Raw genomic sequence first — 102,009 nt, forward strand, 5'->3', positions numbered from 1 at the left:
CAGAGAAGTAGTGCCAGAAGGACAAGGCATCTTTGAAGGACATTAAATAGTCCCAGAAGACTTCCAGGGGCATGAGAAAGGACAATACAGCCAGGTATTGGCTCCTTCCCACAAAGCAGTAAAGCTCTTGCAAAGTCTCTTTGCAAAGCCTGTTTGTGTCTTCATAACCCCTTAGTTCTTTGTCACACAGCTCCCCAGAGCTAAACTGCACAGTGATTTATTTTGCATGTGTGTTATATCACAAACTTGTTGACAAGGCACAAAACTACAGTAATCCTATGGGGGAGGTCTCATTGCAAGTTTGCCTGGATTTATATTTTCTCTTCTTCACAAAGCCTTTAAAATTAAACTACAACAAAACTGCGACTTGTGGAACCAATGAGGTTGAAACAACTACAATTGAAAATCAGATACCATGACAACAAGTGAAATATAAGACAACTGCTACATTAAATAAGATTTGGAATGCTGCAGGATTTTCTGAGTGTTGGGATTGGAGGTTTTTAATATTGCTGGTTGTTACAGTTTCAGGTTTGAGTACTGACACAGGTCAGTAGATCTCCCTCTTCCACCTAAAAGGATGGAAAGACCCTTTTTATTTATCATCATGGGATTAGGAAGAGAAAAGAGTAACTCTGCATGAGTGGAGTTTCCACATGGAAAGAAACAGGAAAACTAGAAGAGAAATAAAGCCAGCTAGAATTCAATTATCTTCAGGAACAAGCTGGCAAGATAAAGGATCAAGTTATCAAGCAGGGCTTCAATTAGGCTGATTTTTAACTGTAAGTAGATTTGATTAGTAGTGTACATCACAGTATGAGGAGGCAACTTCAAATCATGCTGAAACTTCATAATGCTGAAGTCACTCAGTAATAAAAACTAGACCACATCCCTAGTAAAATATTGGAAACCATCAGCCAGAGACAGGCTGCCCACATTCCTTTTTATTAACTCCTGATTCCAGCTGGTTTAGCTTTTATATTCTGCCAGATATTGAAAAGAAAGCTAATATTATTAATGACTTCTAGGTTTAAGGAATTAATTTCTATTAGTTCTAGCTAAGAAGTCATTCTTTTAAACAATCTGCTATTGACTGGCATGACAGTGCAGCCTGGGGAGAAACAGCTTTTCCCATGCCCCTTTGTTTACAGGATTTCCAGGCATTATGCCAATTTTCTCTAAGTTAAAGAAAACTCCATTCTTCCACATCCTTCATTTCCCTGCACACAACTTGACTCCCATGCTGTCAAAATCCATTTGAATCCTTGATACAATAAAATCCATTTTGTTGCATTCAGAATTTATGAACTTACATTTGCTTGTTTTTCTGAGCACAGCAGCTCAGGGATAGAAAACAGGAGAGGGTGGAGAAAGAGCTCTTGGATTTACACCTGGCTTCTCTTAGTTTCATCTGATGGCCCCTAATCCTTGCATTAGAAAGGAGTGTGAAAGTCAACCCCCCTCTCCATGGCACTCAAGGTTTTTCAGCTGTTCTTGCATCTCCCCTCAGCTGTCTCTCTTTCCAGATGAAGAATTCTGCATTGCTCACTCCCAGTCACTTGAATGCCCTTGCACAATTTAAGATAAGCAACCTTGTTTTATCTAATATATTGATCAGAGATTAATAAAGACTGTAATGACTGCATTTGAATTTCAAGTTTTTATCTGTCAGATGCTAGGATTTTATTTTCCAAGACACAAAAGCAGTGCAAAGCATATCCCAGGTCAAAAAGCCCTCTCTTGAGTTTGACTACTGTAATTTTAGTTTCAATTAGAACAAAGCTATTAATTTTCCAGAAAATAGGAAAAACATTATGGCCGTTTATCCATTTATCTGTGCAATGAAATATCTGCTTAAGGGCAACTACAAGTAAAATACTATTAAAATAAAAAAAAAAAAAGAAGAAATAAAGTCTTTAAAAATACATAAATAATGAAGTATTTTCACATCACTGGGCTGTGTTCTGCCTGCTGTTTCCCAACTCTCTAGTAGTGTTACACCACCATGATTTTATCATGACTCTAAAATTAGTTTAAAGCATAAAAGTTTTAAAAATACAGCTATTTTCACAGCATATACCTTCATTTGGGCCCACACTGAGTCAAGTCTAATGTCAACAAGGATTATTCCTCAATATCAAAGGCAAAATCACTTACCAGTAGAAAAAAAAAATAAAGTATTAAAGCTAATGGGTGTTGTATCCCTTAATCTCACTGGAGCATTTGATGTAACACTTAAACATTAAACTTTAGGAATCTTAATATATTATTACAAAATCATGCATACCTTCTTTCTCACCTTACACATTTGAGTATAAGAAACTGAGTGACAGAATCCAGTACTCTCAACTGTTGTCATTATATTACAAAGGTTCCATATTGCTAGATTTGCATGCCTCCTTGATATTTCTCGTAGGCAGCTCCTTTAGACACTAACTCACCCTCACAGCAGCCAACTGACTCCAGCTCCCCTCAGCCAACCAATCCACCCTTTTATAACACTCTTCTTATTGGCTACAGCTGTGGCCTGTTAATATCAGGCCTGCTCCTAATCCTTAGTAATTGTTCAGTTGCAACTCTTTAGGGGGTAAGATTACATTCTATACTACCTTTATTTACCCATACCGTATCCCCCTACACTCAACTATTCAGAATATTGATTATTCTTGGTATGCTTTATGAGCAGGGAAAGAGGAATCAATCAATATTTCCCTTGATGCTTTAAACCTACTGCCCGTGTGGACCTGCAGTCCAGGAGATATGCAGCATGAATTTTTAATTCTCACAATCATTTCAAACCAATGACCCCCCAGAAGTCTCTCTATATCCACTCAGTATGATGAGCAGATTTCCAACACTCTCAATTCTTCATGCGCTCTTTTGCATGTCCAGGTTTATAATCTCTCCTGAAGAAATGGTAATGGAGGAAAGGGAGCAGGTGACAAAACCAACATGTTCAGCAGTCTTGAATATCTTTTCCTTCTCAGAACTCCACCTAAGGCTAGAAAAGTAACTGAAACTAAAATGAACAACCAGAAGGAGAGGCACTGAATCCTTATTGAAACTATTCCCAGCACAGGAAATTCCCAATTTTGGGTTGTTTTGATTTTTTTGGTTGTTGTTGGATGGGGCGGGGTTGTTTTTTGGGGTTTTTTTTGTTGGTTTTTGTTGTTATTGTTTGCTTCTTGCTGCTTGTATAACAATGGTCTTATTGCATATATCCAGGCAATGCATTAGACAAGACTGAATTCAACTTGGACCTCTTCCCAAATGTTATGAGACAGACAGGAAGACATTAAGAAAATATCCTAATCTTTTTTACAGCGGTAACTGATTTTACTTACATTTCAAAAATCTACTAAAACACAGGGAATACCATTAGAAGATTAAACTGAAATTATCTTAAATAAAACATTTGGATCGGGGAATTTAAAGTAAGTTTGTCTTGAATAAAGACAAGAAGGGTAGGGGTTGAAATCATTATTTTAATTGCACTGTTCAATGGAATTATCCAAGGGAAAATAATACAGAAATGGCAAAAAGCAAAACCAAATAGCTCAATACTTTCATTGGAATACTATTTTTTCATTCTAGGACTTCCAACTCATATCAGAAGTGATGGTCTCTAGCCAGCTCTTTGAAGGCAAATGGATATTGAAAACCACTTACATCTTGCAGAAACATGTCTCTAATACATATCTCCATTGTTGCTGATGCCAAGCAAAATACCAGAAAATTTAATTAAAAGCAGAGATTTAAACAAAAGTAGCTTTGTACTGATTCTCAGTGGCCTTATTCTTCTCACTCTTTACAGCTATCAGAGAGGGAAGGTCTGACGTCCTGTAAACTCCAGTCCTCATCCTCCCTTGGCAAGATCTCAGTTCAGAGATGTAACCTTCAAAGCTGAGGTTCCCTTCAGAATCGTCACAGGAGCGTGTCCCAGAGCCCTCCAGCTTGACCCCATCCACATCAATTATCCTGTTCACAGGGAGCTCCATTCCAGGGTTCCCTCTCACACCAGGAGGATTAAAGCTTCTGCTGGCCTTGGCTTTGTGAGAGGTCTGCTCATAGGAGTTTCCTGAAGTCCCTTGTGAATCATTTTTCTTTCTGTTTGCACCTAACAGAAGAATTAAAAACAAAAAAACACAAAACAAGAGAATTATGTATCTTCTGGTTTTAGCAGTTTTCAATATTGCAGCCTTCTCTGAGGCCCCAAAGGTAGTCAGTTGGGATATTCATCCACCAAAGAGACCTACTGATGGAAATTTAACTAAACACTGGATCTCAAAGAAAAATGTGAAATACTAATATGTATCTGCCTTAATGTAGCATTTTTCAGAGTTTTTAAAAAGACTCCATTAAAAATAACTAATTAGAATAATTTTGTACACCTCTAGAAAAAAAAAAAATTCTCACAGCAGCAAACCCAAGGTGGAGGAGAATATAGACCTTCCACTGGGGCAGAATGGGAGATGTTCCTTCAGTTGAACTGGTCTCCAAGACCCTGCTGAGATAGTATTTTTACTTGGCTAGGGCTTAGTTCTCTAGCAGACTAGTAAGGGATTATTTGAAGTTGCAGGTCGCTGTCCTGAACTGCAACAGAGCAATTATGGGCCACAGGACAAGAATAAAAGAAACAACTTTGCAGAATCACAGGACGGTTCAGGTTGGAAGGAACCTAGCGGGGCATCTGGTCCCACCTGCCTGCTGAAGCAGGATCATCCCAGAGCACACGGCCCAGGATTGTGTCCAGATGGTTCTGGAATATTTCCAGTGTGAGGGAGATCTCACACCCCCTCTGTGCAGTCTGTCCCAGTGCTCAGAAGAAGAAGTTCTTCCTCATATCCAGGTGGAACTTCCTGTGCATCAGTTTCTGGCCATTGCCTCATATTCTATGGCTCAGCACCATTGAGCAGAGCCTGACTCCATCCTCTGCCAGCCTCCCTGCAGATATTTATAAACATTGCTGAGGTCTCCTCTCAGTTGGTTCTTCTCAAGGCTGACCAGGCTCAGCTCCCTGATTCTTTACTCCCAAGAGAGATTCTCCAGACCCTTGACCAACTTAGTAGTTCTTTGCTGGACCTGCTCTAGGAGTTCCTTATCCTGAGGAGCCCAGAACTGGACACAGCACTCCAGATGTGTCCCACCAGGGCTGTGCAGAGGGGCAGGATCCCCTCCCCTGCCCTGCTGGCGCTGCTCCTCCTGACTCACCCCAGGACTCCCTTGGCCCTCTCAGCCACAAGGACACGCTGCTGGCCCATGGACACCTTGTGTCCACCAGGCCCCCCAGGCCCCTCTCTGCAGAGCTGCCCCCAGCAGGTCAGCCCCCAGCCTGGGCTGCTCCATGGGCTTGTTCCACCCCAGAGCAGCACCCTGCATTTGCCCTTGCTGAATTTCAGAAGGTTCCTCTCTGCCCATCTCTCCAGCCTACTGAGGTCCTTCTGAGGACTGTGCAACTCTCTGAGGTCTGAGGGCTTTAAGCACTCAAGAAACACCTGAGTTACATCTAAAATCACAGTTGCCAGGATTCAGGCCTATTCACACAAAGTCATCACTCTCCCAAGACTGTAGTTCTAACCCTTGAGCTCCCAAAAGCCAGTTTTGTGTTAGGTGTGACCCTACAAAGTGCAAGGAGCTTCTCAAAGCAAATGTACAGAGGCTGATTTGCCTGTGTCAACAGCAGCAAGAAGGGAAGGGTGAAGGAGTTGATTTCAGGATTCACACCACATTTAGCAACATGGTTTCTGGAACTAAGGCTCCCCCCATGATGATATAAAGAGGGGCAATATTTTCAGAGACAGAGAACTGCTTTCATTAGCTCAAACAGAGAGCCAAGGAAAAAAAAAAAGAGAAACTTTCAAGGCACAAAAGCAGGCCTGAGTAGGGACTCCCATTTTATATTTAATTCCCTTTTTCCATACATCTTCTTATCCATCTTTTAAAAGATACGATCTTATCTGACATTCTCAAAATTTTGTGCCACAGTACATCCAAGTGCCTGACCAGCATGTTTAGCCACACAAATCCCATGAGACTGGTGTGGTTAAATCCCACAGCTGTCTTTCAAATATTTTATTCGTGTTTATTCCATTAAGTGATTGCTACGGTTTTATGCAAGGAAAAGAAATTTCCATGTATAATCACCGTAATCAAGAACTTTTTGATATGGAGAATGGAGGAAATGCAAATGAAAAAGACAAAAAAAGCACTTTCACACACTTTCAATCAAATCACTCCAGGGTCTTCTTGAGGCTTAAAGCTTTCTATTTAAGAAAAATAAGTTTAAATCCTCAGTAGTGCAATGCTTAGTGTTTTAGCTACAGTGAAGCCCCACATGAATAATCTGGGTATTTTGCATCAGTAGTGCTTGCTGTGTTTTCAGAGGAATTAGATCAAACTCCAAACAAATCAACTGAGCAGAGAGAGGCAGAAAGCTCCCAGCCCTGCTAGCCCAGCATGACTGCAGCCTGCTAAATTGCAGCTAACATTTAATGGGACTGGATTAGACTTTGTGTTTAAATCTCCCTACTGAAACTAAACATTGTCTTAATTTTAACTGCTGCTTGCCTGGCTGGGCTGCAAAATGCTATTTTTCTGTTCTGGAACATTTATCTTAACATGAGTGTACTGAATTGTTCTCTTGATCTCTTTAATCCACTATTCTACGCCCTTTGAGCAAAACCTGTGACTCTCCTTTCAAGCTGCTTTAAAAGAGCTACAAATTGCTGAAATGCCTACTAATGACAAATTACCACAAATACATGGCATTGACAGAGCATGAGTCACCCAGCTGTCCTAGCACTCAGAATACATCCTCCTATGAAATGTCATGCAAAGGAACACCTTTGATTGAGGTGGAAGGTCTCATATCTGTTGACTTGGACTAGGTTGAAACACTTTCCACAGTCAAAAGACACAGCCTGCATTAACAGGGACAAGAGATGAAAGAGCTGGAAACTCCTGCTGAGGAACACTATGGAAGGTGCAAGTATTGCTGAATTTATTTGGGTGCTAAGCCCTTCTACAGTTAAATAAAAGAAATGCCATTAAGTCTTGGAATTATGGTGTCACTGAGTCAGCACACAAAGCAACTGGGTGTGCAAGCTGCCCAATAGGAGCACAGCAGAAATAAGGTCAATGTTTGCTCTCAGGCTTCACAAGACATAAGCTCATCTGAACAAGAACACATCCGCATTATAGACATATTTTTCTATTAATGTCCTTTTTAGGAGCAATCTCTCTGCAGCATCAAATAAATTACTACTAGAGTCAGGGCAGTAAAAGAGAACATCTTGTCTAAAATACCAGTTCAAAAGACTGTGGAATTACTAAGGGAGGATACTGTGAAGATGATTTCACTTTTCCTGTCAGAGTAGAAAATACCTTATCTCATCTTCACCAAATAGGAAGATGATTTCAAGAGTAGCACTACCCAGAAAAAATATTTCAATGTAAATTTTTCCTCATTTTTTTTAAGAAAGAGCTTTTATGGAGCAAGGCTATTTATCACAAATAGTAGGCGAGATTTGCCAAACCAGCTTGTGTATAAATGTATCCCACAAGTTTTTAAGCAGACTCAAGACTTGCATGGAGCTTTAGACTTAGTGGAGCTTTATAATGAGGTTTCAATGAAGTTTGTAACACTCTTACACTGGTCTCCTCCTCATGTTTTCTGAGTAACAAATGCCTGAAGACACTCAGCTGTGCAGGGCACCATCTAAGGTGCAGAGGGCCTTCACAGGGAAAATTTCTCTTCACATATTTTTGACTGTAGCGATGAATACCTCCATGGAGAGCTCTGCAGATGCTTTGCCATGTATGGAGCATGTCAGGAATGTTATTACATTTCCCCAGATCTAATCTCTCAGATGTCCTACCTAACTTCAGTAGAGAAAGACAGACACTGCTTATGGCAGCAGTCACAGAGGTGAATTTCCAGGATGGAATTCCACATTCACACCTATTGGTAATCTCCTCCCTTGCTAAGCATTCCACACAGCTCTTGGGAAATTTTCTTGTGCATCTGATCCCGTTGATATGTTCCAGCTGGTTTAAAGATGGGAAGATGCAGGTCATCTTTTGTCCTTAAACCAGAGATCTGCTGTGTCACAGGCTCACAGCCAAATGACTGCTTAGAAGGCTTAACTGCACCTATCTGCATTTTCCCAAAGGTGACTACAATCAAGCACTGTTTTGGCTGATCTCCTGCTTTCTGTTACCAATATTTCTCTTTTTGTGATATTTGGATTTTGTGTATTATTCTCAAGCACTCTAAATTTAATATTGTCATTATGGAGAACTATATAAAGACAAAGGGAAATCTTCTGTATTAAATAATCCTCCAACTTTAAGATCTAAGCAAAAGATCACAAGACACTCTCTTCCAGGTAGTTTAGGAATAAGGGAGCATGTGGCCAAATTCCACACAGAGACAAGGTCACAAAAAACCTGGAAATTTCAGGAGCAGCATTAACAGCCAAATGTAGATGAGAGGATCATATAACTCTAAGTCTAATGCAGATGCTTGGGGATTTAAAGGCCTGCTCACAACAGCTTGCAATTATATTGTTTCTATACCATAATCAATAAATGCATTTATCTTCAATGTGCTAAATTTAGTTACGATTTTTAATAAAATCTCTTCCATGTAAATTTAGGGTTTCACTCATCATTCTACCTTTGCTAAAATCCTACTGTTCTTGTCAAAACCATTAACCATTTAGATGGCTCTAAGTTCTACTGAAAGATAACAAGAATATCCTGCTGATTTTCATACCATTGATCCCAGGCCTTTGACTTCTAATGTCAGAGAGGATCTGATCTCAGTTAAAGGGAATGAGCTCCAGATTAATGATTTTGTACTGACTTAGAGCAGATAAAAATCTGTTTGAAGTATTTCATAAAACTTAGAATATAACTCGTGAGAAGAGGCCTGCAGTTTTCAGGGGCAATTCCTGGGTCTGGTGATTTACAGACATGTTCCAGCCCCAAATGTAATCAGTCTCCCAGGCAGCAAGGCTCTGGAGTGTGCTGTGACACAGCAGCCTGGGCAGACACTGCTCCAGCCTCTGACTCCATGGAGCCTGTCCCAAGGTGGTACCACACTGGCATTTTCTTACATGAGACTGAAAAAAGGAGCCCTTTGATGGCCACTTCTATAGTGAGTGAATAGATAGTCCCTTCTGTTTCAGGGTCCTGGAAATAAATCAATATAAATAACTTCTCCTTAACATGGACGTAATCTGGCAGTTTCACTCTCAGAAAGACACTTATCCCTTTCTGTCCTAAACTGTTAGGAAATGCTACTTCCACATATTAGCCCTCCCACACATGGATTCTTTTAAGTGGTGGATGAATGACTTCACACTGGCTGACATACTGTTACTACTGCAAGAATTTTTTTTTTTTTAAGTTTCTACAGTGATTTATGCTTCTGAGGGGAAAAGGATACTTTACATCAAAGTTTTAGAACACCAGAGGTTAAATTTTCTTTGGCAGTTTCCTTCTTTTTATCTCTTAATTGATACAACACCAAGGAGAAAGCAGACTTAATAAAAGATTCCTACCTACACTTTATGCTAAATCTTTGCAAAGGAAATTTGACTTTATATGCTGAATTTCACTTGCATGATGAAACAGCAACTGCAGCATATGCTCAGTGCCTTGAAATCTGACTCAGTAAAATGAAGGCATCAAGCCAGGAAATGGGTTGTGCTACAAAGCAGCAATATTCTACATTAGCAGTTTATTTACCTTTTTTTCTGGGAATTTTGTGAGTACATTTGCAGCATTAAGTTTATAAATGGGCAGATGGAAATCCTTTCATTGCACTCATCTCCAAAGCATTCACAAGAAGAACAAAGCACCACACATTATTCAGAAAGACAAATTTGGACTATCACATGGAATAGGGAGCTCACCAGTGGCATACAGATGCAAAAGAGGGAGCACTGTAACCTGTGTTTGCTGAGAGCAGGGACCCTTCATGTGCACAGCTACAACAGCAGCTGAAGGGAACTGCAAACAACATCATTTAAAATCCAGGAGCACTCCACAAATAAATTAAAAGTTCTGAATTTTGACCCAGGCAGACATGTGTGCCCTCAATAACACTGTCCAATTTGCTCAAACTTTCCATTTCTCTACTGCTAAATCTGAAACAATTTTTAACTACTTTCTAAGCAGTAGATATGATAAAACAACTCTGCAGCAGCCTACACATATTCAGCTCTCAGTGTGATCTTCCAGCATTTATTGTTTTGGTTTTCCATCAGTGTCGGTATCAGCAGGTTTAATTTTTGCAGAGTCCTATAATTATTGCAGAGTTGGGAGATAGTGGATTGAATTACTTGAATCCATTTTAATTTAATCTGCCATTCATTAGGTTATTTTTCAATTATGAAAGTCTAAAATGTGGTTTCACTGGGCTACCGGTTACATTTTACCAATAATTCAGCAAAGTTCATTTCATTATCCAAATGCTGCCATGGGTTGAAGAGATCTGGGTTTAGCCCATGTGCATTTGGTTCAGAGGGCAGCTGTCATTTTTCTAACATTTCGTTCAGCCAGTGATAAATTTGCAATTCTTGCTAAAATGTTTATCCTGTTGCTTGATCAAAATAAGTTTACATTTCAAATAATCATCCCCCAAGGTCCTCCTTGCTTCCCACTTGTCTGCTCTATACTCCCCTTCTCCTCTGTTTGTTGTGGATCACAGTCATGTATTACATGTAATTCTCCCATTGAATCATGCTCTGATTAAAAGAGGGTTAACACATCCCAGCCTTGTATTTCTGGATTCTCATGGGTACTTCTTTATATTGATCCAGAATCCAATTATCTTCTATAAATTTACACAGAACCAGTAAAGGATGTAAGTTACCACATGAAAACAGCCTTTGTTAAAAATAATTAAAATAATGATTTACATTATTCTTACATCTTTTATGTCATAATCACCTCCTTTTCTTGAATTTTTATTAATGTTTTCATTCATGTGGTTATCTTGATTTACACAGGGAACACCACTGGACTGTCTCTAAAATATGCCACATGAATTAAGAGATTATATAAAATATTAGTTACATAAAATATTGTATCATTTATTACAAAAAAAAAAGGGTTATTTTCAAAATTTGAAGATAGACATGTGATTTCTCTTAATGACCTCTTAATCTCCTTAACTACCACAAGTTTTTTTTCCACTTGGAATTCATTACCATTAGAATTGAAAAATTTAGTAGCCAAAATAGCAAAAGTCACAGAAATACCACTGATCTCCGTTCTAATTATCTGATCTCTAGTCTTCAGCTGTGGGGTACTGCATCTTTTCTGTGAATAATAAAAAAAGATCAGTTGGGGATTTTTTTTTTTTTTTGGGCTTTGGGAACAATAGCCTATACCAGACTCTGAGAAAGTACCCTGCATTTTATTTCTGCATAATTTATCTTTCACAACAAAAACATCCTAGCCCTGGTACTAACTATTCAATTTCTGAAAGATTTCTTTTCAATAAGAAAGTAAGCAAGTTTATTTTGAGGGTACAAATCTATTTTCAGAAAAAAAAAGCGGTTTCTTAAAAAAAAGCTATATAACTTTAGACTGTCTAAATTAATTCTTTAACTTCCACAGACATTCTACTGAAGCATAATTACAGAGAGTACACCATGCTTTTATTTCCCCTAGCTGGCTCTCTATCTTAACCAATGACATCATATGCTAAAAGGTAGTTTTGACTAAACTTTTCTAGTGCATTGCTGGATCCAGCCTATACATCTCCTTAAAAAAAAGACCTTCATACTTGGTAGACAAGTAGACATTTCCACTGACTGTAACTCTAGTGTCATTTTGAGAATAATTCTCATCCTAGCTGAAAAAAAAAGCCCCAAAAACAACAGGGATTTTTTTAAGAGAAGGAAGATCAATTTGTTGGACTCAAATCTACAGTCTGTACACTTCAATCTGGATTGCTGCAAATTGTCCTATCTCAGGTTGAAACGGTATTTAGTGAAACAGCCCAGTTGCTATCATGACAAAATGCCCACCTACTTTGTAGTAGAGGCAAAAACCAACATGAACAACTCAGACCAGTGGAATATTGCAAATAAACAAGTCAGTGCACGGCCTGTGGCTTAATACTCACAGCTCCTGAGGAGACTACAGGTTTGGGAGGCTGCCTTTCCCCATGGGTAACACATGTGCCCAGCCTCTTGGGAAAAACTGGACAGCATTCAAAGTACCCAGACTATACCAGGCAATTAAAAAAAGAAAAATAAAACAAAACAAAAGCCAAGGAGATTAAATCTGCGTTTTAACACTTTCAAAAATGAATGCATCACTTCAAGCCAATCACACCACACAATAATTATTTCTTCCACAGATGGGACCACCATTATATGCAGAGACATGAAAGAATGTCTTCAGATTCCAGAAACATCTGATTTTTAAAGTGGGAAATTTGCCAGAACTAGCAGGCTTATTAAAAATAAAGACGTTTTCTCTTGATGAGTAACGCAACTAGAATCAGTAATGATTCTTGTGTTGCTAATTTATTTGCTATTTACTTCATAGCTAAGTATTAATACAGTATAAAAACATTTCACTTATTTCAGAAAGTTAAGAACTGAGCTTGAAAATGTGTTCTCAATAGCTCAGAGTGATGCAAACCTTATTTTGCTGACTTCCATTGTTCATACTTTCCTTTCTAGATCATCAAGTGAAAAAAACCCCAAGTGTTACCCATTAGAGGGATGGACATTGGCCTGGCCTTGCTACATCAGCAAATTGCTCCCTGCAGAACATGAGGGACCCCTTCACTCCTCCCAGTCCTTTTCCCAGCATTTATAAGCCCAAAATGTGCAGGGTAAGCACACACGTCATTTGTCTTTAGGCCAATTTGGAACCAAGACCAGAGACCTCTGCAAATTCTGTAGTCATTATTTGTCTTTATATCCCAACATTTTAATTGAATAAACCAATCAGAAATGCAATTTCCATTGATGGGGGTTATGAATGAACAACCATTAAAGCACTTAAAAAAGCAACCATTATTAATGATTTAGTCCTTTGAGATTTCAATTCTTGACTGGAGAGAGTTTTCAGAAGTCTTTATTATAATTATGTACATCATCAAACAGCCTTTCCATGCAAACTCCAATCATGAAAATAGAAAAGTTTTGATTCACCCCACATTTTTTCCATAAAATCACCGTTTTTTAATAGAATACAGTTCCCATTAAATAGTAGTGTGTCATGAGAAGAGTGTAGAATACAGCTAATATATGCAATAAGACTGTAGCAAAAAAGGAAGGTGTTTTATATATTTTTTTTAAAAATTTTGTTATTCCTTAAAAAAAATCTGTTTTGTCAGAAAGCTAAAAGAAATTTAGATTTTCAGTTTTGCAAAATTAGTTTGATTACTCATTCATGGGTGACTATGACAAAATAATAAGGCACAATCACCACTGAAAGTATAGAACACTAGTTGAAATATATGCTAATTAAAATCCATTTTAAAAAATTAAATTAAATATGGACGGTATTACTTATTTGTTGTGAAAAACTCTGAATAATTTTAGAAGGGGAACTGCTACAGGACTTTCAACTGCTTTATTTTCTTTCATGGAGGCCCACAAATATGTGAGAACACAGTGACTTTTGGAAAAACTGGATTTTCATTCCCCAGAACACAATGAGACCTAGTTAACAGCACAACACGCCTCTCTGCAGAATTATTTTTTTTTCAATTAGGCTTCAGAGTGCTGTTATGTAGGACCCATCTCAAAGAGTGAAAAGAGTAGTGTGGTCTCCAGCACCCAACCAACCCCTCATTTCTTACCCAAGTCTACCAAATAAAGAGGTGGTTACTTTGGTTACTCCACATCAAATGAGCTGAGATCTCCAGCTCACTTCTTAAAGACCAGGGAAGAGTTGCTTTAGTTTAAAATAAGAAGGAAAGTAATGAACATAAAGTTTAGCCCAAGAACCCAAAGACAGAAGAAATTCTCCTTTCAGGAGTTCCTGTTATGACTAATTCCAAAGAAACCTCCTGTCTTATTTGCCTTCTGGAGCACATGCCAATGCTATGGATTTCACATGTGACCCATCAGCATCTCAAGACAGCATTTGCCCTTGGATGTCTAAATTATTAATAAATCTAATGTTTGTCAGCTTTGTCTCATGGTAATTGCTTGTTCATATCTATTTATCTGTTTGCCGTAAGAAGGTAATTTCAATCAGAATTCTTAATCCAGGACTGAAAGAATTTTTAAATAATGAATAAAATGGAAGCTTAAAACCAGTTTGCGTAACTATAGCTAGAATTTATTACTCCTGAGAGAACAAGGATACAAAATACATGTGAAAACTACACAAAGATTTCTACAAAGTAAAAAGTAGAAAGTGGGAAAAGGGAAAGCTACAGCTCAGTGGTTACACAGAAACTTAAGCATGCATTAAAATATTGTAAATTCATGAAGTTTTTTTTAAGTGCAAATGGTTTTTTTTAACAGTTCTCACTGAAAAATATGCAAATTGATACCTATGTTGTACACTTGACATATTATCAGAAAGACACCAACACAAATCTATGCATATATACATCAATATGTCTGAAGTACATTTTGTGGTTCTGTTATCCATAGGCACTGGTTACAAGTCCGTCTAATACTCAGTTTCAGAAATTAAGTGGTAGCGCTAATAGAACATTTCTCAGATACTACTAATAAAGGAATTGGCTTTTAAAATGCCAAGAGGAAGAAATAATCTGCATTGCCATTTATAAGCATCCAACAACCAAAGAAGTATTTACAAATCATCAACCATACAGATAAAGAACAGTATCAAATACTCTGTGTAAAAAGATAAATAATTAAAATGTATATTCCCACATCACAAAGAAATGTGATCATACAAATATGGCACCATATGTTTGTGAAACATCAAAAATAAATGTAGCACATAGATACCTCTTCTTATATTTTACATTAAAATGCACAGTACAATGACTGTAAATGTCAATGTCACGACACCCATTGTCTTCAAATTCCTGTTTCTGGTAATAGCAATTATTAGTAGAGTCCATGTTTATAAAGAAATTCCATACTTCAGCCTTGGGCTAATATTGCTCTGTGATATTGCTAGACCATGAAACTTACATCCTAAAAAAGTTACATATTTTCTTTAAAATTATCTATTAGAAAGCTATTTGATATGTGAATATTCTGGGAGGAAGTGTGATAGATGCAATCTATTTCTCTGTGTAGCAAAGTACGGGTTAAAAAAAATAACATTTTTATTTTTGTCCCAAATATCAAATTTATTAGTGAAATATATCCTAAGTTGAGGCTTATCCATTTAAAATTTTAATCATAAACAATACTGCAATTTTCAATAATTAGGGGTTTTGTTAAAGTACTTAAACTTCCAAACCCTAATCATGTATCTCATTATGAGAAATGGATCAGAAAATCTGGAACACAACAGTGCTATGGAGCTCAAAATGCTGATATCCTGTTTTGTACTCTGAGGGTGAATGAGATAATTATAGCATGTGGATGTATTTCAAAGGTTTGTCTGCATGTGGCCATTTATGGTTACATGCCAAATCCAAACAAAAGTACATTGTTAAAGGCAACCAGAAGTATTACAGTTAGAACAGACTAAGGCAATTAAAATCTTTTTTCCTACTTTTTTTGGTTAAAAAAAAATAAAAATTAAGGTGCAGAGAGAATTTTCTTTGCTGTTTTAATGGGTGCCAGATACTGATTAACAGTGCCAAGGAGAAGTAGTTTTACACAAAAGGAAAAACTATTAAAATCTAGAAATACCTGAATTGGATCTTTGAAATCCAGATTTTTCCTGATTACCTGCAAAAGGAGTTGGGGGCGGATAGTTGGCTTCCGTGAGTTTACTGATGTCTGACAGTGGCGTTGGTGGTGGCGGTGGTAGCAAAGTGCTGTTAGGGCTGCTAATATCTCCTTCAGCCACAAGAGTCAAGTCTGCCACATTCTCATCATCTACCATCTGAATGCCTTCAGCCTGCAGCTCTCTGGACTGCCTTTTCCACACCGCGGCGTTGCTCTCCTGGGCGTGCGGAATCGGAGACAACGGAGGGCTGAAAGGAACGCTTAAAGTCTTCTGGCTGTGGAGTGCTGCCAAAGCAGACTTATGTTTGTTTTCTGAGTAACCCACTTTCTTTACTGAATTTTCATTAGAGTTTTGCAGGGACTCCTGTTTTCCACTGGGTGATGTACATCCATCACTGCCATTGCTTTTTGAAACTCGCTTGCTGAGGCCTTTAGGACCTGCGGGTGTAGATGAGGATGGTTCTGGTCCAGTGGGTGGTAAACGAAGAAAGTCAGGAAGAATAAGGTCTTCTTTCCTTAGCAGTCCACGTTGGTCATCTGCTCTGTTACTTTGTGCTTTGGATATGAGTTCAAAAAATTCTATTGGGGAAAAACCCAAAATTGACAAGTTTTTGTCAGAAAGTGCAATGCTATTAAAATGTACATTTTCAGCACATTTATTTTCCATGAAGATCTTCAATTCTTTCAATGCTGCCTTGAAATAAGATCCCATGTTAATTAGGAACTTTTTCAATTGCAGCAATGTTCACTAGCATCACTATAATTAAGACCATCAGCATTGCTATTGTAAGAGTTTTGCAGTTTAGAACAGCTGCAATTCACTGAGCCTTGAACACGTCTTCAATTTTACGCGGTTAATAAATCTGTACACACATGCAGGATTTTTTAATTCTTTATACAAAGCAAGGCTCTAGTCTTACAGACAATGGGTGCACGTTTTTATATTCTGGATGGGTTTTACCCATCTTAACTCAAAAATAGCATGCCATTTGAACATTCAAAGATTCAGAATGTTGCAAACTTCCTCATTATATTGACTTTCTCTCAGAGTAATTATATTTTATCACAGTTTCAATTCAATTCATGGCATAGTTTTAAACCAGGATGTTATCATCACAGGGTATGATCAGATGATGATTTAAGTAACCCCATTTTACTTGGAGCTGCAATGAATCAGTAGCTTACAGATAGTCAGTAACCATCCAAGGAGCCATTACCAAAAGCAATGGGGCAGCTTTTTAAAGAGGCTTTAACACAATTAGAAGTGATTTGCTGATCATGTCCCTAATGATATCCAATGGTTTAATATGTTTCTATAAATAATACTCATAATAGATCAACACTGTTCTAAAAAGTTTCAAAACTTGGCAACAAGAAACTTATCAATTGTAAGCCAAGAATTATTCCACTCCTCAAAAAAGAAGCATTGCAACAATAAACAAACTCTTTGGTACAAAACATAGACATATAAAAATATGTAATTCTTAATATAGGGTCTCTGCATGTCCTAATTTTTCAAGAAGAAAGCACTTTAACTACAGAATATTAAAAGATGCTTAAAAAGGCCATCTCCAACAGATTAAATAAAATCAATAGTTCCAACCCAGCTTATAAATACTGTTTGAAGCAAAAGCCATTAAGGAATAAAGCAACAGAACATTAGTATCAGTTTTAACTTAGCATAATATGGAGTCGTACACTTGCATTTGTATGACCTTATTCCTAAATCCTCTACTCATACTTGGCAGGCTTTGCAACGTATTCATAAAAATGACTTTTTAACATGCTTTTTCAAATGCTGTAAAATCTGAATGTAGCCAAGATGGAAGCTTCAAAATGCTTCTTATTGCCAAAGTTTTGCAAAATGGCGGTAGGCATATTAAAACATGCAACATTTCTAAGATGTGTCATACAAAAATGTTTCTGAAATTTCAAAGTTCATAGAACAGTTGTTTGTTTTTGCATTAAAAAACAGTCTACAACATTTGGTATGCATTTTCCAAACTTTGACAAATATCACAAAACTCAAAATAAAATGTGAAAGCCTCGAATTCTGAAGTTTTCAAATTATGTTAATGTTTTACTCAGTCCTAGGAAAAAAAATGAAAGTATTAAAATGTGGAAAACAAGTTAACAAAAGAGTAAGCAACAGAAAATAATTTAAAATGCACTAATATTTTGTAATAACACTTATGTGAAAAAAACATTTTGCAGTAGAAGTTTTAACCATAGCATTTTTTTTCAGTTCTAGTCAGTGGACATTTATTCACAGATGAACATTCAAAGGTAAACATTCATTTGCTGTATAAATGTGCATAACCAGGTTTTGGATATGCATATGGAGTAACTTCAGCAGTAAATTTTAGTCTGTTGGTCAAAAATGTTCTTTGAGGTTTGTTTTTCTACATGGGAAAATAGGGAGGAGCGTGTAGGGCTGACAGACAGGTCATCATTTCAGTTCACATCCTAGGGCACAGGGTGTTATGCCAAAATTTCTAGTGCTACATAATTTTTATTTCTCTTTTGCCCATGGACATCTTTCTATAAGAAAGCAAAACAAATTCTCTCATGAGATTTTTTTCCAATGATATCACCAGAACTATTAAGGTGTAAAAAAGGTAAAAATAGGACTCAGGAAATGCAAGATTACCAATAACCTCTTTGCTTATTTCTACTTCTTATGCTGAATGCAAATTTTTCTGTTGCCCATCACATCTCCTCCACAATCTGACTGCCCTGCCCTGGCTGTTACAGAGTTCAGCAGAAAACTTACAAAAATTCTTACCTGAGTACATTTGGGTCTACACTACTGTGCAGTGCCTGTCAAACACTTATATAGAGGTGAACAGAAAGCCAAGCTTCTACACAGCTTACAGAGAGTATCAAATGGGATGTTCAACTGCAGTGGAGTAACTAATCCCCTTTTATTCTACAGGAATTAGGTACCCCTCACTTTTGAAAATCCCACTGGACACCTACATCAGTGTTTAGGTATTCTTAAAATTTCAACTTATGAAAACTTGACAACTCAAACACACCAAACAAAAATATAATGGTCATGACTATGATTTTCACAACACAGTATTAAACACGTGGTACCTACACAGACACAAAATTTTTCTAAGACTACTTATGTTAATATGTAAGCTATAAAGTTCACATACCCTCTGCTTCATCCAAATTTATTTTGTGACTTTTTTTTTTCCCAATCTTTGCAATAGAGTCTTCTCTCTTTGACAGCCGGACTTCCCTAGCATTTTTTCCATTTTCGCCTTTCATTTTGATAGAATTAGACTTTCCTAGAGTTCTTCCCTCTCCCTGCATTAGAAGGAAAGTTAAGGTACTACTTACATTCAGGCTCTATCATTTGTATACATAATATGGCCTAAAGGAATGAGGAAAGTTATTTTGGAAACAGATTTCTCTAACACCACAACAAATGCTTTAGGTTAGTCTTGATTATGGCAAAGAACATTTGCCATAGCAGTTCCCAAAAAAATGTAGAAATAAATATAATATTGTTTACTCTGAAGAATTCACAAGACAGAAATGGCCTCTGAACTACAGAGTAGCTCAATTATTTTCAAACATAGATAAGCCAATGAGACACGAAACAACAAACACAACACAGTGAAAGAGTTAACTGATTCATCATGAAGACAAAGCTCTTCACAAATAAATGCTGTTGACAGTGGAAAACTATCAGACAGATAACAGCTATATTCAATCTAGTTACAGAATTTGGCCGATTCAAAATCATGTGTGAATGCAGCCTTTGATACAGAATTCTAGAAGGAAACAGAAGATGATCTAATGGAGAAAAATCGTTGCAGAAGACTTACAGTAGATCCTTGACTTCTTGAAGATACAGTTGCAGTCTGTTTTACTAACACGCCTCTTTGTTTCTCTGTAAACATTGAACATAAATATATCTTCTGTAACCACCAATTTATAATTCCCTAAAGAAGCAAGACTTAAGGGACAATGATGGACAAAACAGATTTGTGCTTTAAAATTGCTCCAATATGTATTCAGAAAATGAAGAGTGAGCACAGTTGATAACCCTGATACTTTTCAGTAAAAACCTACCAGAATCTGCCTCCCATTTTCAGATTTTCCTCACACTGGCATTATTTTTAAAGTTAAAAGATGCTGAAGTCTGACTTATGCACTAAATTTTCAGTTGATTTAGATCAAATAATGATAAAATCTGATCATTCAGTTTGCAATTCTCAACACTATAATTTTAAAAAGAAAAATAAAATCAGCAGAAAAGACCATTGAAAGGCCATGTTGAATTTTTTCCATCCTGTTTCACACATCAAATATTTTGTAGAAACTGCTGTATCCTCGTTGCCATCTTCTAAGTAATCAAAGCCTCCATCAATTAAATTTGCCTACAGCAAATTTAGTAACAGAATCATTGCCCCCTTCCACTGGTACAGTGGCACAGAACCACTGCCAGAATGATCCTCTATGATTTAGGCTTTTACAGATGCTGGCAGCACACTGGATTTAGGCTTTACTTGTAATCCTTAAATTAATTATGTGTGCAAGTATTTAGATTGAAACTGTTTTTCAAAATAACAATTGGTTCTGTTGGTTAGGAAAATGACAAATCTGATTCTCCTCAATAAATACCTCCATATTTATAATCCCAGTTCTTCTTCGAGGAGGATCCCTGCTCTAAGTCTATTTAATTTAACCATATCTAATTTAGCTTTTGAAAAGAAGTGTTCAATATCTCTAAAAAGGTCTCCTAATGAAACCAAACCTTTACTCATAAGGCTACTTACATTAATCCAGAGTGTTAATTGTGCCAAGAGATTGTCAACTGTTTAGCTGATAAATTTTTATTTTTCCAATTATGTTGCCTAGGGTCATGAGTTTTTATCCTTTTTGGTGTTATTTTCAAAAATCATCACTTAAAACTGGAGAAGTAGGCTCTGGTACTTTCTCATGCCTATGAAGAATATTATGATAGCAGCAGATGCAGCTGCTGTACAAACTGCATCTGCTTTCCTTACACAGAATGTTCCTCACTGAATAATTGCCAAATGCACAGAAGATATTTGGCACTTGATTCTCATTATTATTTCTGGGTGCTATGTTCCTAAGTTTGTGGGTGGATCTGTGGCTCAGTGCAAACAAAAAATTCAAATATTACTACTGCAAAATTTCTTACAGCAACAGTAAAACTACCTGCTATCACAGATTACATTAATCTTCAATCTTCAGAAACTGCACTGCTTTTTAGTTAAAAAGAATATATGCTATATATGATAGATATAAATTTAATCACATTTACCTCACCTTCACAGCAACAGGAAAAACTAACCATAGTCAGGGTTTGTAAAACTGATTTGGAACCACAAACAAAAGCTTTTCTACAAACTTACCTCTACCCTTTGATGGCTCTTTTTCATCTAGAACAACCCGCTGACCATCCAGATTAGATATAGGGACACCAAGATCAAGGGGTTCCTGCTCACCACTCTAAAGTCGGATCACAGTTTGTATGTAATAGAGAAAAAGCTGTTTTCAGAACAAATTCATGCAGTCTGACATTTTTGAAAGAAAACAAGCAAAGGATTTTTATACTTCAATCTATCCTTCTACTATTCTAAAAATGTTTATTCCAGTGGTGTAAAACTACCTGGATTTCAATGAGTGTGACCCTATTCTGTGGGAAGAATGGTATTGGGAAAAAAAGATACATGGAGGAAAAAAATCATCCCATTTGTAAGTGTGCTTAAATACTCTAGCACCATTAGTGTGTATGTTCAGCAAGTCATGTTTTTCAGAGAACACTTTAGATTATTTTTTTATTCTAAATTGATTGTATTTCATTAGTTTTGTAATTTCATTAAATGAAGTTATCTTTATACCAACATACTTTTCAGTTATCTTAAAAACTTGGACTGGTTCAGCTAAGACAGCTTACATACTAGAAATACCACAAAATTAACTTTACATTCCTAAGTATTCCAGCACAAAAGAAAGGAGAACATGCTAGCCAAGAGTTCAGTAGTAGAGAAGTTGAATCAGTCTGCTTTAACAAAATATTTCTGCAAGGGGATTTGTGGCAACTTTCATGATTCCCAGGACAATGGAAAAAAAGCTTTAATCCAACCAACTTTCCCTGGCTAATAATGGGAGTTGAGCTCTGGAAGAAGCAAAGTTCAGGCTTGCTTATTTTGGATGTTTGGTTTATTATGAAGAGAATATAAAACAGATGTAGACTAAATATTTGAGGTAACTACTACTAAGCTTAATGGTTATAATTACAATGCATTTTATCTCAAAATGTAGCTGCAGATATTTAAATGCCTAATTCTCAGGAGAGGAATCATTCCAGGGACTATCATATGATCTTCTCCAGACAGAAAATATTGCTGTTTGAATTACATCAAAGAATACTTACTAGTCTTGCCACAAGTTCATTAAGATTTAAACCATATTTTGCAACAACAGGCCTTAAGACCTCTGTTACTGGTTTGGTGGGTTTTGCCTTCAGACCAACTGACCGGTTGATAGGAACAAGATCCAGCCTGAAACACAGCAATTGTAACACCAAGTGTGAAATACTCCAGTAAATAAAGTGAATAGAAATATGTCAAATCCAATCTACAGCAAAGTTGTACCAATTTACAGCTAGTAGCTAGCTGGAACTGCAGTAGCATGAATATATACTAAACTGAAGTGACAAAGAATCTATTATTATTTTTTTATTTCTTTATTATTATATTTAATTTATTATTACTTCTATTTAACACAAATAAAACTTGGACTGTTTCACTTGCCAGAACTGAGTGAAGGCCTGAGCCAGTCTATTTCAGACCAAGGAAAAGCATTCCACAGCACTTCTATATTTACAAGGAGATTTCTCTGACCAGTTTGGTCCAGGAGTCCTTCCAAAGTGACTCCATGTCTGAACTATAGCCTTGGATGCAAGAAAAATATTTCTTCTCAGTTCTACAAGACAGACTCACAACTTGTTATGCAATTACATGAGATGGATTCGGACAAATATTTTAATTTTTAAACAGACTAACACTGTGGAATTCCAGTGCTACTTCTTTGGGTTGGTGCCACCATATGATGAAATATCGGTACAAGAGAAACTTATATACCAAAGGTGAAAAAGTAATTAACTTAGAATTTACAGGCTAAAGACAGCTCTTTTCAGAGCCTATTTTACAATTTTGCATTATTAAAACAGTAAAAGAATAATTAAATACAATTTGTTTTTACAAAATTAAACCCAAACAACTTTCATTAGTATCTATGTCCCTGCACAGAGCTGTGCCCAGCTTTGGTTTGGTTTTTTTTTTTTTAAATGCTCTTCATCTATGCCCTGAATCCTCCATAAGCCTCATTTGATTGCAGTGGTACTACAGTATGAAATCAAGGACAAGCTTATTACTAACAAAACAACCAGAAGAAATGTACATCATCATCAGATATTATTATTATCAGTAATTTTTTTCAGTCACAATTAAATATAAAACTCATGTTTTATCTCACAAAAATTGAATACAAGATGTTAAGTCATGTTGACTTTTCTCTTCCACAAGAAGCCAGAATAACTGAAGCTTTGTCTTTCATATTTTCTTTGAATTCAACAGTTACTAAATTGAAATGATCCATTTTAATCATTAGCTGGTAATTGATACAAAAGTGGCAAACGCTGAGGTAACTAAGTATACCCACATAGTATTTCTCCTTTGTCTGAAAATGTTCCAAATATTTGACTATATTTGCTTACATAGTATCTATCCAGAGAATGGAATAATGTAGAACATTTCTACATTTTAATTAACACACAAATAACATATGGTACTGCCTACTTAAAGTTCCTTTTTAACTTGGAGACTCAACAAGCTCACACCTAATAAAAGACTGCTCAATCTCAATCTAAAAATTGAATATGCCATACAGTATTTATTAACCTGAAGTACCTTTAAATAGAAACTAGCCCAGCTTCCTAAGGAAAAGTAATATAGAGCCAAAATAAGGAATGCCTCACAAATTAAACTTCATTCACTTCAAAAGTCCAGGTCAGTAATGTAAGACATTTTACTTCAATACTTTTTCCTGAAATAATTATTTCAGGAGTTTTCATAGCATTAGTTTGGATTCATTTTGGAAAAAATTACAAATGTTATTTTGAAAAGAACACACACTACCAAATATATTACATAAAACTAAATATATCATGTACTGCATTATATTATATCCATACTAATAATTTAACATTGACGTGTTTAAGATTCAGGGTTCATCAGAGGATTTTTATTTATACAATTAGTTTTACTGCAATTTTCTAGGTGGGCATATACAGATATAACTGATGGGAACAGGTCATGAATAAATATACCCATTTATTTTTAAGACCAGGAGACTCCCAGTTCAATTTCCACATCTTTCTTGTGGCTACTCCAACCTACTAAGCATGTCTTTATGATGTGGAAGGTCCCTCTGGACCCACAGATCTGTCCAATGCTTTCAGAGCTGCCTCAGCTTGAGCATTTTGACACCACAATAATATTTAAATGTCCCTAAACTGGAACACTGGCATCGAAATCCCACTTGTATCCTCAGAGCAATGCAGAAAGCCCCCTCCTGCAGCTGCACAGCCTCCTGTTTCACTGCACAGGGAACTGGCAACATCTCCTTTACTGCACTTACAAAAAGCAAACTGGGAAACAGGGAGGGAAAGGCCAGAAGAAGGCTTTATTTTTGACTCTTACCTAAATAAAGTGCGTTTTTCCAAGCGCAGGTCCCGAGACTCCAGGATGCTGCTGTCCTGGTGCAACACCAGGGGCTGCAGAACACATCAGGGATAAAAGAACACAGAGCAAATTAATTTTAAACTATGCAAAAAAGAGCAGCTGTGTTGTTGAATTTTTTTTAAGGTAACTCAGAATATTATTAATATAGGCTGTACTCATTCTAGTGACTGCTCCTTTACAATATGAAACATGATTAAAGCATGTTTTCTTTTGGCTAGGTGTGAAACAATGACCAAAATTCAATTTCCACTGGAGTCAGCAGGTATTCAGGAACTTGGTTGTTAAAACAAACCTAGATTCTTCAACTTATATAAATAACACAGAATAATGCATTAGAAAAGACAGCCAGCTAACAGTCTTTGAAAGCTTTAAAAGAAAAAACCCATAACTATGAACATTCATTGATTTTTGTCATTGTAATTATCTAGACGGATCAAAAGCATGAATTTAAGAGAATAAATACTTCATGTCCACAACTTCTCTTTGAATTGGAGAATATTTCTGTTGACTAAGAGCCATCACACACATACTGCATCATCCCCACAGATTGCTGTCTTGGAAATTTTCCTCAATATTAAAACCTGTACCTCATTTCTACCATTAATGCATCTCATTCATCTTTGAGCAACTGAATGTCACTATGTTTTAGGGCTTTAATGCAGTAGCATCTACTACCAGACATTTGTTTTCTTTGTGGATAATTCAATTCTCCTTCAATTAACCAGCACTGCCGATGTAAAGCTATGGGCAGAACCAGGAGATGCGTGTCAGTATGGAGAGAACAGAATTCCTTATTTGTAAAATGGGGAGGAAAATGCTTCCAAAAAGGCCCAGGAATATGCAGTACCTTATCTCCTCCAACAAGGAACAGGTCCACTGCAGCTATGTTGATGCCATGTTTCTCACAGACCCCAGAGAGCACCTCCTTGATGGAGAACCCTGACTTCACAGCCATTTTGCTGGATGAGCCATCCGGAAGGTTTACACAGCAGTACTTGGGGGATTTGTCTTTATCTGGCACAAATGCAGGCAATCTTGAGGTTTCAGACTTGAAAGGAAAAAGAAAGGTCAGTGCCCAATGGGAAAATGAGGACTGGGTATAAACTATTAGAGCCTACACAGATCAAACCAAGCCAAGAACCATCGTTTCCACCATGCTTTAGAAAACCTTCCAAATACCACAAATATCAGATAACTTTAAATCCTAAAAGATTTAGATAAAGATCATAAATCTAAATCACAAATCTAAATTTATTTCAAGAACAGATGAAGTTTTACACAGCAAGTGTGTAAAAGATTAAAAAGTTATAAGATTTACTAAAGAGCTCCTAAGTAAAAACTATAAAAGTAAATTAAATCTCATTAAGCATCCAAATAGTTAAATGTCTGTGCTCAATAATGTCCTGCTGATGTAAAAATTACCACTGACACCCTATGAATCAACATTTAAGTGAAGAGGAATGGCTTTAAACATCAGGTTCCTCAATCTTTCCTCACAAAATTTCCTCTTCTTTCAACATAATATGAATTCTATGCACAAATACCCCACAGAGAAATTAAAATTTTAAAAATTTTTGCTTCATGACCATTAATTGTTTTTATTAAAGGGAATCAGAACTACAATGCTACGGGCTAGGCACTAACCTTTATTCTAAAGTAACAGTAAAATAGTAACACTACCACTAAATATCAGAAGTATCTTTGAAAATTTAACAAAAAGCTCACTTATAATTTAAAAGGACACTAAAAAATGCTGGGTTTGACAGCCTTTTAGGGTACTCATCATGCTTTTTCTCTTTTCTTTAACATGGTCCTTCTCATTCAAATCACAGTAACTTTCTGATTTAAATCAGGTGGGAGTGGGAGAGAAATGAGGGGTTGTTGCTTTAGGGAGCCTTTGCATTTTCTATTTCTTAAAACGACTTTTTTGCAACAGAAATAAACATGACTTCACCATGCTTGTTTCCCTGATCAATATTTTTAGCATAGATAAAATTACACAGTTATTAGTTGATGGTTAATTACACAGAATCTATTCTATCAGAGGGACATCAACAGTACAAAAAAACCAAAATTTCCTTTTTTTAGAGTCTTCCTCCATATCAACATAGATAAATAAAGTATTACATCTGTGTTTTATTAATACTGTTTTAATTTTGCATCTCATTAGTTTTACACTGTGAAGGCAAAACTTGATGGTTAGAAATCAGAGTGTCTTCACTTGTTAATTTCTTAGCATGACAAAGTGTTCACAACAAACTTCTCAGGATTTTAGGACCAAATTAAGTCATAATGACAAAAACACACTTTAAAGGAAACAGAAAGAGAAGAAGCATGACGGACACTGGCACAACAAAAATCAACCTAATTCAACTTGCATCCCCCTTACTGCATAGGCCAAGAAGAGGAAAAGCTTCAATTTATGGTTGTTTAATAACAGATTCTCATCCTTGCAGATAGAACAAACTGGTTTTAAAGAGCTACAGCCTTTAAAGGGAAACATTCTATAGTTCACTAGTGCCTGATGTTAAGACAGACAAGATGCAAAGCATATCCAAGGACAGCATAAGAAGTAATATATGAACACAACCTCTCTTGCATTTCTAACACTCTGAAATTGCCTAATATTACATCTTGTGCTGCAGCTGCATCACTTGAAACCCCTTTCCCAAGGCATTACATCAAACAAGCCACATCACACCACGTAGAAAATCAGAAATTCACTGTTTCATCTGCTCCCCCAGTGGCCCATGAGCAAGAGGCAGCCATTACCAAGTCGAGACTCGCAGTGGATGACATGGAGCCTTGAGATTCCCGTCTGTAGGACAATCCATTGGACTGAAAAGAATCTGTTTGTGCAAAGAATCAGCAATCAGTAAAGAGGCTTATTTCATTATTTATGCTAATACAGACAACTATTTCAAATATTAGCTTGTTGGGTCACAATTTTTTCTTTTTGCATTAAAAGGAAAGAAACCACCAAATCTTCATACTGTGCACAGAAGCATGGAAACCAAAGTAACTTTTGGTCAAGTGCTTCTTGGTTATGTAACCCCTGAATAAAGCCATTTGTTTTATATCAAAAAAGGGGAAAAAAATCTTTTAAAAAAATATTAGTTTTGTTAACTAGATGTAACATGATTTCAATATTTCATCTTAAAAAAATTATTCTCCCTCTTCAGATATTCTCAAGGGAGATAAATATTTTTAAAGTGCAAGTATGGTGTTAGAACACCAAAATCTAAGACAATTACTAGTCACTTTCAGAAGGCAATGTCCATGATCACAGCAAATGCCTCTGATGTCTTTTCACATATGAATATACTAAGAGCACTCAAACTATCCATATGATCAAAGCTATCTTGTGTGTCTGGGCATTTACCAGAAGCAAAAATTAAATTATCAAATATGGACCAAATTTGGTGCTTTGCTAGAATTTCTTCATTATTTTTAACTCAACAGAATAATTTACTGCAAAACTTTCATCTTCACTAGAGGCCACATACAGGTGCTTTCATAAGGGAACTCTTCCTTAAATTCTCAAACACAATTAAGTAACAAAACAGCAGGTTACAAGGGCTTTCACACCTCTGACTCTCCTTTTCATTTTAGTCAGGGAAGGTGAAAACAGATGGTGACTGTTCAAAAGCGAACATACCTGTGTGTTACAGATAAAAGAAAGAAAAGTAGGATAACACAGATGGAGGAATTTTTAAATAGCTCTAACTAGAGCACTATTTGCTGTACTGCTCCTGGACTTTTCTATAAAGATTTGAAATTATCTTTCTATAAAAATAGCAGCTCTCTGCTTTCAAAAGCAATTACCAGCACACAGAAAGGCAGAATGTTCCAAAACGTTAAAAAAAAAATCTTGTGGAATTCAGTAAAAACAAATTTAAATATTGTCATATTTTTATCTATTTACTTGTACATCTTCCACAAAACTGCAGCAATACTTAACCACACTATGGCCTTCTGACTTGACAATTCCTTTCCTCTGTCACTCCCAAGAATGCACTTAGATAGCCACGAATCATGGTGAGATTAGTCGTATCTACTGCTGAAACAACCTTGAAACAAGGCAGAATGTGATACTCACCGTTTGGATAATCACCATTTTCTCTTCTCTTCTGTGATTTTCCCAAACTCTTACTTCTTGACCATGAGAAGAATGTTCCCCTCTTTTTCTTCTCAGTGTCCTCCTCTCCTGACTCTTCATTTAAAGATCTTCCTGACTTTGACTTACCACTTAGCTATCACCAAAACACAATTAAATCACTGGTTGGATCACAGGTGTGAGTATATTGTCTAAAATAAACCTTCCCACACTTCTTCCTAAAACAAGAGTGTGATGGCCAGGTTAGCTGCCTTCTTTACCCCACACACAGGTGTCTGTGCCAGCATCCCCCTCAGCAGCAATCAAAAAAAAAACCCCCAAAAAAACCTCAGCAAACCTCAGCAGTGGCAGCAGAAAGAAATACAGGGATGAAAATGTGCTGCTTGGTAGGGAGTACAAAACAGTAGCTGGAAACGAGCCATGGGGAGCTACAGCAAATATGAAAGAACTGTCCCCAGTAATGCCTAAGTTAATGTGGAAAGGCCATTTGCCTTGCTTTTAAAACACTGAATTTCACTTTGGTATTTTTCCTAGGCTAGGCTTGAACATGAACAGCTTTCAAAGACAATGACAAAGTACTGTTTAACATTTACAAGTATAATCAAGTATTTATTAGAGTTGAAGAATACAAATGTCAGGAATGTTTGATATTAAACTAAACTTGCTTTTAACAAGCTAGTATTCTTGTTAGATTATTAGAATATTCCTTGAAATGCTACTTTTTAAAAGTTCCTAGTCATAAGAATACATAATGGCAGATGGGGTAATCTGTAGTGATTGACATGAAAAATGAGAAGTTATAATTTACCCATACAGTTATGTAATGCCATGGTGGTATTATCTACAAGAAGAAAAAATAAACCCTAAATAATGTCAAGGGATCAGTCAGTAAGACTACTGGTCTAATTTTTAAGCAACTGTACTTCTTTAACACAGAATTATCTTAGTTTAGTAGGAGCTAAAAAATTAAAAATTACCCTCTGCCAAAATGAGTTAGTTTAGGTTAAGTCCTCTCCAAAACTTCTGATAAAATGTCTCCTCTCAGCAAAGGTTAAATTATCACATCTTAATTCCCATATTCAACCAAAATAAGCTTCTGAACTGATGTATTAACAAAATAACCCTTACTTTTTATTTGTACACATATAGTTAAATAATAATGAAGATTTAAAATTATATTCAGCAATTCAATATCCAGAAAACTGATTCAAAGGCAAGAATAAAAAAAAGTATATCCCTGAGTACATAAAAATTTGGCCATTGTATTTGCCAGCACCTCTAACCACACATTTTAATTTTATTTTATATGTTATCTTTGCTTTTGTGAAGAACTTGAAAAACATTATTTAAAAACACGGGTTTGAGATAACAAGAATGCAAAAGTCACCTTTTTTGGTGTTGACATGTTGGACTTGTCTGAACTGACGCTGTGCTTAGAAGTGGGGCTGCTGGGAACACGCTGAGGATCAGGAAGAGGACGTCCTTCCACTTCAGCTAAGATGCATTCTTGGTAAAGGGGGGACTTGAGGAAGCGAGTATAGCTATCAAACTTCATCAGGTTAAATATCTGAAATTCAACCACAATGGATAATGGGTACATACATTCCAGTAGCACATCAAGAAAATGAAGCTGCTTTGCAACAGGAAGCTCCCATAAAATTTAGGACATCAGGCTGTAAACAGCATAGGTGTGACATTGTTTAGACCTGGCTAAATACACTGCACCCATTTTAAAGTGAAATATAATTTGATCTATTCCCTTATTACAGGTTCAGAAAATAAGTTATGATTTGTGCAAACTGCAAGCTGAGATGCTGTAGGGTCTTGACAACACCATCCTCTTTTAGTGTGTTGATGCCATTCTGTGTGGAGCATGCAGCAAGCTGGCCATTTAAAACATTTTAAAGGTTATTACACTAGCACAGTATGTGACAGCATTAAGTTATACAGGTGTGTTTTAAGGTAGCTGTGAACAAGAAAAGTTTATGTTCTAAAACACACAAGTATGATATGATCACAATATGCAATGATACACAATGATACAAGACACACAGAGTTAATTGCTGATGTGAGGAGAAGCTGAGAGTCCTTTACAGCATATAAAATGTTCACAGAGTCATAGAATCATTTAGGCTGGAAAAGACCTCTAAGATCATCACATCATTAGTCCAGAACTGACAAGTGTTAACAGCAAACCATAGTAATGTGCCCAATGATAAGGAAAAAACCCATCAGCATCTCTGGGCAATTCAATAATCAAGATATGTAGATCATGAAAGAGAACAGTTTACATTAAATTATCAACATTTATCTTTAACCACAGAGGAAGAAAGCAGCTCTAGACCAAGCCTGGAATAAATATCTGAGGCTGATTTAACCAAAGCTAAAGTTATGAAAATGAAATAGAGCTTTTTCTTAAAGGCTAAATAATGTTTAAATTTTTTGTTCCATTTTTGCAAACCTGCTGTTTTAAGTGAATCCATACTTTTAGATGATTCAGTTCATCTGAAAAAACAGTATGAATGGCTACTTTGGACATGACAAATTCCCCACAAGCAAAGGAAGGTAGGCACCATGAGCAGGTTGTGGCATTCCCAAGAGCAGAAAGCAAAGTCCATCACTGAGACTGAGCGGCCCATTTGCAGATGGAAACCACGCTTCAGATGTGCAGACACACCCTTCCCAACAGGCTTTAGCCCAAAACTTATCTTGTAAACAGCAAGACAGAGCAGAGAGAACTTGATCCTGTCACAGAAACCTAACTCAAACTGAATGCCAAGTTCCATGTTTTTGACTTTCTCCTTTATATATTCCCATTCCTGCTTAGGTACTGCCTTTTAATGCACTGTTTTCCACATGGTAAGCTATGGAAAAATACTTCTGTATATGCCAGCTTTGACAGTCTGCAAATTAAACATATTTAACACAGCAAAAAAATTACAACCTTCTAACTTTGCTGGACAGAGTCATGAGAGGGTAACTAATTTACCTTGAGCTGATTATCATCTGGCCCATGTTTCTAGCTCACACTACATCCATGATTTCCTATATTTAGAATTATTATCATATTTACACAGCTTAATGATTTCTGCTTATTGGGTAAAGGCTAGCAGATGCTAGTTCTTGTTCTTACAAATGAGAAACATATATTTTAAAAGCATAATTTGAAATTTTCAGATAAACAAGAATAGAAAAACTTACATCCATTATCAACTCTTCATGAAGTACATGCTATGTTATTCTTATATTAGTATGTTCAAGTGACCTACACTGTCCTCCATTCAGAAACACTGAAAATGCTTGTTCTTATTCAATTAACAAAAGGAACAACATCCTAACTGGGTACTTTGGCTGCATCCACATTGCCCTTACAACCTCTAACAACAAGATCATGGACAAATTTGTCAGGACATGGACAGAAAGCAACTTCCAGGGGTATTCCCAACAGGCAGTGCTTGAAAGAGAATGGCTTGAAAGTGTTTCCAAGGCACTTTCCCACACAATTCTGCCACTCCTCTGCAGCCTTACAGCAACACTCCCCATTCCCCAGCATCACACTCATCCAAAAACCACCACAGAGCAGCACCCACTCTGTGGTCAGTGCTCAAATCTAAAAAATCTTGTGAAAGACCACAAATGCAGAGCTTTCACTTTATTAAGGTTGTGTCACCACCACGAGCTGAACTTTGAGAGTCTGTGGGTGTGTTGCAGTAACTGCACAACCCACAGCTGTGTGTTATCGTGTGGTGCCATCCACCAAGACCACAAACTGGCCTGCAGAACCACTCCCTGAAAGCAAGGAATGAAGGGCCACCAAGCAGCTGATTGCCCAGCACGGCCCTCAGCCAGGCAGCACACCACAGCACCTCAGACAGGCTCCAAGGCCAGGGCCTGCAGCACAAGGAACTCTCATCCTGCCTCACTTCATTTTTCACTGAAAGGATTGGGTCTGACTGAGGGGTCTCGCTGAGGCAGAGCTTGAGATAAGAGGTCAGGTACAGAAAGGCCACATGGCTGGGACTGGACCCACAGCAGGACTTCCCATGAGCATTTTCTCCCTCGTTATGAGCCCTCCAACTAAGGATGCAGCATTTTCAAAAAGACAAAACCTGCATCAACCCTGTCACCTGACTCATCAGGATACCCTGTGCTCCACCAAAAAAATGGGAGAGGGTAAGGAGGAATTCAGGCACAGTCTCCACAACACCAGGATGACAAATACATGAAAAAATGTCTGGGAAGGTGGTGACTGCTAATTCCCACAGAAGGCTCAGGCTTGGGAGGTGCAGAAGGAGTAGCTGTAAAGCTGGGAGCTACCAGACCAGCAGTCAGACCTTCCTTTCCATCTCCACTCTGCAGGAGGGTGACACTGTGCCCTGCTGCTCAGATTGCCCAAAAGCACATGGTCTGAGATTGTGTCCCAGGACTGTGACCTGGCTCACTAAAGCTATGGCCTTGATTCCAAAATGATGATATCAAAACTACTTCTACTAATAAACTGGTAGGGTAGAAGAGATACCAAACAGATGACTTAGGAAAAAGAAAACCTAGAAACTTGAATTCTACAGGAAATGTGAAGTGTATCTTGTTGTTGCATAACTGCTCTGATTATCAATAATTTAAAATACATTCACTTCAGAGGTCTTCAGACTCAACAGTTCTAAAATCTCTTTGCCTGACAGTAGTATTAAAGCCTAAGAGAAGAACTCCCTTAATACAACATTTTAAAAACCAAAACTAGACACTATTTCTGTACTCAGCTCTCCACTAAAGAAAAGAAAAGCAGCCAGATGCAAACACTCTATGCAATGGTGCTGCAACACATGGAATTATTTACTTGCACTAAACCCTCATTTCAATAATAGTACTTTTCAGATTATTTTTTAGTTAAGTGAAAATCTTCTCTCCACATAACAGAAAAACAGCCAAGCAGCCTTTTTTCTATTCTTCTAACAGAGTCTAAAATACACAGCATGTAAAACCATTTTTATAGATTATAAAGGAAAAGATAACAGACATAAACATAGAACATTCATGGTTACTATGGTTACCTGAAGTTGCTGTTCCTTGAACATATCTGGATGGGGAGAATTGAGAATATCATCTGCCAGCTGTGCCTGGCTGTCAATATTAACTGGGGTTGTAGCTTTGCTACACAAGAACTTACTGAAGATCTCCCGAGCCCTGTAAGAAAGCTACAGAAAAGAAATGCTAAATGTATGTTTGTTTTAAAACCATAATTTTAGCTAGGCATTTCTTACACTGATACATTCCACCCAAAAATAGATAGCCACTCCTGAATCTTTTATATATGTATTTTTTATATAACAGCTTCTGTGAGTTTTAAGCACATAAATAGGGTTTTTTTCTTTATGATTACAAATATTCATCAAAAATTTCCTGAACAGTAAAAGTTGTCCTCTAAATAAAAATTAAACTAATCAAGCAGTGAGCCACAGCAAGTATTTTTGTAAAAGAAGAGTAATTTTTTTCAGATTTTTAGATCTTTTACATAACACTATTTAAATACATCCTCTAAGATTAAATTTCTAGAAATGAGAAAAAGTTAAGTATATATATGAATATTTACAGTCAAAACCACTCATTTTTAACTTGTTTACTTGAAAAACCCACATCATGAAAATAATGAAAAACCCACCAAGCTGAGCCCACAGCCCTTAAGGGTGGTGTTCAGAACATACTTTGTTTGAAGACAGAAGAAAGTAGAAGAAAAATTCTCATTAGTAGACAAAAGAGTTAAGAGGGAATTGGAAGGTGAAACTGTTTCCACCACATAAACCTGACTAGGATTGGCTGTGGTGTAGACAGAAGTGTTGCCAACCTGTACAAAGTTCAAAATTCACCCAAACTGCCTGACCAATGTAGGATTCCCTCAAAAGGATGAGATGGAGATTCTCATAATTTGTGAACAAACATGAGAGCCCTGCCCTTGGAGCAGCAGATAATTAAGTTATTTAGAAACACAATCTTGGTTGGTGGAGTCAGTTTAGCTCAAAGAGTGCAAGAGGCCTCTCCCTGACACGGTCAATTAACTTGCTCTGCACTTCCATGCACTGGGCTACCACTGCTGGTCACTTGCAACATCCAGGATACTTTAACCCATTCTCACAGAGCTACCTCTGCACTTTGCTGCAGTTTGAACATATCCAAATTCTTAAACTTAGGTCATCCCACTCTATTTTAGTGATGTCACAGTACACAGACCAAGCACAGCTCCATTCATTTCAATAATCTTGAAGGAGTAATAATTTTTGAAGAAGCAACGCACGGTATTGCAATACAACATTAACTTACCTCTTTTTTATCATGTGCAGGTACATGGTTAAAATATTCACAGGCCTGCCAAAATAAAATATTTTCTTCGCTAAATTCTTTCCGTAGAAATTCCTAGGGGAAAAAATAAGCAAATAAATAAATATCTCAAAGAAAAGTTACTTGTCAGCTTAAAAACATTTATATATAATGCTTGGAAAGTTTGCATAAATGTAAGTTTTCAATCAGTCTCACAATCCAGTTTTTTCCTAAAGTAAAAATCAATATATGTCCAATACATACCAGGTGCTCCCCTCTTTCTTCTGTCTTTTTACATGTATACATTTAGAAGAATACATCAAGTTACAATCAAATCATTTGCAAGTACAAAATTTGAAATGTCATGCTAAGTAGTGCATAGACTGGTGAATACACTTTAAATAAAAATTTAAATGCTTTATAAACTAGATCTAAAAGTGACACTGTAAATGTCTTTAATTGCAGTTCTACTGATATAACAGAGTAGATGTTTATCAAGAAGTGCCTATAACCAATCCTGGATTCATTACAGTGTCTTTTTGTATCACATGCCAACTATAAAACAAAAATCTATCACTGTTCACTATGTTTGATGTGGTTACCTGGTTTCTCTTTCGAAAATACTCACTGAGAGGAAAATAAAATATCTCCCAGTACAACACAGAATACTCAGGACATTGATATTACAGCATCCTAAAGTCTAAATGAACACTGATACTGATTCAGTTGGAAGACTCTACGATTACAAACTGTCCCACACTCAAAGCTATATAATTCCGTATTCTCTCGGCATCTTAAAAGAATTTTAACCATCAGGGGAAAATAAAGACATAAAAAAATAACTTGATCCACCACAACCTTCACTCAATCATCACATGGGTGTCAGTGAAGCTTCCTTATCATACAAAGCAGCCTCAGAAAGCTGTGTAAGAAGAATCTACACAGAAATAAACTTAAGTTTATTTGTGCTTTTCAGATTTACATAAGAGTTCAGGGAGTCCAGCTGTAAGAAAGCAATTGAGGTAAACTACAATACAGGGAATCTAAATGCCCAAGCAAGCTCTGAATTTAAAGTTCTTTGGATACATAAGCTGAGACACCAAACGCATAAAAGACAATCCTGAGAGTAGTCAGGGGAACATTTCTGCACTTTACATGTAATTACATATTTAAAGAGAACCAAATGAGTGAGCAAGAACCGGAACACAAGTGCCTACTTCCCCCTGGGCACATTCCCTGTGAACCCAGAGTCCATCTCCACTTGTTTCCTCGTGGCCACAGGGTTTGGGCGCAGCTGTCCAACATCTCAGCTTCTCCAGAAGGGCTGAGGGGTGCCCCAGCTGGGACACCAGGCAGCCAAGCAGGTGTCACCCATGGCTGGGAAGCTGCAGAGGCTGCTCTGAACCCCTTGTGGGGGGACCTGCAAACAGCTCTCACCTCCTGGCTGACTGCTCCAAGCAGCTATTATGCAAAGTGGGACTATTTGCAAAACATGCAAAATCTCTCCTTCTTAGAGAGCAATTCCTGCTCTGTGACAAAGCTGTTCTCAGGAAAGGCAGATGCTGGATCCCACATGCACCAAGACACTTGCTGTGGAACCCTAAATTAAATGCTGGTGCCTCAGTGTTTCTGGATACTGGCAGCAATCTGTAACTGCACAGTGTTATGGCAACCAGGTTAATGAATCTAAGCAATGGCTCTGGACATCTCCTGGGCCTCAAGAAAATGGTGGTGCACACAATAAACTTTAACATTCCCTAATTGTTTTCTAAAGTTGGTATTTCTTTAAGACTTGTGCCTTTGCAATGTTTATAAAAAGAAGTTCTAATTAGAATAAAATGTGGGCGAAAAGTAAAACTTCCAGAATATCTGAGGTTGGCTTTTGCTGAAATGAAGTGTACCTTTAACCTTTTAATCTGAACATCTATTAAAATTATATGAGCCACTTTTTACATTTATAATGTAAGTTTTGAAGTATCATAGCAGCTAAAAATTTAATGCAGCAATTTCCTAAGTGTACACAAGTTTACCAGAGGTTTACAAGTAATTAGAACCAAGTCAACTGAACTTTCAGTAGGAGCCCCATGAACTACATCATTTTTTAGATGGACTCTAGCATCAGATCAGAACTCTAATTTTTTTTCCAGCCTGACAAGAAGTCTCAGTATGAAAGCAGAAATGTTATTAACTTTCAGACTACTCTGCTAAACTAAGTGACATAATATCCAGGATGTATTATTTTGCTTTCCCCTTCTCTGTTTCCACAAATAGATGTTCACTGTTAATGTGAGTTTTGGGTTCCCCCACCAGTTAACACGGAAGTCTGCTTATTGGCCATTGTGATCTCTTAATACTTTTGTATCAAGCAAAAGAGTCTTTCTGAGTCACTGCAGATTCCAATAATCTACCTTTCCTAAACCACACGTTTCCTTATATTCTCATTGAGAAAATTACTTGGGCAGCACAAACTGTCCCTGTGTAACACATTCAGAATCAGCAACGCACTCTCAGTGCAACAAAGCAAAAGTGTGCACCCTCAGTTTCCTTGCAAAATAGAGATGATGCTATTTACAATAAATGTGCTGTGCAGAACAGTATTTATGTATTACAAAGTATTTATGCTTTGGAAATACTCAGCATTACTCTTTCAAGTTGCAGTTTTAACCAGTGCTCATAACTACCATAACTACTTCCAAAAAGTATTTCTAAAAACCTTTCACAGGAAAATAAGCCACTCTATCATTGAAAACACCTTCTATGTGGCTTCCAATGTTTCAGGAGATAGATGTAAAAAACAACTCATTCTTAGGAAACTACTAAAAGTACTTCCTTCTTTTTGTACAAGGGCTCCAGATACAAAAAAAAAAAAAGCATTTTACAAAATGGGGAAGCATTCTAAAAGTTCCCAGACAACCAAATATAGCAGAAGTTTCAGGTGAAAATGGAAGCTATGCAGAGATGCATGGCAATCTGAATATTATTATGAACTTTTACCCAACTGTGAAGCTGTGTAAACTCAGAAAGATGCTCAGGTAACAACAGAGCACAAATGAGCTCCTGTCTCTTGCCCTGTACAAGGAGAGTGTCAAGAAAAAAAAAAAAAACAGGAAAATTACAGCAGCAGTATTTTGGAAAGCCTCTCACTGTCCCTCAAAACTCACCGAAAAATATTTAACGCCAACAGAGTCCTGCAGAAGCCTCTCAAAGGACACGGCCCAGCTGGCAACCCTCCGCTCGCGCAGGCGCCGGCAGCTCTGCACGCTGGGGAGGCTGGCATTGCTGCTGAGGCTGTTCTCACTGATGCAGTCCTTCAACTCAGTGCTGTTCAGCTCTGCCAACAAAGGAAATCACAGCTGTCAACAAAGTATTATTATATATATACTAGTGTTAAGTACTATTAAATAAATATTATATATATTATACATATTATACTTCTACTCTTCAGGATTGTTTATTTGGTTTATCACACCTCCTGCTCAAGCTCACAGTGGTGCAGACTTCTAAATATCCCTCTCCATTTTTAGTAAGAGCACCTGCATAGAAAAAAAACTACCCCAAACACCTTTCAAGTTCTTCTGTTCCAGTGCAAAGAAAATTGAATGAGTGTCTCAACAGCAGTCCCCTGACAGAAACAGAAGGGACAGGCCCAAAATAAAATCTTTTTTCTTGTTCCACAAAATAAAATCCATTTTCCTCTTTATATATCTTGCACTACAGACTGCACTCCTTCAGAAGGTTATCCAAGGAAAGTTGACTTTCAAGAGCCCACTGTTCACCAGAATATGGGCAAAAACCTATTAGGTGAAAGGAGACAGCAAAATTTCATAAACACTTCAACTGGTAGACAGGCAACCTGTGAAATTTTGCATGGAAATATAAGATTCCCATTAATACTGAAAATTTAGGAGAGGAGTCAATTGTGGAAAAGTACATTAGGAAAATTAGATAGTAAGGGATGCCTTCCTCATCCACAGGAAGTGAGACATCAAATCATGGATCCTCCATTTATTATGGATTCTGATAAAAACAGGGATCCATTCCAGACTCCAGCCAACATACTGGAATAACCTGAGACTCCAAGATGAGAATTTACCAGATCCTTTAGATCTTGAAAAAACAGAAGTGATTTTTTATTCTGAGAAACAAATGAACAAGAACCCCTAGAGAATTCAGGGAAACACAAAAAAACCCCTCGTGTAGCAGGCTAAAAATTTCAAGTATTAACCCCAGATCATCTTTGTCATGTCAGTAAACAAAACAGGCACACAAAAAAAAGTCAAAGTGACCATTTGTTCACAGCAGTAGAAAGGGGAAAGAAATGGCTGCTCTAAGAGAGGGAACTGCTTACAGCAGGGCTCTAGTCACAGATTTGTCATTTACTTCCTGCACAACCTTTTATAGGATGGTCCCTCCACCTCCCAGTGTATACAAATGTAAAACTGGTAATGCTGAACTCACAGCTGCACACTTTACAGAGGTGATGTGAGGTTTAATTCATTGTGGACACACAGCTAAAGCCTGAGCTACCTGGTCTGATCTCCCTGCTTCAAGCAGGAGAGGTTGCACACAGAGATGCCAAACTGAATGAGATTCTTTGATGAAGGGATGAAAAAAATCATAGACATTCAATTATTTGAAAAATTTGCAGTAATAGATGTGAGAAAATAATACCCTCAAATTCAATAGATGGTATATTCAGCAATTTTATGCCAAATGGAAAAGCAAGTATGCAGCTCATTAGAAATGGAATCTGTTGGAGAAAGCTGAATTCACAACCAGTCAGAAATGGACTGTGCTTCATGGGGATATTTTTATGATTTTCCTCAGTTAATCACTTAGACTAACTAAAGCAATGAGTAATTTCACCAAAAAGACCCTACTTTATACACTCTCCCAAGGTCTCCTTTTATGTTAGAAGTATTTGAAAGCACTCTGCATTTCCAAACTTCATGTTTCAAAACATTACTGTTCCTCCCTGGAAGTAAGAGCTTTGAAAAAATGCACCATTCAAAACAGTTACAAGTACTGGGAAAAGTGATAAAGATAGTTGTTAAGATAAGAAAAAAAAATTTTAAGAGTTACCAAACTTCATTTTTAAGCATATTCTTAGCTCAGAAATACAGAAATATTCACTGAGATGTAACAGTTAACTACTCTGAGTTTCTGTAAGCCAAGCTATTTTGAAGACAAAAATAAAACAAGACAAAGATACAAAATTAGATGAGGGAAAAACAAAACATAACTTTGTATTTTCAATAATGATAATCTTTAAGGACACTAGTAACAGGTATATAAATAATTTTGTTTGCCCAATCACCATATTAATCAAGGCTAATTATAAACACTCAGCAAATAATGCCAGATTTTCTTATACAAATATTTATTCACTTTTTCTTTAAGGCATGTGAAAGAGCATCACCAAGTCAACTGTTAACTTCATTAGAGACTATCTGTCACCAGAGTGAAACTATTGTGAAAGAAGTTAATGTGAATCTGAAGAGGATGGTATCTAACTTTATTATCTGTAGTATTTTGCTTTAACTACACAGGTGGATATGCTCTGTTTTACAGCCCAGGATATAAATAGACACCCACTTCTTGATAGATCTGGAACAGTTTCAGATACTGCCTCACTCCTGGAGGGTTCAATCCCCAGTGATGAATGATGAAAACTTCCTTGTTCCTTTCAGGCAAAGTCAGAAAGGCAAACTCATCCCACATACCAAACCCCTGAAACCTCCTTGGCTGACACAGAGGAATTAGGGAGCAGCCACACCAAGAGCTCAACTCTGGATCCTGGAGTCACAGTGCCTCAGGAGTCAGGAGGGACTGGGAAGTGGCAGGCACAGCCATCATCAGCCAGTCAGCATCACCTCCCTCCCATGGCAGGCGTTCAATTTCCCCATGGCAGCCGGGAAACCCAACTGCAATTACAGCCGCCAGTGTTTACACCGTGGGGAACTGCTAACTACCTTTAATTGCTACCAGCTGCCTGCTCTCTCCAGCTCCTCAGAGTTACACTCCTCTAAACTGCACCGGGCTCTCCCTCCTCTGATACACTCCCAACTCTGGAGATCCCATGAAAACAAATGATCCAAAATAAGACTCTATTTCCAACAACCAAAGAGCTACTAGCACAGATCCTCCAATATGTTAACACAGCATTAAGGGATTACTCATTCCCAGTAAACTGTCTGTGTTCTGGTAGATTTAATTTAGGTAATTCAGCTTTTTTTCAAAAAGAACTATTTTAATTTATACTTAACCCTGGCACAGCTTTGGTTTCCCTTAATGAAAAAATGCAGTCGGTTTGCTTTTAAAATCTGTAGAGCTTTCTGCTGTGGTACCCATCAAGCTGAAAACAATACAGAAAAGGCTGTTTGCCAAAAAGGCTTGGTTATTCTAGTTCTTTTACCACCCAGACCATCAGTTGCAATTAAAAGAGTTACAGCCTAGTGCAGATACACCATTGAGAACTGGAGAAAAAGAAAGTCAGATAGAAGGAAAAACACCTCCCTGATTCTACCATTAGTACCCAATTTATCCAAATCACACTTAAATGAAGACTGTATAAGGCATAATTCCTGCTCCACTCCTCTTGCAGAGGAATGTTTCCAGTGAAAGACTCCAGCATCAGGTTTCCTGACCCTCACAGCTCATGCATTCCTAGGTACATGCAGCCCACCTTGGAAAGCAGGAATGGAGAAACTTTCCAACCCAGTCACATATTTCATCTAATGAGCCCTCTGTGATGGTTATCAGAGGAAACACAGAGCCCTGACTCCCACCCTCACATGCTCTCACCACAGGGTTGTTGTGCAAAGTGGACTTCTCCTCCTCTGCCTTGAAAGTATTTTTAAAAAGAAAAGGAGCAGTTGGGAATCTCAGGATGCCAGAGGAGTTTAATGTGAAAAATCCCAGCTCTGCATGGACAACATGGACTACAGCAATGCTGGGAAGTTTCCAAATGCCTGCCTTCCTTTGTCATCACTGCTGGAAGCACTGACTTATCTTGTATTACCTGTAAAAGGAGGCTCCTTGATCAAACATTTCAAGTCCCAGGGACCTAACTTTATTTTTCTTCTGCTTGATAGCAACCATATCTACTGAGGAAAAACTATTTTGAGTGCAAACTTGTTCAGTTTCATTTATTATCTTTTGCAAATACAGAACTGACACAGAATGCTGTCTAAAAATCCTCAAAACACAGTGTTTTGCACTTTTTATGTTTACACATTCCATAGAGGGTCTTGGTTTTATTTATTTACAAAAACAGCATTATGTAAGAAAATACAGGCATTTAATCAACTAAGTCTTGAAAGTATTCAGGATAGGATGGCTTCAGAAGTTTTGGTTTAGATAATATAAAGCCATAAGCCTGAATACCATAAATGAAGGTTCGTTTGTATGCATTTGTATTTTGTATACATTTTTCAGCCTACAAATACTTTTCTTTTTTTTGTTGTGAGAAGCTAAGCAGGAACACACACAAATCATATAATCACTAAATACTTTACCTGGATAAAGCTGGTAAGAACCACTGTGGTGCCACTTAATGAAACACTTCAAGCCCTTCACTGAAAGCCATCCTTCTGAATCCATACCAAGTTCAGCTGCAGCGTCCCAGAACCCATTGGGTGCAGGTTAGTCTGACTGCACAGCACATGGTTTGTTCCTCTGCAATTCTGGGATGAGGGAAGCTAACAAAGTTCCCCACAGCAACTCCTGGGAGCTTCCAACGCCATTCTGAACAAGTTGATTCCTTACCCTCACTGCTTCAAGCAGAGGGAAGCAATAGTATACTTAACACAAAGCATTATAAAATGCTACATAAATAATTTAAAGGAAAGACCTTTTGCCACTGCTGCTAAAGGAACTTGAATTATTGATGCTACAGTGGAACACAGCTACAGTGAGCATGCACCACCAGCAGAACTGACAAATAAGTCAAATACCTGTTAGAGGAAATAATCCATCTGTAGTTACAGTGCAAAAAGCATAAACAGTGTTTTGCTTTATTCTGCAATTCATTGCTAATTTTTTGCCTTACCTTCTTCAGTTACTTCCTAAAATACAGTTGTACATTATTTATTACTGCAAACATCAGATTCCTTTCAGAAAGGTCTTTAGGAACACTTTTCCTTACGAAATTTCTTTCCAAGTGATGAACGCTAAAAGCAAAAAGCAGCAGAAACTACAGCAAAGTAGTATCTTAGGAAGAAATGTGCATATAGTATCTGTTAGGCTGAATTATTTCAGCTTTGTGGAACTGATCTCTGCAGGGAACAGCAGGTGAGAACTGACTCGGACATTCTCACGAGCTCAGATACCTCACCACCTCTGTCTGGGAGATGAATGATGATGGTACTTCTGTTATAGATCCTTTGACCTTATGGTTTTTCCTTTCTAAAGTGCCTTCCAGGTATAAATAGCAAAGTCAGTCATTAGCAGGGGCCTATTGATCATCCCTGTGACAATTCAGATGGCACAGTGCTGAAAACACCAGGCACAGCCTGCGTGCTGTGTACACACTCCCACAGTCAGCAGCCAGGGACAGTTTCTGAGGTGGGAAATAAGAGAAACCTGCTAATTACAGGTCACTGTAGTAACATCAAATGGTTCCTGCTACCCCCAGAGCAGATTAGTTGACCTACAGCAGTAATCTTGCATCTAAGCATTATTACAGTTTGCATTCTGATTGTCTGCAATTCATTACACAAATCAATTACAGTTAAGAGCTGCCACTGGTCAGCACATCTGGAAACAATACTAATTTACAATCAGCTATCTGACAATACCCAAGTGCAGAGTTTTGGCTGATAAGAACATCCCAGCCTTGCACAAGCTGGGATGTAAAATATAAAATAAAAACAAAGGGCTAGATGGTTTCCAGGGCCAGGCTCTAACACAATAAAAGCCATCTGACATAAATCTTCATTGACTTTGGAAAGAAAATGTACAAAGAACTGTTGTGCCTCCCACCATACTGAAGAGATTTATAGAAACACATAATTGCTTTTTACACATTAATTTTCTTCCCAAACTAAAGCTTAACAACAGTATTTATAGTATCTAACTATATGTACAAATAATAATATTAATTAATAATACTAAGCAGAAGAGAAGGTCCTGGAGAGACCTTAGGGCACCTTCCAGTACCTATAAGGGGTACAAGAGAGCTGGAGAGGGACTTCTGACAAGAGCAGACAAAGGGCTTTAAACTGAAGGAGGGTAGATTTAGATTAGATATTAGAAATTTTTCACTCTGACAGTGATGATAACACTGGATCAGGTTGCCCAGAGAAACTGTAGATGTCCCACCCCTGGAAGTGTCAAGGCTAGGTTGGATGGCAGCAGGGCTGGAACAAGTTGACCTTTGCAGTCCCTTCCAACCCAAATCATTCTGTGATTGTGTGATGACAAAGATTTAGTCTAGGAAGGGAAGTATGCAGTGCTGTACCAATGGTTACACTGGGGAAAATTTCCTAAACTAAACATACCCAAAAATGTCTAAGTCTGTGGATCTATTTCTGTATTAGTGAGATTAAGGAAAACTGAAAAAATTTCTGTGCTGTGCCATACTCAATGAAAGTAAATGCTAGAAAATATAATTCACACATGAATCACAACTTTTTACTCAATGCAGCTCAAAATGAATTAGAAATTCATTTAATTCCACTTTTTCTGGTTACAGTCTCTCTGGCTCCTATTTTTCCAACCCATTATCTGTGTATTTAAGCATGGATTCGATATTATTCAATGGATTTGATATTATTCAATATAGTTCAACTACCACTTTTTACACAAATTATCCCCCTTCTTCAGTAGCATTTAACAATGAAGAGTTCATGTTAAATTCTGAATTAGCTAAAAAAACAGGGAATAGAATGCAGCAGAAAACAGCACATAACTTCTTGGCTGTTTTTTCACCTCTGTGACTTTACATGGCCCTTAGATTTCATGAGTTCAAAAAACTGTATAGAATTAATTGTGAAAACAGCTACCTAAAGATTTGGAATAAGACACAAATCATATTGGAAGAACTGAAAATAAGCAGTATTTTTAAAATAAATTTTCAGCTGGAAGGATAAAAATCTTGACATTATTATTGTATGAGTACTATCACAGGGATTCCAAGTCTGGATAAGCAACAAAATAGCTTTCATTAACACAGAACAAGACCACTTGTGGAGACAAGACACAAGTACATTGCATTTCACCTAAAAAAAGATCAATCAAATTTTTGGTCCTCAACAACTACATACACAATCAGAAAGTCTGTGGTCTGCTCTGATTTTTATATCAAGGTAACATGTGGGGGAAAAAAAATTACGTATTTTTCCCAGAAAAACACAGGCTACATTTTATTAATAGAAAGCAGAATAAACACTATTATTTTCTGGTTTGTTGTTTTATCACTTTGTGGACAAGACAGATACAACACAGAGTCTACTTCTCATCCAGACAGAAGTACAGTGAAGCATTAGATTGTGTCAGCAGTAGAGAAGGAGAATACCTGACAAAGTCAGCCACTGGAAAATGGCTCCAGCAAAAGGACCAAAACAGCAATGTTTTTCTGAAGTGCAGTTTTGGTCTTGCAAAGAATCAGATATTAGGATATGAAAAAGTTTTGTAAATAATATTGCTAATTTTCATTTACATTTGCATGTAATATAAAAAAATTATCCTTAGCATTCCAAATACGTTTTTTCAATTTCACTGTACTGATTACAGCAACACATCTTGTTCCCTTTTGCCCTTTTTATTTAATAAATTTGTCTTGTAATGTTGTCAAAGAACAGCAAACACAAAAATACATGAGTTTTTCTGCAGGATCAAGTGAACCAACTCCTGACAGAGAAGACAAGGAGAAAATCCATCTCCTTTATACCCTCCACTATACAAATTCCTTTATTCCATTAAGGAAGCCTTTTTAAACTGTTTCAATTAACTTCAAAGCTTCAAAGAAATAATTTTCTAATGTTTAACAAAGAGTGGACATCCTTCAAAACATTAAAGGCATGTTAAAATCAAAATAAACCCGCTTATGTGCAATAAAAAGGAGTTTACTTAGAAGTATTCCAGAAATGCAAAAGCTCCATGCTGGGAATTTACAAATATCAAATTACTTACCCCCTTCTCAAAAAGGATCACACTTAACAAAGTTCAACCTCAGCAAATGTACCAACACAGCTTACAACTTAGAAGCCAGAGCATCTCTTTAAAGCAAACAAGGTATGTAAAGGACAATAAAACAGAAAATGAGATTTTATCTACCATCCAATTACACAGAAGTCCACCAACTCTGCCTCTATTATAGTGAATGAAGAAGCCTAGTTATAATAAAAATGTGCATATATAAATGTACCAAAAAAAAATATTATGCAAATAAACTAGTGAAAGTATGTGAACACAAGCCTGCAATATATCCTCTGGCAGAGTTCCCAAAGCAGCCACAGAGTTCTGCACCACCTTGGACTTACATCTTGTAATATATCAAATAATTTACCACATATTATGTTGCTTAATATGGAAAATTGATTATTTTTCATTATAAAAGTAAAAACAAGCTTCAGCTTACCTCCATCAGAAACAGTTGCTGACTGCAATAAAAAAGAAAAGAAGAGAAGCGTTACTGAAGTTCCATGGCAAGTATCAGAAATCTTTGAGATTCATCTTGCATTTGCAGTGTTAGCTACTTTTGTAATCTTATTAATAAGTGATAATATTAGAGAGGAAAATCTAAAGAAGCCAGCTGTTATTTCTCACAGTTGTTTTCTCCCCAGCATGAAATTCAGCCCTTTCAATCACTACTGTCCTGGGATCTGATCCCACCAGTATTTACTGGAAGAAGCATTTCCTGCTGTGGTAACTACACTGCTCCCAGAAGTCCTTCTCAGAGGGGCAGAGACAACCAGTTGGTACTTGTGACAAGGAAGATACCTAAAACTGACCGGCAAAGACTGGAAAACAATATGAATTAAATTTTTAATTTGCTGTACTATTTGGGGATATGTAGCATTAAAATGAAAATTCAGTGTTTTGTCAGCGAGGTGACTCTGAAAACTTTCCCTGTCAGTCACTTCTGACTGTCACAGAACCAAAAGGATGTTCAGAGTGCTTGCAATAAGCTAGAACTTGACTTGCAATAAGAACTCCTCACCACCTCTACCTATATTGTACATCAGATTTTCAAGGACAATTCGTATTCTAGTGAAATGTTGAAGTTTATGGGCTTATCTACCCTAAACTTCCCAACTTTCATCATAAATGACCTCAAGGCATCTAATACCTCATTAAATCCAAGTACTGACCATTTCCCAATTAGGTACTCCAATGCTTGAACCTTGACACTCAGCTGAGTGAAGTCTGGCCAAATGATTTTTAAGATTTAAATTTGCATTGACTTTTTAAATGACTAATAGAAAGTATTTTTATTTTAGTTTGGCCAATCTTTTCTTGGTCATTGAAAGCGTCCTTGAACCTTTAGAAAACCTTCTAAATATTTAAAAAATACTCTCTTCATTTGTACTGCTCATTAAAAAGCAGGAAAGAATACCCTACAGTATCTAAAACTTCTTCAAGGTCAGCAACACACACAAGAAGAAAAGCACAAACATAAACACAATTCAAGCTAACAGCTACCTCTCCATAGTTTGCATCTTTCAGCCTTGGCAACAAACACTCCCACTCTTCTTCAAAATCCACAAAAACCTTTAGTAATATCTTCTCTTTTCTTTCTCTCTTTCACTGCAGGCTCTCACCCTGCTGTTGAAACTCTCTGAAGAACTTGTTACAAAGCCTCGGTGTGGCCTCACCGTCCCCATCCCCAGGAGAGGATCTGAGCTATTCTGCAACTTTCAAAATCTAAACTCACCTCCATTGACATCACTCCCCTGGTGCTGGCTCAGATAAACACAAATACACCTCTCATGAAAAAGATTTTTAAAATGAAAAAATGGGAAAAAAATTTAAAAACAAAAAATGGAAAAAAAATGAAAAATAACTACATAAATGCCTCTGGATCTGTTAAGAATAATAATACAACAGTTTCTCCAAGCATCTCCCTTTGATAGCTTTGTTTCAGGTATCAAAAATATGGTTGTGGTTACAATCCTTCAGTGGGGCTTAGGACATCTTTTCTACTTCTATTTTGCACATAAGCCTAGTGATCATGTTATAAATTCAGAAGCCATAACTTTATTAATGTTGGTAATTTAGGAAATTTAATTTGCATTACTGAAATCTGGTTTATAAATGTGATTGCTTCTAATTTCTTAGCACATCACTGTACAGTACAGTTAATGAATAAACAACTTCAATGTCATTTCTAAAAGAACAAAGAAAATGATGACTCAAAGTAAAGTAATAGTATCAGTTTACACATTAGACAGAAAAAAACCCAAAGTCCTTTCAAAATATCTATATTTTAGGAATGTTCATATACTTTGTTAGCTTTCATTAACCTAGCTTGAAACACCAAGTACAATTCTTCATGGTTTTGAAAGGTATGAAGCAAAATTATTAGGATTTTCATGACAGCAGAAAGAATATTTATAATACTTCTGTCAAAAACTGGGAAGATAACAATTATAAAACATAATTTTCAAGAGAAAATGGTGCAATATCATAGAAAAGCTCAATCATTAATGGACACTGAGAGTTTTATCTCAATCTATTTAGCATAAGTTAATGCAGTGAACTTTCGACACACCACAGGTTGGTTTTGCTTGTTTATTTTAAATGCCTTGTTACATTACATATATCAGCATCTTAAAATCTCTCCAAGCAGGGCCTTAGTAATTTTTATGTCAGAACATTTTAGGAAAGCACCTATAGGAGGAATATATTTTACAGTACAGAGTCACTAAAGATACCTATCATGTTCCAAGCATTATCCGTTTATTTCTATAGATCACAGAATAAAATATATCTTAAGAACATTTCTTTCAATTCATCTGTGTAACTAAATCCACCTAATTCAATAAAGCCTAGAAATTAAAGCTTGTAATTACTGTGCAAGAATTCACAGTAATATGTTCAAACTGCGTTTGTGAGTACTCAGAAATCTCAGTTTAAACCTGTCAGAAATTGCACGCAGTCCACATTCAGACAAAGAAGTTTCTCTTCTAAACTGTTCAGCTGAAACTTGTCTAGATTTGTCTTTGAAAGGTATAAGTTGCAAGACCAGATTTTTTTAAATACTATGATGATCTCATTTTAAAAATACAGTTTATGTTGGGGGCTTTTTTTCATTCTTCAGCACTCACGTTTCCCACCACTGGAGGCTCTTTAGGACAAAATTTGATGTGCTACACATAAAAAGTTTGATTATTTGATGAAATTTAACACTGCACACATATTAAGAACCATGTATTGAAAAACATACGTATCAGAAAGCTATAAATTGAAAAGCTCCTGTAAGCAGCCATTTCTGAAAGAGGGGGAAGGACAGGGCATGACTCTGTGCCAGTTAGGGCTAATGTGAGGATTTTTTAAAAAATGTTTAAGTATCTAATTCCAAATGCCAGAACATATATGTTGTGAATGTACCTATGAGCTATCATCCAGAGATAAAATCTAATTGTATGAAACCATCAAATCTTTCACAACCAGATAAGAACTGAAATTGGTTCTTCCAATTACCCCAGTTACCAGATTGGTTTAGGAAAAAGCCCATGGTATATGCCAGGAATCTGATGGCAACAAATTATCAAAATTTAACAAAATCTAATTTAGGAAAGCTAAAATGCCTTCCAGTATATGCCTTCATGGGAACTCTGCTTGCTCATCTACCTGGATTAACAGCTGGGTTACACAGACACTCACACACCCCACAAAGTTGGGGGATGCAACTCTGCTCCAGGGACTTCAGGGCAGGATTTGAGAGGGAAGCTCAGTGGCAGGGCCAGCAAGCTGAAGAGTGGCTTCCCAGTTACCATTCAGCATAAAAGATGCTCTAGGTCTCTCTAAACTGGCAAATGCTGCAGCATATATTTGATAGCATAAAGTTCTGAATAAGAGAAAACACGTTACCTTTCCCTTTGCACCATCTCTCTTTGCTAGGTGGAAAAACCAGAAGGGCCTGTGAGCTTTTGATGTTGTGTTCAGGATCTGCTAGCAACAAATCTAAAATAGTTTAAGCTTACAGTAATTATCAGGGAGAAAACTACTTTGTGAGTACTTAATTTTTTTCCCAGAACAGAAGTAGACAACATAGTACCCTGCACCAACAACAAGGTACAAAGGGAGAGAGGGCATAGAGGAGAGTAACTCATAAGGCTGAAAGTTCATAAGGTTGGAACAGGCTGTATCTTTTAGCTTTCATGGCCTGCTAGATGTGTGCACCTCTGCATGAAGCTTGTCTGCTGACATCTTTAGGTGACAGAAACTCTTATCCACTTAGTTCCATCTTACATGTTCCATTTTACATGGATCAGGTCCCAGAGAAGTGACTTGGTACTGTCCATTTCTGCCATGACAACATCCTGCAGAAACCAAAAAATACCCCACCTATAGCCCAGAGATTATATTGAGCAAATAAATCCATGTGTACAACTACCCAGGTAACACAATACAAAAATTTCCTTTTTCTCCACCTCAAGGTTTGTCACTCAAGTCAAAGTCATGCTCAAATACTGGAGTAGAACAAAGGGAAAGAGGGGGATACTGAGGGGTGACACATACTGGGAAATGCCAGGCCTTAGCAATAAAATGGAGCAACATGAAATCATCTGTGCCATTACAGTGGGGGTGAGTGCCTTCCTGAGCCAAGAAACATCTCTGTTTCCCACTCCTCCTGAGACACACAGGGTGAAATCTGTAAGGAGAGTGAAGATGTATTTCTCTCTCCTATTCTAACAGTGACAGAACCACAGACTAAACAGAAACATCTATTCTTTTCCTGGGCATCCAGAAAGATTTGGAATAAAAGGGATTCAAAATGAGCTTTCTGTCTCCTTTCCAAAGCACACTTTCTTGCAATACAAGCATCGACTTCTTGCTGCATCCAAAGAACTCTCTGAGTGCTGCCAGAATCTGTTACTTACCCAGTACAACATCACTTCACACACTATTTTATAAAGTCCCTGTAAATAAGCCTTTCAGGTTAGAATAGCACACCTAGCTCCACCAACCTTCTAAACTAATTTTCTCATACGATTTCAGTATAGAGGATAATGCTAGGAAATCTGCTGGGATCTGAAGATTTACAGGCTGAATAAAGAGCCAACTTTCAAACATTCTGTCACTTATCTCAAGGAAAGCCTATCACTCAGCTGACCATCTGCTTGCATCTAGCTTTGTTCAAACTACTTCTTAAATCACCTGAAGCAACTTCTCCTTTTGCCAAGGAATGAATTATAAGCGGATCCCCAGGTCTTCAGTCACATCACTCCAGGATTTACATGATATATATGTATTTTCAAATATATTACAGCATCAACATAGTTCATGCCATGAACTTCAGTGGACTCTGGATGGGGAGGGAGATCATGCCTCAAAATATGGTATATACAATTCTAACATTTTAAATAAAAAATAAAGCCACATTACTCATCAACAAAAAACTATTGCTAGTTTTTCTTTCAAATAAATAATCCCAAATGTACTTCTCACCTAAAAAGTAGCATACCATTACAGGCTTTTAATCCCCATTTCAAAATATTATTGCAATTAATGTAATAATTTATAATTCTTTGAGAAGAGTGCCCCTTCAGAATGCCACTTAAAGGAGGACTATTACACAATTTTACTTTTCAATTCTCTACCACCAAATTGCATTCGTAACAGTTAACACAAAAGCATTCTATATGTTAGAGTTCTGAAGAAAAAACATACTGTACAACTACTGTACAATAACTTTACTGAATACATTCCATATAATTTTGTCAAATACTTGAATCTATAAAAACAACATATGAAGAGTAAATGATGTGACATTTGGAATTCCTTAAGAAATAAATGTTCAACTTTTTACCCCAAACAAAACCAATCTTATCACATATAAACACAGCACCTTAAGTGCCAAATTGATCCCTAAAATTATTTTTATAAAGATATATACAAAATATATACAGTCTTACCTAAAGATACAATATTGATATAATGGTACAGAAAGCATATACAAAATATATTGCACATAATTAAATAATAGGCACACATTATAAATATACTGTGGTTTTAGCTCTATACATGTTGTGCATAGTTCATAAATACATATCAAAATCTCAGTGTTAGTTGGTATAACAGCATTACTTTTCTCTGAGAATAAAACCCAATGTTTGCATTTACAAAGGAATTTTAACTCAAATACTTTAAAGTAAAAAAGCTTAAAGGCTAAGTAAAAAGCATTCTGAAGCTGCTCTCATTCTTCTCTAATTTCTTGCCAATAACAATAGCCTATTCTAATTTCTCACTACAACAATGCCTTGCTTTAGCTAAATATAATTCATATCACTTACCCGCTCCTCGTAAGAAACAGCAGTTATTTTTCCTAGCAGCACTCTTCCTAAATTCATCTTCACTTAATATGGAAAAAGCATTTCCTTAACACGTCGGCTTCTCAAAGATTAAACTCAAAAATTCAACGCTGTTCCATGCCTGTACATGCCAGTAAAGTTTAAAGGCATTTCGTATGAAGTTCTATTTTACTCCCTTTATGTTACCAATAGCAACAGGCCAATGCAGGAAGCTGTGGTTCGTCAGGGATTCAGATTAGATCTCAATTATCTCTCACCAGAAAAGCTCGATCATTTTATATAAATCATGCTGCTTGTATTTGAGAACGTTTCCTATAACAAATCAGGAAAATAAAACGACGCTGAACCCTATGGTAGTCCTGTATTCAATAAAACAGATTTCCAAGACAGTTTCCAAAAAAACACTAGTTAATCACCCTAACATTAGCTAGAGAAACATTTACATAGTAAATCACTATTTTCAGAGGTTTACATAATGCAAGCCAGAACAAAATAGGACCTCAAATAGTCCATTCTGCTTAACTTTTCAGTGGTTAACACTGTAAACTGCACATAAAAATCTGCAATACAGGGAGACTTGGTACATTTCATTAAACCTAGGAGTAGCCTCTTGTCACTAAAGACAAAATTCCTCTTGCAGAAACCAACTTCTATTCTGCCCTTCCTCCCTCAGGACCTGAACCTGTGCTCAGCTGATGTCAAGAGAGTTCTGTGCACAGAGCCTGAGGAACAGAGAGCAAAAGAGGCTCCTTGTAATGAAAGAGGGAAGTGCAATTCACTTGCCTGTGACAGCGGTGTCTTCAAGAGACTCTATATGGAAAGTACAGCATTTCAGGAAGTTTGCTGCTGTCCACAACACTGACAGTACCTAAATCATTCACTGCTGTTATTTTTAAAGCAATCAGAACACAATTTTCTGCTAAAAATAAACACCAGAATGGCAATCTGGGAGTGATTATTGGGCATTTTTATGCCAGTGGGATGTCCTTAAGCCCTAGGTGGACGTGCATTCAGGAAAGAGGAACTTTCTCCCTTGTTCTGTACAGCATGTGGAACCCCCCACAGCCATGCAGTTCCTAGGTTGAGCCCCTAATACAGAAACCACCCTGTGAAAGAGGCAAATGCTACTTGGAACTTACAAAGAGAGAAAATGAGAAAAAAGAGCCTTTACTCAATATTTCATGGCGAGACTGACTTGCTACATCCAATATGTAAAAGCCTGCACATCTTTTCATTTTGCACTTAAGATGAAGAGACTTGGTTAACAGAAAAGCTTAATCTTCTCAATTTAATTTAGAGTGATCAGGGAAGAAATTTAATTCCCTTGCAGATGAAGCCTATTCTAACTAGAATTTTAGAGACATAAGCCAATTGCTGTGATAGAAAGTTACTTTTTTTGATTGATTACTTGTTTGAATAGGCACACCACTGTAGTTTGGAATGCTCCTACAAGCATTTAATACCATGACAAATGCAATGGAAACAAATGGGTGGGTAGACAGGAAGAAATGTCTTTTAAAAACTACAAATTACACCCTCCATTATTCTAGGATTTCAGAAGCAAGTGTCCTATGGTACTTGCACAGAATAGTTTTACTATGTGTCGACAAGTATTCAAAATGTGCAACTTCATAAAGAAAAAAATGCCAGAGCTGTTTAAATACTGCATTTTGTTTGACACTAAACCAAGTGGGAGGCAAAATATATTTTCATTGTCAATACTTTAATTAGATAGCAGCAATATTACAAATAATCAGGTGTATAATAATCACAATCAGAAGTGCTTGAAGAACTTTCCTGTGAAAACCGCTTTGGGGTAACACAAAATAGGACTTTTATCAATAGCACCTGGATTTGACACCCAACCTAAATCCTCTAGGAATCACCTGGAAAGACCAAAAGTACTTGAACAATTTTAACAGGAGAGAATGTTACCCATAAGAAGGAATAAGAGAAAACTGACCCCACATGCAACAGTGGGATGTAGCTGCAAGACCAGCAGCTCACTGGAGCCACTGCAGTGAATGTTGTTGGGAACACTGTGGGTGGGCAATGTTTTACACATTTTAGGCACTGTAAACCTAATAATCCCTTCCTTTAAACAGACATGAAGAATTGTTGATTTTGTTTCACTGAACTAAGCATTACAATTCCCCATTTTTTCCATACAGCAGCTCTACCAACACTGAAAAATAAGCTCTAGCAATTAGGCAGCAGCACTTAATGATCATGGCTATGAAGTGTCATGTGGCACCGAAAGCCCTTTAAAAAATTCATATCCCTCTACATTTTCACAGCTTATTTCAGCAGCTACAGATATAAAATCTTGTGATTTTGAATAGCTTATTTGTAAATTGGGCAGGCAACTCAGAGGTCAAAGGTCAAAAGCAGAAGGAGTGCTAATTTGCAAAGCTATTAATGGGAAGTGTTAAAATATGGTACAACAGCTTTAAAAGCCTTATTCAGCTCCACCAAAGACGGCATTTGTAAACCCACATCCATCTGCTCAGGAGCTAAACTGTGGGAAGGGGGAGCGACCCCAGATAAGGTTGATCTGTTTTTCTCTCCTACCCTCCCCTCCACTTCCTGCTCATATTTGCTTTTGTACATTTGTTTTCAGAGCAGAAAAAGCTGAAGAGAAAGACCGAATGACAGGGAGCCTGGATAAGTTTTAACTTGTCAGAAGATTAATGGGATTTATTATATCCCTGACTCCTAAAAGAAGAAAACAGGCACAAAAACCACCAGGCAACCAGAAAGTGACAATCCCCTGGACCAGCTCCTTGTCACACAGAGTCCTAAACTAAATGAGACATTGGCAGAATGCAACACCAAAAATGTTAAATCTCATCAAGCACTGATTTTTTCAAAGTCATATTAAAGTAACAACTACTTGCATGACAGCCACATTTTAAGAATATGATTTAACTCACTGATCCCAGCTACTGAAATAAAAAGCAGAAGCATCAAAAAGCCTACACGTAAATTAAGAAAACTCTGCCATAAAATAAAATGCGTTTTCCCCTAATTCTCCAAATTTTCTGTAATCTGTCTAAATATATTTTTGTCAATGATTTGTCAGCTACTCAACAATAAACAGACCCCATATGTGCTACTGATGAGAAGAGGAAAGATTCTCTAATTTACAACACTGTGGATTCCCTCTATGAATTTTGAAATAAGAGCCCTTCCTATTCCAATGCAATATTAACAAAAATATTTTGAAGCTGAACTAGCTGGAACTTGCTGGTGTATAAATAAGTGAAGTACAAGCTGCCTTGTCAGACACTGAGACTTCCCCCACAGTAAATCCTGCAAAGCAAAGGGAATGATGCAAACCACTGCTCCAGTGCCCTCTGCTGTCTGCTCACACTGCTGTGCACATTCTCAAGTACCAAGCTCAAGGTTTGCCATCCAGAAATTCACTCTAAAACAAAAGAAAATCGAATTCTATGAGCCATATTATAAAGTTTGAAAAACAATTCTCCAGGACTGCTAAATGAAAATTGAAAAAATATACTTTTTGCAAAAATGTTTGTGACCAATTCCTGGTTTTATTTTCCCCTTCTGTTGATCAACATTTTAAGACAACTGAATTCTCTCCAATAATAAAAACATGCAGAAACAGCGTAACTTGCACATCCAAATGGAAGGTAACTTGCAGTCCAACAGTAAACTAAACATAAACTGCATATTAAAGAGGATATGATTAAGTGACAGATCACTGAAACACATTTAGTCACTTCAGAATTTCCGACTACTGATGTAGTCCCTAAAAATTAATAGATTTTGAGGAAATCAATGTAAAAGTTAGAATAAAAATTACTATATTTTAAGTAAATAATGCATATAATATCTTATCCATGGTTTGCAATTATTTATTTCCCTCCTGATTTTAAAATGGGAAAATTTTGCTGCCATACTTTTAGCATTTAAGACAATTTTATACTGATATATACAGACAGAAAAAATAAGACTACAATGTCAAAATTAGATAACACAGCTAGTATGCTTACTTGCAAAATAAGTTTTTCTGAGCAACAACAAGCCAAAACTAATCTAAGTCTCTACACTTCAGAAATTTTGTATTCTACAAATACTTTTCATTTATTTTCAGTAATTCTAATAACTCACACCATCTGGATTCTGTTTTATTTGATAAAATTCCAGATGGAAGAAGAAAAATCCCTTTAGCTGCACAAGTTTTAAAAAAGCACTGTAAGAATTACAAGGTAACATATCTGTAGACATTTTTGCTTTACGGAATCACGTGCAAGTATAATAAAAATCAAGTTAAAGGTTTATGAAAAAAACTTAGAGAAATATCAGTTTATCTACTACACTCACTTTAAAACAATACAGTGCTGCAAAAGAATTTTAAACATGGCTAGAAAAATGGTGTATTCTTAATTTTATAACAGCTTATATAGAAAGTCAACTTAAATACTTATACTTACGAACTTTGTCTCTTTAAAACCTCATTGAATCCTGAGAAGCATAATTTATCATATTTCACTGCAAGATTTCTTAGCTAGGAAGGCTACTCATTAAACCATATTCCTGTTTTCTGCTTGCTTTAGACAAACAAAACTTTATACTTACAGACACTTGACTATCAGTAAAAGTTTTCTCCATGTATAAATGGTTTAATATCTCATGGTTAAGAAACAGCCCCTTCAACTTTATTATTACGCTCTTTCTGAACACATATTTACTTCTTCCAGAGTCCAGTGAAAAAATGAGGCTTTTCTGCCTGCTGCCCTATCAACACCTCTCCCATTCTCCTCCCTCCCCAGCACATTCCCCGCCCTCAGTACTGGTTCTGTATCTTCTCATCAAAAGGAACAGGCAGCTTTCAAAATGGTGTTTAGGCAGGTCCTGCGTAACAATAAAGCTTCTGTAAAGACAACAGCCCCGCTGAGGAATCTGCTAATGTAAAATACATTCACTGAGGGCCTACAGGACTCTGTCCTAAAGGTTTGTCCAAACTTGTTTCAGCATTGAGTCAACATCGCTTTCTCATCCAAAGTATTCCCTTTTTTAATACATTCCCCTTTGATGAGCATATTACCTGAATGAACAGAGTCACCAATCTCTACTAAAAATAATTAAAATATAATCTAAAAATACTTTAAAAAATAGACTGTTAAAACATGTAAGACTCACAGCAAACTTCTTGCACTTTCTGGCATGTAGGTACGTGTCTTGGAGTGATTACAATCACATGTATGCAGATTGTGCAACCTATCTCATCCTACCACAACTCTCCGTGTTCTTGTGAGTAAGCAGAGCACTGGCATTTACGAGGATCATGTTCCAAGTGAAACATTGCTCTCGTAATTTTCAATACCACACCTACTCTCCAGACAGACCTGCAATATCTGTGCATTTTCAGAAAAAAAAATGTGTGCACTTTCTGCCCAAAAATAATCCTTAAACATCATCCTTCGGCAGTTCCTTTGTCCAGAAGGCAGTTGTGGATAGGCTTTTCACTGTATATTTTAAGTTTTAGAAGTACTAGTGAAATGTTTTAATGATTTAATAGTGAATAAGAAATGCTAGTAAGTAAACAAAAAGCTTCTAGTAAAAGTTCTAGCTGACTCCTTTTTGTTTCTGTAGTTTCACTGGACAGATAAATGCATGAGGACAGTCAAAATTAGGTGGTACAAATTCCTACCCAAAATCCCAGCAGTTTAAGCATGAGAGAGAATCAGAAACAATTTGCAGATGCTGTCAGTATGTGCTGTACGTATTCTGTGATTATGTTCTAGAAAAACCAATCCAGTTCACTCAAGAAAGCCTTAAAAACATCAACCAGGTCTCATCATAGAGCAAAAACCCCTCCTTAGTTATTATTTTGTCATGTCAAAAGACACACCAGGTAACAGGAAGAGCAGCGAGGGAGGGCAGGGATGGAGAGACACCAAACCAGTCAGGCAGTTCCTCATTGCCACTCATTCCAGGAGCTGCCTGGACAATCTCAGCAGCAGCAGCAGCAGCAGCAGCTCTGGGCAGGGCAGTGGCCAGAGCCATCCCCCCCAGCACTGCAGCACACACAGGGAATGCTCCCAGTGCCCAGGGCAGGCACCAGCACCAGCAGGTACTGCAGCCCTTCACAACAACCTCCCAGCAAGGGAAAGGCAGCACAGCTCCTGTGCCAAGAGAACACCACAGTCCCACACTGTCCACCCTCACATCTCTGCACACAACCAGTTCAGAACATGGGTTTATCAAACCCAGCGCTATGTTTCCAGTAGTGGCCGCACATGGAAGCCTACCAAAGAGCAGCACAGGGCAACATATCAGACATTTCTTTGATGACATTCTCCCAGACTCCAGGTATTTTTAGTTCAAGAGATTTCCTGCACCTGGTGTGGCTTGTCTCCTTAATAACCCCCAGTGGCTCTCTTTTCCAAATACTTGTCCACTTTCCCTCCAGGACATGCAAATTTCTTGCATCCACAGCACTCAGTGGTGAGGCATCCCACAGACCAGCTCACCTCCCACATGAACAGCCGTGTTCTCCTGTTTGTTTTGCTCCTGGCTCCAGCTATCTTTAATTAATGGTGCCGACTTCTTGTCCCGAAGGAGAGATGAGCAATCAATCCCAACTACTTTTCCTATGCCACCCATGATTTTCCACTCTTCCTTACACTTTTCTAAATCTTTTCTTCTCCTAATATATCAGAGCATTTTAAAATAAAGAGACCAGGTATGGAAAAACAAACCACAGTTGTATGCAATGGAATCATCTATTCCTTCTGTAATAATCTGTAAGACAGGATTTTGCTTCATTGCTACTGTACTGAGCTGTTTTTTACATGCAACTCTCCCTTATAACTCAAAGACCTCACTTCTGAGAAGAAACAGTCTCCTAAGAAACATATATATCATTTGTTATATGAAGCTAGAGCTATTTTGCCTCATTTGTTTTACTTTACATTTATCTGCATACATTTTCATCTGCCATTTTGTTGCCCAGTCATTCAGACTTATAAAAGCACCCTGGTCTCATCTTCAGAGACTGCTCTCATCCTTATTACCTGGAGTAACTTCACCTCACTGCTCACCTTCTTGGGAGGAGCCTTAACAGATGCCCTTGAATCAACAAATGTAATATAAGAAACTGCAGCTAGGATCAATCTTAAGCAGCAAATAGTTCTGCATTTCAGAATCAGTGCAGTAAATAGTAGCATTATTCTGCCTTAATGTCACATGCCTCAGACCCAGAAGAGGGAAGAGAGTAAGTTCAAAGAGAGTAAGCCACATTTTTGAAGAATGCTAGGTTAGGGAAAAAGAGACCCCTGAGAGGTTACCAACCTAACAAGAGCTCCATTTGTGTGAGCATTGACAGTTCTGTCACTACTCAAGGAAACCAGAACCAAAATAACATAGCCAAAGCCAAATCCCAGTATCTTACACTGCTGAACTAAGGAATGCAACCCCTCTGTAGATTCGGGTGGTTACTTGAACTTGCTCATCCTGTCTGATCCTTGTAGTTCCACAAACTGCAGAGATATTTACAGCCTGTGAATTCACCTGTGTCCCTTTAATCACATATCTTAAGAATGGCAGTATTGGCTACTAAAAGAAAATTCATTTATACAGCATACAAGTCTATCTCTAGTACCTGAAAGCACATATTGTGTCTCTGGTTCTGTGGCAGAAATGGGCTTGTGCTGGAGAGCCAAGCCTAGAGCCAATAAGGCTCAGACAGCACTTGTGGTATTTTCTGTGACCCTGTTGAAGGGAGGAATGATGAATCTGACTCCATGTCCTTAGAAGGCTAATTTATCATTTTATGATCTATATTATATAAAAGAATACTATACTGAACTATACTAAAGCATAAAGGATACCTACAGAAGGCTAGAAGATACTAAAGAAAAACTTGTCACTCTCTCCTCAGAGTCTGACACAGCCTGACCACGATTGGTCATTAGGTCAAAAACAATTCACATGTTGGATAAACAATCTCCAAACACATTCCAAAGAAGCAAAACACAGGAGAAGCAAATGAGATAATATTGTTTGCCTTTTTCTCTGAGGCTTCTCAGCTTCCCAGGAGAAAAATCCTGGGCAAAGTGATAAGCACTTGAGTGGCAGGGTCAGACAATCTACTGATTGCCTCCTCAAGAAGAAATTTCTCTGTAGTGTCCCAACTGCCTTTGCACATATGGGGGCCTAATTCCCTAAGGAACCCATCCTAGGCAACACTGTTGGTTTCTTCTCGAGCACCACAGCACGGGGTGAGCACTGCTGTGATGAGCACTGCCCTTATGCACCTCACAGAAAAAGCAGAGATGAGATCCAGCTCTCAGCACATTCTCTGACTACTCTGCCTCTTACATGCACATTTAAATGGCAAATTTCTCCAGAATCTGAAGTAAAGAAAATAACACAAAAGCAGGAGAAAACAGTAAACAGTAACATTACTGAAGAATGATCATTTCACCAATTGAAGTAACAGAAAATAAATCCCATTATTCTCAGTGTCTGGGATAAAAAAAGCACAGTTTAACATTCTAGATTGTATGCAGAAATAAGTACCTCAAATTCACAATAAAGAGGTTGCACATAACTTGTTGATCTGTTGACCAACCCACCTTTGTCAGATACTTTACAAAACAGTGTCAGGAGCACAAGAACTTTCCATGGAAAAGTCTATACATGTCAACTTAAGAGCAGATAGTGAAAATCTTTTTAAAATTATGGTATAGTATAGAATACCAGCAAAAACCTAACAGTAATGCTAGAGCACAATCTGTGAAGAAAAATAAAATGTATACTACTAGCATGATGTTTCCTTCTTCAAAGAGATATAAATAAACTACCTGATAAGATTCCACATGCCAAAGTAAAAACCTGAGGATGATCCTCTGCGGAAGGCTGGAGAGTCTGAAATTCTTAATAGAGCAGTCTAGAGAAGCAAATGTGAAACCAAATGATGCTGGACAGCATGGCAGCCCAGACAGTGCAATCCCCTGCCTGCAATCCCCCATGTCCTGGCTGTGTGGCCACTGTGCAGCCCAGCAGGTGAACAACTCCAGCCAGGAGTGCTCAGCCCAGGGCCTGAACAAAGCAGAAAAATGCCTGGCACAAACCACTGGATGTTTTCAAAGTCTCACTGATCAGCTCCACGAGCACATCAGTAATTCAAGATAAAACCATCAGCCATGACTGAGTTGCACTATTTACAGCCAGACATCATGGCCAGCAGGAGGGTTTGAGCCAGCTTAGGGAGGGAGTCTGAAATCACTAAGCACACCTCTCACTGCTCCAGAAGCAGTGCAAAGGGAAAAGAGAAACAAGAACCTCATCTGTGGGCACAGATCCATGAAGCTTCCAACACAGCAGCCTCAGGGGCTGCTCAGTGTTAGCACTCAGACTGCAGAGTACCCACACATGAGACTGGATTAAACCTTTAGGAACTCATTATCAGCGTGCTAAAAATACAATACTGCCTTTTACATACAAGAATGGAGATTTTCTCATATGTGCACTGCTATTTCACAATTGGCCTTTCCTCCCCCTTTCATGAAAGCTGACAGCAAAACTGCCAATTGGTTGGTTAAATCTTAGGTAAAAATTTGGACAAAATATAGCCAAAGATGCAGTTCTTAAAGGGGGTACACAGTAGAACATATTTGTACTAATTGGTGAAATCTGAAATAAAACTATACATTCTTTTCAAACTTTGAATTTACTGTTAAAAGCTGAGAATGAAGAGGCCTCTTGATTTAAAACATGTACTTATACTTGCCATAGTGGTGGCAGTGTGGCCATGGTGATGATCTAAGAACATCAATAAAGCAACCTCTGCAGGGAGAGTTAATACTTTTTATTAGATCATATGAGAGGGTGGGAAAAGTTTGGAGCATGTTTAGATCTTCTTGTCTGATTTTCCTAGTATACTAGTTGGTCTAATATAAGCTATTATCTCCCTGTGTAAGCTTTGTCTGATTATTTAAATCAGTCAAACAAAAACAGGTACCCACTTAAAAACTCCTTATTAAGTCAAATGAGCGTTTAGGGGGAGTTTTGCCACCCACAGATGCCAAAGCTAATATCCAGCAGAGACATGTCATCTATTAGTATAAAACCTCATACCAAAGAGATGTGCTGTATGCTTTCAAATAGCAGATGAAATGCAAAAAGTAGTTGATTCAGTAGAATTAACAAAACAGAAAAAAAAATCAAGCATTATTATCCATAATAACACCTAATAATACCACATTATTAATGGTTATAATTAAGATGGAACATTCTAACAAAAGCCTCACACTGATTTTTAAAAAGAATACATGATGCATTCCAACTTTGAAAACATAACTAAACTCTAGAAATTTGATATAACAAATGTTGTTTATAATATAAAATATAGCTTTAAGCTTTCCTAAACAGGATGAGAACAAGAAAAGCTGCAACAGCCATCTTTTCTTGTCCTGATACTTAGTTCAAAGAATTAAATCATCTTAAATTTTAAAAATATCTCTCCATTAAATGATTATTTAATTCAAAGAATTAAATCATCTTTAATTTTAAAAATATCTCTCCATTAAATGATTATTTAACAATACTGACAGAATTTGACACTTGTTTCCCTAAGAGATTATGTCTCTCATTATACTACTCTGCCCTATTTTTAACCACAGAGAAATACGAAAAGTACAAGTACCAAAATTATTTTCAGGAAAAAACAGCTTTGAATGCTCTTCTTGGTGAGGAGGAACCTAATTTTTTTGACTTCAAGAAAATACTGCAAGGTTCCCCCATTTTTACAGACATCAATAAAAATTAAAAGATGAGTGGAATGGCTACAGCTGAAAGTGTTACCAAAACTGGTGATGAATAGAACAATCACAATAGAACAAGGTAAATTTTTACATAGGTGGTGTTCTACTGTCTGCAGTCTCGCAGAGACACCTTTAATTTGTTTATAAATTTATAAACATCTTTTCCAGAACAGAATTGTGCAAGAGGATGAGAGTAGTGGCATTTATCTACAGGAAAGAAAAGTGGGAAGAAAGACAGGATCACACCCTCTCATTAAGCCAAATATTAAATAATCATAAGGTACTTTTAGCTTAAGTTACACCTTGAAAATATGAATCAGCAACTATGCTAAAAAGTAAAATTGGTGCAAATCACAGAATGATAACATGGTTTTTAATAGACACTACTTCATAACAACAAATTATTCACATAGAAAAATTGATTGCTAGATAAAAGATAAATCTGTTCTTAACAAAACCAAGTTTCTTGTAATTTAATAAATAAAATTTTCTAAATACATTTCTTCTGAAAACAACATAACTAGGGCACATACTAGACATGCTCATTTTCTGAATTCAGTTCCAATTTAAAGACTAATTAATCATAATCAGACCTGCTGTGAACAAACACAATTTCCACAGGTCAGAAACAAAATTATGCATTTTCTGTTTTGTGAGACATTCTCCCTACCACAATTATAGCACAAATACACCATAAATTTTCCACTCTCGTCCCATCTTGATCCCTGCATTTTTAAAAAAATCTTGTATACAGTTTCTATCAGTAAAAACAGCACCAAGATGCTAATCCTACAAACTTGTCTGGTTTTTTCTATGGATAATACAGCTTCTGCAGTTAAGAGGAAAATATTTAAGGAGGGGCAACTATATCATTAATTCTAATCTTACAAGAATTCTGTCTGTGCACATATAGCCAGAAGTAATCTAACAAGTTAAAAGAAAAAGTGAAATTTTCTCATGAAATCATGTTTTTATTTATTAAAATATGCATGAATATGCTATATTCTTTGACAGATACTTTTAAAAATAAATAAATAACAAATTTCAAAGAAATTACGCCACCTTATGGTAGCAGTCAGCAACACTGACAGCTGCTGTTTCACACACAGCTCATACTTCAACAAAAAATCCAAATACAGCCTTTTTAGACCTGTAAGCAATGAACTGTGTTCATCAAATGCCCATAAAAGAAACTCCATGGAACCTACTTACACTGCTCAGTTTAGAAGATTAATTTGGATGCCAGCAGGAATCAAACCCACAAGCTCAGAGAAGCATATTAACTAAATTTCATGTTTGGATTATTACCTTATCCAGTCTGCCAAGACAACTGAAAAGAACACAAAAGCAAGCAAGTAGCCTATACAATACATTCATGGTCATTATTTCAAAGGTGGAGTCTCTAAGAATTTCCTGCTATTGTTATTTCCTCTTCCACCACCCCTAAATAGATGGCCTGAAATAAACTAAACACGTACTAACAACATTATGTTCTACCACACATAGTGGAAGAGTACTTGGGACAAGTGCTGAAGCAGCAGTGTTGAAGTTTGAACCAAAATTAAAATATCTCAACGTTATTTTATTTTGACATACGAAGCTTTTTAAATTCTTCTCTGGATTGCTGTTTCTCCTGGTGGCTGGGATATCTGGGAGATCATTCTCTTACAGCATGCAGGGTGAAAAAAAGATTTCAAAGTGAAAAGAAGTAGCTGGACAGAGAGCAGTCCACACCCACACAGCTACATGGAGTAAGGGCATTCATCCAAGTACAGATTTGAAGTCAGACCATTCCTTTGTCCAGGTCACACTGTGACCTAGAATGAAAGTTTCCCTTCCAAAGTAACTCAGTAATGATGAGAACATTGGGACACAGATGGACTCAATCCCTCCTGTTGGTGCTACTCTGTTTACAGACACTAATGAATACCAACTAGGACATAATGAGGGGGAAAAAAGGACTTTTAGGCCAGTAACTATCATATCTTTCTGAAATTAATGGAAAGTCCCAAGTGCCTGTTTTAATGACTATTTATACAATGTGAAACAGCTCCAACAACAGAAATTAAATTTTATTTTTGATGTTTAAAACACTCAAAACATGAGATGTGCAAAAAACCTGCATGAAATTTTAATCTGTAAGACTGTGGAAAGAACCATGTTTTTCCTGTTGTATGTGAATTGTTAGCACTAGATTCTTTGGTATTCTGAGAGAATTCATTCTTACTGCAATCAGAAATTCTGTCAAAACTGGATATATGTAACAGCAAACTTTTTCAATTTAGGAGAATCACCATTTTCTGATTAAGAAAGATGTAACTAGATGGTTCCCAAACCCCTTTACCCAGAAGTTCTTGTTGTGTTTAAGTTATGCAGTTACAGTACTAAAGTTATGAGTGCAAAGAAATTACATATTTTCTATAACTAGGAAAAAAAAAAAGACACTTAAAAGCTTCAGAGAATATAGACCACTATAAAAAACAGAAAAATAGAAAAACATCTAAGAAATAGGTAATTACAGTTCCTACCTGCATTCCCTAAGCATGCCAGAAGCTCCTTCCATATATTCTGCTCCCTAAACATCCCTCCCTGAGCTCCCTTCTCCTTTAGTTCAGAGTCAGTGAAATGCTGGTCTTCCTACATTTTCCCACAGCAGACAACTCAGAGTGTCTCCTTCTTCCCTCCTCCCATCTCAAATGCTTTTTAAACACCTCCTTCCCATTTGGAGGGCTCAGTGTGCCACATTCCCTCCCTTGCTGAAGTGGTGCAGAATGCATTGCATGGCTCCTGTGCCAAAAGCTCTGCACAGATTTTTGTTTTTTCCAGTCACCAGCATTCCTCCAAATAAGCATGGTAAAGGGCTAAGGGAAGAATCTCTGCATCTCTTCACATCACTGTGGCTCAGTGCCGTGGTTTTCCTGAGGAGGCACACTAGGAGTGAAGATATAATGAAGCCACATTCCTACAGTAGAACAGAAGGATGGCTTTTCATTCCTTGTTTTCTCCAAAGCCAGTATGCTTTTGAGAGCCAGACATCAGCTGATGCTAAACCAGATGTAAAATAGCATAATATTCCTCTTAAAAGGAGCCAAAATCACCAAGTTGATTAGGAACTCCCTTTTGTCAACTGCTGTCAAAATTCATCAGCTGAACAAAAACCAGAATATGATGAACATTTGATTTCTCTATATGTTACGTTTCTGAGACATTATGAACATTTTGATCAGCAAAAGTGTATTGTGTGGATTTACACAGGACCAACTATGATATGAAAAATAAAGTCAGAATTGCCCACAGAAAGAATGGCCACAATGTAGCCAATTAAGAAATACTGAAAGAAATATTGAAAAAGGTTGATACCTGAAATCTGTATTCCCCTCACAAAAATGTCATATGATAGTAAATAACTATATTATACTAATACATTACTAACTTTCAGCAATTACCAGCATTATCTACTATAAGTTCTCTAAGACTCACTTCTAAATTTTAAGGGAGAGTTAATTACCTCGAGGTCATCCAGAGAGCGAGTAATGCTAAAGCGCTTCGATCTTCCAAATGATCTTCGAGCAGAAGAACGTGGAGGCTGAGCCTGATTTAATCCCATTGAATGTCCAAATTTTGCACCCTAAAAAAACCAGAAAATAGATATTAATTTATTTCTTTAATTTTAGTACATTGCTGATCATAATAAGATCTGAATTGTAAGGAAATATGACAGGACCACTATTTCAAAACAAGTTGGTCATTTGCCATGCCCCTGTAAAATCACCTACTAAAATTCATTAAGGTTGACTTTTCCAGTCTCAAGTCAAATATCTTAAACATTCAGCATTAATTTACTGTATTAACATGAGTGATCAGTTAGGTTGCTAAAATGCACATGATACGTGTCAGTAAGAAATGCAAGATGATCCTGGCTCTTTCCTGTTTTAACTGGAAAGCATTTAACTACAAAATATTTGTGTTTTCTATAGGAAATTCCCATCCTAAAAATCATCTCACCTAGCTGCTCTTGAAATGTTTCCCCACATTTTTAGAAGTCTTACTTTCACTACTCTTTTTTTAAAGCCTTGCTACTGCAAAGTCCAACTTTTGAAATCACACAGTACAAAATCGCAGGAACTTGTGTTCTGAGGAAAGCAACTCCCTCACTTGGATGTTCCGTTACTAGAACTGGTGCTGCAGTAATTAAATCTGTTTTCTCTCATGCCATAATCATACTTTCTCCCTAAAAAGTTACCAGATGTCTGTTAAGCTACTCAGCATATACATATCAAGTTTATTCCAAATGGCAAAGTGTAAGCTTGAACCTAAAATTAGGCACAGTTGGTGAGTGGTGCTAAGCAGATGTACATAAACTCACTACATTACAAAACCTTGTGATTACGTGCCTGAAATTTTGGATTCCTTTCACTGTAACACTTTCACTGTAACATTCAATGTGGGGAAAACTCCTCCCTGTCTACTGATGCTTTTTTGCTTTAGAAAATAAAAGACTTTAAATCAGAGCAAATTCCCCTCTGTTTCATGTCAGCATCTTTCTTCATTATAGTAAGCTTAAAAATATATTTATTAGTACTTTTATAATTGCTCTGCATTTGGCAGATTTGCAATATATAATAAATTTTCTATTTGTGTTCATTTCTTCCTTTGGGCAAGTTTCTGTGCTCCGAGTTCTGAAATATTTTGGTCTCCCTTTGATCACTCCTTGGGAAGTCTATACACATCACATTAATCAAAAGAATAAGCACAAATTTCACATCCTCATAGCCTCATGCCAACAACCACTCATACAAAGCAGAGAAGAGCAGCCAGAGCATTGTACAGCCTCAGAGATGTCTGCCTGTTTGCTAATTCCCATGGAGACATCACTGTTCTACAGCAACTGGGCTCTGGCCATCACCAGTGCTCTCAACAGATTCTGTTTACAAGCTCAAAGAATTGTCAAGACAAAACAGGAATCTGGATCCAAAGTATGCAGCAGGGTTTTTTCCCCTCAACAGGCTTGAGAGATCAACTTCATTCAGTATTAAAAGTGACCCCTTTTTCTATGAAATCTTTCCCTCCCAATTTTCTATTTACTAAGGGTTTGGTTTGGTTGGGTTTTTTTATTGGCTGAGAAGTAAATTGGGCAGGTTCTGCCACAGCAACCTGGAAATCTAGTAGCTGGATCTTAGCTTCCAAGGTTTTAAGAGAGCATTTACAAGTGCAGTATAAACAAGCTAAGGTGGCTTTTGCTAAATGATCAAATAAATGTGAAGAGAAGAAAATTGCTCTCTGTAAATGTTGACAAGCAACACCCAGTGGAATGAGGACAGTTCCTGTCTTTTTGGGCATCTTTTCGAGCAACTTTTAAAATCATCTGCTTATCCAGACAGGTACTGCTGAGGTGGTTCACACCTGCCTCATCCCTTACAGCCACACCAGCCTTCCCTGTGTGGATGGAAAGCTTACTCCTAATCTGTGCCACACAGTGAACTTCACCCCCACCCCTGACTAAATCCAGCTGTATCCATTACTGCTGCTGCACAGCTGATCAAAACATTAACAAGGCTCCTCCTGTAGGAATTTTGTGTTAGAACAACATGAATATATAAGTACATCTACTCAATTTCACCACTAATCAAGTATGACCACACTAGTTCTGTGATTTTTAATTTTTTTTTCATTTTTAATCCGAGAATTAGTGATAAAACTATCAGCTTACCAACAACTCAGCAAATTAATGGCATCATTAATTGGTACTTTGGAACTAATGAAACAGTTACACGGTATGGATGCTTAATGGTCTTTGATGTGTTTCTTAAAAGTAGATGGATGCCCTGAGAGAACTTCAGTTTTCATTGAAAATAAAAGGGTGAAAGGAAAAAAATTTAAAAAACTATCAGTAGCAGACATATCTATTCAGAATAACAAATACACTTTCACTATTCATTCTATTTCATCCCCAAAAAAGAATATAAATTGTCCAGTATTTATTTAAATATAGACACTGACATTTATGATGCTGGGAGATTAAGAACATGCACTCAAAAATTTTTTGAAACAGTAACACTACAAATTGAAGGAAGAGGAACCGACTGCCTAAAGACAAATCTAATTAGATTGCACTGAGAAGCAGATTCTAGATAAGATTAATCATCACCAGATGTCCCATTTTGGAAATAAATGCTGCTTACCTCTTTGTGGTCAGAAGCATAACAAAGAGAAAGAGAGAGAGCAGAAAAAACAACTTGTAAATTGTGTGGTACTAGAAAAGAGAGAGTAAATTAGTATCCAATCAAATTTTTTATTTATGTTTTTTTATATTGTTATGCAAAACTGACTACTGAGCCCTGGGTGGAACAGTAAAGATAAGAACAGGTTAAGAAAAAAGAGACCCTGGGAATAAAACAATGCTTAAGCAATGATTACAAAATAGGAAAATGCACTGAGCTAACCATTTCCCCAACCCATCTGGATAACAATTGCAATTAAGAAAATATTTTCAACTGACAAAAAACTCCTCCTCCTTGCTCTGAAAATCAAATTAATAATCTAGGAAATTAAGGAGAGCATTACTAAAAAACCCAAAAAGATTGCAATTCACAAGTATTTAATTTCCTGGGAAGCCTCTCTTTTCATCTTTTCTTGACTCTGTTCCAGACATTCAGATTATGAAGGCAGACCTCCTTCTCCAGATCAATCAAAAAAATGGCTGTGCATACACACATGCACACAAAGCAGGAAAGAATCACGTATCTTAAGCAAACAGCACCATTTTGGCAAATGTTTTTCATGGGACTGTGAAGAGCTGGAAATAAAAGCATCCATGACTTGAACAGAAAACAGCCATTAAAACTAGAATGTACTAATCAGCATGGCTAAAGAAATCCACAGTATTTCAGCACAGAGAGATTGTTAGTGCAATGACTGATATTAATGTCATTTCTGCAGTCTGTTAGACATAAAGAAATCATGGTACTTCTAAAAGCCTTTGTTACACTATTAAACAGATATTGAAAACCACTAAATTCTTCACAAACATTTCAGAACAATACATGTATGACCAAAAACATGGCCAGCTTGGAGCAACCTGGTCCAGTGGAAGGTGTCCCTGCCCATGGCAGGGGGCTTGGAACAAGATGGATCTTAAGGTTCCTTCCAACCCAAACCACTCTATGAAAAAAATATGCTGCTACAGTCTCTGTTAGCTGCCAAGCTAAAACACTGACATTTGCTGCATGAACACTAGGCTGTAGGGTTGTTTGGGTTGTTTTTAAATACAGATTGCCTATAAGCCCTAGAACTGTTTATTATGCTACCTTAAATATTCTCTTCCAAAAACAGTGTTGCTAAATCTGTGAAACTCTAAAAATATCTAAATAGTCAAGAAAATCTAAGAAATTCTATCAGAGAACAGAATTAGAAACTGAAGTCCACCTGACATTTTACTAAGTGCCTTCACCTTAGAACTTTTAGGAATCCAGAAGCCAACCAAAAAGCACAGAAATTTGTGAAAACAAGTTGATCAGTGAAAAGCATGTGCTACAGCAATACATCCTCTCCTATTTGCAATGCAGATACTTGCCACCCTGCCACTACTACCATGGTGAAAGTATAAAAGAACATATCTCTAAAAGCCTTTATCCTGTTATGATTTGGCAGATGGAGAGGAAAAACAGCAAAGGATTAAAGGAATTAAAGTACTGATGCTCTAAAAAAATCCATTCCTCTTTCTACTCTTATAAAAAAGTAAAAATTAGAATAGATTGACATACCAGTTAAATGTATAATCATAAGAGAAAAAGGACAATTAATGGTGTCTGAGTCCTTTATATTGTTTTTAATAAATTACTAGATTACCCTTTTTTTTAGGAAAACAGGAAATGGCAAGTGTAAATATGACAAGGAGAGCACTGCAAACAGGTCACCAGGGGAGGACTGATACAGCAGCATTTTGTGAAGTGTCCAAGTGAGAATGGTTTCTGTCTGAGAACAAGAATGGTGTACAAGAAATTACAAATGAGAAAGCAGAAAACATTGTATTTCATGTATTAGGAAGGCAGAGGAGTGAAGAAGGATGTGACTCATGTGGGACTGCAAACAGAAGGACAGAAAGAAGGAAAAGGTTCCAATGTAAGATGATTTGCACGACTCTAATTATTTAAAGATAGAACAAAAATGGATGGGGTCTTAAAAGTATTTTTAACTGATAAACAAGTTAGGTAGCAGTTCCATATAAGATTTTTGGCAGCTATGGCAGCTTAAGGGTTTTGCATGTACATCTGACCACTCCTGCAAGCTCACAAATTGCAGCAGGCTGTGCCCTCATCTCCACTAACAGTAAACTAGAGTTTACAAAATTAAATAATCCTGTTCCTAAGGCAGATCCACAGACAGTCATGCCAGCACAACCCATGATATTCCCTGCCAACTCTGGCCTGAGCACCACAGGAACTCTTTTAAGCTGGAACTTGCAAAGAAATGCAACGTGAAACTATGACAGCCAATATGTGGCTGTAACCTGGAGCCTGAGTGCACAGAAGTCGATGAAACTTGATCAATTATTCAGAACACAAAGAAACCAAACCCCTTCAGAAAACATCTTCAATTAGCTTAAAGGAGTTCCCAGCTATAGCACAAGCTGTACTGTGCTCCTTCATTTTCCAGCAAATGCATTTATTCATTTGCAACAAATGATCATATGCAACAACCTGAAATTTCCATTTTGTGCCAAATAGTCTTTGTGCCTCTCTGCAGTTATTACCTGGATATCACTAATAGATTTCCTCTCCTCTGGTACCAGTTCTAAAGCTGGAGGTGCAGGAAGGGGTTAGCAAGGAAGGAGACAGGCAGCTATTGAAGTACAAGGGACTCAGGAAGGGGGGAATTTTTCTTAGGAGTTCTGGCATCCCTGACAACAAAAAAAAAATACAGTGAGCTGGCAGCAGGAATCCAGAAAGGGGAGAAAAGGAGAAAGAAAAACTGTGAGACTTTAGGCCAGCTTCCAGCAAATTTACAGCTTTTCATGGAAAACACATTACAGTTTGTGATCTTGAGAGGAAACTAAATTTAAATTTAGGAAACTAAAAGGGATTAAATCTGATGGGACAGAGGTTTTGCCTGCTCTATGGAAGAGCAGCAAGAAGGAAAGCTAAAATATAAGAAGGGAAGCTAATCAAAAATGTGCAAAAAGCACTGACAAGACTGATCATCTCCATTTAGAGAACTATGCTTTCAAAACTGTTTCACAACAAAAAGTTAATCTCACAAGATTTGAGCTAAATAGTTTTAAAAGTTTACATGTTTGATTAAAAAAAGTGTAAGAAACTAATTAAATGTGATGAACAAAGTTCTAGGAGCTCCAAGACAAAAACAAAAACATCATTACCAGTGTGCACTAATTTTCATAGAAAATGTTTTTCCTTCTGTTCAGGTGGAACAAGTACACTATCTTATGTCCTGGACATTTAAGAGAATACCAAAGGACCATGCACATGCTGGAATACTCACACAGAACTGCTTGCCTCAATTTAAGGAGCTCAACTGAATTTGGTATGTTCTATGTGTCACAGAACTTAATCATACTAACTATAAAATCAAATTTTAATGTGTCCTATTTCCAGCTCTTGAAGCTGTGAAAAACTCCCACTGTTTTTAGGTTTGTGTGGTGAAGTGCATAACAGTTTGGAGCCCCGATACACTGCCCATATAATTTGAAACTTCTATGGATATTCAAAATTTACTGAATTTAATCCTGGCTGTTGAGCCCCTCAGCAGAAAGGTCAGTCTGGATTGGCAGTTCATCTTTAAAAAGAATGCAGGTTTAAGACTTCAAAAGAAAGCTTCTGATTTAGACCTTTCTGAAAAGGGATGGGAAACAGGGATGCACACAAAATTGCAAAAAATAGTGAAAGGATCACAGAAAAAAAAAAATAAAGCAGCTGATGTAAATATTTTTCTGCCATCAATATTAGTCTCAAATCCTGATCTGGACTGTGTGGCTTTGTGCTCCTCTCTTGTCCCTTCCTACCCTCAGCATCCACTCCCCTGACTGAGTGTCCCTCTGGAGCAGAGCAGGTCCTGACCCCCTTTTGCCCCTCATCCCACTTGCCAGCACCACGTGCCCCCCACCCAAAACTGACACTGAAACTCAGAGCTCTTGTAAAAGGAGAGTCTGGAACAGGAGAGACTGAAATATGGGAGATGTTGGGTAAGGATTTCCTGTGTTCTGAAAGAGATAAAGGAACCTGGGGGGAGCTGGGAACAGAGCTGGCTGTGGTCCCCTTCCCTGGGCTGTCCCTGGAAGCGACAACTGCTGGGTACACACCTGACAGAGCTCAGGGCTCCAGGTGTGGCTGTGCTCACACACAGAGCTCAGGGCTCCAGGTGTGGCTGTGCTCACACACAGAGCTCAGGGCTCCAGGTGTGGCTGTGCTCACAGAGCTCAGGGCTCCAGGTGTGGCTGTGCTCACACACAGGGCTCCAGGTGTGTCTGTGCTCACACACAGGGCTCCAGGTGTGGCTGTGCTCACACACAGGGCTCCAGGTGTGGCTGTGCTCACAGAGCTCAGGGCTCCAGGTGTGGCTGTGCTCACACACAGAGCTCAGGGCTCCAGGTGTGGCTGTACTCACACACAGGGCTCCAGGTGTGGCTGTGCTCACACACAGGGCTCCAGGTGTGGCTGTGCTCACACACAGGGCTCCAGGTGTGGTGTGCTCACAGAGCTCAGGGCTCCAGGTGTGGCTGTGCTCACACACAGAGCTCAGGGCTCCAGATGTGGCTGTGCTCACAGAGCTCAGGGCTCCAGGTGTGGCTGTGCTCACACACAGAGCTCAGGGCTCCAGGTGTGGCTGTGCTCACAGAGCTCAGGGCTCCAGGTGTGGCTGTGCTCACACACAGAGCTCAGGGCTCCAGGTGTGGCTGTGCTCACAGAGCTCAGGGCTCCAGGTGTGGCTGTGCTCACACACAGAGCTCAGGGCTCCAGGTGTGGCTGTGCTCACACACAGAGCTCAGGGCTCCAGATGTGGCTGTGCTCACAGAGCTCAGGGCTCCAGGTGTGGCTGTGCTCACACACAGAGCTCAGGGCTCCAGGTGTGGCTGTGCTCACAGAGCTCAGGGCTCCAGGTGTGGCTGTGCTCACACACAGAGCTCAGGGCTCCAGGTGTGGCTGTGCTCACAGAGCTCAGGGCTCCAGGTGTGGCTGTGCTCACACACAGAGCTCAGGGCTCCAGGTGTGGCTGTGCTCACAGAGCTCAGGGCTCCAGGTGTGGCTGTGCTCACACACAGAGCTCCAGGTGTGGCTGTGCTCACAGAGCTCAGGGCTCCAGGTGTGGCTGTGCTGACAGAGCTCAGGGCTCCAGGTGTGTCTGTGCTCACACACAGAGCTCCAGGTGTGGCTGTGCTCACACACAGGGCTCCAGGTGTGGCTGTGCTCACAGAGCTCAGGGCTCCAGGTGTGGCTGTGCTCACACACAGAGCTCCAGGTGTGGCTGTGCTCACACACAGGGCTCCAGGTGTGGCTGTGCTCACACACAGGGCTCCAGGTGTGGCTGTGCTCATAGAGCTCAGGGCTCCAGGTGCTGTGGACAAAGCCAGAATGAAGGGACACCCTTCAGGCTGCCCTGCACTTGTGTCACCATCACAGAGGGACAGCACCTCACAAAACCCAGTTAGATGACAGAGGGTTGATTTTAAAAGGTCTATCATCATTCAAACTTTATTGTCAGCTTTTCTGCAGGCTTTAATTATACTGCAATTCCCATTGGATCTTTTTGGGGGTTTTTTTTCAGTTGGGGTACACCAGGATGACAAAAAATTCCAATGCTACATTCACCAGTGCTGATGAACAGATTTGATGACTTTTAAGAATACTTCTTTACTGATCAGATGATGATGATGATAATGACACATTTCACTCCCTCTGAACCATTACAATGGCATTCTAAATGCCAGTTTGGCCCATGATACAATGAGGAATGCTGCAAAATTTCATGTAAGATCTATATGGATTCCAGGAAAACACAGAAAAGAGACTGTCCTGACATGAACATCCAAGTAAATGAAATTGAATGCTTGTCTCTTGTATTAAGGATATTAGGCATAAAACACTGACCCATGACCCATCTACACTTCAGTACCATCCTAATCCCTTTCCAAGAAACAAAACAAAAAAAAAAAAAAAAAAAAAAAAAAAAAATTACCCACAAATGTTGATATTATTTATGCATATGAAAAAGTAATATCATTTTCTCAGTATAACTAGATAAAAGTGTCTTCTACAAGCTGGAAGTTGGTAGTTGGAAATTGCAGAGGCACAGAAAGACCTTACTACACTAGGGGAAAATGTGAAGAAAAATACCAAAAAGGACATAACAACTAGTTTCAAATCATTTTGAACATTAGGTAGGCATTAGCTGGGAACATTAATTCAGTACAGCCAAATAATCAGTAACAATCAAAACTCTGACCAGGAATCATCATTAAAAAAAAAAAAACCAAACAAACAAGCAAACAAGAAATAAGCCTTATGAATACATTGTCTGTCCACACATTTTTAAAACTGCTTATAACTCTGGTAACCTATTTCAAAAATAAAATTACAGCAACCAATTATATTACAATTATGAAAAAGCTTTTGGAAAGGATAAGACTAAGCTGACTTCTGATTGGAAATTAAGGGATTGGTGATAAAGGTTGAAAACAAAAATAATATCACTAAGAGAAAGTAGAGAGAAAGACTGTTAGTATTTCTCAGGATAAATATTAGCAGGTATGAAATGAAACTACACAGAAAGTACAATTATGTGGTGTTTTCTTTCCACACTAATTAAACTGCAGAATATGTAAGTCAAGTGATATCAAGAATGCCAAAAGTACAAGTTCTCATAAGTTTTAGCAATTCCATATTTATTTTTATTAATTAACGATCTTTATTCTATATGGCCCTATTTCTTGTCTAGTGAAAAACTGGTATTTACAACTCCTTGTCTCCTCTAAATCTTCTAAACTGCAAGGATCTCAGATCTTTCTTATACAGACAATAACTTAATTATTTCCCATCTCAAAGCTTTTATGTTTAAAACATAAATATTAAGCCATTTTTCATTATTTCAATTCATTCTGTGCTAAATATTTTTTTACATGCCATTTTCTTTCTAGTACACACATTTGAAATGAGGACATTTCACAAAAGTCAGCATCGCTCTGATATTTACTGTCCAGGTTTTATCTGATTTCTTTTTCAAAGAAACACAGCCAGCATTATTTGGGCTTTTGATACAATTTGAAGATCCTAGAACAATTTTTAAAATAATTTTAGAATATCACAATCCATAAAAAAAGGCTGCATGGAATTACTAAATATTTAATTGTTTTTCATTTTTTCTAAGCAAAAATCACAGGACCTATTTCCTATAGATGCCTTTTTTCAGATTAATTCACATTAGCACATTCTCAGATCTAGCTTGCTGTTTGGGATTTTTTCTTGAGTTCTCTTTAAGGTGTAGAGGTAGATCTCAAATCAGATCGAAGCCTATAAATCCAAAAGTTAACATTAAATTGTACTGCATAAGAACAGCAATCCAGCTGCCATTAATTCTGCTTTAAAAACAACTGTGGTGGAACAATTTAAGCTAGTGAGCAAACAGAATTCTAAAGGAAAGAGAAAAAACCATGTAATTATACAACAAAAAAACAAATATGGGAACCACAAAGCTTTGCCAACATTGTCTCTGCATCTAAAATATCTGCTTTGCAGTCAGTTCACCAACCAGTTACCAACAGTAAAAAACTGCAATTCTTGGATCTGAAGCAAATTACGGATTTTCACCACCAAAAAAAAAAATCATTTTTAACTTGGACAGCATATCTTTTTCAGTAACACTTGCTTTGGAAACAAAGACAACTCTAAAGTAGTTAACAGTTAAACTTCTGAACAGAACAGAGGAATAAAAATAGTTGTCCAGTAACTAGATTAGCAGGGAAAGATCCCTTAGTGAACCCCATAGTACTGCTTGCCTATCTTCTCTCTTCTACATTTTCACAATATTTGCAGGAGCTGAAATTATGAAGGTTGCCAAGCAGTTGATAAATTATATATATATATATATCAATCAACTTTTAAAAAACCCACACATCTGCAATACTATTGTCCAGTGAGTCTCATGAAATAAGATTTTCTATTTTGCCTTCTTCTAAAATCTACAAATAGGATCCAGCTACAAATTCACATTTTTCATCAATACAAACAATAATGTGATCGAGACAGAAGTATAACAAGTGTGAAACAGTAAAAGATTTCTAAAAGCCAATACCCAAAATTTTAAAAAGCTTTTTAATTACATTTCAATAGATTTGTTATATTCACTTGGAATAAACCTAGGACCCAAATGCTAGTTATCAGGCTCAGGTTGTAAAACCTCTTTTGATCTCAATGTAATACTCACTGCCGCACTATTAAAACAGACTTTCTTTTTTTAAAAAGAGAATGGTGAGAGGTCAATGCCTAGGATTCTGTCCTTATGGAGAGAGAACTCAAAGACCAAACTGACTGTTATGAAGCTTTCCAGTGGAAAAGGGAGTATTTTCCCAGTAAAACTTAATTTAAAACAGTAATGGGTAGACATATTTTTGGCCAGGCACTAGCCTGAAAACAGAGAGTGAGGGTTGAACAAAATCAAACATATTTATATTAATTTAGTCTAGAGGGAAAGGAATGCTTCCCTGCTCAGCAATTTCTCAAGTCCCCTGCCAATTCTAACATCCCCTGATGTTTTCAGATTGCTTATGGTGCTTTTCATTTGTGTCACCCAAAAATCATACACAGGAGCAAGCAGGTGAGTGACTGGAACTTAGTGGGATACTAAAGAAGGTGCAAAGAGCAATGCAACAGCAAAGGCAGGACAGTGCACCTGGAATTGCAAATAAAAAAGCAGGAAATATTCCATTTCAATTTAAACCATAACCAGGCTGCTGATTTTGGTCTCACAGCCCTCATGAGAGCATACCCAAGCCCTACCCAGCATCAATCTTAGAGCAATTTAGAAGCCTCTTGTCACCAGAAATCTTCCTCAGTTGTTCTCAGACTGAAAGGCACCTTGCCTTCCATGATTTGCCTTTTCAGCAACATCATCAGGCCTCTCCCTGCTTGTTCTCATCTAAGACCTACAGAAGACATGGATGCCACCAAAAAGTTCTCATTAGAATATTGATTGTCTCATTTCTTCAACAGAAATTCTCCAATAGAATCTGTTCCAATAGAAATCTGTTCACATGACACTTTCAAGAAACACCAGAAATGTGAAGTTCAGTACAGGGAGCAATGAGAGGTGCACAGAGCCAGAGATATCTTCTGGTAAGTCTCAGTCAAAAGAGGTGGACTAGAACCAAAATCTCCCTGATTTAGTTCTCCTCTTGCCATGCACAGAAACCTTTTCAAAAGGTTTTAGAAAAAAATGAAATATACAGCAATTGTGAAAGCATGTGTTCAGTAATTTGGGGATAATTCATAATTACAACATTTTAAAGAAAACAAGAAACCTCATGGTATCGACTAACAACAAAATTAGGCATTTTTAACTATTATCTATGATTCACACTTATATAGAATTTTAAAATGCCTTATAGCAGCATAAAGAAAATTAATATTTTAAAAGTGGGTTTGCCAATTATCACAAAATTAATCACAATTCTAGTCTGTGAGCTGAAAACATCATCACTAAAGGGCAAACACGGCTCAAAGAATGTGCTTACTTGTTTGTAACAGAGGTCTGAAATGCCATATCTATTCCTACTCACAAGAAGCTCTTCCCAGGCTCAGTTCTGAAAGTGCAATTTTAAATAGATATGTTCACTTACACTTTCTCACATCTGCTCTTGCGCGCTGTACAATTCACAAATGTTTTGTAAGTGCAGTCATAAAATCTGGAAGCAGTTTATGCCCATCTTACCCCCCACTAGCATTGTACAGTACAGCATATTTTTCAGAATTACATGCTGTGATCATCACTGTTTATCTGCACAGCAGCTCTGCTAGAGGAGCTCACATGCGAGGAGAATTCCAAGGAAGACAATGTTTCATATGGAAGCACAGAGTCCATCACAAGAATCTCTACCTCTGATAACCTTTTCTCCCTCTAGTGGCTTCTAGATTCCCACTCATAGGATGTTTTACCTTTGGTATTGACGTAAAAGACAAAAGCAATTTAAGTGCTGTTCTGCCAAATGAAGACTTAGACTCAGCACCAGGTTGTAAAAATATGAATGTAATCCTATGTGGCCGCTTTATACACTTTATTCTGTGACAGGAATAAAGTCTGAGCAAGCTGTGTAAAATAAGTCCTTACCACTTAAAAAGGTCACAGGAAGTTGAGAACATGTAATTTTGTAGAACACAGGAGATAACCCACCTGAATAATGGTTTGGAATGGGAAGTTTTACCTCATCCCTTCACACAAAATAATAAAGTCTGAATTTCTCTCTTATGAAAATGAACTAGGGCTCTAAGATGCAAATACAGATTTTCCCTATTTCTGCAGCACCTGAAGAACAGAGGTATGATCATCAGTAATAACATCCCCTGATTATTTACATGAAAGATTTAAGATGAGAACATTGTACAACTTCATCTCTGTGAATTACTCCAAATAATCTTTATGAGCTTCTCTCATCAGTTTCAACAGCCTTCAGTAATACTGAAAAATAACATTAAAATGCAAAAGAGGGTCTGTAGCTTTAATGAAGAGATTAAATGCTAAAGCCATGTAGGAACATTTAAAATGTGTCTTGCAAACAAATTTGTCATTAATCAAAGAACAGAATGTCTATTTTATTATCAGATAGACTTAAAAGGGAAGATTGACATACTTAGTGTTGGTCTATGATGATCTGAATGATACAGTAGGTGAAATATTATTACTCTTTAGCCACATGTCGAGCATCTTGCATCTCAAAGTGTAAAATTTTCTATGAGATTTTAATTAGTATAATCTTGACTTCCATGAAACAGTGTTTCTGAAAAATATCTAATCCATATTGGATTAGATATTGGACATGGACAGCACTGCAGACACAAACTTAATACAGAGACCCTGAAGGAATTTCAGCAGCATCCAATGCAGCACTTGGACCAACATCCACCAGGCACCTGCACCAGGTGCTGCACATAAAGAGGCCTTTTCCTTGGTCCATCAGCAAAGACTTCAGGGCAGAGGTAGAATTGAGTCTTAAGTGGTTTGGGGGGGCAATGTTTACAAATTTAGTGTTTCTGTCTGGCTATTGAAAGTGTGAATCCCCTTGAATTTAAGAACACTTGAAATTTAATTTTATTGTGACTCTGGAAAACATTGCTGCCTGTAGCAGTTTACCTTAACAATACACTAGTGTATAACTATTATATATACTAGTTTATTTCTTTTTCTTTTCAGCGGAAAAAGCGTACAATCAAACGTACACAAAAGCTGTTTGCTTTACAGTGCAGGAAAAGCAATAAAAAATATTTTCTCTTTCCATACCAAACCCAAAATGCTCTTAAGTTCTGCAGCCTAATCCCCAGAAAGGTTTTGTTTCTAACAGCATGAAGCAACTAATGAACCTCTACTGTCATCCACTTGATCGTAGTTCTATATTTTTAATCAGGTGAGAAAAAACCACTTTTTTTTTAAAAAAGAGATTTGGATAGCATAACAGACATCTGAAACAATAACACAAGCAATACACAAAATTTTCACATACAGTCTTTTTTATGCTTTTTGTGCTGAAAATAAAAACAAACAAACTGGTAGATATAATAGTTATACACTGGTGTATTGTTAAGGTGAACACTAAGCCTGGAATGACAAAGCTTCCTGAAGGCTAATTTGCAGTATAAGATTCTGTCTTTCCCTGGAGTCAGCAAACATTTCAGATACAAAACTGCTGCTGATCCTTTCAGAATCAGAACAATGGCCTCCACTTCACCAGAATTCCAGTTATCAACAACAGACTCCCCTGAGATTAGCTCCCTCAACAGCAAAATGTGTGTGTCACAAAGGGTATGTAATCATCCTGAACACTCTTCCCACACCTTATTTTGTTTTTTAAGTCTCCTCATTTTGTCTAATAGTAGACAAAACAAGAAGAAACGGCAATTTGGAATAAAATTTGAATTGCAGGCTTGCTGGCAGAATGTTAGATTTGTGACCTACCACTACCAGTTTTTTTATGTCGGTTTTTAATGCTACTTGTATTGAAAGGTTTGCTGGAGTGAAGTTTGTAATAAAACAATACTTTTATTCACTTAAAAGTGTATAATCCAGGTTTTTGACTAATGATTAGACTACATCTCTATAAAAATAGATGGCACTAAAATAACAACATTTGCAAGCAAGCCTTCTACAAAAAGGAACCAGACTAAAGATGCAGACTCTTTCCATTCTTTGGCAGCTGAAGGTCAGAAGAAACTGAAGTTGCTAAAATGTCATGCCTCCTTTTCATTTCAGTGCCACTGAGACATTTGGAAACAATGAAGAGGCAAGAAGAAAAGTGAGAAAGCCCTAACAGACAACACTTCCAGCAGAAGTACAATTCCAGAGCTGCACTCAATTAAAGAGGAATATGAAACGCCTCTGCAGACGAGAGCAGAATGTATTATTTCCTTCACCTGAAATTTTGTAAATTATATAATACACCTTTCAATTTTAATATACAAATATTACTGTGTAAAAGTACCATAGGCAGATGGGCTTGAGTGTGGGGGTTTTTGATACTGTTAAGAACCAACACCGGCATATTCTTACCTTTTTATCTTCTTTAGATTTCCTGATACTGTGCGGAGGGCCAAATTTGTTCTGAATGCAGAACATCTTCTTGGACCATTCACTTTTGTGAGATTTTAGCTGTGGCTGACCAAAGCTGCCGTCGACTCTGTATCTGTCAGCTGGAATCTTACTCATTGGGGGGGGAAGGGTGCCACAGTTCACACTGGACCAGCCATCTGTGGAGTCCGTGTACGACTCCTGGTCGCTGGCATTGCCATGCTGCCACTCCTGCAAAACGTGCACAGGCAGCCACCGCTGATTGCCCAGGCCTGCAGCGTTTTTCTTGGATGGGGGTACTGAATTTCGGGAGGAAACCAACGGAACTTCAATACGAGCAGAAGGGCTCAAGTGTTTGTTTACATTTTGGGACTTATCATTCTGAATTACTTCTAAAGGGATGTTTCCCTCCTGCTCATGACAGAAGCCATTCCAATGGGAAGCAGGCTGATTCTGTCCCCTTCCTACTGGATTCTCCCAAATGCTGCTAGGAATGTGTTTACTTGGATTAGTCCCTAAATCAACCACCAGAACTCTATTATTCTTTTCTTCTTGGTTGAAATTTCCAATCCCACTGTCACTGTTACTGCTGGTACTATTATTCTGATGAGCATCTGCATCGCCATCGAGGAAAGCCCTTGCCCGCATTCCCTCAATCAGCTCCCCCATATCCCTGTACAGGACAGAAACAAACTGCAGGACAGGGAGAGATGATGTTGGAAACTCCAGACAGCCATTTGTATCTGGATCCGCTGTACATTCCAGTCCAAAACGTCTTGCTATACCCTGGTGAATTTTATGATGAAATAATTCAGGATCCACCATAAAAACATGGCAAGATGTCCTCAGGACCCCTTCATCTTCCTGAGCCAAGCTTGCATCATCATTTGTCTGCATTGTAACTAGTCCAAAGAATCTTCTATCATCTGGGCAAACAGCACTGAATGCCAGTTTCTCTGCAGGATATTCTGCCACAACACCTGATTTGTCACTGCAGAGCTGAATACAGTCATGCATTATCTTCATCATCACCAGGGAATGGATTTTCTGCTCTGCCCGCAGACGTCTCATGCACCCACGAATGGCCTGCAAACTCTCTGTTTCCAAATTTGCAGTTGTTGAAGGAAGTTCAATGGAGCCTAAGTAACCTACAATCATGGCAACATTCAAAATGCTTGCATCTAACCCAAAGTCTTCTGCACTCTCCAGTCCAACTCTAAAAACTGAATCATCATTCAGAACTTTGGCTATTTCTTCCCTTGACAGTAGGTTTGGATTGCTTACACTTTCATTGCCAGTTTCAAATTTCATAGCAGCAGAAACTGGAAATGATCTTTGTTTTGGTGCAGAATGATCTGAGTTACCAGCACAAAGAGCAGGATTCTCAAAGATCATGTTGAAAATTCCACCAGACTGCATTTCTTCGACAACTTTCTCAGCTCTGTTTATACCCAGAGCTTTAGAGTCAGGTTTGGGTTTCAGCCACCCCTTCCCATCATAAAAACCAACTTCTTCATCGCTTGAACATGAATCCATATGACTCATCCCTTCAGCAATGACCATGTGCAGGACTCCAGAACATTTCCCTATAAGTTTCACTACATCTTCATGCGAGGCTTTTTTCACATTGATTTCATTAACTGCAAATATCTGATCTCCTGCTTTAAGTCCAACATAATCTGCAGGGCTTCCTTTCATCACACAACTAAGAACACAAGGGGCTTGTCCAGAAAGGGTAAAGCCATAACCTGCTCTTCCTCGAGCAACTTCCACGCTTCTTATCCGTGGAGGAGCGTGCATGTTGAGCCGACGCTTGACCGTTTCTCCTGGTCTGTACATTTTGGATTTTTTTTTTTCCTAAAATAGGAAAACTTTTATTTAGTCCAGTCTTTTTGTCATGTTTCAAGAGTATCACTCCATCTGATGAAGATCTAAAGAAAGAAAGAAAGAAAGGACATTTTAATTCCCATCATATTTCAGGTTTTTTAGCACCAAGTATTCCTTTTACTGTTGAGAAAAAATTGCTAGTGAACTCACCAAAAACTATTGCCAGAGAATTAACAAAACACTCAAAACAGCTTGAAAAGAACAAGTACCGCGGTGTTCATTTTAGTGATAAGAAAGGAGTTGCAAATGTAAATAAAGTGGCTGTCCAAGATGACAACATGACAGAATGGCAAAGAACAGGATCCAAGTCTCTTGATGTACAGTCAGTGTTTTTTATACTAAGCATGTTATGTCTTCCCCAACTCCCCCCCATTGCTTATTATTCAATTTCCTTCTGGCTTACTGCACCATTATACTACCACTGCATTTTACAGCATAGAGAAAATCCTTATTTAAGCTCATACATCCTAGCAAAACAAAAAGGAGAGCTCATGCTCATCTACTCAGCTATACCTCACCCCCTTTCCACAGTGTACAGAAGCAGGTACCACATGTATCATGTAAAACAGATTCATTACCCCTAGAGTTGCCCGTATCTCTCCACTGACTGTAAAGGCAGCTTAAAATAAGTATGTGACCAACTTCCTTACATACATTTCACTTACATATGCAATGACAAGTGGGCATTTAGTCGTGTATCAGACCAAAGGGATCCAAGATCAGATTTACTGTTACACCCATCAATTAATCTACTCAAAACAATTTGTCAGATAACAAACACTCTAAAAATGCATTTCAGACCATCATTCCAACATCCATGTGTTTTAGTTTAGCTTAAACATTAAAAAAAAAGAAAAAAAAAAAGGAGTGAAAAAGACACATGCTGCCAGTATTAATCTAGACATGACTTTGCAATTAACATGTAACAGTTTTGTATGAACAGCAAGAAGTAAAATATTTCACTACATTTTGGTGTCGGCACTGAAGTCTGGATGTCTTGTTCTAAATAAACTTGGGCAAATTCCATTATTTTAGAGAGGTTCCCCCCACTAAGCAGGTTAAAATGCATGAAAATGACTAATACAAATAAAAGAAATGACAACTTGTTCAACTTTTGAAACAATCCCCTTGTTGCACTCTATGAACCCTCACTTCCAAGGTCTGGAGGATGACTGACAGAAAAACCCATGGGACTACAGCTACATAAAATTGCAATAAATTCCATCTGGGCAAGTGAGAACTAATCTGACAATAATTACTCTGAGTTGGTCCACAGGCTTATCTTAACTCAGTCACACTGCAACATACTTAAACTGTAAAACTTACTTGAAAGCAAGTATCTAGTATATGTGGGCAAAAGCAGGCAACATTTTAGATAAATACATTCACAGAAAGATATAAACATACATACACTCAGAGACAACACATTTCTTTATCATATCTAAAGTGCTAAATTAGTGGTGTCCCACTCACTACTTGCATGGTCAAAAATGACCAAGAAATCCTAATGACATTGCTCTCAGCTACAGAAACAATAAAAAACCCACACTCAGAATGTGAATAAATCCACAGCACACTACTTCCACAGTATTTCTGCCTGGCTTAGAACAAACAGGGCAATTACTTCAGAAGTTTTACCAATTAAAAACCAAACCAAAACTAAAATACAATTTAGAATTATAGTCTTAATTACTTATCTACATACGAGCTCCTTGATTACCAAATTTAAGAAACCACTGCTGTTTCTCAAATATTCTGCTAGATACTCAACTGAAGGATGTAATTCCCACAAAACCCTTCCAAACCCAAAATAGGACAGATTTCAAGATAGCAGAAGAGATCCAGTTGGCCTTACTTTTTGGTGTTTTATTTTTTGGGGATTTTTTTAACAAAGGGACATCAGGTTTTTATGTCTCCATGGTGCAGCTGTGACTATTCAGCGTAGAATGATTTTTGCAAATTGTTTTAATATAGCAATTATCCAGCTTCATTAACGATACTTTTCCTATAATTTGAGACAAAAAAAACCCACCTTGGCTTGAAGAAGTAATGAAACTTCACACTTAACCTTTAAATGGAAATCATAACATAAGAAGTGCTTTGCAAACATTTTACCAAACTTAACTCTTACATTGCTGCAAGAAAGCCCCATCAATTGGCATCCTGTCTCATATCTTAAATGTTGTTTGACCCTTTCCTGATGGAGATAAACTTGGGAATCAAGAGGTCACTGTGCATTCAGCTATCTCTAATTAGGTCTAGTACTTTTTGAAAATAATCATTAAATATTTTAAGATATAGTTCTCAAAAAAAATAGAAATAACAAATGTCCAACAGTAAATAAAAATCTTCTATCTAGGAGCATGAATACATACAGGTTCTATTTTGCCTTATAGTGAATATTTCTGTTTTCAGCTGTCCGGAGAATAGCCTAATGTGACCCCTGGGTACTCTCTGAATCTGTGCTGTTAACCTGGCTACCATAAAGTCCAATAGTATCTGGCACCTAAAACTGTGCTACGAGCTTCCAAGAGCAAAGGAAACAATTAAGAGAGTATGAGATTATAAATAATCTCCTTTTAAAAGCATAATAAAAAGCAGTTGTTATGAAAAAACTTAATATTGTAATGTTGAAGTGGCCGATAAGAAAAACAGATTTTTTACAGCTATCTCTCTAATCTATAAAAAAAATCCTAAATGCCACTATAAAAACCACACAATGAAAATGCAGTTAGGCTGCTCTTGGGAAGAGGCAAACCCCAATGTTGTATTACATCACAACTCTGCATTTGCTAAGAGAGGTTTTCCTTTTAACTCTGTTCACAAGTCAACTTACCCATTTTCCTTCCTAACCTATGACCCTTACACATCAAGAATTTATTGTATATGATAACCACTGATAATGAAATGTCATTCAAAAACCTGACAATTATAAAAACAAAACAGCAGACTGCTAACATGTTACTTTCCTCTAATACTGATGTTCCAGATGTATGAAGAGTTTCAGCTATTAATATATTTTATAGGTGTAAAGTTAGGAACTAATTCAACATTAAAGGGTTTTTGTTATTAATGTGTCTATACACTAAAAAACCCAAAACAAATAAATACCAACCAAAGAAAAACTGTATTACTTCACTAGATCACCTCTTCCCTCCCTCAGTACCTGAATATTACTGTGCAATTTTTATGCTAATTACACCCAGGAAATAACATCTCATTAAATTTATCTAGGAAACTTCAAGACAAAGGCTCTTCTGCAAGAACCCTCAGCATTCCAAGTATGTTTTACTGCAATAATGGCATGACAGGCAAATAGAAAAATTATGAAAACAATGTTTTCCCTAAGCAGAGATTAGTTGATTGTCAAACTGTTAACAGACCTGTTCAAAACTAAATTATCAAGTTATCTAATTGCTAACTTTTCTCCTAATTTCTTTGCAGACTTGAAACCTGGAGCTGAAGAGATATGGCACAGAAGTGGCACAAACTTCCACAATTCCAAAGTAAACATGTCTGAATATTCTTTTCCTGTAATTAATTATAAAACATATAGCATATCCAGTGAAACAAAAACACCAATTCACTTGCACTGATATAAAAATTTGTAGCTTTATAACTACAAAATATTTCACAGAACATTTCTGGCAAAAACACTAATATGTACACATTAAGAGCTGTTAAAGTATGTGAAATAACATAATTTGTCCACACACATCAGCTTTGACACAGAACTGCAAAACAAAACAAAACATTCAAGATTTCTGCCAGCGTACATTCTGGTCCACCATTTGAATCAATTATTTGTGGGGTATAAAACACCAAAAATACCAGTTACAGTTGAACTGTACTGCATCCCACAAACACTGCATTTCTGTATGGAATGCTGTTACATATCCATGCTAGCTTTTCATGTCATTTTCAAACCCCCTGCTCCAAAGAAAATAACATGTATTTGCTTACTTTCAAGGGAGGGAGGTGGTTTGTTTCCTGCTCCTGCTCTTGTTATCTCATAGCAACAAAGAGACCAGAAACAGGAGGCACACTCCTGCTGCAGCCCATGTTAAACTGTAACTGAGCAGCTTCAGAGGGCAGCTGGGCAGCCCCTGGAGATCAGGAGTACATGACTGACCAGCAGCACCTCCCAAAAAGCCTCTGGAAATGAGCTGGTACTCAGCACTGCAGGAACCACGTTAATGTGCAGAGACACTGTCTGGCTTCATTCTGTCTGGCTTTATTTTGTTTTTCATAGTGGGACTGTAAGAGAATAAAGTATGCAAAGTGGAAGTGCACAGAGGAGAGAGACTGCTCCCTCATCTCTCACACAGGTCTTGAAGTAATGCAAAAGACTCTTCAGCATGGGTGCCAGTTGTTGAGGCAGAGCTGATGCCAAGTCCCTACAAAGCTCAAATGAAGCTGTCACATTTGAATTCCACTAACTATTCAAATGTGGTACGTGTTTATAGACAAGTTACACAAGAAATGTAACAGCACAACCTGTAGAAGACAGCTACCGGTTGTTTGAAAACTTGGGCAGGACAATGTTTTAATAAAAAAAATCTCATCAGCATTTCACAATTGGCAAGACAGACCATTATGTTTCCTTTAGGCGTACCTAGTGTGATCATTCAAAAACTACAGACTGCAGTTAGTAACAGCAGGCTAAAAAGTAGTTGTTAATAAAAACTCTTCTCCCACTGCAGACAGTGTACGAAGCGTAAGGAACACAAACAGGACATTTGCTGTCATGCGCCTACAACTCACTAATTTATTTATCTGCCGTATTTAAGAAGGTGAAAAGGTTTCGTTCGTAGTTAGGCATTTTTCCCCACTGCTTTTATTGCAAATTCGTTCCAGAACTGCTGGGACGCCGCGCAGAGGGGCGGCACTAGGGGCGGCAGCAGCGACACCCGGGCGGGACGGGCTCGGGGACAGCCGGGACGGGCTGTGGACACCGGGACGGGCTCGGGGACAGCCGGGACGGGCTCTGGAAGACCGGGACGGACTCGGGGACAGCCGGGACGGGCTCGGCGCATTCTGCGGGGCAGGAGAGGGGCACGGCGGGCTCGCTGCAGCTCTGCACAGCCGCTCGCACGGCTCCGCCGCCGCTGCCCCGCTCCCGGGGAGGATCCCGGCGCTGCCCTCGGCGGGTGCGGGGCCGTCCCGCGGGCACCGGGGGGGACCCGGGGAGCGGCGGGTCCAGATCCGGAGCAGCGCCCCGCGGGGTTACCCATTAACTGCCCGGCTCCCGGGGCAGCCGCTTCCCGGGGGGTGGAGCTGCGGGGAGGGGAGAAGCGGCACCTGAGCCCGCAGGGACGATTTGAAAAATCAAGCGGTAAAAGACGGGAGAGCACGGAGCGCCCGCGGCCCCCCCCCGGCGGGCGGACCCGCCGCCTCCTCCGCGCTGCGCTCTGGGGGTCGCGGGCAGCGCCGCAGCCCGAGGGGCGCGCACAGGGGCGGCCAAGGCTCCCGGCTGCCGCCTGCCTCCCCTCGGCCCCGCCGCCGCGCTCCCCTCCCCCCTCGTCCCCCCTCCCGCCGTCCATCTGCCGTGCCCGCTCCTCCCGCCGCATCCCAGCGGGGTCCCGGGCCGGGCGCTCGGCGGCGAGGGGGATGGGAGAGCCGGGCGGGCTGCGGTGGGCGCTGCCCCGCTCGGACCCACTCACCTCTGTCCCCCGGGACTCCGGCTACTCCGCCGAGGCAGCGGCTGTCCCGGTCACCGGGGAGACGGCGCCGGGCTCGGCCGCACGGCGCTGCGGCGACTGGCTGCCCGGCGCTGTCAGTCACCGCGCTCGCCCGGCGGGGTGGCGGTCGGGTTCCCGGACAGAGAAAGGGGAGAGACAATACCCCGCGCCGGAGGACTACAGCTCCCGGCGTGCCTTGCGAGAGGCCCGCTCGCTCCGGCCGTGGGGAGCAGGCCGCGCGGGGCATGACGGGGCTCGTAGTTCGCTGGTCTCTCCGAGCAGCCTCGCCTCGCCCTGGGCTCCGGCGGGGCGGGCAGTGCGCAGGCGCGGGCTGGCGGCGGCCGTTCGAACGGGGCCGAGAGCGGGAGCCGGGCTCGGGCTCGCACCGTGAGCACGGCGGGCCCGGGACACAGAGCGCAGCCTGGGAGGGACGGATAGCCCACGGCTCGGAGCGCAGGTGGGGCTGGGAGCCGCCTCAGACAGGTGTGCCGCGCCTTTGAAGGCCGGGAATAAAGCGAGACGGAGCGCGGGATGAGGGAGCGGCGGGCACTGCCTGCACCGGGAGCCTGAGGCGGAGCGGGGCACTGAGGGGTTATTAGCACCTAAAGGACAAAGGTATGTGCCAAGTGTTAATAACTGAGGGGTTATTAACGCCTAAAGGACAAAGGTATGTGCCAAGTGTTAATAACTGAGGGGTTATTAGCACCTAAAGGACAAAGGTATGTGCCAAGTGTTAATAACTGAGGGGTTATTAGCACCTAAAGGACAAAGGTGTGTGCCAAGTGTTAATAACTGAGGGGTTGTTAGCACCTAAAGGACAAAGGTGTGTGCCAAGGGGGAGCTTCACCGCCCGGTGGAGCTGGGCACAGGCAGCAAGTGCTCAAAATACACCGGGGACGGCTCTTCAAAAGGGCAACGCTGGTAGCCCTTATTTTAAATAGAAGAAATAGGAAGAGGGGGGGAAAAAAGTTAACACCAGTTAAAAAATTCGTAAGGAATGTAAGAGTCAGAGAAAGGGAAGAATTAACCAAATCTCTTTGAGTTTCCTACAGAACCTGAAAGGATTTTGTGATCTTAGCAGAAGAATGTCATCTTTAATTGTTAACATGTACTTGTAGCAATCCTTTGTATGTGGGGTATTTAATTTTATTTCTCTACACACGGGAAACCTGACACTGAACCTACCAGGCACAAGTTGAAGGAGAATTCTTACCTTTTTCTGACGATTTTTGGGTTTTTTCCCCAGTCTCCAGAGTGGAATATCTGTGGCTTAATGGTTTAACTTCAGTCATTTGTCTAATTCTTATCTAGTCTAGGAAATTGTTTCTTAATAATTCCATCCTGAGCTGAAATGCTTACAGGATACCAGTGTCTTCAGGCAAAACAAAAACACAGGGCAAAGGAAAAAGCTCTTTGGAAAAACAGAGTATCCTGATACTTACTCTGTCCTTCACCTTCTCATTCTGCTGTTTTTTTCCTTTGTCAATCCATCTCAATGAGGTTTCTACCAATCTGAGCCATTTCAGATTGACCTAGATCCCAGTTTTGTTATCTCTGTCCAGTTTTATGGGAAAAGCTTCTGAAAAGAAAAAATAACCAAATAAAATAAACATTATGTATTTTTCTCGTCCTCACAGAAGATATCATGGCAGATCAGTGTAACAGATTTCCAAACTTCTTCAGATGTACTGTGTCTCATAAAAGTAATTACTAAGTCCTTAAGGATGCTAAAAATTCAAAACTCAAGGAAGAAAGTTGAGTGGTTAATTTTAAACCTCACAGTTGATTATTTTAGGTGAGGTACAGTAATTTTAAAAAATACTCCAGTGATTTAAGTTTGCCCAAAGAAGCTATAATTCATTATCCTTTTGGCTGGGAAGATGTCACAGGTAGAGAATTGTGTTCCACAAATCCAAGCTGTTGGTTTGGGTTGCCATCCCTTAATAACCTCCAGCTTTCACAGAAGGTTGTAAAGACTTTATATCTTTTGCCACTGTCTCTGTTGCTGTGTTACCCCAACAGATCTAGGACTCGCTTGCACAACCTCCTTGCCTGTAGAATGGAAAATTGATCAATGGAAATTGAATGGGAATTGATCAATTTCAGCCTGACCTTGTAAACAGCTGTAACTGAAGAAAATCTCTTGGAGAGTGACAAGTGGAATTGTAAGTATCCCACAGAGGTAACTGCAGGACTCCCACTGCATCTTTATGGAGTTGATACACAGGAATCATGTTTTATTTTGCTTTGAAGAGGAGGGATGCTAAAAAGTGCTGTCAGCATCTGCTAACTAAACTAATTACTCCATGGCAGTGTCAGGTTACCCCTTCCAAATATACTGAACCTGTTGTGTTTGTGATAATCAACAGAATTGCTTGCACTTTGTAGTAGCACAGGAGCATGTCATTAGTCTGGCCTCACAGAAGGCTATTTTGTACCACAGCAGAATTTCCTATTTAAGTCATACTCAGGAAGGAAGAAGTGAGAGCTGAGGGCTGACACGCCACAGGTGTGCACACACACCCTCCTTTCAGTCAGAAAAATCCAACTCATCCAGAATGAATTTAGTGCTTTGCTTCAGTGCTTTTGGAAATGGTAATTAAACTTCATGTTATAATCTGGAACAAGGTGATTAATGGCCCCTCAAAAATCCACAAGGATTTCAGCTGTAACTTACTGTTTTCACCACTGTTGGAGACAACAAAGGAAGAAAGAGTGTGAAACAAAGTGATAAGGATTTGTGGCTTTGGGGCTGGAAAAGCTTTAGCTTATGAGGCTAAGTAGCTTAATGTTGGGCATACAGACATCTCAATCACACCAGGGGTGGCTGACACCACACAGCTTGTCAGGCTTCATCTGGAGAGGTTCACAATGCATCCTGTAATGGACTGTGAGCATTGCTGTCACAAACACCAGATGAGAAATCAGAAAATAAACATAGTCCAGCATCTGACACAAAGTCTGTGGTTTTAATTACCATTGTTTAATTACCTTAGTTAAAGGAATGGAAGTGTTGGTTGTTCCAAAATGGTTTTTAGACATACAGAAAAATCCTCACATAAATATCACTTTTTTCATTTAATGTTTTCAGCCTGTTTAAAACAATAAAATTGTACATGATTGTCAGTGTCAAATGCTTGTTCAGTTTTTCAGTTTACAAATATGATTCCAACTTTCCTAGTTTGATTTTGTTCTGAGCAGCAGGGAAGGCTCTGTGTCATATACAGTGTAGTTAGCTTGGCCAGTTAATACATAGCTGGGAGCAAAATCATTGTTAAAGAGCTTATTTATAATTCCAAAAGCAAAGATCATGTTTTGTACATTGAGGACTGTATGAACACACAGCCATCAGGATCTACCTTGGTTTATCTAATAATTAGAAATTATTTATATAATTTATATAATTATATATTATCTAATATTTAGAAATACCTTTCCCTTTATTCTGAACGTAGTTTTCTACCTGGTATGAGACACTCCTGGCAGTGGGAAATGGAAGGAAATATTTTTGTATAAATGCATTTTGGTTTGGATGATGGTGGTTCCCATCCATGCATGCTGATTTACAAAAACCCTTACAAGGAGCTGTGAAGTAGTAGAAATAAAGGGGGATAGACACTGATCCTGTTGAGTCTTGACTAGCCAATAGAGGATATGTCCTCCCAAATTCTAGTTAATGTTAAAAGGATTGATCCTTGTGCATCTACATGGCTTTGTAATTGTGTCCTTACCTACTATCATACTTAATTAAACATAAAAATGTAGTTAAATAGATTTTGTGTGGTAAGGGTCTTTTGTGCATTTAAATATGTGAATGGTGCCACTTGCAAAATTAAAGGTTCAAATGGTAAACTGGAACAATTTTTTGTGTGTGAAAACAGGCATAGCCAAGCCATGGTCCTGACTGTGCCTTTGGAAAGCACCACAATATAAATATAACTTTTTAATATCCTAAGAAAATTAATTCCCCTACAATGGAATGTGCTGTATTTATTTTCCCAAATTCACTAAAAGAGTTCAAATGAAACATTTTGCTGTAGTCAAAAACTGAAAGCACAGAGTAGTGCTCACTGATGTCAATTTTTCTTTCCTTAAGTATAGCGACATGTTGTTAAAGGTGATGTCATGTTAAACCTGCAGTGCTGATGAACAATCCTAATATATAGAACCAAAACATCTGCTAAAATATCTACTTCAAGGACACAATCATACTTAATACACTTCTGTCAAGAACTGGAAACCCAAGAATTGAGTTTGGCCTTACTTGTTATCAGTGAAAGCACAGAAACTTCTACACCAGTATTTCTTGTGGGCAAAGAGTTTATACCCAAAATTCCTCAGTTCCTGATAAATGCCTTGCTGAGCCTGAGTGTAAATTTTTTATCTCATATTGTGTCTTGGACACCTTCTAATATTGTTAAAACACATACACCAAAATAAAAAAAATTCTGGTGTATTTCTTTCCCTTTTTTTTTTCTCTAAAGGGACTGTTGGTTTTATTTGTTTATTTGATCTTTAAGCCTTGAAGCTTTAATTTTCTAATTCAGAATTGCCTGACTAATTAACCTGGCTTTGTGGCTCCATTGAAGCTGTGTCTCTTGTCCCATTGATCTCACATAAGCTGAGTGTCTTCAGTTCCATTGGACTTAAAAACGTGTATGATCCAGCAGCTGGATTTACATATTCTGAAGAACTACTCTGTATTTTTGGTTCTGTACAGGAAAGGGATATCTCAGGGAGTTATTCCTTGTGGCTCCAAGTACCATGCAAAAAAAGTCATTATTGTCTTATTCTGCAATACTCATTGAGCAAGCAAGCTCTATCCTTGCATCTAAAGAGCAAGTTAAATTGGGATCATGCATGATATCCTGCAGTGTTCTGCTCCTGTCTTCCTCTTTGGAGCCATTTCCAGTGTGACTCTCAGGTTCATGCACTTTACAAGGGTGACACATCAGGACTCTGCTGGCTGAGGTATCACTAAGCACGTATCCTAATGATGAGGTAAAAATGCCAGTCCAAAAATGCCCCTCATATCCCTGAACCTCAGGAAAAACATGCTGGGAGTTCTCCATATTGACATATGACTACAGGAAAAGAAACTGAGGGAAAATAAGAACCTGAGGCACTGCAGAGGCAACATGAGTAATAGAGAAATCAGCTTTGCATATTCCTATTTAACATAATTCCTCTGATAAAAGACCCTGGCTATAGAGCAAACTATGTAGCATTAAAGTGAGGAGGAGGGATCCTCTACTCTCAGCAGTTAACCCAAGAATCATTTTACCTTGCTCTAGTCTGTATGTGGCAAAGTCAAGTCCAAACATTTTTCCATTTCCTCATCTAAGCTTTTAATCTCCAAACTTTGGAGAGGACAGAAAGTCCTTTTGGACCAAGTTCAGTCTGGCTGTATGATACCTCCCAGAGCCACAGCTCTGCTTGTGGTTATCCCTTCTCCTGAAGTTCAGCTGACAAGGCATGGCATGGCTGCAGTGACACAAAGGTGGCTTTGGCACAAACAGCAGCCATTCCTATTAACACAGAATGATAGGATTCTGCCCTGGCACTCAAATCTGCTTTAGCTCAGACTGACTTCATCTTCCCCCACCTCATAACTAGATTCTGAATGGCTTTTAAATGAAATTAGAAGATACTTGCTCATTCCAGGTAAAAATCATCATGATTATTAGTATAACTTCAGCAATTAAAACTCATATAAAATACACTAAGATATACCTACATAGAAGAGGATCATTTTTTTGTGCTCCACCAAAACTTTGGTTTCATCTAAGAATAGACTTGCAGTTATTCTAAATGACCTTCTGAAATGAAAGCTCATTTGTTAAGAGTCATTTTGGGCTTGACAGCATGTGTGGAATTCTGAGTACCTTCACCATCGCTTCTTAAGTTCCTCTCAGAACTAGGTTAAGGTCTTGCCTCCTATTAAAATTTCAGTTCCATGGTAAGAGTTGAATGTTGATGGATTATTTATTTCAACCTGTGCCAGCCTACTTCCTCTTTCACCTTCTTAAGTATACAACATCTGTGGTGACTTGCATGAGCCTGGTGACCCAGGCATTTCCTGGTGAAGTCCTGGTGATTATGGCTGGTCTTCCATTAGCGTTTTCACATTCTTTCCTTGACAACTGGCATCCCCCAAGTTATTGCCTAGCATAGCATCCTAATTTCATCTGAAATAGAAAATTAGCCTATGCATTTTTTCATAAGATACATTTTTCTTAATAGTGGACTTAAACCACATACCTTACACATGCTTATCAAAAGCATTTCCTTTTCATTTGGAGTGGGCAAGACAAGATCAGAAGAATTTGCTGTGTCTCCAGCTAAGAGATTCAGAGGCACAGCTACAGCTGGTTCCTGGTGTCTCAGCACAGGGCTGTCAGCTGAAGGTGCTGGTACCTTCTGCAAGCAAACCACAGTGCCTGTGGGATGTTGCATGGAGTTCATTGCATGAATGAACACATCCAGGCAATCTTACAGAAGGAAAGTCTGCTTAAGAATAAAGTTCTCCAATGTACAGGATGCCTTTTTTAACCAGCTTGCTAAAATAAGGCCATGGATTGTTCTCATGAGAATGCACAAACCAAATCACAAGAACTTCTTGGCAGCAAGGAGACACAAAACAAGTGCATTATTTCTGGTGTTATCTTATTATGCCATTTCAACTGTGGTGAAATTCAGTCTCATTTTTTACTGAATGTTAACCAATGTGAACGAGCTCTAAATATGCTTAAATCATTGAATAGATGAGCTGTAGATTTAAACCCTATGTGGACAGTTAGTTTGGTTAAAGATTTAACACTGGTATATTTCATTTAGTGAAGTTGTAAGTTAAGTTACATTAATAAGATTTTCTATCTTTTCATTTAAGTTTAAAGAAAGCATAGGCATTATAGTTAACATAAGTTCATGTGGACAAGGTTTTATGCATTCATAAAAGAGATTGCATTTGATCTGATTATATTGAATTAAAGATAAATTATAGTTAAACCTCTAGGGAGAAAAATGAGGGTCCTGGAGAGTTTTTAAAGTAATTTTAATTAATTTTTTAAATATGTTTACTTTGCACTTTGTAGAAAATTGATATTCCTATAGTTTCCCTCAGTGAAACAAGCCTTCCTCAAGCTGTGATAAGTGCTTATCAACATTTCAGTCTGTTGGAGATTTTATACCTTTAAATGGTATGCACCAATTCATTTTTTTTCTTGCAATGCATAGCATTTTTTTTCTTGCAATGCATAGCAATCCAGAACTTACCCCTAAGGTAACAACATGCAGTAAAGCAATGAGCTCAGCTCTGAGCTCAGCTGGGACAGATTCCCTGGGAGGCTTCCATGGAAGATGAAGGAACTTGTGAGTGCTGTCAGTTTTTCAAGAACACTCTCCTGGAAGCACAAAACCAGTTCATGCTCTCTAAGGGTAAGGAAGGTAGGTGGAATAAGAGACTCCCTTGGCTTAAATGTGAGCTTTTGGGTCTGCTCAAAACCAAAAGAGAAGCATACCAGAGATGGAAAACCCATGGAGAACTACAAGGGTGTTGCCCGGGTAAGCAGATGCAGTTAGAAAAGCAAAAGCTCAGCTCAGCTGAAATTGGCCAGAGAGGTTGAAAACACAAGAAAGGGTTCTTTGGATACATGAACAACAAACAGAGGGAACTATTGGCCCACTGTTCAGCAGCAGAGGTGAGCTGGTCACCTATAATGCTGAAAAGGCTGAGATTCTTAACACATTCTTCACCTCTCTCTTCACCTTAGGACACAGGTCCCAGGATCAAAAATCCAGGTTTATAGAAACAGCAACAGACACTGTCAGTGAAAGAAGAGCTTGTCTGTGAACTAGCACAGGAGCCTGACACCTACAAATTGATGGGTCCTAATGTCACACATCCAAGGGTTCTAACAGAGCTGTTTGATGTCATTCCAAGGATGCTCTCCATAATCTTGGAGAAGTTGTGGATATCAGGGGACGTCCTAGAAGACTGGAAGAAGGCTAATGGCAGCCCATCTACAAGAAGGGCTTAAAGGAGGATCCAGGAAATTACAGGCCCGTCAGTTTTACACCATTCCCTGGGAAAGTTGGGGAACAAATTCTCCTGGGGGTTCTCACAATGTAAATGAAGCACATGATTGGGAAAAGCCAGCAGGGATTCACCAAAGGCAAGTCATGCTTGACAAACCTGATCACCTTCTGACAACACCATGCCCTGCTCAGCTGATGTGGGGTGAGCAATGGACATTGTCCCCAAGGCTTTCAATGTGTTTTCCCAGAGACTCCTCCTAAGGTGCTGGATGCATTAGGAACTGGACTGGTCCATGCAGTGGATGGGGAACTGGCTAGCCAGACACAGCCAGAGTATGGTGGTAAAGAAATAACTCCTTTCCAAACTGGCAGCCTGTGACAAGCGGGGTCCCCCAGGGATCGATACTGGGACCATGTCTGTTTAATATCTTCATAAGTGATCTGGATGGAATTAAGTGTATCCTGATGAAGTTTGCTGATAATACCAAGCTGAGGGGGAAAGTGGACACTTTGGGAGGGAGAGCCACCCTGCAGGAAGACCTGGATAGCCTGGAAGAATGGGCTGCCAAGAACTTTATGAAGTTCACAGAATTCACAGAATGACTAGGTTGGAAGAGACCTTGAAGATCATCAAGTCCAGCCCATTCCCTAACACCTCAACTAAGCCATGGCACCAAGTGCCACATCCAGTCCTTTTCAAACACATCCAGGGATGGTGACTCCACCACCTCTTCAGGCAGATCATTCCAGAACTTTATGACTCTTGTCGTGAAAAACTTCTTCCTAACATCCAACCTATATTTCCCTTGGTGCACAAGTTCCACAAGGACAAGAATCTGCACCTGGGAAAATCCAATCCAGGAGTGCAGCACAGGTGGGGATCTGGCTGGTTGGGTACCAGCCCGGTGGTGAGGGACCTGAGGGTCCTGGTAGACAACAAGCTCAGTATGAGTGACCAGGCTGCTGCTGCTGCAGCAAAGAAAGCCAAGAAAGTCTGGACAGGGTCCCTTCAACCTGGTACTATGTGATACTAGGATCAAACTGACATCTAATTACCAGTAGTAATTAGTCATCCCTACATAACTGGATGTCATTCACTGTGGATGACTGGTCTGCTTTTTAAAGAACATACCTGAAATTATTCATCCTTATTAGAAATGTGGTTCAATAAATACCTTAAAATAAGCTGTAACAGAATGAAAAATTTCCATCCAGAAAAAATATGCATAGGAAGAAAATTTCGCACCCAAAATGGCAAAGTATTTCAAATGTTTCTGTTAAAACACTAAAAAAGATCAACACAAAAGTTTAATGATGTAGTCTCAAGCTTGCAGACACAGGAAGCATGCTACCATAAAATCAGGGGAAATAGATTAGCAATCTAGAGACCAGATGGTTAGTATTTACTTGCTGACATAACACCACCAAATGTTCCTAAATTTCTTTTTTAAATTTGTCTTTCACATTACATTATCAGCATAGGAACTGATCTTGCAAACATATACATAAAGATTTCAATATATTTATTCATTTGGGTAGTGTCATTGACTTTAGAACAGGAGACTGTTCACAGAACCAGGCTGTCAACTTGGGGTAAATCTACAGAGTGGTAAGCTATTTGCCTACACCAATTTGGGCAGGCTGTCTGTGGAAAAAAAAATAAATAAATACAATCCTGCATACATCTTTTTGTTCTGTTTTATTTTTTTCTTTGCAAGACAGAGCAGTTTATGGAGAATATGATAGAAGCCATTCCCCATCCATAAATTTATATCCTGGTCTGGTGGATAACTGTTCAACTTGACAGGGCCTGAAATAAACTGAAGTCTTAAAATGCTTCTCCAGTTTGAAGTCAAAAAGTAAAAATAAATTTTAAAAAATTTACCAACATTTTTATCCAGCAAATTTTAATACCAGCATGAGAAAATGTTACTTAATTATTACAGGATCCTCCTACAAATTACTTAACCTCTCTCCTCTGTGAAAAATATCCTTGATTCCAAATGTTTGTTCAGAGCCTTATTTTTCTCTGGTGGAAAAAAACTGTCACTCCTTGCTTTACACTGTTTGTAACTTGTTTAAGTTACCTCTAGGGGCTCTCTATTCAAAATATACAGAATTTCACTAGCATTAGCTTTTCATACTCAAAGTTTTCTCCTTCAGCTTTATGTTTTTTCTTTCATTTTCACTTTCTAAAGTGTTGTGTTCCCTCATCCCAGTCATTACTGGGGTTTTTTGAGCATTTACATTGCCCTTTTGTCCAACATATTTTTTCCCATCTTTCATCAAAATCTGCTTCTCAATTGCTTGCATGTTTCTCAATGTCTCATTTTCTCATCTGCCTCCTCAGGTTCCTTTTCCTTTATTATCACATCACTTACAAAGTCACCTGCCTCCAGGCAGTGTATTCCCTCCCCTATTTAACTTTTTCCATTTGCACCATCTGTGTGTGTACGTGTAATACAAGCGCTTCACTTGGTGAAAGTGATATCAAACTGAGTTGACCCCATTACTGCCCTGAAAATAAGAAATTTGTTTTCCTATGCTACATTTTCTTTTTTGATCACACTTTTAGAATGAGAGAGTTCCTTTAATGTCATAGTTAAAATGATAAACTTGGGTAACTCCTCATGTGCTCCCCTTGAACACTTATTATACTCAGCTCCCTACTCATACAGACACAGCAGCAGTGTCTGTCTCTGTTTTGCAAAACCAGGAATTCTACTAAGAATTTTAATTCTAGGCAGGTCTCTCAAGTTATAATTTGTCTGAATATCACAAACATTCAAATATCTGTACCTGCAGCTAACTATCCCATACAGTGGAAGAGGCTGTGACTACCTCAAACAAAAAAATAAATCCCCTCAAAAACACTCAAACTATTTTTTCAAGTAAACCTTCAATCTCTACAGAAACAAAAGGAACAGCAGCAAAAGGAAACTATGGGTAGGTGGGGAATTTTCAACCTGTCAAAAAGCATTAGAAAAGTTCTGTCATACATAAAACTTGTAATATTTGTCTAAAGCTTTGCTGTATTCACTCTCTAGGCAAAAACAGGGCTAGAACACAGGTAATCTGCAGGGTGGGAAAAAAACCTTTTGTTAAAGAGATGATGATTTAAAACTTGAACTTCTAAATATAACTACTAGAAGTGATGTTTTATATGGAAAAAAAATCTCAGAAACACCAGAAAATACCATGTCCTTTAAAGCAGTTATGTAAGATAACGTTTGGAGTCTCATCTAGAATGCTGTAGCACTCATTTTTAAAATGGATTAACTCAAAAGAGCAAACTTAGCAAAACAGTCATCAAAATCCTACCTTATAAAAGAGTATTATCCATCAGAAGAAGGGTTGCATGGGGCATGACCTCTAGCTCTCAAGAGTAAATGCCATATAAAGCAACAAAATCAGCATTGATACAAGAAAAAAATTGGTATAAATTAATCAGGAACAATCCTAGAAGCAATTTTATAAACTGCATTTACCTGTCTGTAATGCAGATCTTCATGCAATTCTGGGGACAAAACACCTAACTCGTTTTAAGAAACAGGTTCACACATTTACAAAAGGGATTGTATGACATGGTTCCTTGTGGTAGCAGGCAAGGAATGAGATTTTCTCTATTCTTGTGTTCCTACAGATCTGGAGCTGTAATACCAGGGAAGGAGGGGGGGATACCTACTCTACAGTACAAGGTTCAGCTGTGCTGCCATTGTTACTGCTCATTAATTGGATTTAATTGCTATATGATTTAAGTAGATAGTAAGAGTAAATACCATTAATTCCTGTGGAGTCAGGGGAGAATTTCTTTATATCTTGCTGTAAACAAGTTAAAGTATCAGGAGGCACTGAACATGTGGCCTACCTGAATGCATGACAGATCTACATTTGAAATGTAGAATCAGAAAAGAAACTTGGCATTTTTCCAATCGTGTAATCACTGTAGTAAAGGTGGGGTGAGGGACAGTTACTTTGTTTATATTTCAGTAGCCACCATTTTCTCCAAGTTCAGTCTTCTACTACATTTGCCGTATCCTGTTATCATTAATTAAAATCAGTAGGAATGGGCCACATTTAGATATTTAATAACTTTTAATCTTCATACCTGGAGGTCCTTCTAAGAAATATTTCCACATATTATTAATTTGCTTGGTGAGTATAACCTTCATCCTGTTCAGCAAGCATAATTAGAGATTAATTTGTTGTGTCAGGGATTTAAAATATTTTAGCTCACCTTTAGGCAACAACACATTAA

General features: G+C 38.1%; 1 protein-coding gene across 5 annotated transcripts; it reads right to left on the minus strand.

Moving 5' to 3' along the window:
* Positions 1-3,465: 3,465 nt before the first annotated feature.
* Positions 3,466-83,985, minus strand: RGS12 (regulator of G protein signaling 12). Of its 5 annotated transcripts, XM_066548684.1 has the most exons (17): positions 82,129-83,985; positions 66,875-66,994; positions 46,672-46,693; positions 38,252-38,421; positions 35,094-35,186; positions 33,830-33,973; positions 30,166-30,345; positions 28,761-28,914; positions 27,434-27,510; positions 25,509-25,709; positions 24,620-24,693; positions 22,291-22,417; positions 21,266-21,362; positions 19,709-19,773; positions 19,031-19,184; positions 15,828-16,445; positions 3,466-4,117 (listed from the first exon to the last, which is right to left on the minus strand). In XM_066548684.1, the coding sequence occupies exons 1-17, from the start codon at positions 83,983-83,985 to the stop codon at positions 3,756-3,758; spliced, it is 4,515 nt and encodes a 1,504-aa protein (XP_066404781.1). In that variant the 3' UTR covers positions 3,466-3,755. The 5 variants fall into 5 exon arrangements, with proteins under 5 accessions (XP_066404781.1, XP_066404776.1, XP_066404780.1 ...); XM_066548679.1 differs by lacking the exon at positions 3,466-4,117 and having other exon boundaries at positions 14,301-16,445; XM_066548683.1 differs by lacking the exons at positions 3,466-4,117; positions 66,875-66,994; positions 82,129-83,985 and adding an exon at positions 57,173-57,202 and having other exon boundaries at positions 14,301-16,445.
* Between the last annotated feature and the right edge of the window lie 18,024 nt (positions 83,986-102,009).

Source organism: Molothrus aeneus, chromosome 4 (genome assembly GCF_037042795.1).
Source record: "Molothrus aeneus isolate 106 chromosome 4, BPBGC_Maene_1.0, whole genome shotgun sequence".
Taxonomy (NCBI): Eukaryota; Metazoa; Chordata; class Aves; order Passeriformes; family Icteridae; genus Molothrus; species Molothrus aeneus.

Coding starts and splice junctions, on each gene's coding strand:
- RGS12 (XM_066548684.1), bottom strand. CDS start 83,985: ATGTACAGACCAGGAGAAACGGTCAAGCGTCGGCTCAACATGCACGCT. Junction 22,418..24,619: donor GAAAAACGCACTTTATTTAG/GTAAGAGTCAAA, acceptor GCTGTGTTTCAG/GCTGGATCTTGTTCCTATCA. Junction 21,363..22,290: donor ATGAACTTGTGGCAAGACTA/GTAAGTATTCTT, acceptor ATCCGACTTTAG/AGTGGTGAGCAGGAACCCCT.